The sequence below is a fragment of the Capricornis sumatraensis genome, chromosome 19, assembly GCF_032405125.1.
Source record: "Capricornis sumatraensis isolate serow.1 chromosome 19, serow.2, whole genome shotgun sequence".
Lineage (NCBI taxonomy): Eukaryota > Metazoa > Chordata > Mammalia > Artiodactyla > Bovidae > Capricornis > Capricornis sumatraensis.
The window spans coordinates 56,386,348-56,530,526 of NC_091087.1; the positions used below are offsets into that span (position 1 = coordinate 56,386,348).

The 144,179-nt window shown below is 38.2% G+C and overlaps 1 protein-coding gene, 1 long non-coding RNA gene and 1 other non-coding gene across 3 annotated transcripts; 1 reads left to right on the top strand and 2 right to left on the bottom strand.

Annotated features, from left to right (window-relative positions):
• Positions 1 to 204: 204 nt before the first annotated feature.
• On the bottom strand, positions 205 to 19,669 carry FBXO33 (F-box protein 33). Its single transcript, XM_068991299.1, has 4 exons — positions 19,068 to 19,669; positions 5,508 to 5,618; positions 4,105 to 4,790; positions 205 to 2,162 (listed from the first exon to the last, which is right to left on the bottom strand). Exons 1-4 carry the CDS (start codon positions 19,667 to 19,669, stop codon positions 1,891 to 1,893), a joined length of 1,671 nt encoding a protein of 556 aa, XP_068847400.1. The 3' UTR covers positions 205 to 1,890.
• A 13,155-nt stretch (positions 19,670 to 32,824) lies between these two features.
• On the top strand, positions 32,825 to 61,425 carry LOC138095496 (uncharacterized). Its single transcript, XR_011146311.1, has 3 exons — positions 32,825 to 32,907; positions 33,083 to 33,178; positions 60,537 to 61,425. It is a non-coding gene; the product is annotated as an uncharacterized lncRNA (long non-coding RNA).
• Positions 61,426 to 120,961: 59,536 nt separating this feature from the next.
• TRNAC-GCA (transfer RNA cysteine (anticodon GCA)) lies at positions 120,962 to 121,033 on the bottom strand. The gene has a single exon. It is a non-coding gene; the product is annotated as a tRNA-Cys (tRNA).
• Positions 121,034 to 144,179: the final 23,146 nt, after the last annotated feature.

Below are 144,179 nucleotides of genomic sequence, written 5' to 3' on the forward strand. Positions count from 1 at the left end.
AGACTACCAACAGGAGCTAACATGATTATACACATTGTTAGGATTACTGTAGTTTATTTACCACTAAAGGTTTTCATGCTTCATGAACAAGAAAATGTTACAATGATCACTTTTTAATGCTTTATTCATTGATTAAAAGAATATACATTTAACATAAACCATACAACATCAGTCATCAGATCAAACATTCAGCTGGTTTCCTTACAGTTTCTGTCAGGAGTTATTTTATCTGATCACATTTATAAGATAAAATCTCACCACATCTGGCATTTACACACCCTGTGCCAGTGGATTCACACTACTGATGTACATAAAAAATCCGCATGGTATGTGCTCACTGGAGACAAAACAGTGCACACCTGTCAAAAGGTCATTTTAATATAAGATGGTAAAACCATTTGTAAAATACATATAAACTTTTTCCATAAATAGAATCATATCTGGACATCTGTTGCATAAATTGTGTTTCCAAAGCTTACAATAGAGCAGCCAGGTCTCAGCACTGCTGGGCACCCACGTTGGCTACTTACTTTATTATTGCAGACTGTCCTTTAACATTAAATGCACAACATTCGTACCACTTAAAACTGGGGTCAGGTGGAAGTCTCACAGAGACCACGTCTGTACCGCGGTTGCCCTGAAACAGTTAAGTCGGCTTTTAAAGCCTCTCAGATATAACAAGGTTTTAAAACATACTTCATGGAATGTTCTTCATTTATCATAGCAGCTCATACCTGTGATAGAACAAGCTTTCAGTTTTTCCTTTTTTTCCTTTACATTCACTATTCACAGTGAAACAGGTGCATGGTTTTTTTTTTCTTTTTTTTGTTTTGTGTTTTTTTTTTCAGAGATCTGAGGTTGCTGACTGAGCCACAGCACAGCTGTGTACCACAGGTCGAAATTCGACCTTAAATATTACAATCTAGCAGTATCTGGCTGGCCAGAGTGGGCCAGCCCCTGCCAGCATGTGGGCACTTCTTCAGTTAAGTCTATTCTTTGGCAGCTGACACGCGCGCTGACAGAGAAAAATCCAGTGACTTGTTGCTAGGGATTTCACGACTAATGTTTGTTTGCAAGCATGTGTGTTTACAACTCTGTGATTTGATGATATTCTTTTAGGAGGTTTTACCCTGGAATATTATTTCTTTCTTCCTCCACTATTTGAAATCTGGGCTAAAAAGCTAACTTGAATGTATAATGTAATTGATGAATTAAATTATGTCAGATAAGGTTAGGAAAAAGCCAGTAATTTGAGTATTCATGTTTACATAAATCCATTTTAAAAAGGATTAAGCAATGGTCTAACCTGCTACTATATAAAATTCAGAGTGGTAGTTGATGATAATTGACTATTATATATGTAATGAAAGTTAAAGTCTTGGCTTTTCTGTTAAAGATGACTCATTTGGGATCATAGTATCCTCCCTTCTTCCATTTCAAATACAAATCAATGAAATGCTATCTGAATGAATGAATGCAGTGCATTGCATACAAATCCACCAGGCTACGGATATATATCTATATATGTATAAAAATATTTTGGCTCCTGAGCTCTGACACACAAAGAATAAAAACATCAAAAGGCAGAGTAACTCAGTGAAAAATAGTTAGCCAGCAACCTCAGACAACCTTCGGTTGTATATTCTTAAGGTCTGGTAACAAGTCCATTAACCGTGAAAGCCCTATACATTGTCACTTTGAACTTCTAAACCAATACCCGACTATGTTCTTTGATCAAGAAGTAGAATATACACATATAATTCTATAAAGCTAATACTGATTAAACACAGCACAAAGGGGTTAATTCACACTACTGGAAAAAAAACCAAACAAACATAATAGGGCCCTACTTGCAAATGTAACCACAGGAATTGTACGTTAAAAAAAAAGCTAAATGTCTTCGCTGAAGCTCTGCATCTCTCTGTAAAAATGGCGATTTGGTTCAGTGAAGACACTGAGTGATTCGATGTCCATGACTGCATGCCAAGGCTGACCGAGGCCCAGGGATACCTGCTCAATAAGATTATGCACTGGGTCCACATCCTGGTCGGCCAGTTCACCTTGGTCAAAATCGATGCTTTCTTCGGTGACTTCAAGTACTTTTAGGTCAGAGCCACGAAGACGAGCAATGGCTATGAGGTTGTGTGCCCACACTGTGTAACCTTAAAAGTAAGCAAAAGACAAGCACTGTCATTTCCTTGTATTTTATCTTGTCTATTTTATACATCTGTCTTTCCCACAAATTTGTATCTCACCACTTTGGGGTCCTTTTCCTTTAAAAATATGCTGAGATTTGTGGATTCTTTACCACTGCCAGGGAAGCCCCAGTAATTGTTTAGCTCAGAGAAAAAAAAGACTGGAAGTCTGATATTGTCTCTAAGAACATCACTGCAGCTGGTGAACAGATAGGTGCTATAACTGTATTCTGATATCAGCACATTTAGTAAAACTGAAGACATTTAAAGTATAATTTTATAGCTTCTGATTAACAATACATAGTAAGCTGGTATTTTTCATTAGGAAAAGTCATCTCCTATGGTGCTTCTCAGGTAGTGCAGTGGTAAAGAATTTGCTGTGTTAATGCAGGAGTCGCAGGTTCGATCCCTGGGTCAGGAAGAGCCCCTGGAGTAGGAAATGGCAACACACTTCAGTATTCCTGCCTGGAAAATTCCATGGACAGAGAAGCCTGAAAATTCCATGGACAGAGAAGCCTGGCAGCATACAGTCCACGGGGTCCCAAAGAGTTGAGATGTGACTGAGCACCCTGTGCGTGTGCGCATGCATATATGTGTACACACACACACACACAGTACTTCACACACACACACAGTACTTCACACACACACACACACACACACACACACACACACACACACAGAGTACTTCACAGTCCAAAGTTATAAAGTGACACTTTAAAGATAAACTGTTAATTACCACTAGCAAATATAACGTTTTACTTCTTAATAAGAGAAAAAAGCTTTAGCAAATTCTCTGTTGACCCAATGGTTAGAATTTGGCTCTTTCACTGCTGGGGCCTGGGTTCGATATCTGGTGGGTAACTAAGATCCCAGAAGCCTCTGAGCAGAGTCAAAAAAATAAAAGGAGCTTTAAAAAGATTAACTTAATTTTAAATATCTTGCTATTTCTTCATCCTATTAAAAAAATCCTAATTTATTAACTTCAATAGTGATCTATTCTTTGCTATTACTTCCAATGACTGGCCAAATTATAAAGCAAAACTTGAAAAGCAAGATACACTCCCACACTCAAATGCAGCTAAAAGATTAATTTTCGAAATAATGAAACATAATAAATTTAAGTTGTTCATGCAGACTTTATATTTTCTAAATATCTTACAAGTTTCAGAAAAGAAGTAATATGTTCTTCTAACTTATAAAAGGGACTCTGTCCAAGTGAAAAATTAGTTCACATTCAGATGAAAGGCCTGCCAGTAAGAAAAGAGCACTTCTCAACCAACAGAACCATCATTTAAAAAATGTTTACAAATTCACATGTTGATACCAAGAATCTAGAAGATGAGGCAGTGAGCATGGAAGAAATCATACTTTCTTCTTCCTTCTGTGTTATGTTTCTAAGAAGAAGAACTATATCTACTGCAAGTGAATATGTGTGTTTTCTTGGATAATTTCAAATGCCATTTTTGTGAAATACTATTAATCACACGGTGAAAGAAAAACAGTAATACGGGAGCTGGAACAAAATAGGGTAGAAATGTGTCTTTCCACTTGTAAGTGGTATATGTTATACGTGGTATATATTATACATGTTATACACATGTTGCTGGTGCTGCTAAGTCGCTTTAGCTGTGTCCGAATCTGTGTGACCGCATAGATGGTAGCCCACCAGGCTCCTCCGTCCCTGGGATTCTCCAGGCAAGAATACTGGAGTGGGTTGCCATTTCCTTCTCCAATGCGTGCATACAATGCTAAGTCGCTTCAGTCATGTTAGAAAGTATAAAAAATCTGCATATCAACTTGTTATAAGAGTTTTTGACAGTCTAAATGTCAGTGCTATCTTTTTATTGGTATAAAATGTTTTAGCTATAATAACAAATTCAAACTATAACAAACAAAAGTTACCTACCATGAATTGCCAGAAGAGAGAGCTTTGTGCACCTCCATGCTAATAAAACCAACGGATCTTCATTTCGGTTGTCACTAAGATCTGGAAAACCAGACGTGTCAATCACATCATTCATTAATATAAAATGAGTGAGGAACTTGTCGTACTGCCTAGATATAAGATCAACAATAGCTCCTGAAACACAAGTGATGTAGCTGTCAAAATGAATCCTCTCTAGTGGTATACTGGGTTTCAGAATCTTTAACATATCTTCACTCTTGATATCAAAAGCCATAATATAGACCCGAAGGCTGGTGCTCTTTCTTGACAAGGCTTTCCAATGCTCATCATTTGGCATGTTGTCCAGAGACTTGTGCATCACGGAAACATTGTGAACCAGGAGAGAAAGTCGCTGCAAAGGCACATGGTTATTATCGGTTAAGACTCTAGCCATCTCAGCTGTAAAGTCACAGAAATCCAGGGCAAGTGAGCGCAGATTCACAAATCGCTCCAGTTCTGCTGCGGAGATAAGGGTGCTGTTACCAGGAATATTGTTGTCCAGTAAACTCAGGTGCTCCATGGTGTTGGCAATAGCGTTTGAGAGAGATGACAGTGATGTTGGGGTTACTATTTCCAGCATAAACCCACAAGACAGCCATTTCAGTTGCCTACTATTACTCAGTATTTCTTCAAACAGTTGCTGAATTCTGTAAGGAAAGCACATGCCACACAATCCTGTTAAGACTTAGCTCTAGGTGGCTCAGATGGTAAAGAATCCACAGAATCCACCTGCAATGCAGGAGACATGGGTTCAATTCTGGGTCGGGAAGATCCCCTGGAGAAAGGAATGGTAACACACTCCAGTATTCTTGCCTGGGAAATCCCATGGACAAGAGGAACCCGGCAAGCTACATTCCATGCAGTTGCAAAGAGTTGGACGTGACTGAGCAACTGAGTACACTCATTTGACCCACAAGTAGTATTATCATTAAAAGTCACATAAAAATATAATACATATTCAGTTCAGTTCAGTTGCTCAGTCGTGTCCGACTCTGTGACCCCATGAATCGCAGCACACCAGGCCTCCCTGTCCATCACCAACTATATTACCCATATAGAAATATGTTTTTCAAGTAAAGGAGCATTTTATATCAGTAGAGAAGAAAAGACTGATGATTTACAATTCATGTTATAGAAAAGTAAAGTAGAGAAGTTAAATTTTAAATAGCAATAATTACACAGCAAATTCTTTGTCTTAAAGATTGGAATGGTACGTATTGATCACTATTTCATTGTTAAGGCATTTCCAGGGTACACGTTCTTTTCAGAAAAAAATATCATTACTCTTTGGACAGTATCTTAAAATTTCTCAGAAAAATATTTTTATTATTATAGAGTCCCTTTCCATTAACTATATAACTTACTGTTTGATTTTTTTGCCATCAGGGTCCACCTTGCTGAGGTATGTATTTGACAAACTTCCTTGCTGTTGTAGAACGCTTATGTCTCCAAAAAGGCTAAACTTCTGGAGGTTCCTATAAAAAAGTAATTTAAAATGATTGTCTATAATTAACATAAAAATATAAATATTAAAAGTAAACATATGCAGAAGGGATATTCTACAGAAGTTTCTACCTTAATAACTCATTTAGAATCCAACTAAGTACTTTCAGGTTGCTTTTAACATACAATGAAAAACAATGCGATATAGGAGAAAACAGCATAAGCTTTAAAGATCAAGCATAACAAGTAGTTCAGAACTCAAGGAAAAGTCTTCTTAAAGTTGCTGGAATTCAACTCTTTATCAGTAATAATAATACCTACATTAAAGGTTTAGGGATGAATAAATAACAAAATGACATATGAAAGAACATTCAAGCTCTAAGTTTCATATATATATTTTTTCATATACATTTTAACTATAATATAAAATTTTCCCAACCAGTTAAAATTTTCCAAACCAGTTAACTTAGTGCATTAAATGTTCTACGGTGGGGCACTGCCCTGGAGATATCTTCTCAGTAAGAAATATTCTTTAACTAAAATAGAGAGAACCTCCTCCGGTTTTGTGATCAAACACAGAGCTTACCATTAAGAGGTTAATTAAAAATATATATGTAAAAATCTGTAAATAACTTTAGCTACAAAACACTTTTCTAAATAGTAAAATTCTAAAGATTAAAAATACTTAAATGCTAATAATAATGGTTAAACAACAAAAATTCAACTGAGTAAATTTAAAGATCAAATTAGCTTTATTAAAAGAGTTGTTAATTGGGCAGCATCCTATGTAGAAACAGAAAGGAGCTCTGCAGAGATACAGAAAAGGAAAGGCTTTCAAAGTAGAAAGGAAGCAGAAGAAGTAAATTATTAGTAAATAATGCACTGTTCCAGGCAATAGTCACCCTCCTAAAGGGAACTGAAGGGACTATATGGCAGATTGCCTCACTAATGCTGACCTGGTAATTCCAGGCTAACTGATTAAAGGTTACAAGCCTGAGGCAGATTAAAACCACAGCTGTGCTAGGTATTAAGTCTTAGTTTGGTGACATGGGGTTTAGCATAACTGACTCCATTTTGGGTCTGCTGTTTCCTTTTTAACATAACCACTAGAGAATTACATCTGTAACTAGAAGTTTGGGATAACTATAATAAGAAATGTATAACCCACAAAAGTGATAAAAAGATTTAAGTAAATGAAAAATAATATCTTAATATTATGACATATTTTCCCAAATTAGTAACCTTAGTTTCACTAAAAAGTCTGATGATTCTAAAACTTAGCTTGAAGAATGATCATGAATTGCCAAGAAACCCTGAGAAAGAAGAACAGAGCTGGAAGAATCAGGTTCCCTAACTTCAGACTATACTACAAAGTTATAATAATCGAAACAGCATGGTACTGGCACAAAAATGTAAATATAGATCAATGAAACAGGACAGATAGTCCAGAGATAAACACAGGCACCTATGGTGACCTAACTGATGACAAAGGAGGCAAGAATATATAATGAATAAATGGACAGTCTCTTCAATAAGTGATGCTGGGAAAAAATGAAAATGGACAGCTACATGTAAAAGAATGAAATTAGAACATTCTCTAATCCCATATAAAAAAATAAAACAGATTAAAGACCTAAACATAAGACCAAATAATGTAAAACTCAAGAGGAAAACATAGGCAGAACATTCTTGGACATAAATTGCAGCAGTATTTTTTGGATTCAGTTCCTAGAGTAATGGAAATAAAAACAAAAATAAGTGGGACTTAATTAAACTTAAAAGTTTTTGTACAGCAAAGGAAATCATAAGATGAAAAGATAATCCAGAGAATGGGAGAAAATGTTTGCAAATGATGCAATCCACAAGCATGCAAATAGCTCATACAGCTCAACATTTTCCTAAGAAGACATATAGATGGCCAAGAGCACATGAAAAGATGCTCAACATTGCTAATTATTAGAAACATGCAAATCAAAACTACAATGATGTATCACCTCACACCAGTCAGAATAGCCATCATCAAAAAATCTACAAATAATAAATGCTGGAGAGGCTGTGCAGAAAAGGGAACCCTCCTATACCTGTTGATGGGGATGTAAATTGGTGCAACCACTATGGAGAACAGTATGGAGGTTAATTAAAAAACTAGAAAATAGAGCTACCATATGATCCAGCAATTCCACTCCTGGGCATAATCTGGAGAAAACCATACTTCCAAGATATACACAAATCCCAGTGTTCATTGCAGTACCATTTATAATAGCCAAACATGGAAGGAACCTGGATGTCTTATCAACCAATGAATGGATAAAGAAGACAAAGTATACATATACAATGGAATACTACTCAGCCATAAAAAGAATGAAATAATACCATTTGCAGCAACATGGATGGATGTAGATTATCATACTAAATGAAGACAGAAAGACAAATATCATATGCTATTACTATATGTATTAAAATCTAATATGTATTAGAATCTAATTAAAAATGATACAAATGAACTTATTTATAAAACAGAAACAGACTAAGATTTCAAAAACAAACTTATGGTTACCAAATGGGAAATGTCGAGAGTAAGGATAAATTATCAACTTGAGATTAATAAACACACAATATTATATATAAAATAATCAATAAGGACCTATTGTATAGCACAGGGAACTCAACATTCTGCAATAATATTGTATTATTAATAATATTCTTCAACTAACTGCATTTTTTATCCTATTTTACAAAGTCATCATCCAGATCCAGAGTGAAGTCAGACTGTTATTTATAATTTAGAAACGGAGGCTACAGACTGCTCGCCTACTCTCTACTCATTCAACTATCAGATATGTACTGTGTCAGTTACAGGAAAAGTTATTGTGGTTAAGTTACAAAGGTACATGAGTTTAGATTCTTGGCGTGGAAATAAAGGTTTTATTTTAAAAAGGCTAATTAAAAAATCAGGAGAGACTGAAGAATTACTGACAGTTTTGTTAAGTGTATTAATGTTATTTTGGTTACATGTACTGCGTGCTCAGTCGCTTCAGCCATGTCCGACTCTGTGCAACACTATGGACTGCAGCCTGCCAGGCTCCTCTGTACATGGGGATTTTCCAGGCAAGAATACTGGAGTGGGTTGTTGTGCCCTCCTCCAGGGGATCTTCCCAACTCAGGGACTGAACCTGCATCTCACACCTACCTGCATTGGCAGGTGGGTTCTTTACCATTAGTGCCGGCTGGGAAGTCCTAAAGGTATATATAGGTCCGTAATTTTCAGAATTTTATACTGAAGTGCGTAGTATAAAATGAATGACATCTATATACTGGATTTCCTTTCAAATACTTCAGTAAAGATAAACGGTTGCTGAATACTGCTGTTTTTCTAGGAAAACTAGTTTAGGATTTCAAACTATCAAGAACACAAATACTCCTCAGCTCTCTGCAGTACTGGCAAAATGACTGGGGCTCACCCAGCCCCATGACCACAGTGGTAACTCTACTAGGACTTTGGTATGGAGAAGGTGTGTGGCTTGGGAAGGTGGATCTAAGCTACAGATCAAAGTTTTTTTTGCCTCAGGTGAGTGCCTTTCTCCTTTGCCTTGAACCAAAGTTGATTTTTTGAGGTTTCTAAGAATGAGATTCTTTTTGGAAGTTATCAGCAACATCTGAATAACTAACCAGGTTAAAAGATGGCTCAAGTGTGGCCCCAGTTTCCTTCCTTTTCCTTGCCCATTTCAGAGATGTAACAGAAGAGTACACAAGACAAGTTCCTGGACAGAAGAACTGATTTACCTGACTTAGTGTTAACAGTGATAAGACCAGTGATTTGGAGCAAACGAAAGGAAGAAGCCTTATGCAGAGTACTATGAGATTGGTGCAAAAGTAATAGCAGTTTTGCATTGCTGAATTTTGCCATTTGATATTCCAATGCATTCTTAAATAAATGTGGTTATGTCATACATTAGTTTATTTGCTTTATGTATTTTGCTTATGACTAATTATTTGCTGTGTATTTTATATTTATTTTAGACTACAGAAATGTAGACAAAAAGTAAATTCGAGAAATTTTCTTATTTGGGTTTAAAATGGGTCATGAAGCAGTGGAGACAACTCACGATATCAACAATGCACTTGGCCCAGGAATTGATAATCAACATACAGTACAGTGGCGGTTCAAGAAGTTTTGCAAAGGAGACCAGAGCCCTGAAGATGAGGAGCATAGTGGCTGGCCATTGGAATGATGATGACCAATTGAGAGCAATCATCAAAGCTGATCCTCTTACAACTATATGAGGAGTTGCTGAAGAACTCACTGTCAACCATTCTACAGTTGTTTGGCATTTGAAGCAAACTGGAAAGGTGAAAAAGCTACATAAGCTGACTGAGCTGACTGAAAATTTAAAAAAAAAAATGTTTTTGAAATGTCATCTTCTCTCTTTTTTTTACACAAGAAGGAACCACTTCTTGATCTGATTGTGACGTGACGAAAAGTGGATTTTATAGGACAACTGGCCAATGACCAGCTCAGTGGCTGGACAGAGAAGTTGCAAAGCACTTCCCAAAGCCAAATTTGCACCAAAAAAGGTCATGCTCACTGTTTGGTACTGTTTGGTGGTCGGCTGCCAGTCTGATCCCAATTGTTTTCCATGACAATGCCTGACCACATGTTGTACAACAAATGCTTTAAAAGTTGAATGAACTGGGTTATGAAGTTTTGCCTCATCTGCCAATTCATCTGACCTCTAGCCAAGTAACTACCACTTCTTCAAGTAGCTCAACAACTTTTTGTAGGGAAAATGCTTCCACAACCAGCAGAAGGCAGAAAATGCTTTCCAAGAGTTCCCTAAATCCCAGAAGCATGGATTTTTATGCTATAGGAATAAACAAATTTATTTCTCATTGTCAAAGACGTGTTGATTGTAATGGTTCCTATTTTGATTAATAAAGATGTGTCTGAGTCTAGTTATAATGATTTAAAATTCATGGTCCAAAACCACAATTATGTTTGCACCAACATAATACTTGCTGCTTCTTTTCACTTAGTCTTACCAATTTAAACCTACAGTTTATATGTGGGTCAGACTTAAGCAAATTTCAAGGAGTAATGGGTTTACATGAAACAGGAAAGTGAAGGAGGACAAAAAAAATCCAAGTGATTGCAATGAGGAAGGCCAGGAAGTTTTTGGGGAAATTCGACAAATTGATTTTAATTTATGTAAGGCCTATATGAGCAGAGCACTGGTTAAAGACAAGCCATGCTTTCAATTTCTTAAATAAATGTGGTTATGCTATACATTAGTTCCACTTGACAAAATTAAACACACAACAAGAACAACAACTATCAAAATACTCATGACACTTTTCACAGAACTGGAACAAATTATCCTAAAATTTTTATGGACATTAATCTAAGACAATGGAGAGAAAAATATAGTGATATAATGGAGAAAAGACAGTCTCTTCAATAAGTGGTCTTGAGCAAAATGGACAGCTACATGTAAACTGAAGTCAGAACACTCCCTCACACCGTACATAAAAATAAATCCCAAATGATTTAAAGACTGAAGTATAAGACATAACACCATAAAACTTTTAGACGGGAACATAAGCAAAACATTCTCAGACATAAACTGTAGCAATACTTTCTTAGCTATGTCTCCTAAGGCAAAAGAAATATGGCCATCATCAAAAAATCTACAAACAATAAACGCTGGAGAGGATTTGGAGAAATGGGAACGTTCTAGCACTGTTGGTGGGAATGTAAATTGATACAGCTACTATGGAAAACAACATGGAGACTCCTTTAAAAACTAGGAATAAAACTACCATATGACCCCACAATCCCACTATTGGGTGTATACCCTAAGAAAGCCGTAACTGAAAAAAACACATGTACCCCAATGTCCATAGAAGCACTATTTACAATAGCTAGGATATGGAAGCAACCTAGACGTCCAATGACAGATGAATGGATAAAGAAGACGCAGGACATATACACAATGGAGTATTACTCAGGCATAAAAAAGAACAAATCTGAATCAGTTTTAGTGAAGTGGATGAACCTAGAGCCTGTTATACAGAGTGAGGGCTTCCCTGGTGGCTCAGCGGTAAAAGAGTCTGCCTGCAATGCAGGAGACGTGGGTCCATGGGTTCAATCACTGGCTTGGGAAGATCCCCTGGAGAAGGAAATGGCAACCCGCTTCAGCACTCTTCCCTGGGAAATCCCATGGATAGAGGAGCCTGGCAGGCTACAGTCTACAGGATGGCGAGAGTTGGACACAACTTAGCAAGTAAACTACCACCATCATACAGAGTAAGTCAGAAAGAGAAAAACAAGTATCGTATATTAATGCATATATACGGAATCTAGAAAAATGAAACTGATGAACTTATTTGCAGGGAAGGAATGGAGACCCAGAAAATGGAATTGTGGACACAGTAGGGGAAGGACAGAGGGACGAATTAAGAAAGCAGCATCAACATATATATGCTACCATGTATAAAACAGAGAGCTGGTGAGAAGTTGCTATGTAACACAGGGAGCCCAGCCTGGCCTCTGTGATGACCAAGAGGGGTGGGACAGGGGAAGGGGAGGGACGTGATATATGAATAATAGTGGCTCATGTGCATTGTTGGATGGCAGAAACCAACACAACTTTGTAAAGCAATTTTCCACCTGTTAAAAAGAAATAAAAATTAAAAAGATAATCTATGGAATGGGAGAAAATATTCATAAATGATGTGACTGACAAAGAGGTTACTCTCCAAAATATACAAACAGTTCACATAACATCAGAAAAACCAATCAATTCAAAAAATGGTCACTCATTTGTGAAATCTAAAAAATAATACAAATATATCTACATAGAAAACAGAAACAAACTCACATAGAAAACAAATTTATGGCTACAAAAGCAGAAAAGGAGGATGGAGAGGGATAAATTAGGGGCATGAAATTAATCTGAAAAAAAAATATGTAAGTGAATCACTTTGCTGCATACCTGAAAACTAATAATATTCTAAATCAACTATACATCAATAAAAAATTTTTAGAAAGAAATTAAACAACCACACACAATTTTTCACTGAAAAGAGCGATCTTAGTTTCTTCTTAGGGTAAAAATTTCCCTATGAATCAAACAATCAACATAATTTTCGATAGCCTTATTATAAAAACCTATACATACAGATTCAGTGCATTAGTTGGGCAATTCTTTGAAAACCATATTAACCATCTGTGAGCTTAAGAAATACTCCCCAAGGTCTAACTGCAGAGTACTGAAAACTCTTCATTTTTCTCTGAGACTTCTTTGGATTATTTAGTATAACCTTAAATTAGAGTTAATACAGCTAAGTCTAATTATGAAAAAGGAGACTACATACAAACTTGATTCTTTAAAAAGATGCAATTATTAACAAGGTTAAGTCTTTCTCAATGATGTACAGGAGGTCACAAAATGCAATTTTTTCCTTTTCTAACCTAATAAGCTAATCTATATCATTGCATGAATTTTTTCAGAACAATTCTCATCTTCTTAGTTCATGTTTGATATCAAATGTGTCTGCATTTACATAATACTTTTTAGTAACATATTTACTCCTCTCAAAAATGTTAATAAATGACCACAGCAAAATCAAACAAAGAAGACAAATATTTTAGAGAAATGCTGACTAACAGAACTTCCTGCCATGATGGAAATGCTCTGTTCTATGGTGTCCAAAATGGTAGTCACCAGCCACATAAGGAGCACTTGAAATGTGTCTAGTACAGCAAACTAAATCTTTAATTTTATCCAAATAATTTAAAATTTGATTAGCTAAATGTGGCTATTGGTACAGCTTTAGAGATTCTACAACTAAGTCATAGGCCTATGGTAGTATTCCTTATCAACTTTCATAGGATCCATTAACTAAAAGCAATTTTCCAGAATTTGCTTTATGAATTCACTTACTGAACTGTTGTAGTTGCTTAGTCGCTAAGTTGTGTCCAACTCTTTGTGACCCCGTGGACTGTAGCCTGCCAGGCCCTCTATGTCCATGGGATTTTCCAAGCAAGAGTACTCGAGTGGGTTGCCATTTTCTTCTCCAGGAGATATTCCCGACCCAGGGACCAAACATGCATCTCCTGCATTGGCAGGAGGATTCTTTACCACTGAGCCACCAGGGAAACCCCCACTTATTGAATTACCATCATCCTCAAATCCCAGGGGTTACAAAATTAAAAAAGGTTTATTTAAATAAAACTGACATTTAAAAGTGTTATTTAACATATTATTATAAGGCAATTTTAACAGTACTAAGGAAGAAAGAAAGAAAGAAAACTGTGAGTGAGTTTTAAAGACAGATGGTAAAAAAAAAATGATTCTTCCTTTCCTCTACATCCTAGTAGCATGTCTTCTTGGCTCGACTTCCAAACATATATATTCCATATCCATCCACTTAAAAAAAAATCTTTTCTTTCATCATACTCTAGGCTATCATCACCTCTTATGAGGATTATTCATTCATTACACAGTAACCAGAATGATTGCCTTAAAATGCAAATTAGATCACCTTATGCTTGTCCTTAACATTTTTTCAATAACTTCTATTCTTAGAATATAGTCCAAACTTTATTCCACAAGTTCTCATAAAAAAACACCATTCCATCCTCCTTCTATACTTAAGAGCTCACTGTGACACTGCTCTCACCCTTCACATGGTCCTGCCTTTCTTTCTTTCCTACTGTTGCAAGAAGCCAAAAATTTGGCTGGCCTAAAGCCTTGGTGCTTACTCTTTTTTCTGCTTGGAATGCTGTTTGCTCAAATCTTTAGATGGGTGACTTGTTATTCATGTAGCAGCTTAAATGTCCTTTATAGAGAAGGTTTTTCCCTCACCAATCTATCTCAAGTTGCCACCTAGTCACTATTACATAGCCCTCTTTTACTTTCTCAATCGAAATAATCTTTCTTTTATTTGTTTACTTTCTTCTGCCTATCTCTTCCCTCTGGAATGTCGAATCCACCGGAACAGGGAGTTTGTCTTCACTGCTTGGCACATAGTATACTCTCAATATTTGGAGGGGGAAAAAAACCCCATATTTTAACAATTATCATCTTAAATCAGCTATAAATTTAACAGCTTGGGTGAGTTCTTCCAAGGCTGCCTCAGAACTAAAATATTAAAATGGAGATCACTTAATCCCTTCACTCAAAAGCCGCTCAGTCACTTCTTGTAACACAGGGAAAGTATTTTACTTTGATGACCTTTTTGTTGAGTTTTATCTCCCATCCTCTATCTTCAGTTCTCAGTAACTGGAAGAATATACCTATTGACTAGCTGCTGCTGCTAAGTCACTTCAGTCGTGTCTGACTCTGTGCGACCGCATAGCTGGCAGCCCACCAGGCTCCCCCGGGTCCCTGGGATTCTCCAGGCAAGAACACTGGAGTGGGTTGCCATTTCCTTCTCCAATGCATGAAAGTGAAAAGTGAAAGCGAAGTCGCTCAGTTGTGTCTGACCCTCAACGACCCCATGGACTGCAGCCTACCAGGCTCCTCCGCCCATGGGATTTTCCAGGCAAGAGTACTGGAGTGGGATGCCATTGCCTTCTCTGCCTATGGACTAGAGAGAGCCCTAATTCCTCTCAGCAGCCCTCCAAGGAGATTAGTTTCTTCATCAGGTTAGTCTCCTTTCTGCTCCATGACCTTGAAGCTATCCCCACGGAGTCACTTTAATCTGTCAGTTTTAAGGTGAGGAGTCTGTTAGGTAAGGTATCTCTTCTCTAAAAGCAACTATCTCTTGGGCAGCAAGGACTGGTCAGAGTCCCAGTATATTTTAATACACATATTCTCCAAATGGGCGTTTTAAAACAAGTAAGAAAAGTTAGCTCTCAAAAGTGAAATATTATTATTGCATGTATTTATTGCTCTGTGATGGGAAAAATATTTCAAGAAAAATAAGCCTCAGGGTTGCTGGAGATAATACCTTCAAGAATTTCCTACCTTCTTGGATAGTAATAGGAAATGTCCAAAGAATTTTTAATCTATTTTAAGATGTATTTTTAGATTGCCTTATCAATTGCTGGGTCTTGGCATACTGATGTTGAAAAAAATATTAAGATAAGATTCTCTGTGACTGCACGTGCCAAGTCAGCAGACCCCATCTAAGAATTATTGATAAATGTTCTACTACTAGGAGGGTATATAAGCAGGCACAGTCAAAAAACTGGTCAATCTAGATAGTTAGATTTTTTTTAAATTGGAGGATAATTGCTTTACAATATTGTGTTAGTTTCTGCCATAAATCAATGTGAATCAGCCATAAATATACATATGTCCCTTCCCTCTTGAACCTCCCCCCCAGCCCATGCAGTTAGATTTTAACAAGAAAATCACTCTTGTACAAAGTCTCTCTGGCTTGCATCTTTTAGAAAAGTACTGCCCTCAATTAATCTTTCATCCAAAAAGGCTCATATTTATATAGCCTTAAAAGGCAAAATATTTATATAGTCCAGGAAAGTATAAATCACATGTTGACAATGTACCTATGCTTACTGATTAAGAATAAGTATTTTTATTGACTGAGTCTATTAGCTATTATCATAAATCTTATTGTCCCTGAAGTCTCATTTTTCCTAAGGAGTATGAAAAACAGCATTTTAATAGGTAGTACTCAACTTGACAGCCAGGTTAAAATCTAAAAATGCATATTTTTATTTGTTGTTTTGAACTTCTAAGTACAATTTCCTATAGAAGAAATTCAGCCGATTTAACTTACAATACAGTTGAATGTGTACTTATTTTTTTCTTTTTTAGTATTTTGAATACTAATTTTTTATTTACGTTCTGACTGTTGATAAAGAAGGCAGGTATCCTAGCCTCCTCTGGAGAAGTGAACTATGAGAGGCATTTCTGTACCTCTTTGATACTCATCAGTTGTCCCAAACACCTAAGAAATTGGTAAGGTGGCTACAATCACTGAGAGTACATGTGCATACCCAGGAATTAAGCAAAACAAAATGCCAATTATTATCTCAGAACAGTACCCTTGAAAAGTTCCCACAATTCAAGGTTATGGTTTTAGTTCTTTAACTCAGAGACAAGAAAATAACTGAAACACAGCAAAATAAAGTTTGAATTGTATGAAATTCAACATAAAGGAGGAAGCATAAAGTTTGTGACTTGGTAGGTTCATATCCTCTTCTTCTACCTAAAAAGTAGTAGAAATCATAAGGCAAGAGCATTGTAACATTTACCTTGGAAATGTAAAGAACAATGTCAAATATTGATTTTTCTCATTAATTACTGAATTTTATGGTTTTAGAAAATCAAAGAACACTAAACACTAAAGCATTTGAGTCATTCCTCATTGAGCCTGGTTTGATGTTTAAGTGATTATGAAGGAAATAAGAATAGGCTTTATCAGAGTTATCAAATAAACATCTTGGTTTAAAACATCTTCAAATTTCTCTAAAGAAAATTAGTTTCACTTAAATTTTTAACATCCTTATTAGTACTTCCCATATTAGTAGAGTATCTCAAAATATTTTCAAAAATAAAGCTGAGACTTTCTTTCCAAATATATAAAGATTATTTAGAGAGCAGTCTTATAGACAAGTAGATTGAGATGCTAAAGAAGAGGTAGGTTCACTTTTATTTGTCAACTTTACCTCAACACACACAGCTAAAAAAATAAAAATTGATAGGGGTGAGGAAGGGAGCCGAAGAAAAATTAAACAACAAAGGGAAGATGTGATATATTACTATTTTGCCTTTACCTGTCCAACCAACCAATCAGTTAAAAGGAACTAGATAAAAGCTTTGTAAAGTGGGTTCTTACTTGGACAAAAGACATGCATTTTTAAATGACTGCTCAGAACTGCTATCTAATCTCAAGAAAAATCTAACTGATACTGGCAAATTACTTGACCCTGTTACGTTTCAGTTTCCTTTCTATAAAGAAGCCACCCCACTTCTACCCTCCATTGAATCATCAGTAGTAAGTGCTCACTACTGACTCTAATCTCTGGGTCAGCTGGGCCTCCAGCCACACATTCAACTCTGACAGAAAGTCTCCAACATGATCAAGACCAACTTATGGCCTTAAACGGCCTCTTTTGCCACATAAAAGCAAAGTGAGGAAATAAAATGGCTTGGTGTGAAAAGCTAGGAAAATACACAGCATACTGGGATGATGCAGCCATGCTCCAGATACAACTTGCAGCTAATGCTTATTTTCCACCCTTGTGATTCAGAGAATTAGGAATACAGATATATCCATCTCACTTAGCATAACCAGGACCTTCACTCCATCCTGTTCAACATAATGTATTTACAGCAAAAGGAAGTACACTGCTGTCAGAGAAAAACAATGCTGTATGAAATAATGTGCAAATTATTTGACCCTGTTATGTTTCAGTTTCCTTTCTATAAAGCAGGGATAATAGCAGCTGTCCTAACTCACAGGTTCGGCTGAAAGGATCAAATAAGATCCTGAATGTGAAACTACTTGCAAACTGCTAAACTATTACTGCTACCTAAGCTGTTCCTTTTTTGAACTTATGAACTTTCCTCTACCTCACAGTTTAATTTTAAGCTTAGTTAGAATGTCCAGATAGAGAAAATCTACCTTAATAGGATCCTGGAGAGGGCGATAGATAAATAATGGAAAAGACTGATTAGGACGACGGGCCAGAACACAGGAAGTTAGCCCCAGATTTACAGTAAAGTCTTGATGCAAAATCAGGACAGTTTGGGCTTACTCTTTGCAGACACTGGCCAGTTCCCCCAACACACGCAAACACCAAGCTGTACGGTGCTACTTTTAGGTGAATCAATGGGGACAAGTTGAGTCTGGAGGTGCAAAAGGGAGGGACCTTCTAATCCTGATGATCAGGCAGTACCCCGATCCCTTAAAAAAAAAAAATTCCTCCTACTCTTTGTGCCTGGCCTAGTTAAAACCATTCCCGGTAAGAAAATGGCTGTCAAAGATTTCTTTTTTTGCCGGGAGAGTCTCGAACCTATGCGAAACCTGTGGCATACCTACTCCCTCCGCCACCACGAACTATTTTGATCGGATAGGTTCAGCATAAAACAACAAAAACACAAATTAGTTTTGTTTCTCCCCAGACTCATTCTCAGGCCTCACCCTCCAAGCTTCAGCTCTCATCTGTAAAATGAATGACCGCGCCTGTCAACTCCATCCCACTGCTGCCGTAAGGATGAATGAGACAGTGCCTGGAAGGCGCCAGGAGTGCTGTCTGATAAACACCAAGTCCATCACTGTTTATAAAGTATTAGGATGAGTCCTGTTATGTCCTCCCGCCTCAAGGAAATGGCCGGATTAGAACTGACACCCCCAGTCACTGAAAAAAGCAACGCTGAAGCGGGCGGGGCGTTTCCACAGTGAATCTATTTCGAGGTGAGAGGAAGGAGACGACCCTGAGCCCCGGGAAGTGGAGGTGGGGGTGGGGGTGGGGAGGAGGAGGAATGGAGGGGCTGCGAAGAGCCTACCTGTTGTTCCGGATGCTGACTAGCACGCACAGGACCAGCTCTAAGTAGGTGCGCAGCACTTCCAGCCAACGGGTTGAGAGCTGCAGGGCTTCGACTTCTTCCCCGCCAGTCCCGGCGTCCGCGCTGCCTCCATCGCCCGGGCCGCCGCCGCCGCTCAGGTAGTTCTCCGCGGCGAATTCAACACGCAGCTCTCGCACGAACCAGCCGCACTTGCGCATGAGGAATTCGAGCCGTGGCTGCTCCGCGGGCGAGACGCGGAGGCAGATGCGGAGCTGGGGCCAGAGAGCCGGATAGAAGAGGCACTCGCGCCAGTGCGAGCAGGAGGCCGAGGCCCGGAGCCGGTCAGACGCGGACAGGAAGGAGAAGATGTGCACGATCAGCTCGCTAGGCAGCGACGCGGCGCCTGCCGCCTGCCCGCACAGAGCCATTCGGCCCCGCCGCCGGCTGCCGGTCCCCGGCCGCCCCCGCAGTCCCCGGAGCAGCCCCCGCAGCCGTCGCAGCTGCTGCAGCCGCAGCCGCCGCCACCGCGCCACCCGGGCGGCCCCGGCTCGGGTTCGGGCTCCCGGTGGTCGGGGCTGCGGCACTGACAAGAACAACAACATCAATGACAAGGAAGAAGGGGGCGGAACCGTCGTGGGTCTCGGCGGAACCAAGTGCGGCACAAGTTGCGGAGAGGGGGAAAGGCCTATGCGGGGGTGGCCTCCAGATAGCCAGCCTCTGGCCTGTCAAACTTTACTCACGCGCGTCCGAGGCCTGCGCTCTCCGCAACTTAAAAACCCTCCCTTGTACTGGTTATGAGCCCGGAAGCGGCAGGATTTACTTTAAGGAACCGGGAGCCCTCCCCGCGCCTGGAGGCGGAGGCACAGCAGTGGTAGGAGCTGAGTTTGACGTCACCGGTGGTGGGAGGAGACTGGGCGTGACTGGGCGCGACTTCCGGAAGAAGGGAGCGCCCGCTTGCCGGTAGGGAAGGGAGACGAGGCACGTGATTCCTGACGCACGTAGGCCGGTGGGGCGGGGCGGGAAGCGCTGGTGATCCCGGCAGAGGGGCGCCCTCTCCCGTCTCTCAGAGACCACTCAGTCCAGTCAAGTCTGCAAGTCGGTTAACTTGGGGGCTCTGGCGGTCGAAGTGGCGTTAACTCGCGTTGGTGCGAGAGGTCGCGACGCTTTTCATTATACGCTTCTCTGTTTCTGGGCTGAGGGCTCAGAGCCAGAGTGCTGGCTTGTGTCCTTCCTAGTCGTCCCGCCTGCCCCGAGTGTTGTGGAGAGTTTCTGAGTGTCTTTCCTAGCCGTCCCGCCTGCCCCGAGTGTTGTGGAGTTTCTGAGAGAGAGCCCCCTGAGAAGGGGAGCGGGCGCTTTCGCCGCCTCACACGGAGGGGCTGGGTAGGGAGAGGAGCCGCGCGGGCCGGGGCGGCGGAGAGGCCGGACCGAAGTCGTCAGTGGACACCGCCACCCCTCGGTCGGACCTCGAAGTGGACCTGCGCGCTCACCTGGTGTGTGGGGAAGGAATGAGGACAGCGCCTCCCTTTGGATTTAGAGAGAGAGGAGAAAACAAGGCAAATGAGTTAGATCTGCTAGTTGATAATCGGCGTCTTCTCTGGGCTTCGAGGGAGGCTCCGCGTTCGCTGTTTTGAAGCCCTAGGTGTAAAGAAGCTGGTTGTTATGGTGAAGGTTTTCTTTAGCTTGGCTGCCCTCGCTTGAGAGAGGGATTTTCGAAAGAGTGTCCGTTAACTTCACCACATCTTGGAAAGTAGTAAACTGGTTGTACAGGGTAGTGAAGTCAGAAGGGAATAGGTAATTTTATGTAACAATTGAAGATTGCATTAGTGAGGCTGCCGCTTCAGAGCCTTAACTATGATCTTGAAACAGCTTAGTTTTCTTGTAATTAACTTCACGAAACTGTTCTACAAGATGTTTTTAGCTCTTTGAGGGTAAAATTCTCCATTCGTGATGCTTTGAGGCCTTTTGGTGTCTTGTTGCCTGTGATACTGAGTTGTTACCTCTGAGTTACGTGTCTTACTTTCGGTAGCAGTAAAAACAACAAAAAACCACCACCAACAAAAATGCTTTCCTTCGGGGTAGAGCACGTCTCTGAACCTCTTGTCTGCAAGAGATTTTTCTATGTAATTCTTATAATGATTTTATGAATGAATTAATGAGCAGTAATGGAAACAGCAATGAATCAGGAAGTTGAGACTTGGACTTGAATTTTTTATTTTTTAAATTCATTGAAATATTTTGAAGTGGACCATGGGTATCTGAATCTCCCACTTGTAAGTACTTCAATATGTATTTCTGAAAACAATACTATATAACAAAAATAGTGTTATCACACTTAAGATAACTTCTGTTATCTTCAAGTTTATCTAGTTATCTCCCAAATATTCTTTATAGCCATCTTGTCCAAACCAGGATCCAATTAAGGACCACACTTGTTTTTGTTGATATTTCAAAATCTCAATCTAGAGTAGTCACCCCTACTTTATTTTTTAAATTTCTCTGATTAGCTAAGAGGAGGCATATTGTCCTGGAGAATATCTTCCTTTCTGTGATTGTTTGACTACTTTCTCTTGGTATTTAGCTTATTACTCTAGTACCTGAAGTTCTAATAAACCTGGGCATTTAATGCTAACGGCTTGATTAGGTTGGTGACGTCTCTGTAAAACAAAGTAATCTGTGAGGTGTGATGTTTTTTGTAAATGTCCAACTTTCCCTTCAACCGTTCACTTAATGGCCTTAATAATAATTGATAATTCTTGCCTGAATCATAATTTTATTATGGGCTTCAAAATGATAATTTGTAATTTTTTCATTCCATCTGCATTTATTAATTTGCATTCTTCCTCTCTATTGGAGAAGCTTTCTGTCATAAACTGGCAGCATTTCATTACCCTGAAATACAGCTTTTATTGGACAGTCAGAAAAAATGTTTAGTTCTTTTTCTTTTATTACCAATTTTGAAAGTTATATAGCCTCAAAGAATGACAAATGAGTTTTTCTAGCTTTTTAAAATTTTTTCTGAACATCACATTCTTAGGATTTTTATGTTTTAAACATTCTTTTAGGTTCTCAAATTTTGATACTTCTAGAACTCCTCACAAAGAAATCTATGCAACTATTATTGTAATTTTAAACAGTTCCATGGCATTTTATTTTTTGTAGGAGGCTAAGGCTGGATTTTGATCTTTTTTACTTTTGTCAGGATCTAGCTGGGTAACATTTAAACAAGTGTTTAACCCTTTGGGGCCTCACTTTCTTCATTTGTATAAGTTCTGGCAAGGTTCCCTGCAGCTCTAATGTTCTCTGACTTTAAAAAGGAAAACATCCTATTTTATTGAGATATATTTTCATCTATAATTCATGAATTTCATATATAATTCAATTCATACACCTTAATAATTTATTTTATCAAGTGGTACAACCAAGACTATAAATCGGTTTTAGAACATTTTCATCTCTTTAATAAGATTCCACATGCCCATTTACAGCTAATCCCCACTTCTACCTCCAGGCAACCATGAATGTACTTTCCGTTTCTGTAATTTGACTTTTCTGAACATTTGATATGAATGGACTCATACAGTATATCTCTTATGTCTGTCTTCTTTGACTTAGCATAATGTTTTTGATCTTGTGTCATTAATTCCTTTTATTATTGCTGAATAGAATTTCATTTATTTATGGTTTATTCATTTACCAGTTGATTAACATTATTTGCTTATTTATGGCCACTCTTAGTTCCGTGATAAGGGATTGAATCCCAGCACTGGTAGTGAAAGCACCAAATCCTAACCACTGAACCGCCAAGGAATTCTCTGGTGAACATTTAGGTTTCTAGTTTTTGGCTATTTTGAATACCATTTCTTTAAATATTCATTTGCACGTCTTTTGTGGACATATGGTCTTGATACCTACAAGTGAAAACGATAGGTTGTATGATAGTTCTATGTATAACTTTTGGAGAAACTTACAAGCTGTTGTTATAGTGACTGTATCATTTTCCAGTCCTAACAGCAATGTATGAGGATTCCCAGTCTCTGACCCTTTGATGATCTGGAGATATTCTCTGATTGATTTGAGAAGGATATTTTTCCTTATTCTTAGTGTTTTACTAGCAACAAACTACCCTCTCCTTGTTGTTGTTGTTTAGTCGCTAAGTTTTGTCCGACTGTTTTGCTTCCCCATAGCCTATAGCCCAGAAGACTCCTCTGTGTATGAGATTCCTCAGGCAAGAATACTCGAATGGGTTTTCCTCCAAGGTATCTGCTTGACCCAGGGATTAAAACTGCATCTTCTGCATTGGCAGGTGGATACAGGCCTTAGATAGCACTAATAATTAATCTTTAATTACTAGGGATAGTTCCTAAAGGAAATAAAAATACAGATAGTCTCCGAAGTAGGTGATTCTGCTTATGATTTTTTAATTTCACAATGATGTGAAACCGTGATGTGCATTCAGTAGAAACCTAAGTTTGATTTTCTCCAGGCTTGTAATATATGGGTATGATACTCTCTCATGATGCTAGACAGTGGCAGTGAGCCACATATCCCAATTGCACCAGGATATCGAGGTAAACAACCAAATACTCTAAAAAAATTATGTTTTTCACTTTTAGAACAATGTACAATAAATCACATGAGATATTAAACACTTTATTATAAAATAGTCTTGTGTCAGATAATTAGCCAACTAAATGTAAGTGTTCTGAGCATGTTTAAGGTAGCCTAGGCTAAGCTGTGATATTTGGTAGGTTAGGTATATTAAATTGTTTTTGATTTACGCTATTTTCGATTTATGATGGATTTGTTGGAACAGAACCCCATTATAAGTCAAGAAGGACCTCTGCATCAATCTGCTATAAAATAAAATGCTGCTTCTTAGTGTTGCTTTTGAATTTTTAGTTTCATTTAATATGAAAATCTTTTAATTTTCATATTAAGTGAACGATGGTTGGAATACTATTATTAATGACATTGAGCTGAGACATGAATTAATAAGATATGATCATGCTCAGTTACGATTAAAAAACGGTATATTTCAGGGACTTCCCTGGTAGTCCAGTGCGAGGGGTGCTGGTTAGGGAGCTAATATTTCACATGCCTTGTGGCCAAAAACCCAAAACATTAAATAAAAAGAAACAGTATTGTAACATGTTCAATAAAGACTGGTCCACATCTTTGAAAATGGTCCACATAAAAAATTCTTTAAAAAAGTATATTTCAATAATGTACAATTTGCTTATTTTATTAAGCCAGAATCTTTAATATTAATCCATTAAGCATGTTTTGAGTATGTATGTTCTTAACATGTTATATGACTTAGGTTGTTTCTCTTGACATTTACTATACTACATAAACTATAAATTATTTTGGGGAACTATTTTTGAGAAAGTAACAAAATTGACTTCTTTAAAGGACAGAATAAAATCACATTTTGTGAAGTTTTAATGTCGGAATGTGTAATGTTGGATGTATAATTCAAAGTGTGGGAGGAAGTACTGACGTTATGAAGACCATAAGTACTCAGTAGTACTAAGCTTCTGGTTCCAAAAGTGGCATATTGTCACTATAGCAACTACCCATGCTTATTTGGATTTGAAACCCAGGCAACGAATAATGGATAAGAGTATAACATCAAGATGGATATATACCCTGGTGGGGTGATATGTGTGCCTGCTGATGGTCAAGTGTTTGTCCTGTTTCTCTTGTTATGTTTATTACAATTGATTTTTTTGTAGAGATACCTTAATTCTTGTTAATGTATTTTTCTGGAGAAAAACATTCAATATTTTTATGTTCTTCCTTTTCTAACATGCTAAAGTTAATGCTTTTTCCAGTTTGGTTATTAGGTTATTAAATATATTTTTCATCTAGCTTTCTCTGCATTGCCAAACAGTAGTTATGAAAATATAACTTATACTGAATCATTTGGAATTTCAATACAGAAAAAACCTGTGACACAAATTTTATTTTAATTACATTATGAAAAGATGTTCAAGGCTACCAGTAAACATGCAAGTTGCCTAAATTCAAACATTTTTTGAAAGAATTTTTTTTTTTCTGAGCAGGGTATGAGTTTCAGACGCTGCTGGCTGGTAGAGATGATGTAACTTCCTTCCCGTTATCTATTAGCTGCATCCATAAGTTTACTTAGAGGCACAGGAGCCTCCTGGGAGATTAGAACAGAATTTGATTCTTTCTCTCCACCCTTCTGAGGAAGATTGGGATGGTTGTATTACAGGAAAAAGAAATGAAGAACTGAGGGACACTTTAGGGTAGGAAAAGTCTGCACTGCTAAGCTGGATGCAGGACAAAGGACCGAGCCTTTTTTTTTTTTTTCCTGTCAATAGTTGTACCATGTTGTTGATGTCAGAACTGATCTTAACCAAGCCACTCACAAGTTGATTGTGTAAGTTTGTGAACTGGAAGATCTGTATCAGTGGAGAGATTGATAGCTCATATCCTAAAGGCTCATATCCGCCTGCAGTGCAGGAAACCCCAGTTTTATTCATGGGTTGGGAAGATTCCCCTGGGGAAGGGGTAGGCTATCCATTTCAGTGTTCTTGGGCTTCCCTAGTGGCTCAGATGGTAAAGAATACACCTGCAATGTGGGAGAACTGGGTTTGATCCCTGGGTGGAGAAGATTCCCTGGAAGGGCATGACGACCGACTCCAGTATTCTTGCCTGGGGAATCCCCATGGACAGAGGAGGTTGGTGGGCTGCTGCTGCTGCTGCTAAGTCACTTCAGTCGTGTCCGACTCTGTGTGACTCCATAGATGGCAGCCCACCAGGCTCCCCTGTCCCTGGGATTCTGAGTGAAAAGTGAAAGTGAAGTCGCTCAGTCGTGTCTGACTCCCATGGACTGCAGCCCACCAGGCTCCTTCATCCTTGGAATTCTCCAGGCAAGAGTACTGGAGTGGGGTGCCACCACCTGCGTGGGCTACTCTGTAGCAAAGAGTCTGACATGACTGAGTGACTAAGTACAGCACATCCTAATGGAGTCAGGAGCAACAGGGGAAGAATTGGGTTCTGAGCAACATAATAGGTAGTGCGGAGGACTGTGGCTTACCAAAGGATGCTTTTCCCATTGGGAAACTGGGCTCTGTGTTTCTAGGTTTACTAATTTTTCAGGAGAAACTAAAATTCTAACTTTTTAAAAGATGAAATGTCTTGATTTTTAGCTTTCACATTAAAAATATTCTGTAGGGCGAACATAACCAGATTCAAGCAAAACCAGAAATCTGGCAGGATGCCAGTCTATAACTTCTTAACCAAAGAACTTTTATATGTGTGGGCTGGAGCCACTTTCTGTTCTAAGAGCAGGGCCTGCTAGCTAATTCCTGTGTTTCAGTTCCACTCCTTGAACCATTTTATATATATGTATTTTCATTCATTCCTTTCAGAGTTTAAGGAAAGAAAAAGAGGTTTAACTTGAATGTCTTACTTTTATAGCATTGCTGTTTTCTTGCTTTTAATTCAAGAGATTGAATGTTTCTATAGATACCTTTTGTAGTTAAAAACTGAATATTGGCTATCTTTAATGCAAGTTGATAGAACCAATAGGTTCCTTGACTTCTAGTCAAGATCAGTAATTGACTGATTTTAATTATCTTGGTTCGAGTTGTACAGCTTATATTGTGTATGGGCAGTATCCCACAGTTACTGCAAGGGTGCTGTCTCTAAGTAGTCATTTTAATTGGGTTCCTTGTTTCTTAACTAGTTTATGTAATGAGGGGATTTTTTTTTTTTCTTTCATTTTCTTTTTTAGAGATACTTTAGGGAGTTTTGAGGCCATTCATATGCATACATTAGAACACACCTGAGCCTCACCGGAACTAGATGGAGACCTAAAAATAGTAATTACTTGTTCCATGGAAGTGAAAGTCGCTCAGTCCTGTCCGACTCTTTGCGACCCCATGGACTATACAGTCCATGCAATTCTCCCGGCCAGAATACTGGAGTGGATAGCCTTTCCCTTCTCTAGGGGATCTTCCCAACCCAGGGAATCGAATTCAGGTCTCCCACATTGTGGGCAGATTCTTTACCAGTTGAGCCACAAGGGAAGCCCAGTTGTTCCACAGTCTCTCCTTTTCAGCAGGCGTCCTTTGCTCTTTGCTTTTGCATAGGGCCCAGCTGCTGGCCCTGACTAGTTTACATGGTCTTCTAGTTCAAGTATGTACTTTCACTTGCAAGTTTGTTCTTTGTCACCAGTTGAAATTCGTGTGAAGATCTCACTGGATTATTTTGGAAGATACGCCACAAAAATGTTGACCATAATCCTCTTGATTGGCTTGCTTTAAGGTGAAGTGTCCTGCCCTAGTCCAATTAGCTGAATTTAGGATGATATAGTAATGTGCGGAGTGCTTTAGACAGATGGATGTGGGGATTTGGGTAAAGAGAGGAAGGAACTTTGTTCAGAACAAGATGTGGGCCAGCATCTATCTGCTCATCTGCTCTATACCATGGCTCAGTAATAACCTTTGATCCAGAAATGCCTGGAATTCTGTATTGAACAAAATTGTTCTAAGCTGTCAACAGATCTTTTAAATAGTTGTTGAAACGTGTTTGGACAGTCTTTTTGCCTTTCCTTACTGCTTGAATATCCATCAGACTTCCAGGTTATATTAGTTGAGTAGCTACGAGACTCCGCCATAAAGAAATACATTCTTAATGTTCAATTACGGCAAGATTTTCAATGTAATATCTAACCTTTGGAAAAATCTGTTAAGCCTTTTAAATGCTGAAAAGGCGAAATGAAGTAAATATTTTCATGTAGTAAACTTTAATTGAAGTGTTGCTTTGTTCTAGGATAAAGAAGTTTCACTTGATTTGCCAACTCTGATCAATTTTGGAGGGTGAGGAGTACTGTATTGAGATGAATTTTGGAATTGGAGATTGTTCCTATGTGTTACTGGGCAGAGTGCCATGTTTGATTTGTGATGTCTGCCATGGTTGGAAAGAATTGTTGACCTGAATGACCTGTGTTTTATTTGTAGTTTGAGTTAATTATTGTTTAAATAATCTATTAGTGTTTGTTTTCTATCTTCCTTTTGTTGTACCTATATACTTTTTGGTGGGTAGTATTTATATCAGTTCTCTATGTTGTGAGTAACAGCAGATCACTTAAGTCTTAAGTTTTATAAGTAAATTTTTCCATATTAAGAATTTTTTATGGCAAAAGTGATGTTAAGTAAATTTCTAAATATTAAATTTATTAGCTCCTACCTGCATTCTCTAGCAATGTGAACTACTTCTGCACTTATACTGAATATAAAGGGGAGACTCATACTTGTGTACCACAGTGAAAGAATAAGTTTCCTTTCACTTACACAGTTTTTTCCATGGTATTCAGTTTATATATAGGAATATTCTCTCATCTCTAAAATCTAGCCTTTAAGGGAGAAGTTTCTAGTAGAAATTCATTATTTTTTTCTTAGAGTAATACGTGAACATGTCAACAAAAAAATGTAGTACAACAGTACTTTTGATGTAAAGCAACAGTTTCTATTCCTTGCCACTAGTTATTAGGCCTACTCCCATAAACAAACATTTGAACTAATTTATTGTTTGTTCTTCAGGAAACTTTGAATTGTTATGCTTTTACCTACACTCCTTGGTTGATTAAACACCATCTATTTCCTCCACTTTATATAAAAGATGAAGATTTAGTTCAGTTACTTCCTTTTCCCTCCCCCAGTTCCTACCAGTATTTGGTAGTTAATTGTAATTTTAACTTTTTTTCGTGTGTGTGTATTCGCACATACAGTTACATATATATTTATTGAGGTAACATTGGCTTATAAAATTATAATATGTTGTAATATTGGTTTGTAATATGTGTACAACGTAATAATTGACAACTTTATGCACAGCAAAGTGCTCACTACCAAAAAGTCTAGTTTCCATCCATCACCATACCCCCTCTTTATCCATTTTGTTTTCTCCCCACTCCCCTTTCCCTCTGGTAACCACCAATCTGTTCTCTGTATCCATGTGTGTGTGTGTGTTCAGTTTATTTTTAAAAATATTCCACATGTGAGTGAAATCATATAGTATTTGTCTGTTTCTTTTTGGCTTGTTCGTTTGGCATAATACCTTCAGGTTCCCTCCATGTTGTACCAGATTGCAAAATTTAATCTTTGTTTAATGTCTTGGTTCTTATATTAATCACCTTTTACTGCGCAGTAGTCACAATCTTTGTGTGCAAGAGAGTGAATTGTGACAGATTAGGTAATTGTTCAGCAGATATTTACTTCTTGGCCAGAAGAACTTGGGAGGAAGACTGCACCAGTTCTGAGCCTAGGCCTTATGAGCTATTTAATGTTTCCACTTGCCACTCTGGGAGTTTCCAATCTTTGCATAATAAAACAGGTCCCAGGCATCTGCTGGCCACTGTAGAGCCCTAGATAGAAACACATGGGAAAGATGTCAACTTGATCTACAGCCTGAAACAGAACTGCCCCAATTGACTTAAATAATTTATTTCTCTAAGTGAGAAATGTATGCTTATTTTTGTATGTTACTGATATTTTGTGTTTGCTTATTTTGCTTGAAAAGGATGATTAATTTAAAAATGGATACCTCGGATGGGGTGCAGGTATAACAGAAACTTCAATTACATACCATTGGCTTTGAAACTGGTTGGTGGTTAGTTAGCAAGGAAACCACTACAGGAGGCTGGGAAAATGGTGAATTGTGTTATGTAGTAGCAAAACTTTTGATAAAACTGTTGTCTGTGATATCATGGAAGGCAGTTTAACTAATGAAGTTGCAGTTTTGGACAAGGAAATTTGTTGGCTGAAAGTTGAAAGCGTGTTCTAGTTGCTATTGGCCACACAGGGTAAGGTACTACAAGAAAAATTTAATCTACCACATCTGACCTCTTGGTGATAATCATTCATGTCCCTCCCATTCCAGTGACCTAGTTCTTTGTCTTAATATGCATGTGTGATGGAACATGCCAGCTGTCAGGCTTTCCTTTAGTGTGGGTGGATAGAAAGCCGACTGTTAGGCTGCTGATATTCCACATGCCACAAAGAGGAAGGCCTGCCTCTGGGTCACTAAAACCGAAGCTTAATTTTTCTGTTGATGTTTTCCCGTTCCCTCCTTTTCTTATTTCCTTTTTTAAAAAGGGGCTATCGTTAGTAAGGATGCTATTTGCTGAAACCAGTAAACCTGAAAATTCAATGGCTTAACAAAAAAGCATTTTAGTTTTTTGTTTCTTTAGTTATCCAGTGAGGGTCTTCTCAGCAGGCAACTTTCCTTCCTGTGATTTGGTGTACTGAATTTTTTTTGTGATTCTGCTATCCTTAAAATTCCTTGTGGTTTTCTGTCTCCCTCTAAAGGAAGGGAAGGAGAGAATAGAGAAGACACTTCATTGCCTGGCAGGGAAATGACCCATTACTTCTGTTTTATTCCATTGGTTAAAACTAATCATATGGTAGTACCTAGACACAAGAGGGGTCTGAGAAGGGGTGGGTGGTTTGGCTAAGCAGTTCCTTCTTAGAGACAAGTCTCTCTTATAGAAGGAGGTGTGTTAATATAGGTTGATAGTTGAACATCTTTGCCACAAAGGAGAGTTATCCTCTTGTAATTTTTGGTTAGGGATAATTATTAGGCTTCCATGTATGCTTTGTGGGTAGAGGTGGAAGAGGAAGGTAGATGTGGAGTATTTGACTAGGTACAGTTTTTCTGTATTCAGGTCTTCTGGTTGTCTCTCCTTAGCTACTCCCTTCTTTAATGACCCTTTGAGACAGCTCCTTGGGTATCCCTGAGCCTAGAATCCCTCTGGGGTTCCAGGGGGCAGGTCGGCTTTCATCTCAGTTGCAGCTTCCTCCTATTGTAGTCTATTCTGTTTAATTTGTTAATACACTCCTGTCTGTTTTTGTCTTTCAGAAATTCATTTAAATCTCTTGCTGGCCAATTATCAACTCTTTCCAAGCTGAGTTTTCTTTGCTGTTATACAGGTGAAGTATCTGCACAGTGTTTTTTGTTTTAACTTTTAGAAGTCAGATGTAGTAAATATAGAATATTTTCAATTAGTACCTCTAACAGAATTTCAAGTATTTTTTAACACCTGCTACTTAATGAAGATGCTTTACATCCATCATCTACTGAGCACTTTTCCAGGCTCTGGAGGACATGAAAAAAGGTATAATATATAACACTGTAAGTGTAAAGTTCCTCCTCAGCCTGTCCACTCCCAGCTTACTTTTTCAAAGACACTGATTCTATCATGGTACTTCTTTAGAAATAGTTGGGGCTTTTTCCTCACTTATCTTTCCCTCTGTAAGCCTTACCTGGCTCTTAGTTCCCTCTCTCACAGTACATGCCCCTCAAGTAAGAGCTATTCAGTTCATTGTGTCAGTAACATGCCATGTCATTTCTCACATCCGTGCCTTTGTACATACATGTAGTGTCTACTTTCCAGAGTTACTTTCCCTTTCATATCTGAGTCCTGCTTAAACAAATGCTGAATTCAAGTTTCAGTTTTTTTCAAATAAATGAATATTCATTAATTTAAACCCTGAGTTGTTTAGACACATGCTGTTCAAAGTACATTCTGTAAATTCTTTTCCCATTTAGGTTATTGCAAAATATTGAGCAGAAAAACCGAATCACCTTGCTAAACACCTGCAACTAACACAACATTGTTAATCAGCTATGCTCCAATACAAAATAAAAATTTAAAAACAAAATGAAAAAACCCAAAGTGCAGTCTGCAGACTGATAGCAGTGTGTGAACTATTACTGCTGTGCTGAAATATAAGTACAGAAATTAAGAATAAGCTTTAGAAACTTTTATAGGAATTTGACAGGGAAATTATATGCCTGTCAAATTTATAATAAAATTTGGTTTCTATTTTACATGTTTAAAAAAATTCTGGTAATTCATTTAAATTTCATTTTATAAAAGGCTTGGTCCACAAAGGATTAGAAAATTTTAAAAAAGGCATTTTACCACAGGTAGTTCAAGAAGCATTTATTGGGGCTTCATTAGTGGCTCAGTGGTAAAGAATCCGCCTGCCAGTGTAGGAGACTGTTTCAGTCCCTGGTCCTGGGAGATCACACATGTGGCAGAGCAACTAACCCCATGAGTCACAACTGTTGAGCCATATGCCGCCACTGCTGCTGCCTGTGCCTGGAGCCTATGCTAGTGCACTGCAACTGGAGAGTAGCCCCCATTTGCCACAAGTAGAGAAAAAAAAAAAAGCAGCACTTATTTATTTTAGGCGTCTTATGGGATCTTAGTTTCCCCACCAGGGACTGAACCCAGGTCATGGCTGTGAAAGTGCTGTGGACCACCAGGGAATTTCCAAGAAGCACTAATTTAGACTGCAAAGATTATGAGTATTTAGCAATGAAGAGATTAGAAGAGGATTTCACAAAGGAGATGAGATCTCTCTTTGAAAGGTGACTGGGATCAGATGGTTGTAAAGCACTGTGGCATTTCCAGCAGGAATAACGGGGTTTTAGATTATAAATGAAGGAGGGTTGTGCTATTAATAATATGATCTGTGGTGACAAAGGAGAAAAGAGTCCTAGCAGAGTATATGAGACTAGTTTATAGTTTTAATCACACAGAATCCTAAGGTGGTAAGTTTGGAACTCACAGCTTCAGTAAGGGAATTTGTATTTATTCTTTTGGTGGAAATTGCTGCATCTGAAGAGAAGCCTTAGCGTCTTACTTGACTCTGCTCTGATTATATTTCAGGACTATCATGAAGATGCATTGAAAGTTACACAGCACTGGAGGAGTATGATATCCCTTTCAGTTGGTAATCTTCCTGTCGTGAAAGTTGGTTGCCAGCTTTACTTTTGAATGAACACAGTAAACACTAAGGTGAAAATATTAATGAAAAAATCTACTCTCCATACTATGTATATTTCCCTATATGTTCTGAACCTGCTTATAGCCACCTACCACAGTAGTCTGTAGTTTCTGTTTGCCAAACTATTAAAAGTCTTAGTTAAAATCCTATATTTTTTCTTCTGTTCTGCCTTGACTTTCCCTTCAGCTCTTGCTTCTCAGGATTGAGATATGGAAAGATCCTTCTGTCCTTTACCACACAGTTCCTTTGTCAAGAATTCCAGGATGTCCTCCAGGTTTGCAAGTATGTATTTGACTTAATTCCTTAATTTTAACACTGACTGTTTCATTTTATGTTTTCCTACTTTTGTGATTAGGGTTGACTCTTAAAGCTTTTTTTTATTTTTTACTTGAAATATAGTTGACATACAATATTATCTTAGTTTTAAGTGAAAACAGTGATTTGACATTTATATACATTATGGGCTTCCCCAGTGGCTCACATTGTAAAGAATCTGCCTGCAATGCAAGAGACACAGGTTTGATCCCTGGGTAGGGAAGATCCCCTGGAGAAGGAAATGTCAACCAACTCCAGCATTCTTGCCTGGAAAATTCCAAGGACAGAGTAGCCTGGCAGGCTACAGTCCTTGGGGTCGCAAAGAGTTAGACATGACTGAGTGACTAACACACACATACATTATGAATTGATTACAACTGTAAGTTTTTCAACCAAATGTCACCATACATATTTATGACAGTATTATCAACTGTATTGCTTGTGATGAACATTACGTCTTGGTTACTCATTTGTCTGATAAGGCTGGTGTCATCTGCATATCTGAGGTTATTGATATTTCTCCCAGCAGTCTTGATTCCAGCTTGTGTTTCTTCCAGTCCAGCGTTTCTCATGATGTGCTCTTCATAGAAGTTAAATAAGCAGGGTGACAATATACAGCTTGACGTACTCCTTTTCCTATTTGGACCCAGTCTGTTGTTCCATGTCCAGTTCTAACTGTTGCTTCCTGACCTGCATACAGGTTTATCAGGAGGCAGGTTAGGTGGTCTGGTATTCCCATCTCTTTCAGAATTTTCCACAGTTTATTGTGATCTACACAGTCAAAGGCTTTGGCATAGTCAATAAAGCAGAAATAGGTGTTTTTCTGGAACTCTCTTGCTTTTTCGATGATCCAGCAGATGTTGGCAATTTGATCTCTGGTTCCTCTGCCTTTTCTAAAACCAGCTTGAACATCTGGAAGTTCATGGTTCATGTATTGCTGAAGGCTGGCTTGGAGAATTTTGAGCATTATTTTACTAGCATGTGAGATGAGTGCAATTGTGCGGTAGTTTGAGCATTCTTTGGCATTGCCTTTCTTTGGAAGTATATATATATATATATATTTTAGTTTTCCTTGTTTTCTTTCTCCTTTTTTTTTCTCTATTATGTTCAGTTGCACCTCTTCCTTCTCCTGCCCTGTAGGTTATCTATTTCTCATGGTTTTTACCTTTAGTTGTTTGCTTACAAATCTCACTTTTTTCAGTTCACGGATATCTTTGTGAGAAAATAACTCCTAAGTCTATATAGTTGCCACTTGAACAATATGTGTTTGAGCTGCATGGATCCACTTATATGTTGAGTGTTTAATAATACTACAGAATTTGTGACTGGTTGAATCTGCAGGTACAAAACTACAGATACTGAGGGCTGACTATAAAGTTGTACACGGGTTTTTGACTGGATGGAGCATTGGTACGTGTAACTCCTTGTTGTTTAAGGGTCAACTACATTGTTAACCCTAAGTCATAGTTCTGAATCTAGAACTGTCCTGAAATTTTCTCCTATGTGATCTGGTATCACCTTAAACATATCTAATATTGGACTTAACATTTTTCCTGCCACTTTAATCCTCCTCTTTGCTCTCTTTTTTTAAAAAAAAAATAGCACTGCTATTTTTATCATTACCTAAGTTTGACATTTAGCAGTGATTTGCTGTTTCTTTCTGAATTCAACTAGTCACCAAATCCTATCAACTGTTTCTATTATTATGATCATTGTAACATGACCCTTTCCATTTTTATTGTACTCTAGCCAATATAGGGCCTAATCAGCTGATACCTAGGTTACTGCAGTTGTCCCCTACTGATACAGTTTTTCTCTTGAGTCCCTTATACCACTGTTTTTTTTTTTCTGTAATTCTCACATAAAAGTTGTGAATGTCTATTTTGGATTATAGTTAATTATGTCCCACTGCTGTCTTTTTCATCTTTGTACTCCCCAGAAGCCTTGAAACAACTGAGCGACTGAACTGAACTGAAATGTTTTTAAGAATATGGTGTTCTAACTATAATTATGTATTTTGAACAGCATTTCCATGTTCTTTCATTCATTTAACAGGTATTTATTGAGTGCTTATTATGTGCCAAGGATGTGTAGCTGCTAAGGGCATAATAATCATATAGCAATTAATAATCAAACAAAAACTTATGACCCTGGTGGCTTAAGTTCCAGTGAGGTCATGCAATGACAAAGGAGTAAAATGCATAATGTCTTAGATGGTGAAAACTGAAAAGGAGAAAAAAATAAATGAAGTGGGGAAATAGGGAGTATTGAGGGTGAAAGGTTGACATTTTGGATAAGGTCCTAGGAAGGCCCTTCTGTAAAGGTGGCATATCAGTAAAGACTTGAAGAAAATGAGTGGGCAAGACAGCAAATATCTGAGAAAAGAGGTTTCCAAGCAAAGGGAGCAGCAAGTGCACAGGACCTCGGATGCAAGCATGTCTGGCATGATTGAATATTAGGGAGTAGAGTGAGCTGGAAGATGGGTAATATTAATAGAAATCAAAGATATTAGGAAGCTAGGTATAGAGTGGAAAAATACAGATTGAGTGGGGCTGAATTTTCTGGATGAGAAGCATGAGGGGAAATGGACAGTCAAGGCTAATTTGAAGTTCTTTTGGCCTGAGCAGCTGAAGAATGGAGTTACTATTAACTGAGATAGAGGTGCATCTGAGAGGAGCAGGTTTGGTAGTGGGTTTGTTAGGAGTTAAGCTTTGTACATGCTAAGTTTGTGATCCCAGCTTGACATCCAAGCAGAGCAAAACTGTCTAGGTGGGTATGAAAGTCAAAGTCAAAGTCACTCAGTCACGTCCAGATCTTTGCGACTCCATGGACTATACAGTCCGTGGAATTCTCCAGTCCAGAATACTGGAGTGGGTAGCCTTTCTCTTTTCCAGGGGATCTTCCCAACCCAGGAATCGAACCCAGGTCTCCCGCATTGCAGGCAGATTCTTTACCAGACCCAGGTCTCCCACAGTGCAGGTGGATTCTTTACCAGCTGAGCCACAAGGGAAGCCCAGGAATACTTGAGTGGGTAACCTATCCCTTCTCCAGCGGATCTTCCGGACCCAGGAATTGAACCTGGGTCTCCTGAATTGCAGGCAGATTCTTTACCAACTGAGCTCTCAGGGAAGCCCTATTAGACTGAAATTTAGGAAGCAGGTCTGGGAGTCATCAGAATTGAGATAGTGTTTAAAACTATGAGACTGAGTCATCTGGAAATGAATGTAGTAACAAAAGATTAAACTTTTTGAAATACTCTGTATCGAGGTTCTCGTGGCCTTTCACAGTTAGTCTTGTATAAATCGCTTCTGTCAGTCTCACTGGATACTTGCTTAAGATCTCCTTTATCCTGTCACCCCAGAATGATCTATTTCCTTTCCAAACACCAATTATTCTTTCATTTTGTGAAAGTCTGCATCTTTATTCCGCTCCCCCTTTATCTTGTCTGTGTTGTGAATTTCATTATATTTTTATATGTGTCCTTTCTTCCCCAATAAGCTAATGAAATCTGCAGCAGGAGCCATAATTTTTAATATTTTCTACAAGGATCAGAAGCCCAGATCTCCTCCTCAGGGGATATCTTTGGAGAAAGCCTTTACAAACATTAGAAACCTGGGGAAGCAAGGCTGTTTAGAAGCATCTGGACATTAATTTTGGTTCCTCCCATTACATAAAAATTTGTGATTGTGATCGTGAGATATACGCTGTTGATACTATGTATAAAATAAATAACTAATGAGAACCTACTGAGAGAGTCAGTTTCTAGGCAGGTTGGTAAGAAGTCTGGGGTGCCTGAGGAGGGAAGAGAGGCCAGGGGTTCTCAAGGAGGAGATAGGGGTCAGGAATTCTCAAAAAGGAAGAAAGAACAACTCTTTTTTTTTTCCTCTACATTCCTTAGTCTTAGTCACATAAAATGTTTTTTAAGCCCGGAGTTGATGATTCATAGAACAAACAACTCAGTTTAAAGTGGGTACTAAGGATAATATAACAACAATGTATTCTGCTTGAGGACAGTTTCTCCTTCCTGAAAACCTTCTGACTAATCTTGTTATTGTAAAATGTTTATTATGGGAGTGGGTCAGATAGGATCTTTCTTTTGTTAAATTCTAATCCTGTTATCCTAAAATATAAATTGTGGGAGTGGGTCTGCTAAAATTCTTACAACCTTGAGACATTCTTTTGATTTATCGTAATAACTAATTTAAAAAGTATATGATTCTCTTGCTAAAGACTAGCGAGTGGGGCAGTCTCCACCCCCTGCCAATTGTCTAATGTCAGAAGGTTTCTCTCTCCCTTTTCACTGTAATAAAACTTCTGCCACACAAGAGCCCTGTGTGGTCAAGCCTGGTCTCTGGTGCTGAAGCTGAATCTTCTTCGGAGATCACGAATCCGACATCGTTCACTGTAAGCTAACACTACTACATAGCACAGGGAACTCCACTCAGTGTTCTGTGTTGACTTAAATGGGCAGGAAATCCAAAAAAGAGGAGATACATGTGTGTATAAAGCTGACTCACTTTGCTGTATAGCAGAAACTAACACAACATTGTAAAGCAATTATACTCCAATAAAAATTTTTTTAAACAGTGGCCTCGTTAGCACTGAGTTTGGCTCAGGAACCAGCAGGAACCCAGATGTTTGTAATATCTTCCCATTAAAGGGCATAACTTGTTAGAGATTGTATTGCACAAAGTGGTGATGTAAGCCCTAAGCGTAAAAGAGAGTAGAACCAAGAGAACTGAGCTGGCCAAATATCGCAAGACCCTACCTTGTTCTCTCTCTGGGAGTGCCTGCCTCTAGAGGCCAACAGAAGCTCTGCTGAGATTTGCTGCATTTGTCCCTGCTTTTAGTGGCACCCTCACTGCTGAGATTTGAATCTTTGGCTAAGTAAGTCAGGAGGCAAATATAAACTGATTTTGTGTGTGTGCCCTCTAATTCATAGCTGATAGGTAATGTTTACTTAGGGTTTACTGCTCTGAACCACTCATAGTACCAATGCTCTATTTGTATTAACTCTCTTAATCTTCATAACATCATATGAATTAGCAGCATGGCACCCCACTCCAGTACTCTTGCCTGGAAAATCCCATGGACAGAGGAGCCTGGCGGGCTGCAGTCCATGGGGTTGCTGAGAGTCGGGCACGACTGAGCGACTTCACTTTCCCTTTTCACTTTCATTCACTGGAGAAGGAAATGGCAACCCACTTCAATATTCTTGCTTGGAGAATCCCAGGGACGGAGGAGCCTGGTGGGCTGCCATCTATGGGGTTGCACAGAGTAGGACACGACTGAAGTGACTTAGCAGCAGCAGCAGCCATTTTTAGGTAAGAATATTGAAGAAAAGAAGACCAAGTAACTAAATAGCACTATTAATACTAAATGGAGGAATGGAGTTTGATCCCAGGAAGTTTTGATCCAGAACTTTAATTTTTAACTGCTGAAATACTAAGCCAATTTTAATTATTTCTTTTTGTCTTCTATTAGATGCCTCTATAATTTATAATATGCCACTATTTTTCTTGATCCATCAGCTAAGGCAGTAAGTGTTGATGACCTGTCATTAAAGATTAGGCTTTAGGGAATTCCCTGGTGATCCAGTGATTAGGATTCCCCTACTGCAGGGGAACTCTGTTTGATCCCTGGTCAGGGAACCAGATCCCATGAGCTGTGATGTGGCTTAAAAAAAAAAAAAAGGTGAGGCTTTAGTTTATTTACACTATTCGCTACCCTACTTTCCTTCAAATTTTATATGCTTAATTGATGTTATTTCCTCTGTTTTTGCAGCTCCAGTATACGTAAGCCTCTATTTTGTGTTCCATTAATTGTTAGCAGTATCTCATATTTCCTTTTTATAAAGTGAGGCTATTCTCAGTCATATCCTTTACTGTCTTTTTTTTGTCTTTTAACTTCTGTTAGATATCTGTTTACTTTAAAATGATCAAAGTTGATAATAATTATATTGTATTTAAAGAAGGCTAGACCCCAGTTCAGTTCCTGGGCCAGGAAGATTTGTTGGAGAAGGGATAGGCTACCCACTCCAGTATTCTTGGGCTTCACTTGTGGCTCAGCTGGTAAAGAATCGCCTGCGATGCGGGAGACCTTGGTCTGGTAACGAATCCACCTGTGATGCAGGAGACCCTGGTTCGATCCCTGGGTTGGGAAAATCTGGGAAGGGAAAAGCTACCCACTCCAGTATTCTGGCCTGAAGAATTCCATGGACTATATAGTCCATGGGGTCACAAAGAGCTGGACACGACTGAGGGACTATCACTACAGAAGGCAGTATAACATCATGGTTAAGAATGTAGATGTTGGAGCCAGGCCTCCTGGGTTCAAATCCAGCCTCTACCACATCCTGACTTTGTGATGTTGGCAAGTTATTTCATCTCTTTATGCCTCACGTTCCTCAACTGTGAAATGGGGATAATAATGATATTTCACAGGATTAGTGTCACGACTAACTGACTTATTATATGTAAAGTATTTAAAACAAGACCTGGTACCTACTAAGTACTATATGACTGATTGCTATCAGTGTTATCATTATTCTGAAATCATAGTGAACTCTTACATGCTTTCAGTTTATTCTAAAAGTTACAAATAGTACATCATGATTTTATTTTTTTGTTTCTTGGTCCAAAATCATAACCTTAGCAATAAGGTTTTTAAGATCAAAGTCAAATGGGTTATATTTTCTTGTACACTATATATTTTTAAAATTATATATATTTTAATTTTATTTACAATTGGATAATGACTTTCTTTTAGAGCCCTTCCCAACCCCACAGAGTTTTGAATTTTTTTTTCCTTCTTATTGACAAAAGGAATATTTCATCATATTCTCAAAATTACCTGACTTTTCTGTTATACTTGATTATAAAAACTCACTTCTTTCTTGGAGATGGTCCTTTCACAGTCTGTGAAAGATAAAATTGATAAATTGGACTTTATCAAAATTAACAATGTTTGCTCTCTAGGAGATACTGTTAAGACAATGAAAAGTCTGATTATACCTAGGAGAAAATGTTTGCAAATCACATATCTAAAGAAAAATGTATGTCTTGAATATATAACAAATTTTTAAAGCTCACCAGTGAAACAGTCAATCATTTTAAAAATGGACAGAAGATCTGAGTAGACACTTTAAAGAAGATTTATGGATGCCAAAAACCATATGAAGATAATTAACATTATTTTTCACTAGGGAAGTGAAGAGTGAAACAGTGAGGAGCTAGTACACATTGATTAGAATGGTTAAAATCCAAAAAATTGGGAGTACCAAATGCTGGTGCTCTCATGTGTGCTGGTAGAGTGCACAAGGGTGTAGCCACTTTGGAAGACAGTTCAGCAATTTCTTATAAAATTAAACACAGACTTGTCGTATGACCTAGCATTGCACTCCTAGGTATTTAGCAAGTTGATTTGAAAATGTATTTACATACAAAAACCTATGTATGCTTTATTCACAACTGCTGTCTTTTTTTCATAATCATCAAAAAAGTGGAAGTAACCAAGAAGTTCTCCAATAAAAGGTGAACAGATAATTAAAGGATGGTACAGCTATACAATGGGTATGAAAGGCAGGAATAACTACAGGTTAATGAGGCAACTTTTGTATATTCAACGAGTATGTAATATGAATATGAGTACTCATTCAGTGAGTACGTAAAAGTCTAATACTTTGGCTACCTGATGTGAAGAACTGACTCATTGGAAAAGACCCTGATGCTGGGAAAGATTGAAGGCAGGAGGAGAAGGGGATGACAGAGGAGGAGATGGTTGGATGGCATTACCGACTCAATGGACATGAGTTTGAGCAAGCTGTAAGAGTTGGTGATGGACAGTGAAGCCTGGTCTGCTGCAGTCCATGAGGTCGTAAGAAGTTGGACATGACTGAGCGACTGAACTGAACTGAATGCTACAATATGAATGCATCTTAAATGCATTTTGCTGAGTTAAAGAAGCCAGAGACTGAAAAGGCTACATACGAAATGATACCAATCATATGGCCTTCTAGAGAGGGCAAAACTATAGGGATGGAAAGCAGAACAGTGGTTGTCAGAGGTTTGAGGAAGGGGGACTGTTTGACTTGGGGAACCACACGGGAGTTTTTAGGGTGGTGAACTAAACTGTTGGGGTGGACGTACGATGCTATACATTCTTTAAAATCCATAGAATTCTATAGCATAAAAAGTTAATGTATACAGAATAAAAAAATAAACCAGGGGTTTGAGGGATCCCAAGATGGAATGCAGATAAATGAAAGAATGTAACAAATGTTTTAGAAATGGATATGACATAGTCTCACTGAAGGAATGGGTAAAAAAATGCTTGACGTGAATAACTTTGGAAAAGAATGCTTTGACTCAGAAACTGTAACATTAAAGACAAAAGTATACATAAACACTGTACTGTGATTGATAAAGTTGTTTCTCACAAGGGTGCAGATGAACAATTCTGAAACTACTATACAAGTGTACTGGGAATGAACGAGTGTGTAAAAGTATGGTGGCTGATAGCCAGGTTTCTCACTATTGGAAAGGGAGATTGGAGATAAGCATGGGGAAATGCTACAGTGAACATAGTAGCTGACCAGTACTCCTTAGAACTGTCAAGATCATCAAAAGTAAGATCTTTAGAAACTGTCACCAGAAAAAGGTGGGAAAACATGATCACTAAATATGATATCCTGAATGCGATCTGGAACAGAAAGGACATTAGGGAGAAATTAGTGAAATCCATCCGTTAAATGTGTATTGTGAAGAAGTGAAAGTGTTAGTTGTTCGTTGCTCAGTCATGTCTAACTGTTTGCAACCCAATGGACTGTAGCCTGCCAGGCTTCTCTGTCCATGGCATTCTCCAGGCAAGAATACTGGAGTGGGTTGCCATGCTGTCTTCCAGGGGATCTTCCCAACCCAGCGATTGAACCAGAGTGTCCTAAAATGTGTAGTGTAGTTAATACTAAAGTATCAGTGTTCATTCCCTAGTTGTGACAACCATGCTATATATAAAGAAAGATGTTAACAATACGAGAAACTGGTATATGGGAACTCTCTGTACTATCTTGACAACTTTCCTATAAATCAAGCTTTAAATTAAAAGGTTGTTTAAAAGTTTGTTTAAATTAAAAAACCTCAGTAAACAACATTTAACTTACTATGATTATATAATGCAGAACTAAAGAGTTTATACTGTGATTTCATTTTTTTTTGTCTCGTGTGTCCAAAATCATGACCTGAAAGAGAATATTTCTAGGATTCACGGTCAAATAGATTACTTTTTTCTACTACTACATACATTTCTCAAAATTATATAATAGTTCAGTTTTCTTTATAGCTGAATCTTGACTTTCATAAATAGCTTTTTTTCCTCTCTAGAATTTAGAATTACTGTTTTTTTATTCTAAATGACATAATAAAATACCTTCATTATATTCTCAAAATGATCTGGTTTCTCTGTCATACTCAGTTTTAAGAATCCACTTTCTTCTTGGAGACAGTCTTTTTAGAGACTTTTGTCTTAGTGTGAGATTTGTTATTCTCCAGGTCTGCCACGTGGTTGTCATTCTGGATCTTTCCTTTCTGTGTCATTGGACTAGATATTCTATTTCTTAGATCCTGTGTTTTGTCTGGCTCAGATGGTAAAGCGTCTGTCTACGATGTGGGAGACCCGGGTTCAATCCTTGGGTTGGGAAGATTGCCTGGTGAAGGAAATGGCAATCCAGTCCAGTACTATTGGCTGGAAAATCTCATGGACAGAGGAGCCTGGTAGGCTACAGTCCATGGGGTCACAAAGAGTTGGACACGACTGAGTGACTTCGCTTTTGCTTTTCTTTTGCTTTCATTTTGCTGAACTGCATCCTTGATGTGTTCAGAACACTGCTTAATAACAAATTTTAGGGTTGATGTGTGTGTGAGAGTGTTTTTGCCTGAGCTTTATAGTTGATGGAGCTATGGGTATAGAATTTTAAGTTCAAAGTTACAAAAATTTTTTCTTCAGAACTTTGAAGGCAAAGCACATTGCCTTCAAGCATTTTGTGTGGTTACCAAGAAGCCTGATAGCTGATTATTTCTTACCTTCTGGAAGCTTTTTTGTTGTTGTTGTTGTTGTTAGCTCTTATAATAACTTTATTTTATTTTATTTTATTTTTAAATTTTTATTTTTACTTTGTTTTACTTTACAATACTGTATTGGTTTTGCCATACATTGACATGAATCCACCACGGGTGTACATGCGTTCCCAAACTTGAACCCCCCTCCCACCTCCCTCCCCATAACATCTCTCTGGGTCATCACTGTGCACCAGCCCCAACCATGCTGTATCCTGCGTCGGACATAGACTGGCGATTCGATTCTTACATGATAGTATACCTGTTACAATGCCATTCTCCCAAATCATCCCACCCTCTCCCTCTCCCTCTGAGTCCAAAAGTCCATTATACACATCTGTGTCTCCTTTGCTGTCCTGCATACAGGGTCGTCATTGCCATCTTTCTAAATTCCATATATATGTGTTAGTATACTGTATTGGTGTTTTTCTTTCTGGCTTACTTCACTCTGTATAATCGGCTCCAGTTTTATCCATCTTATCAGAACTGATTCAAATGAATTCTTTTTAACGGCTGAGTAATACTCCATTGTGTATATGTACCACAGCTTTCTTATCCATTCATCTGCTGATGGACATCTAGGTTGTTTCCATGTCCTGGCTATTATTAATAGTGCTGCGATGAACATTGGGGTACATGTGTCTCTTTCAATTCCGGTTTCCTCGGTGTGTATGCCCAGCAGTGGGATTGCTGGGTCATAAGGTAGTTCTATTTGCAATTTTTTAAGGAATCTCCACACTGTTCTCCATAGTGGCTGTACTAGTTTGCATTCCCACCAACAGTGTAGGAGGGTTCCCTTTTCTCCACACCCTCTCCAGCATTTATTGCTTGCAGATTTTTGGATCGCAGCCATTCTGACTGGTGTGAAGTGGTACCTCATTGTGGTTTTGATTTGCATTTCTCTAATAATGAGTGACGTTGAGCATCTTTTCATGTGTTTGTTAGCCATCTGTACGTCTTCTTTGGAGAAATGTCTGTTTAGTTCTTTGGCCCATTTTTTTTTATTGGGTCGTTTATTTTTCTGGAATTGAGCTGTATAAGTTGCTTGTATATTTTTGAGATTAGTTGTTTGTCAGTTGCTTCATTTGCTATTATTTTCTCCCATTCAGAAGGCTGTTTAAAATATTTTTCATATATGCCTGCCTCTTGAGAAATCTGTATGCAGGCCAGGAAGCAACAGTTAGAACTGGACATGGAACAACAGACTGGTTTCAAATAGGAAAAGGAGTACCTCAAGGCTGTATATTGTCACCCTGCTTATTTAACTTCTATGCAGAGTACATCATGAGAAATGCTGGACTGGAAGAAACACAAGCTGGAATCAAGATTGCCGGGAGAAATACCAATAACCTCAGATATGCAGATGACACCAGCCTTATGGCAGAAAGTGAAGAGGAACTAAAAAGCCTCTTGATGAAAGTAAAAGAGGAGAGTGAAAAAGTTGGCTTAAAGCTCAACATTCAGAAAACGAAGATCATGGCATCTGGTCCCATCACTCCATGGGAAATAGATGGAGAAACAGTAGGAACAGTGTCAGACTTTATTTTTTTGGGCTCCAAAATCACTTCAGATAGTGATTGCAGCCATGAAATTAAAAGACGCTTACTCCTTGGAAGAAAAGTTATGAGCAACTTAGATAGCATATTCAAAAGCAGAGGCGTTACTTTGCCGACTAAGGTGCATGTAGTCAAGGCTATGGTTTTTCCTGTGGTCATGTATGGATGTGAGAGTTGGACTGTGAAGAAGGCTGAGCACCAAAGAATTGATGCTTTTGAACTGTGGTGTTGGAGAAGACTCTTGAGAGTCCCTTGGACTGCAAGGAGATCAACCCTGGGATTTCTTTGGAAGGAATGATGCTGAAGCTGAAGCTCCAGTACTTATGCCACCTCATGCGAAGAGTTGACTCATTGGAAAAGACTCTGATGCTGGGAGGTATTGGGGGCAGGAGGAGAAGGGAACGACAGAGGATGAGATGGCTGGATGGCATCACGGACTCGATGGATGCGAGTCTGAGTGAACTCTGGGAGATGGTGATGGACAGGGAGGCCTGGCGTGCTGTGATTCATTGGGTCGCAAAGAGTCGGACACGACTGAGCGACTGAACTGAACTGAACTGAACTGATATGCCTTATACTAAAGAATAAGTTTCAAGAATGTATCTAAATAAGGATCTTATTGAGCTTTTAAAATATTTTTCATATATGCCTTATACTGAAAAATAAGTTTCAATAATATATCTAAATAAGGATCTTATTTTTATTCATTTGATTGGTGTTGGTATATTGCTTTTCAATATAAAGACTTGCATTTTACTTAAGTTTTCTGAAATTTTCTTCTGTTATTTATTTACTTATTTCCTCCTCTATATTTTCTTGATTTTCTCTGTCTGGAACTTCTGTTTATCTGACACTGAATCTTTTAAAGTTATATTCCATCTTTTATATCATTTGTTCCATATTTTCTTCTTTCTTTTTGCTGTATGTTCTGGGAAATATATTTGCCTTTATTTTCTAGTCCTCCTTTCAGAATGTTTTCACCATTCTTTATAAGGATGATAAACTCTTGACTGAGGTCATAGGGGCAGTGAGCCTTGTGTGTCATCAGGCTAACCTAGACTTGTTCATATGACAGATGCAAGGATCTAAGTGAGGTAAGCAGAACTGGAAACACTTTTGAAGTATAGACTTTGAACTGGCTGAGAAATGAACATTGTCACTCTGTTGGACCCTTTTGACCAAAATAAGTCATGAAACCAGCCCAGATTCAAGAAATATTTGTTAAATATTTTGTTTATATTTTTTCTTTCACTGTGAAGGAGCTTTTTAGCTTGATGTAATCCCATTTATTCTTGCTTTTGTTGCTTATGCTTTTGGTATCATATCCATAAAATCATGGTCACATCCAGTACAAGGAGCTTTTACCCTATGTTTTCTTCTAGGACTTGTATAGTTTCAGGTCTTAAGTTTAGCATCTTTTTTGTCATTAGATCACTTGCCTCTGAAATGAATGTTGCAGTTCTGTAAGGTGTCTTATGGAAGTTTTGCAGAAAATTTGGAGAATCTTTAATCTGTATAATGGAGAGTGGCCTTTATAGCCGGTCACCAGTGTCATATTTTGCAGTGTTCTCTTCTTTCCCCCTAACTCCTATCTAGATCACTACCCAGACACAATTGCCTTTATTTATTTATTCATTTTTTGCATGTGTCTCCTTTTGGCAATAGCCAAATAAATACATTTGCTCACTCTTGAGAATATTATACAAGATTCTAATCTACTTGTCCAAATGGAACCTGTTGTAGATACAAGACCTTCCAGTGTTTTCTGAACAAAGGAAAATTACCTTGACTTACTTTCTTTTCAATAGAATGTGGAAAATTCTTTTTTTTTGGTGAAGTCTTTTGGGTGCATTAAGCTTTCTCTGGGAGCAGTTTTGGGATAAAGAAGCTACTGCATAATCAAAAGAACATAAATATTTCTGCTGCCAACTGTCAATAAGATTTTGCCTAAAGATTTTTCTTTGAAAAGGGCTATTAAATAGAGCTACTAAACTAAATAATTAAAAGATAATGTAAATTTCAAAGTAGACTACAGTAGCAAATTGATATATAGGACTTTGGGCTGAGTTCTCAAAGCTGAGAACAGAGCATATTAGTGCCTGTAGGTTTTAGAGCAGAATACTACCTGATCTGTGTAGAGCTTGTTATGGTCACAGTTCTTGCTGGGGAAACAGTTCTAGGCAGTCCTTGCAGATCGTGGCTCAGTGCAGTGCCATGGGACTTGTCCAGCTCATCAGCAGCTGACTGGTGATGGCTGGACTCAGTACTCCATCCCTCCAGCTGTAGCCAGCCAGGGCCTATGAGATGCTGCCATGGAGGCACTGCTGGAGTAAGGGAAATGGTCATTTGCTGGTCAGTGAAACTTTTTCTTTGTTTTTTTTTTTTTTTTTTTAATTTAAGCAGAAGTTACAGTGATATAGGCAGTTGGTTATAGGAGCAAGAATCAGGAAACGCAAGTAAATAACTGAGTCATATTAGTGTTGAAATAATAAAAAATAGATCCACCAACTCCTGCTACAGCTGCCTGAATCTAAATCTTAAAAAATGTGTTTTTTCATCTGATCAGGTTCTATGTAGGTTTCATATAAGCTTGTTTTCAAGCATAAGTGAGATTTAGGCTACTAGAAGTAATGTTCATGTTTTGTCAGTTTATAGGAGACATTATTTCCTACCTCATTCTTCATACCTACCTACTTATCTGAGTGGTGCCAGTTGTTGCACTAGTGATTCTATTTGAAATTTCCACTATAATTCTTGTCCACTGAGCTATAAGAACTGACAGCATCTTCAGTTGTCATCATGACTCCTTTAGGCATAAGAAAGTGCAGTTAAGATTTTGTATGTTAGGAAAGGAAGGCTTGGTAAGATAGTGTTTATTTTACAGGGTAATAATCTTTTATCTGAATGTTCTCAATTCTCTTCCAGAAAGTGTCACTGGCAAATAAAAACTTCACTTCTTTTAAAAACAAAAAGACTTCTTCTAAAGAGAAAACATATAATAGGGAGTTAGGATTCCATAGAGAGTTCATGCTATTGGTTTCTAGTGGACCTGAAATAGATTTACCTGTGGTTATATAGAAATCTAGTAGGTGAAATTGGAGAGAGAGAGAAGAGAAGGGAGAGAAAGGGAAACAGACTGGGAGAGGGAGGGAGAGCAGAAGAGAGGAGAGAGGATCTGAGAGAATACAGTCTTCTTTTCCAGGTTTATGCTTTTCCTACCATGAACCTGAGAGAATAATCTGGCCTGTATTAACAACTGCAGGCCCTCACTGAGTTTCTGAAGATTTTCTGGAGAGAAATTGTGTTGAAATTCTCATGATCACTACCACCTCTGACTGTCAAGTAGATATTGGGGAAAACCTTTTCTCTCCCCAAGGTAAAGGTGAGATGTGTAAATTAGAAATACAGAATGTGTGGGAACCCCAGCCTGACCTTTTCTTGCTTTTCTTCCTGGTAGCTTTTCTCTCAGATACCACTGAAGTGACAGTATCTCTCTGTGATAGTACCTCTTGGACTTCCTTCTTCTTATTGGCTCTCATCACAGGGGCCTGCCTTTAGCAGTTGTAGTTCTTTAGAGTCCCCAATAATTTCCAGCTGCAGCTGTTTCCCGTGGTAGTGTTACACCTGATTTAACCCTAGGCCTCTTGCTTACTCCTTTAGAAACAGCGTCTGTTCTCAGCCTTGCTTTTAGCCTCAGTTCTCACTAATTCCTTCCTTCCTGCTCTCCTACCTTAATGGACTTATTCATACCAATATAGTGGCTTCCCAAATATAACCCACTGCTTGATACCTGCTCTTCATATCAGCGCCCAACTTTGGTTCAGGGGTTACTTATTTCTGTAATTTCTCAGGTGGAATTAACCTCTGCCTCCTTTGTTCTCCTCATCTGTTCTTTACAACATCTAACATAGCATCTGTGGTTCTTTGTTGTTTATGTCTCCCTTGAATAGAGCAGAAATGAATTATCCCTACCAAGCGCTGCACAAATTGCAGATTCTTGAGCAAATATTGTTGTTCTTTTAAGCCACTAAATTTAGGGATAATTTGTTTTGCAGTCATAGAAACTGAGTTAGATTTTGGTATTTGGAGATGTGGTGCCATGTGACAGAAACCTCAGAATGTAGTGGTGACTGAAGCTAAACTAGACAGGACTAGACAATGGGCAGAAGGTGGGAGGACATTGAAGAGATTGTTAGTGGAAGCCTAACGGTCAAGGAGGATTTCAGTGAAGGTTTAAAGGAAAGTGAGAAAGTATCATTGAGAGCAGGAGAAAAGATCCTTGTTATGCAACAGCAGAAAGTTTAGCAACATTGTCACTTATGGTAATGTGGAAAAGAGAAAATGGTTATAATGAATTGCACAAATTCAAAGGTATTGTCTGGCTGTTTCTGCTGCTTATAGTAAACTTGACAAGAGGAAGTGCTAGTGTGACGGCTTTTATCCCTCAAAATTCATATGCTGATGCCCAGTGTGAAGGTGTTAGGAAATGGGGAGGTGCTTGGAAGCACTTAAGTCTGAATGGCGGAGCCCTCAAGAATAGGATTAGTGCTTTTATAAAAGAGACCATGCAGAACTCCCTAGCCCTTTCCACCATGAGATAACACAGTGAGAAGGTGGCAATCTGCCCCCTGGAACGTTCTGGCCTTCACCAGAACCTACCATGCTGGCACACTGATCTTGGATTCCAGGATCCACAACTGTGAGAAATTAGTTTTTGTGGTTTGTAAGTCACCAAGCCTCTGGCCATTTCATTAATAGTAGTCCAATTAGACTAAGAGAGAGAAGCTAAGAAAAGAATTGTTAAATATAAAAGAACCAGAACTTACTGAGTTTGAAAATAAAACTGTTTTTTCCTACTTTCTCCAGGTGGCAGACAATTTTCAAATTAAGAAAAATCTTATGAGAAGAGATTAAATCTAGAGTATTGTGATTTACTCTAGATTCACATGGTTTATGAAACCAAGGGAGTGATTGTGACACTGTTTGATAAGGCCTCAGGAAATTTAATGTCATGCTTCACCAAGGCAAGTAGTCCATCTTGAGGATATACCATGCCTCACACATCTTTACTAGATGAAAACGTCCTCTAAGAATTTTAAGAGAATTGTCTCTCAGGATACCTAGAGGAAGCTCAAGGACATATACTGCAATTTATGAGTGTGATTTTTGTCTGATGAAGTGGATTATAAATTGATTCACAAGAAATCTACACAGTTAAAAGATTTTATTTTTTAGAGTGGTTTTAGGTTCACAGCAAAATTCAGCAGAGAGCACAGAGAATTCCCACATACCCCTTGTCCCTCTCGTATACACCTGAGTAGTACCTTTGGTAAAATTGATGAACCTGAACATTGATGCATCACTATCACCCCTGGTTTATAGTTTATAGAAGGTTTCACTCTTGGTGTATATTTTTTGTTGTTTTTCAGTTGCAAATTGTGTCTAACTCTCTGCAGTCCCATGAACTGACATGTATCCAGTATTCTAGCCCTTAAAAATCCTCTGTGCTTTGTCTTTTCACCTACCCTATCCCAATCCCTTGTTCAGTCACCAAGTCATGTCCAACTCTTTTTGACCCCATGAATTGCAGCACCCTAGGCTTCTCTATCCATCACTATTGCCCTCAGTTTGCTCAAACTCATGTCCATTGAGACAGTGATGCCATCCAACCATCTCATCCTCTGTCGCCCCCTTCTCTTCTTGCCCTCAATTTTCCCCAGCATCAGGGTCTTTTCCAATAAGTCAGCTCTTTGCATCAGGTGGCCAAATTATTGAAGCTTCAGTTTCAGCATCAGTCCTTCCAATGAGTATTTAGGGTTGATTTCCTTTAGGATTGACTAGTTTTATCTCCCTGCTGTCCAAGGGACTCTCAAAGGTCTTCTCCAACACCACAGTTCGAAAGTGTCAATTCTTTGGCACTCAGCCTTCTTTATGGTCCAACTCTCACATCCATCCATGTATGACTACTGAAAAATAGCTTTGACCGTAGCTTTGACTATACAGATCTTTGTCGGCAAAGCAATGTCTCTGCTTTTTAATACACTGCCCAAGTTTGTCATAGCTGTTCTTCCAAGGAGTAGGCATCTTTTAATTTCATGGCTGCAGTCATCATCTGCATTGATTTTGGAGCCCAAGAAATTAAAATCTGTCACTGTTTCCACATTTTCCCTATCTTATTTGCCTTGAAGTGCTATCATCTGCATATGTGAGGTTCTTGATATTTCTCTGAGCAATTTTGATTCCAGCTTGTGATTCATCCATCCTGACATTTCACATGATGTACTATAAGTTAAATAAGCAGGTTGACGATATACAGCCTTGATGTACTTCCTTTCCCAATTTTGAACCTGAAGCTGAATGATTCTGTGCAGACCCGTAAGACCTCTTAGAATTAACATCAAAAAAAGATTTCTTTTCATGACAGGGGACTGGAATGCAAAAGTAGGACGTCAGGAGATACCTTACATCAAGGTAAATTTGACTTTGGTTTGACCTTGGGAGTACAAAATGAAGCAGGGCATAGGCTAACAGAGATTTGCCAAGAGAACACAATGGTCATAGCAAATACTCTCTTCCAGCAACACAAGAGACTTTACACATGGACATCACCAGATGGTCAGTAGTGAAATCAAATTGATTAAATTCAGTTCAGTTGCTCAGTCATGTCCAGCTCTGACCCCATGGACTGTAGCACGCCAGGCCTCCCTGTCCATCACCAACTCCCAGAGTTTACTCAAACTCATGTACATTGAGTCAGTGATGCCATCCAACCATCTCACCCTCTGTCATCCCCTTCTCCTCCCGCCTTCAATCTTTCCCAGCAGCAGCGTCTTTTCACATGAGTCAGTTCTTCGCGTCAGGTGGCCAAAGTGTTGGAGTTTCAGCTTCAACATCAGTCCTTCCAATGAATATTCAGTACTGATTTCCTTTAGGATGGACTGGTTGGATCTCTTTGAAGTCCAAAGGACTCACAAGACTTCTCCAACACCACAGTTCAAAAGCATCAATTCTTCAGCACTCAGCTTTCTTTATAGTCCCACTGTCACACCCTTGCATGACTACTGGGAAAACTGTAGTTTTGACTAGACGGACATTTGTTGGCAAAGTAATGTCTCTGCCTTTTAATATGCTGTCTAAGTTGGTCATAACTTTTCTTCCAAGGAGCATGCATGTTTTAATTTCATGACTGCAGTCACCATCTGCAGTGATTTTGGAGCCCCCCAAAATAAAGTCAGCCACTGTTTCCACTGTTTCCCCATCTATTTCCCATGAAGTGATGGGACCAGATGCCATGATCTTCATTTTCTGAATGTTGAGCGTTAAGCCAACTTTTTCACTTTCTTCTTTCACTTTCATCAAGAGGCTTTTTGTTCCTCTTCACTTTCTGCCATAAGGGTGGTGTCATCTGCATATCTGAGGTTATTGATATTTCTCCCGGCAATCTTGATTCCAACTTGTGCTTCATCCAGCCTGGCATTTCTCATGATGTACTCTGCATAGAAGTTAAATAAGCAGGGTAACAATATATAGCCTTGATGTACCCTTTTTCCTATTTGGAACCAGTCCATTGTTCCATGTCCAATTCTAAACTGTTGCTTCCTGACCTGCATACAGATTTCTCAAGAGGCAGGTCAGGTGGTCTGGTATTCCCATCTCTTTCAGAATTTTCCAGTTTGTTGTAATCCATACAGTCAAATGCTTTGGCATAGTCAATAAAGCAGAAATAGATGTTTTTCTGGTACTCTCTTGCTTTTTCAGTGATCCAGCAGATGTTGGCAATTTGATCTCTGGGTCCTCTGCCTTTTCTAAAACCAGCTTGAACATCAGGAAGTTCATGATTCATGTATTGCTGAAGCCTGGCTTGGAGAATTTTGAACATTACTAACGTGTGAGATGAGTCAGTTATGTTGTTGTTTGAACATTCTTTGGCATTGCCTTTCTTCTTTGGGATTGGAATGAAAACTGACATTTTCCAGTCCTGTGGCTACTGCTGAGTTTTCCAAATTTGCTGGCACATTGAGTGCAGCGCTTTCACAGCATCATCTTTCAGGATTTGAAATAGCTCAACTGGAATTTCATCACCTCCACTAGCTTTGTTCGTAGTGATGCTTTCTAAGGCCCATTTGTCTTCACATTTCAGGATGTCTGGCTCTAGGTGAGTGATCACACCATGGTGATTATCTGGGTCATGAAAATCTTTTTTGTATAGTTCTTCTGTGTATTCTTGCCACCTCTTCTTAATACCTTCTGCTTCTATTAGGGCCATACCATTTCTGTCCTTTATTGAGCTCATCTTTGCATGAAATGTTCCCTTGGTATCTCTAATTTTCTTGAAGAGATCTCTAGTCTTTCCCATTCTACTGTTTTCCTCTATTTCTTTGCACTTAGGTCAATAATTACTAGGGTAATTTTTTAATACAGTCTTAGTAGCTGAAATAATTAGAATGGTTTATCCTTTAGGATTTATTTTTTAAATTAAGTTCTGGTAATAAATTTATGCTGGCTTCATGAAATGAATTGAGACACCTTTCATCTTTCTGAAAGATATGAAATAATTTAAATAATATTGTAATTATTTGTTCCTAAAAGATAGACTAAGATTTAAAGGTTTTTTTGGATGTATTATTATTATCTAAAATAATAGTCACCTTTCCAATCCCTTTTTTGGTAATTCATCAAGTTGGCTTTCTACTTGGTTTTCTCTGGTTTATTTGTATTTTCTAGGAAATCACACATTTATTTTATTTCTAGTCTTGCTAATATTTGTTTTGTCTTCACATTTTTAAGCAGGATCTTAAATGGTGTGTGTGTTTGTATGTGTGTGTATGTATCTTGTTTGTTAGTCTTTAAAACAGCATCTTTTGGAATTATTTAGTAACTCTTCTACTGTTTTTCTGTATCATAGATTATATCTGTTATCTTTATTCGCTCCTCAAATCTTCTTTTAGTTAACTTTGTGCTTTTTAAAAAATACTTAGGATAAACATGTTTCTGTACTTGTGCTCATTTGTTTTCATAATGAAAGGATTTAGGGACATCAGTTTTTATCTAATTATGGCTTTTTCTGTGTTCTGTATACTTTTTGTAGTTACTTTTTCATTAATTTCTTAAGTGTTTGTGGGCTTCCCAGGTGGCACTAGTGAATAAAGAACCTGCTTGCCAATTCAGAAGACCCAAGAGAAGCAAGTTCTGTCCCTAAGTCAGGAAGATCCCCTGGAGGAAGAAATGGTAATCTACTCCAGTATTTTTGCCTGGAGAATACCATGGACATAGGAGCCTAGTGGGCTACACTCCCTGGGATCTTAGAGAGTTGGACAGACTGAAGTGACTTAGCATGCATGCAATCACGAGTGTTTGTGATTTTCACCTTGATCAGGAGTCAATTTTCAAATCGTTAAGGTATTTCAAACTTTTAAAAATTATTTCTTGTATTATTAAATTATGATCAGTGACTGTGACTTGTAATATATTTACTTTTAAGTATTTCTTGTGGTTTGCTTTGTGGACTTTATTGCACCTTTAGTATTCTCTTCAAGGAACGCTTTCTTATTTTGCCATATAGGTAGGCTGAGAATTTTCCAAATCTTTCAGTTCTAGTTCCTTTTTGCCTAAGAATTCCATCTTCAAATCATTTCTCTCTTTTCACATTTTGCCATAAGTAGTCAGGAGGAGCTAGGCCACTCCTTCAGTATTTTGCATAGAGATATCCTCAGCTAAATGTTCAATTTAATTACTTGCAAGTTCTACCTTCCACAGAACACTAGAAAATGAAGTCAGTTCAGTCAAGTTCCTTGCTACTTTATAATAATGATCACTTTTTCTCCAGTTTTCAATGACGTGTTCCTCATTTCCATCTGAGAGCTCATCCTAATGGCCTTTGTGGTCCATACTTCTACCAACATTCTCCTTAGGGTTACTTAAATATTCTCTAAGAAGACTGAGGTTCTCTCTCCTCTCTTTTCTTTCTGAACCCTTAGCATAAATACCTTTGATGCTCATATTTCTAGTGTGTACCTCTAAACTCTTCCAGCTGCTACTAGTAAATCAGTTGCAAAATCACTTCCACTTTTTAGGTTATTTGTTATGGCAGCATCCCACTCTCAGTACCAAAATCTGTAGTCGTCAAGGTTCTCCCGAGAAGCAGAACTTCTAGGACCTGAGGAATCCCATGATCTGCTCTCTGTAAACTGGAGACCTGAGAATGGCAGTGGTGTAATTCAGTCTGAGCCTAAAGGCCTGAGAGCCAGAGGAGCCAGTGAGGTAAATTCCACTTCAAGGGCAGAAGATGAGATGAGATGTCTCAGCTCGGTGAAGCTGGGGAAAAGAAGCAAATACGTCCTTCCTCCACCTTTTGCTCCATTTAGGCCCTCAACAAATTGGATGGTGCCCATCCACAACTGGGCAAGGCATTCCAGTGAGTCTACCAATTCAAATGCTAATCTTACCCAGAAACTCCCTCATAGACCCCAGAAATAATATTTAATGTGAGTACCTATTGGCCAGTCAAGTTTATGCATAAAATTAACCATCATACATATAAACATAGGAAAAAAAATCACTGAAATTAAACTTCAGAAGATGAATTTAGGAGAATCACTCTGGAGATCAATCCAAATTAGTGGATTGGAAAAATCAAGAGGAAGAATATCTAAGAACTAAGAACAAATTCATGCAGAGAAATAAATTATAACAAAATCATTCAGAGGTTGATTTTCCACATATCATTTCCATGGGCATTATTGGAGCCTGTGCATAATCAAAATACTGGTGTAAATCAAGGAAGAAAAAAACAAAATTGAGGGAACAGGATCCAACATAAAAGAGACAAAGGAATTTACTGAATGTGGTAAAGAGACACATCAAATGATAGCTCTGTAGCAGGCCTGAAAATGAATTGATCTAGATTGTAACAGGTCAGAAAGCTCAAGGAGAGACTTCTTCAAGAAGGTGAAATGAATAAAATACCCAGTAGGTTTGACTCTATTGGGAAGAGATTTACACAAGCTCTGGAGAATATGGGAGGAAAAATTAATGTTAAAACATAGAAAAATTAATGTTAAAACATAGAGAAATATTAAAACAAAATTCTTAATTAGAGAAAATAATCATAGTAAACATGATTCAGCTATCATAGTGTTTACATGGTCAACATAAACAATATTAATCTAAACAATAGATATGGGTCCTGCAGTATTATCTTATTATCTGCAGTATTATCTGTGGTATTGATACCACAGACCTTTAGAAGGGCTGGCTAGGGGAGCTGTGTGAGGGAGAGAGACTAGGAGAAAATGGATATTGATTTATCATAACTTTATAAGATTTTGGAAGAATGTGGGAACCCAAGTGTGTGTGTGTGTGTGGGAGGGGATGGGGTAAGAATGGTGGTTATATGTGAGAGAGCTAAATTCTCATCTTCTGTATTAATAATAGATATTATCAGTAGATAGTAAAGTCAGTAACTGGTAGTAAGAACATAAGACTGTAAACATGTTATGTAGAGACTGGGGATAAATACCAGAAACCAACAAGAAGAATTGAAAGCTGTTGCCTTCCAGGGTGAGAAATTTGAAATGTGTGGAATTGTGAAGTGAACTGAAAGTTGCTCAATTATGTCTGACTCTTTGCACCCCATGCACTGTAGCCTACCAGGCTCCTCTGTCCATGGAATTCTCATGGGTTGCCATTCCCTTCTCCAGGGGATCTTCTCAACCCAGGGATCGAACCCAGGTCTCCTGCATTGCAGGCAGATTCTTTACTGTCTGAGCCACCAGGAAAGCCCCTGAAATATGTGGGGCCTAATGTTTTTCATAGCAAATCTTATAAAATTTTAAATGCACATGTGTGACTTTGCCAAAAATACCTTCCCCACCAACCATAGATTAAAAACAAAATGGAATAACAAAAGAAGACATAAACTTAATAGATTCAGGAGATACAAGGAGGAGTTCTACAAGGTTAAAAAAAAGAAAATTGTAAGAACTCATATTAGAAAGAAGATCTGCATTTTGAAGAATACCCCATTCCTTTCCCTCAGTCCAAATTTCAGTTAGCATTGATGAGGAAAACTAATAGATGTATTCCTATACATTTTTTAAGTTTCAGGGATAACAAAATCTTGCTGGGTTCCAGAAAGAGAAAAAAAGTTACTTGTGAAGGAAAAAAAAAAGATGAGAGTGAGACTCAATTTCCTGCATTGAACTTTGGAGACTAGAAGATGGTAGGATAATGTCACTGAACTAGTGATAGAATTACATTGGTGAATCCTATACTGGGCTAAGTTATCAGTCACCTGTCAGGGAGAGAGATGTGCAGATGTTTGAGGAGTCTTGAGAAAATACACTAACCAACAAAAGGATTTGAACAGTGATTATGGGAAATGGAAAGATAAGAGGAAATGGTGCTAAGTAATGAAGTTGTCAATATACACATGGTCCAGTTTTAGTGGTTAGAGGCCAGCTTAGAAAATGTTTACTATAAGCTCTAAATAAGTATTCTTTTTTTCTCAACCTTTCAGCCTGAAAATTTTCAAAATAGAAATCTGAAAGACTTTTGCTTAGATTAACCAGTTTCTTTTGCAGTAGAGTGCTTCCGATTCTTTGGAAATAGCTGATTCTAGGGCAGGAAAAATAGGTGAGCCTCCATTTTTTTTTTAACATGACAAAGAAATGTGCCATGATAAAAGGGCAGAGAATGCATACAAAAGATTTATTGGTGAGTGCCTTTTGAAAAACCACCTGTCAGGGAGTGAACAAAGCGGGATTGGAAGAGGAGGAAGTTCAGCTGCACTGTGAGCTCTAGACCTGATATAGTCCAGCTGTGACTGTCGTATTTGTCCATTTGTTGTCAAAATTGGACAAAGGAGTATGAAGAGATAGATCCCTTTCATACATGCCCATCATATGACAAGCATACATTTGTCATCTGGCAATAAAAAATACCCTGCACTTTTGTGACAGAAGCCCTGCCTCTTTCTGATGATCAAGATCAATTACTCCTGCCAGATGTGTTTCTTGGCTCAAGGTACTTGGAGTGACCAGGCAACAGTTGTAACTTAAAGTTTAATGGGCTCTGTCCCTTGGTCGAGGACAAGGGACTTCCAGATTCATAGAACCTAGCTTTGCAGGGAAAGGAAATATAAATTTCTAAATGGTCACTGGGACTGAGGAGGCCATTCCTGCTGCTTCCCCTTGTTTCTTGCCTACGTGTATGTTACTTACAGATGCTATAGCATAATGCTTACTGATTTAGGGCATAACTACAACCCAGAGGAGGATGTCCTATCTTCACATGGTATCATCACCTCAACCATGCCTTCAGAATGCTTTTCAAGCATTCCAGATCACTGTCTCAGATTGGCAGCTTCTGAATGTTGTGGTATGTAATAGGACGAGTGGACTGAGCAATCTTTATTGATACCTCCCTTGCTTTAGTACATCTGGTTGGTAGCAAAGTTCTGTAGGATATAAAGTGGACTAGAAACATTGTTAAATCTCAGGTACTGGTGTTAAGTCTCTGTCTTCTTTCCTTATTCCATTTTATTTTTAATTTAGGTTTGGGAGTTTATTTTTGGCAAAGTCATAAATGTGCATCATTTAAAATTTTCTAAGTCACAAGCTCACATTTATACTTGTGGTCAGGGAAGGCAAATCCATATCTGTAATAAGTGTTGATTCTGGTCAAAGTGAATCACTGCCCCTTTCAGAGTGGGAAAGGGTCCAGTGTAATCAGTTTACACTGTCTGATGGTCTCCTGGGGGAAATGTTCTCTACTGGGGGTTCAGCTTTGGTCTCTTTCAGATTAGATAATCTGTTTTAGCACTTAGCTAGATCAGCCTTGGTGAGAGGGAGCCCAGACTGTTGGGCCCATGCTTAGTTGCTGTTTCTGCCACCCTGGCAGCTTAGCCCATTATGCCAGCACTAAGGTGGTCAGTGACATGATGGATGATGTCAGCTGGTTAGTATTCTGTATACTTGGCTGTTTAGTGCCTCTTCCATGGAGGAGTACTTTCTGATGGGTGTTAATATGTTAATAATACATTAATCCAAAGATTCTCACATTTTATGTCCATTCCCACAGGACTGTCTTCATGCCCTGTTCCCAGGAAAACCAGTCAAGAGACTTTGATCTTTTAGATGAAATTAAAGAGGCCCTGAGCTAGCAGAGTGGCAGAGACTATAAATAAACATATCTGAACAGTATTTCAGGTTAGGCTTGTGATACTTTAGAGACTCCAACATTTTCAGTTTGATTAATTATGAGGATCAGAAATTCATCTTAACTGAGGCAAAGGATTTAGGGAAAAGTTGGTCTGTAGGTGAGACGGATACATTTTATTTATTTATTTATTTTTATTGGAGGATACTTTCTTTGCAATGTTTTTAGTTTCTGCTGTACAACAGCATTAATCAGCTGTAAGTGTACATCTCTCCCCTCCCTCATGAGCCTCCCTCCCTCCCATTCTCCTGTCCTAGCCCTCTAGGTCACTATGGAGCACCAAGCTGTGTTATACAGCAGCTTCACACTAGCTGTTTTATACATGGCAGTGTGTTTATGTCACTGCCACTCTCTTCATTCATTCCACCTTCTCCTTCCCCTGCTGTGTCCGCAAGTCTGTTCTCTACATCTGTGTGTCTGTTCCTGGTCTGGAACTCAAGAAAGAGGTCAGAATTAGAGACAAACACATAGCCATGTTATAAGGCTACCCATTTCACAACTCAGAACTGCAGGGAAAAGTTTATTTGCTATCACTGCTCTCATTCACCCTCTACAAATCTCAATTTGCTGGTTATTGGGAGATTGGTAGTATGAGGGGACAAACAAATAACAGTAACAAAAAATACAAGGAAATTGCCAGGTTTTAAACTTGGGCTCGTGTAAGCATTTAAACATTTCCTTTCAGTTTTCAGTAGTGTTTAATGTCTTAGTATAACTGCTCTCTTAAGCGTTTCTCTCTGTTATCTGAGTATGTGATGGAGGGGTGGCTTCTGTGATCTTATGGCTTGAAGAAGGCAGGATTCTCAGATTTCTATATTGTCTCAAGGTTCCTCTGGTCACCATGGTGATGTCTTCTGTCAGTTGCTGCTCTTCTGTTTGGGCTCCTCTTCTTTAGTTTGGTCAGAGCCCAGTGATGCTTCTTGGCTCTCAAGACCTCTGGTGCTAGAGACCCCTCTGAAATCTGGCAGTGAGTTGGGGTCAGTTCAGCTTGGATGGCTCACTTTGAGCCATGACCCTCAGCCTCACACAGAAACCTCAACTGGCTATCTCTCTAGCTAGATATTCTGGGGTTAACCTATGCCAGCTTTGGGGATGCTAAGCTCAGAGTGCCTCTTTAACAAAACTCAATTGCCAAGTTTTTGTTACCATATTTTGCTACTTTCCTATTTATTTGCAGTTTGTTTAGTATTTGTCACTACCTACCCTTCCCTTGCAATATACATGTACATAAGAATATCAACTCATGATAATGGGGACCTTGTCAGTCTTGTTCATCACTGAATCACAAACTCCAAGGATAAGTACCTGTCATATGGTTGGCCCTTAATAGATTTTTGTTAATGAAGGACAGAAATAATAGATGAAATCCCTAAGTAAGAGTATATCAAGTGAGAACAAGATGAGGACTGAACTGTTTAGTTCATCTTCTACCTTCTCTTTTAGAGGTAGGAAGCAGAAGAGGTTCCAGGGAAGAAAACTGAGAACTGATCAAAAGAAGTATGAAGAGGATGGAGTGCAGAAGATGGGAAGAAGCATGTTCAGTCGAGTGTGATAATGCCCAAAACGTCAGGAGTTGAGTCGGAGTAACTGAAGCTGACAAGTCTGTTGATGACTGGTAATCTGGGGGAGGAAAGCAGTATCAAGATACAAGTCTGAGAAAACTCAGGTCTCAAGAAATTGTGCCATCAAAGGGAGAAGATAACTGTGGCAGCAAGTAAAGTCTTTTATGAAGATTGATGGTGAAGGTAGGAAGGAGTTGGGATTTGTCACTGGGCTCTTTGGAAATAGGACTCAATGGAGGGCTCTTTCCCCCCAAGACAGAAGAAGCTTGGTGTTTTGATACGTAGGGAGGAACTGGTGAGGAAAAGAGGAGGAAGACTGAATAAAGAGATAATTCATGAGTTAAGGTCTCAGAACTTAACTGGAAAAGCATGAGATCACCCTTGGAATGGAAGGCAAGAAGGAAAGAGGAATGAGTGGGAAATAGAAGGTGTGAGGCGAATGGGAAGAACACACAGGAATTTCCATCAGCTTTTGCTTAATGAAATAGAGGTATCCCGATTATCCGCTAAGAGTACATGTATATAGACCCCTGTGAGAACTGGTCTCCTACCTCCCACACTTCATTTGCGTGTTCTTTGACTATTTCCTGACTGAGGGTAAATAGCCAGGCTCCCTGGAAATGCCTTTCCAGAGTTCTGAAGAAGAGAACTCTTTAGTTCTTGTTCAAACTGAGGGGACTTGGGTGCCCTGGAGTTCCACAGAATTCATATGCAGATCTCAGTAGATCTCAAACTCACCTCTGTTTGTGATCCTGGGTTGTGTAACTAACATGGATAATTCAAATATCACAACTTTCCGTTTCTTTTGTACCTCAATAATGCTGATTCATTATCAAATAAATAAAATTTATTTACTCCAAATGTTTCATCTTTGTTGGTGCTCTTAACTGATGAGAGAGTCCATCAGTATGTTGTTTTGGATTAACTTATGAAAATGAAGAGTTTATAGATTATATGCTGATGGGAAAATTACCTGCTGAGGTAGCTTCATATTTGTTCTTTATTCTACTGATTTCATATATATGAATTTTGCAAAATGTGAGTTTTTGAATGAGCACACACACACACATATTTATATATATATAAGGAAGTACATAATGTCCATGTCTGAAGCCAAAATATTTAAAGTTATTTCAAATTAATAAAAGTTTATATGTAATAATACTTTGCTTGTGCTTTTTAACTGTCATTCATTTATTCATTTACCAAATACTTACTGGCTACAATGTGCAGGTTCTGTTCCAGGTGCTAGGAGTATAAATGCTCAAAAGATACAGTCCCTGAGTTTCAAGAAATTTATGGTCTGGTTATAGAAGACAGATGTTGTAATAAAACAAGTACTGTGGTATATTGTATGTGCCAAGAAAGAAATATGTACAGGGTGAACTAGGGCCTGAGGGAGGGAGTAGTCAATTTCTGTTTCAGAAGAGTGAGAACTTGCTGTCAAAAAGTTCTGAGGTAGAAGGCAGATTGCCCTGCACCCAGGGTAAGGCAATTGGAGATCCATTCCCTATGAACTGAAACTCCAAGAAGAGAAAAGCAGGATAATTAAGGGAAGAGGCTGGACCCTGCCCAAACTCCCCAACCATGCATGCACAGGAAAGTCTCCTTGGATGTTAAAGGAGGAGTTACGTCAAAGGATGTTCTATACCCATACGCCTTTTTGGTAAAATCCATCTTGGCTAAAAGATGCGTGTGCACATGTGGGAGTAGCCTAAGATATACCGAATATGGACTGAACCAGCCAGTCAAAACGACTGGCCAAAGGAAACCCGTAAGAAATACCCCATAAAATTAATTCAAACTGCCACGACAGTGCAACTCAGGAACTGTTCCTGAGTCTGCTCGTGTCTGTCCACACGTACTGTACTCTTTTTCTTCTTAATAAATACTTCACATGCTTCACTATTTTCTGTATCTTTGTGGAAATCCTTTTCTGCAAAGCCAAAAGGCTGGGGCCCATGTCATGGACCACTGGTCTAGTGGGTAGGATCTGATGCTTTCACTGCCATGCTGCTGCTGCTGCTGCTGCTGCTGCTAAGTCACTTCAGTCGTGTCCGACTCTGTGTGACCCCAGAGATGGCAGCCTACCAGGCTCTTCTGTCCCTGGGATTCTCCAGGCGAGAACACCGGAGTGGGTTGCCATTTCCTTCTCCAATGCATGAGAGTGAAAAGTGAAAGTGAAGTTGCTCAGTCGTGTCCGACTTCATGATCCCATGGACTGCAGCCCACCAGGCTCCTCCATCCATGGAATTTTCCAAGCAAGAATACTGGAGTGGGGTGCCATTGCCTTCTCCATGAGCCCGCCTCAATCTCTCCATGGGAACCCACCCCCTACCTCAGTCCCCACCCCCAAGCCACTGCAGGCCAAGGCCATCTTAGGTAAGTGTTACTGATGAAATGGTACCCGAATCTTGAAATGTAAGAAAGTGTTTTTGTTAAGTTTGCCATTAGATAATACGAAGTCTTTGAGGACAAAGAACTTCCTTTTATACAAGTTTGTATTCTAGCACAAAAGAAGATTTTGCCAATAAATGAAAGTCTCTTTAGGTTTCTAAACAATTTCAGACTATTGAATATTATAAAGGAATTTCTGTTTTCAAATACCAGCAGGTGGCAGTATTACCCCATGAAAAAAGACTGATTGCCAAAAGCTGAAAATGTCTTTCCTGAATTTCCATATCTGATAATGAGGGTGTTCTGGATTAAAAATGGATGAGAAAAACTAAGTTTGAATTTTTTAATTTTTCTCAACAGGCCAATTGAAAATGCCAGTGTCAGAACCCCACCCCCCTCCTTTCGATTCATCCTGAGCCCAAGAAATCTCCATAAAATTGACCTGGATACCTTTCATTCAAGGCTTGTGGGAGGCTGAAGCCCACCTCAAGATTTCTCCACTACACTGACCCAAGAAGAAAAACAGCTCCCTGTCTGATGCCCAGTAAAAGCCAATTCATAGAAAATATTCATGAATCTAAGAGATGTTAGTGATGATTTGGGGAAAGGATGAAGGATAGAGTTTACACAGCAGCAATGCAAACAAGCACAAGTGAATTGGCCTCCCAGGTCTCAAAATGTCCTTCAGCCATGCACCATCTTGAAGTTTCATGGAATTCTTTTGTTTCAGCCCTTTATCTGGTTGGCTCCTCTTTTACCCTTCTTGGCCTTGGAACTTCAATTTCTTTCCCTTTTCTCCTTCTCCCCCTCTCTCCATCTCCTTCCTATTTCCCTTTTTCCTCTCCCTGCCTCTGTCTCTCCTCCCTTTTTCTTTATCCTGGTTTTGCACTCCCAAAACCCACTAAGATTACCTACAGTAAAGGGCCCTTCCCTCTGTGTGATCCCCACTTCCTTAAAGGCATTAGTAGCAGTTTATTATCTTGAAACAGAAAGCAGACCAAATTTTCAGTTTTCAGTGTAATAAAAATACTTGAAAAAACGTGCCCTGCAGATATTAAAAAAAAAAAAAAATCCCCAAACTTGTGCTTTTGGATTTCAGCTGGTGTTTGCAGGTTTTTCTTTAGTAGGGTAATGTTAAGTGAGCTTGTTAGGGTCCTCTGCACCTCTCTGCATCTTCCATGTGCCTACAAAATAAACTGCGCTTGTAGCTCAGCTGTTAAAGAATCCACCTGCAATGTGGGAGACCTGGGTTCTTTCCCTGGGTTGGGAAGATCCCCTGGAGAAGGGAAGGGGTACCCACTTCAGTATTCTGGCCTGGAGAACTGTATAGTCCATGGGGGTCACAAAGAGTTGGACATGACTAAGCAACTTCTGTCCATGATCTATCATAATGATCTATCATTATTTGCCTTTTTTTTTTTTTTTAATAGAGTTCCTCACCTCTGGTCTCAGATTAGGATCAATTAGGAGACTCTGATTGGTCTGCTATAGTGGACCATTTTTCCTCTAAACTTTTTATTATGGAAATGTGCAATACAGAGAATATTTGAATCTGTCACCTAGAATCTATGATTGTTAACATTTTGTTATATTTGCCTTCTGTGCATCTAAGTTTCTGATGCATTTCAGACTAAGTTGCAGACATAGGTACTTTTCACTCCTAGACATTTTAGCATTCATGTAATTAATTTTTTTTCAGGGTTTTTTTTTTTCTAGGTAAAATTTATATAACTGTGATATTCAGATTTTAAGTGTACTATTAGATAAGTTTTGAGCAATGCAAAAGCCTGGGTTATCTAAACCCCTATTGAAATATAGAAAATTTCCATAAAGGATTTATTTGTTAGTTTTTCCATATGCAAGGAGTGTAAAATGGTTAAGTTCTGGACGTTTCCAGGTATGAGTACACTATTGGTAAGAAATTGCTTATTATAGTCTAATGGATTTTAAGTGAGTTTTATAGAAATCCAGTTCATATTAAGCTCTGCATCTGTGCTTTCTGCTGTTGTTTCAGTTTGAGCTCTGACTTTACAAAGCAAGCAGAAATGCTCAGAAGCAAAATGGGCACTGCCTGTCAGTTAAGAGCAGGAACTAGGTCTGTTTTTTGATACATATCTCAACTACCCAGAATGCTTTATACCTTTGATACTCAAATATTTCCTGTTGTCACACTATCTGTTACAAAAATTTATTGTCTCTTCTATAGCTACTGTTTGTGCACCTAGGAAATAATCATGGGACTAGAAGTCAAAACCATGGAGAGTGTCACATATCCTTCTTAGGTGGTCATCAGTCAGTACTTGAAATAGGGTTAAAAGAATAGGATATGTAGAGCTTCTCTATAGCCCAGAGGTAAAGAAAGATGGATAACTAAATTCAGACAGAACAGCCATGAGGCTCCAGGAGTAATAGACCTGGATTCTGAGTCTCATGCTTCCTATTGGAGTTCAAATCAATGCTTGACCTTCCCAGGGCCTGTAGGTTCATGCAGATGAGTAGTTACTGCTTCTGAAGGTGTTTATATGGAAAAGTCCTGATGCATGTTTATAGAAAGAAATATATGGGACAACAGTGCATGTTACTTTCTTAAGTTTTAGTAAAGAAATTCGGATATCTTTTTAAATGCTACATCCAAATTTCAACAAATCAAATGCCCACTGAGGACCATAAAAAACCATTGCTTGCCATTCTTTTTTTAAAATTGAAGAATAGTTGATTTGCAATGTTGTGTTAGGTTCTGTTTACAGCCAAGTGATTCCGTTTAATATATATGTAAATATGTATATTATTTTTCAGATTATTTTCCATTATGGGTATTGAATATTGATAATGATATTGAATATCACTTATATGAAGAATCTAAAAAAAATGATACAAATGAACTTATTTACAAAACAGAAACAGACTGACAGACATAGAAAACAAATTTATGGTTACCAAAGGGAAAAGCAGGGTGAGGGATAAATTAGGAATTTGGGATTAACAGATACACATTATTATATATAAAGTAGATAACATGGACCTACTATAGCACAGGGTAATTGTCATTCTTTGTTTTTTAGGTGGTTCATGCTTTACTGACTTCGGAAAAGGCAATGGCACCCCACTCCAGTACTCTTGCCTGGAAAATCCCATGGATGGAGGATCCTGGCAGGCTGCAGTCCATGGGGTCGCTGAGGGTCGGACACAACTGAGCAACTTCACTTTCAGTTTTCACTTTCATGCATTGGAGAAGGAAATGGCAACCCACTCCAGTGTTCTTGCCTGGAGAATCCCAGGGACGGGGGAGCCTGGTGGGCTGCCGTCTATGGGGTCGCACAGAGTCAGACACGACTGAAGCGACTTAGCAGCAGCAGCAGCTTTACTGACTTAAAGTCAAATATGCAGAGTGAAATCTGTGTCTGAATTGCTGTCTTGGTCAAAAATCTCTTTCTTCACAGATGGAAATTTTCTCCAGAATGAATAAGTAGTGTTTTGGTCAGTGTTCTGTTTTGGAGATTAAAACTCACTGTAGTCAGTTTGAGCACAAAGAGATTCTTCAGAGTATTAAATGGCTCACAGATTCTAGGTTGAGCTTCCAGGAATGGTTCCCAACTTACACTGACTGTCAGGAGATTATTTTAACCCAAGCAGGATGCTATAGTATCAGAAATGACTACAAGTTATTAGCTCCTGAACCTCTGCTATGAGCAGAAAATAGTCTGCCAGTTTAGGAAGCTGCTGTTATAGCTGCTGTGCCAGCCAGTGCCACTGCTGTCCCAAACCACACCAACAAAGTGAGTGCCAAAGTCCAGTTTAACATCTGATGGTAGGAACTTAATTACTAGAACCCTAGGTACAAGGAATTGTGAAATAGTTTTTAGCTGGTTAGCCTCAGCATGTTAGAAGTTAAGACACGTAGTGAGTGAGCCATTTTAGTGTCTTCCAGTGTCTTCTAGGAATAGAGAAAGTTTGGAGAGTTTATCAAGATGACATAGGAGGCTCCTGAATATTCTTCCTCTCATGGAACCATCATGTATATAGGCACATTCTAAGAAATTCTCTCTGAAAAAAAATTGAGAACTTAGCTAAGCAATTTCTATATATCAGACATATGAAAAAACACAAAATGGGTAGGAAAGGCTGAGACACATGCTCACTATAAACTCTGCACCCAGTGGTGAAATACTATTGAGAGAGGATGCCTATTCCCAGCTTCCCCCTGAGAAGCAGAGTTTGGACGGCACATCTAGCACCTCAGCTTTTGACTCCTACATGAGGGATGGGTTTCCAAGGTACCAAGCCCACAGCTACTTCAGTTCAGTTCAGTCGCGCAGTTGTGTCTGCCTCTGCGATCCCATAAACTGCAGCACCCCAGGCCTCCCTGTCCATTACCAACTCCTGGAGTTCACCAAAACCCATGTCCATTGAGTTGGTGATGCCAGCCCACAGCTAACATCATACTTAATGGTAAAAAGCTGAAAACTAACATTAGGAACAAGCAAAGATGCCACTTTTGTCACTTTTATTGAACATAGTACTGTAAGTTGTAGCCAGAACAATTAGACAAAAAAATAAAATAATCCAAATAAACAAGGAACAGAAGTCTTTTTTTTGCAGATGATATGATATTAGGTATAGAAAACCATAGGATTTCTCTATAAAACTGTTAAGACTAATAAAAATTCAGTAAGTTTGCAGGATACAAAATCAATATACAAAATTAGTTGCTTTTCTATACTTTAACAATGAACTATCAGAAAGAAATAATCATTTATAATTGCATCAAAATAATAAAATATTAATACTTACTCAAGCAAATATAACCAAGAAGGTGAGAGATCTGTACACTGAAAAGTGTAAGACATTGATGATCAAAATGAAGACAAAATGGAAAGATATTCCATATTCATAGATTAAAAATTAATATTGCTGAAATGTCCATTCAGTATAATCTCTCTAAAAGTTCCAATGAAATTTTTCATAGAAATAGAACAAACAATTCTAAAATTTGTTTGACCCATAAAAGACCCCCAAATTTGAAACCAATCTTGAGTAAAAACAGCAAAGCTGGAGGTATCACACTGCCTAACTTCAAACCAAAGTACAAATCTGTAGTAATCAAAACACTATGATGCTGGTATAAAAACACTCAGGGGTCAATGTAACAGAACAGAGAGTTGAAACAAACCATATAAGGTCAGTTATTTTTTACAAAAGAGGCAAGAATATGCAATGGAGAAATGAAAGTCTCTTCAATAAATGTTGGGAGTACTGGATGTCTGCAAGCAAAAAAAATGAACTGTATTATACCATACATTAAAATTAATTCAAAATAGATTAGGGAATAGGCCTTAATTGAAGGTGTTGGTGAAGTTGTGTTCCTTTATGAAGGCTCCAGGGAAGAATTCATTTCCTTGCCTTTTCCATTTTCTAGAGGCTTTTTATATTCCTTGCCTTGTGATCTCTTTCCTCTATACTCAAAACCAGCAAGGGAGACCTGAGTGAATAATCCGTATTTAAAATAGTTTCTTCAATTACAAGCATATTTTGAACAAATATTTTTCATTTGTTTTTCTCATATCACATTTGTTTAATTCATTTAGTAATAGTTTTTCACAGGCTCTGTATTCAAGTTTTTCTGTTATTCATCTATAGAGGCCTGCTGTTTGCCTAGAGAATTATGGGTACACTCTCCTTGTCTTGACTTCCTACTCTACTTTAATCTGGTACTTTCTCATCCGTACGCTTAGAATTTATGCTGGATTTGAGTTGGAGGCCTGGAAACATTTGGCTTATAATCTTTGTTAAGGCCTTTAGCTACCCAAAAGTGAAGGGAAAGTAAGCTGAGTTTGCTGTCAACTGGCATCTACAGTTTGGGTGTGATGAATCACATCCCCTGAGCACACATCGTTTCTGGGGATGCTTTCTCTGAATCTTGGTGTTCCAGAGAAGCAGGCAGTGTTAGGAAGAGGAGGGACAAGTGTGTGACTCTGTGGCTCACAGGCATTTTATCTGATGGCATCACCGTGATTCTTTCTGTTCAGCAGTTATTTGCCATATACTTCATTCTTAAGATATTGCTTCCTACCCCTCAAGGATATCCTTGTTAAGTAATTTAATGATGAAGAGGAGACAGAAGTTGCAACTGACAACTTTTTTTGGAGATGCATAGGTGGGTATAAAAGGTGAATTTGATTATTTAAAGAAGATCTAAGGCACATGAACCAGTAGAGAGGCTAAAATGTAAGGGCAAGGATCTTTGTTTTGTCCACTTATGTATCCAGTTTCTCTCGAACAGGTTCTGACACCTAGTAGATGGTCATGAATATTTGTTGAATGAAGGATTGAAGATAGAAGAGAGGCAGATGAAATGAGATCATGAGGTAAGAAAGAAGCAGTTGAGTCAAGGCAATCTCTTTCCTTTGAGACTGGCAACAAGAACTAAGCACACTTCGATAAAACTGGAGCTCAAGGAGAGGGAAATTATGCTTTATAATGTCTATATTCTTCATAAAGTTGAAGTTCAGGCCACAGGTTGAGAGTGAAGGTGAGAATAGAATACAGTTGAGTAGAGTAGCAGAAGAGAATATAAAATGCAGCTTGAACAGAGGGTTAAAGCTTTGGAACTTTCATAAAAGTGGCAAAGGAATTTAACTTGGGGTGCATATGGGGGTACTGAATAATGCTGGAGTCTTAGGAACCTGAACCAATCAATTTAATTATGCTGTTTTCTATAATTATGTGATTTCTTTTTTAGAAGTCTGAAAAAAGAAAAGAGGATAAAATATGCCCACAATTGGGTAGGCAAGTGTTGTGCACTGTCAAAGGAAATTGAAGGCATGGCTAGAAAATGGTAGAAATAAATGTTTACAAGATTGTAGCAGCTTCTTCTTTGTAAGGTTGCTGTGAGAATGAAATGAGATGATACTCATGAAGCACTTAGAGTAGGGCCTGGCAGAGTAAGCTCTCAATAAACGTTAATTATAACTCCTGATTAAGTTAGAAAGACAAAATTAAAGGGGCTGATAGTTTGGGAAAGTGGTTAGAGAGAGAAGCTTTAAGGTAAGCCTTAGATAAGCCTTAAGATGAGTGAAAGGACTAGAGAATTTAGGTGGATTTAGTTTCAAAGTTCAATAGTCCAGAAATTAGTGATTATAATTAAGGTTGATGTTTTGGTTATTTCCTGAGACAGGATTGCTGAAGTGCCGTAGAAGCCAAGTGTGTTGTAGGGGTCTGGATCAGACAACTGTGCAATTACTATTTAATGTTTCTTTCACGTGTATGATTAAATCAGGCCGAACGTGGCAGGATTCAGGGTGTGAAGGAGTATCTTGAGCCAGATGCTTCAGATCTTAATGACCATGGTGGAGTGGTTTGGAGGCTGGTAACTAAAGTGATAAGCTTGGGAAGAGAAGAGTGGTTCTGTATAGTGGTGGGAGCTTCAAAGGCGAGAGTATAGTTGAAGAGCATCAAAAGAGAAAAGTTCTGAAGTTGGTAGCACAGTCTGGAGAGCAACTTGACTTTGATAGTGCCCCCAGTGTTCCCCTCTCCAATACAAGGCTACAAAGGTGAGAAATGGCATCTTTGCGTTCTCCCAGGGTCTCACAACAACGTGAATCAGCAGTAAGTATACACATATTCCCCTCCCTCTTGAGCCTCCCTCACCCCATCCCAACCCTCTAGGTCGTCACAGAGCACCAGGCTGAGCCCCCTGTGTTATATAGCAACTTCCCGCTAGCTATCAGTTTTACACTTGGTAGTGCATATGTTTCAGTGTTATTCTCTCAATTCCTCCCATCTTCTCCTTTCCCTGCTGAGTCCACCACACACCCATTTTCGACATCTGCATCTCTATTCCTTCCTTACAAATAGGTTCATCACTACTGTTTTTTCTAGATCCTATATATATATATATATATATATATATATGCATTAATATATGATATTTGTTTTTCTCTTTCTGACTTACTTCACTCTGCATAACAGGCTCTTGGTTCATCCATCTCAGTTTCACTGACTTGACTCATAAAGTTTCTATTGATAAAATTATGTCACTAAGTGGTATTTTATATATAAGTGAAAATTTAGTAAGTGAAAGCCAGCAGGATTGTACCAGTTAACTTCTTAAGCCCTTTTGTACCGCTTTGTGATGCCTAGACTCTAAACTCCATTGTTAACTCTGTTAAGCTGGCTCCCTGTTAGGCTCTTCCACTAGGGAGTGTTAGAGGAGACTGGGAGGTGGAAGGAGAAAGAAGGGACTTGCTCCAGCCTGTCAGCTTTCAGTTTTCTTTCTGCCTTCTTCCTGTTCCTGTGAGCATTAGCTCAGCAACCCTTCTTAGGCAGCCGCAGTTCCCTCCGTCCTACAGCATGAAGTGGGACTGGTTTGCCAGTTTTCCAATATTTGCAGAAAGAGGTTACTCCTGCACAACTCCCTCCACCCCAACCCTCAACATAAGCATCAGGCATGCAGTGTCACCTCAGGTGTTTGAGTCCACGTGGGCTCCTTCCTCTACCTTTCTAGTTTCTAAGTTTTCACAACCTCTTTCCTTGTTCCTCCAACCCTACAGGTGGAGATAGCTACTTTCTGCAGTTGCTATTTCTGATATCTTAAGAACGTTTTTTATTTCTCCAGTTTCCAATTTTTAAAATTCTCTTCATTCAAATAACTGTGATTGCTGCCTCCTCACTGTAACCCTACTGATATAATTGTCTTCTTTAATTTTTAATTCATGGACAATTTAGGATTATATCTTAATCATATGCAATATGCACTTATTATATGGTGTTATTATTTAATGTATGACATATTTTTCCAAGAATTAATTATAAAATATTATAGATAGAAATAAAAAATGTTTAGTTTTATGAAAAACTTTCTACATTGCTCTTATTTTTCTCAGTTTCACTATAAATAATGAAACCTTAATCAGAGCCTCATTTGCCTGTGGACAGCCATTTGGGTACTCCCTATTTAGTACAAATGACTGGATTTTAAATTAAAATATTTCATTTTGGTCAAGACTCACGTTTAGGTAATATAATTAACATTTCTGAGCTCTGAATCAAACCAGATTGAGTTCTAAATTTACTTTGGAAAGATAGGATGTAAATGCCAATCATAAAAATTTGGTTTGAGGTGGTTAATTGGAAAGTCTTTGAGAGCAGATAAAAATCTTCAGTTTGGTCTCAGTAAAGTAGTTTCTTCCTTTATCATTTACAAGCCCATAAAGTTAAAAATGAATGAGTTATTACATGCAAAAACCTTGTGGAGTGGATATTCTGAATTGTTACTCTTTCCTGGGACTGAACCTGTGCTGAGGATTCTGCTTTTAGCTGTAAAATCAAAGTGGATCAGTTTATCATTGTCAAGGAAGTCATTTGTTAGTTTATCTACCTACCTACCTACCTATCCATCTATCATCCATTTGCCTATCCATCCATCCATCCTATCCCCTATCTATCAGAAAAGTATAGGGCTGAATAAAATAATGAATAAACAAGCACTTCTACACCAGTCTTTTTATCCTACTTGCTTGACTAATTTAGAGCATAACCTAGTTTCCCTTGTGGCTCAGACAGTAAAGAATCTGCCTGCAGTACAGGAGACACAGGTTTGATCCCTGGGTTGGGAAGATTCCCTGGAGAAGGAGATGGCTACCCACTCCAGTATTCTTCCCAGGAAAATTCCAAGGATAGAGAAACCTGGCGGGCTGTAATCCATGGGGTGGCAAACAGTCAGACACAACTGAGAGAGTTTCATTCATTCATTCATGCACACATGTTCTTTTCCTCTTTTACCTCACCACACATCTTAGTGACCCAGAGCTTCTTATATTATATAATATTCTATATCAATAATTTTTCAGGCTTCCCTCATAGCTCAGTTGGTGAAGAATCTGCCTGCAATGCAAGAGACCCAGGTTTGATTCCTGAGTCAGGAAGATCCCCTGGAGAAGGAAATGGCAACTCACTCCATTCTTGCCTGGAGAATCCCATGGACAGAGGAGCCTAGCAGGCTACAGTCCATGGGGTTGCAAGAATCGGACATGACTTAGGGACGAATCCACCACACTATCAAAATTTTGTGTTTGCCTTTGAACTTCCAAAATAACTAAACTTCACTCTTAAAGCATATATTATGTGGTCTTGAGAGTCCATCTAGTCTACGTGTGGTCTCACAATAACCTAATTTACTGGACAGGGGTTATTGGTTTTAATACCAATATTTAAATTTATATGGATGTGGTAATGATGAGAGAACCACTAATGACTTTATTTTGTTCTTTCTATTGGATATCTGTTTTTTGACTAGATATGAATACATCAAAAATGAATTCAATGATCATAAAATTGTTTTGGTGAACACAGATTTAGGTCTAGGGGGATGATATGATCCTAAAGCATGTTTAGGCTAAACTGTTCAAATGGTCTGATTCATCCTTCTAATTTTGGGGATATGTTATTTTATTAAATATTATATTGATTTTATTTAGAGATGAGTAATGTTTAAAGTTTTAAAATTACCATTTCTTTGCTGGAACTTGTCATTTTGAATTATGTTTTGGGAGCTGGGTAAGATCAATGGCAATGCTCTTAAATAGAGTCTGTGAACTTCTGTGTTTGAGATATCCAGTTGCTCTTGCCCTTTCTGCAGTGTGTATATATATGCTTGGGCTTCCCAAGGGATGTAGTTGGTAAAGAATCCGCATGCCAGTGCAGGAGATGCAGGAGATTCGGGTTTGATCCCTGGGTTGGGAAGATCCCCTGGAGTAGGAAATGCAACCCACTCCAGTATTCTTGCCATATGTTTTCAAATTCTTGAATTCTGTGAGTTACCCTAGTATCCTATTAATAAGTTTATATTTTGTCATAGGCTAACCAGAATTGATTTCAGCATCTCCCAAAAGTAAACCAGAAGAAAAAGGGGTGAACGTTGAATGAAGAAAGGATGTTTTAATATTACCAAAAATTGGAAAGTAAAAATATACTGATTAAAACAAGGTTGATAATAAAATGTTAGGTTGTTTAGACTTTAGGGAGTTTATTCTTTGTATATTGCCTTTAACAAACTCTTGTAAATAGTAAATGCTATTCTGCTTTGATTTAAACATTTCATTCCTGCAATGACAGCATATAATTCACCTAGAAAATGTCTTGTAAGGCAGTTCATGATTATTAGAACTGTTGAAAAACAGGGGAAACATTTCATTTGGCAAATATATTACAGATAAACAATTTTACATTCTCCCAATGAAGAGAGGAATAACTTTAGTAACTTTCTCTGTTTCACAGTAATATCAATCCAGATTTAGGGAAATTGCTTTTATTTATAATAAACAGTTTTCTATGTTTGACCCACATAACACCTAACTTTCCAAACTGTCAAACCTGAGCACTATTGCTTCAATTAGAGAATGTGGAAAAATAACTCGCATTGGTAAATTTTGGTTGTATATGTCACAAAGATAGTTCCTTACCTTTATTCATACATTCATTTATTCTACAACTATCTAATGCATGCCTTTTATATATTAGGCTTTTACTAATGCCTAGGAATCACCAGTTAAGAAATGGGAAGAGACCTAATGTTCTTGAGATGCTTACTTTCTAGTTTTCAAATGGGTTTGCTTTTTGTATTTGTTAATTCAGGAATCTTTCTATTAGCTTCCTTTTTTGGCAATACAATATGTGTTTTATTTTTTAAAATTTATTTTATTGGAATATAGTTGATTTACAATGTTGATTTCTGATGTATAGCCAAGTGAGTCATATATATATATCTCTCTCTCTAAGTGATTCATTTATATATATATATTCTTTTTCATTGGAGAAGGCAATGGCACCCCACTCCAGTACTCTTGCCTAGAGAATCTCATGGATGGAAGAGCCTGGTAGGCTGCAGTCCATGGGGTTGCTAAGAATCGGACACAACTGAGTGACTGCACTTTCACTTTTCACTTTCATGCATTGAAGAAGGAAATGGCAACCCACTCCAGTGTTCTTGCCTAGAGGATCCCAGGGATCGGGGAGCCTGGTGCCCTGCTGTCTATGGGGTCACACAGAGTCAGACACGACTGAAGTGACTTAGTATTCTTTTTCATATTCTTTTCCATTATAGTTTATCATAGGATAGTGAATATAGTTCCCTGGGTTATACAGTAGAACCATGTTATTTATTCAGTCTACATATAATGGTTTGCATCTACTAATCCCCAAATCCAATCCATCTCTCCCCCAATCCCCTCCCCATTGGCAACTACAGGTCTATTCTTTATGTCTGTGATTCTGCTTTATAGATAAGTTCATTTATGTCCTATTTTAGATTCCATAGACAAGTGCTATCCTATTGCATTTGTCTTTCTCTTTCTCATTTACTTCATTTAGTATGATAATCTCTAGGTCCGTCCAGGCTGCTGCAAATGGCATTATTTCATTCTTCTTTATGGCTGAGCAGTATTCCATTGTATATATGTGCCACAGCTTTGTCAACTCATCTGTCGATGGACATTTAGGTTGTTTCCATGTCTTGGCAAAGAGTCAGGCAGGACTGAGGGACTAAGCACATGTGTCTTGGCTGTTGTGAATAGTGCTGCTATGAATATAGGGGTGCATATATTGTTTTGAATTATAGTTTTATCTGGATATATTCCCAGGAGTGGGACTGCTGGATCATATAGAAACTATTTTTAGATTTTTGAGGAATTTCCATACCATTTTCCATAGTGATTGTTTCAGTTTATATTTCCACCAACAGTGTAGGAGGGTTCCCTTTTCTCTACACTCTCTCCAGCATTTGTTATTTGTATATTTTCTAACGATGGCCGTTCTGACCAGTGTGAGGTGGTACCTCATTGTCACTGTGATTTACATTTCTCTGATAATTAGCAATGTTGAGCATCTTTTCATCTGCCTGTTGGCCATCGGTATGTTTTCTTGGGAGAAGTGTCTGTTTTGTTTTTCTTGCCCATTTTTTGATTGGGTTCTTTGTTGTTTTGGGTGGAGTTGTATGAGCTGTTTGTGTATTTTGGAAATTAGGCCCTTGTTGGTTGCATCATTTACAGATATTTTCTTCTAGTCCACAGGTTGCCTTTTCATTTTGTTTATGGTTTCCTTGGGCTTCCACCTTTGCTGTAAAAAGCTTGTAAGTTTAATTGGGTCCCATGTGTTCATTTCTGCTTTTATTTCTATTGCCTTGGGAGACTGACCTAAGAAAACTGGTATAATTTGTGTCAGAGAATATTTTGCCTTCATTCTCTTCTAGGAATTTTATGGAGTCCTGTTTTAATTTATGTTTAAGCCATTTTATGTTTATCTTTGTGTATGATGTGAGGATGTGTTCTAACCTCATTGATTTGTATGTGGCTGTGCAACTTTCCAACTTGCTGAAGAGATCATATATTATTTTTTTTTCCATTGTGTATTCTGTTGGCTTTTAATCAATTTGAAGCCCACTCAGGTTGTAATAATTAGGATCATTTAGGATACAGTTAATGTGTCTGGGGAGAAAATAATTGTGGACAAACAAAATGTCTACTATATAGACACCAAAAAATTTTTGAAAATCTTTGTAATCTTGTCTTGAAATTCATTGAGTGGTAGAAAAATATTCATATTTGGTTTTGCTTTAAAAAGGAAATTAATGTGGCAAATTCCCTGATAGCTTAGTTGATAAAGAATCCACCTGCAATGCAGGGTTCGATTCCTGGATCGGGAAGATCCCCTGGAGAAGGGCTAGGCTACCCACTCCAGTATTCCTGGACTTCCCTTGTGGCTCAGCTGGTAAAGAATCTGCCTGCAATGTGGGAGACCTGGGTTTGATCCCTGAGTTGGGAAGATCCCCTGGAGAAGGGAAAGGCTACCCTCTCCAGTATTCTGGCCTGGAGAATTCCACGGACTGTATAGTCCATGGGGTCGCAAAGAGTCAGACATGACTGAGAAACTTTCACTTCACTTTCACTTTTCGCATGCATGTTTATGTATGCCAAATAAATATAAACATTTGCTGCTCACACATGCACTGTATTATACAGATGTTCTTCATTAGCTCTTTTGTCAGCTCCAGCTCAAAGATTTATTTATCTATCCTTAGGAGTTTTAGCACACAGAAGATGTTTTAGACAACACAAGAGAAACAGAAGCACATTTTATCATTTTTATAAGTTAACTGCAGTATTGATATGTAATTAACTCTAATGAATTAAACAGTCGTAAAGAAATCATTAAGTTAGTTTTTAGACTAAGAGCATTGTCACAGTTAACTCACTGCCGATGACCATGTGCGTTTTAAAGCATTACTGCTGTCTATGAGTATATCCAGCCTCTGCTGTTATTGGCTAAGGCTGAGAACTTGAACTTTGTGTAAAGTTAGAAGTTAATGTTCTTATCTTAGTCACTGGACTTGGGCTGTTTCTTAAAACTCTGAGAACTGGCTTGGTTACTATTAGTTCTCCCTTCTGAAAACAGCATTTTCATGTGACCTAGTAGACAAATTCAACTTTTCCTACTGATAAACTAAAGATTTAGAGCAGCAGTTCTCAAAGCAGTTCTCTTCTTCGGGAGTCTGCAAGTTTAAAACTGTTTCCTTAATAATAAATTTTAAGTATAAAATAAATAAATAATAAAATTTTAATTTTATTTTTATCTAAAAAACTCAGACTTTTCTTTCTCCCTTTCCTGTCCAGAGGTTACAGAACAAGATAGCATAGTTGCTCTGATATTAACATGGGGTGTTTATTATGATTTTTCAAGGATACTGGAGTGGGTTGCCATTTCCTTCTCCAGGAGATCTTCCCGACCCAAGGATTGAACCTGGATCTCCTGCATTGTAGGCAGATGCTTTACAATCTGATCCACCAGGGAAGTAATAAATAAGTAAATACGTATTTAAATATTTTCTCTGTTTTAATTTCTTATAAGGTAATAAACGATTGATTGAACTCACATAAAAACTTTTTGGGGCTCTTTATAATCTTTAAAGGTAAAGGGATCCTGAGACCAAAAAGTTGAGTACTATTATTGGTTTAGCATAAAGTAAGCAGCTGTTTGAGGATATTAGTGTTCATATTCTAAATGTTCTCCTTGGGTATTTAGACATTATATTCTGGATTCTATATAGTTGCCAGAAGGCTCTACTGCATTAGCATGGTAATAAAATGCTGTTCAAGATTTCTTTCAGTGTTTCTACTAAAACATGATCCTTGTGACACATATTTACAGCTGACATAACTTGCCATTCATTATGGGATAATTGATTTGCCACCTTGAGGCTTTAGATAATTGTGGATTCTCCATTGCAGATTCAAATGCATCTTATAACAAATAACTATGGGTCATTATAGACAATTGATAATAAATACACTTTCAACTCTTAAAATTACTACAGATCTTTTCTGAAGACATTTATCTTGGTTTATTTGGATTATGGTACTTTGTATCTATATATTATCTATCTTTTGAAGTTAATAGTTACATTTCCCTTACTTAGGGAATCTGCAACTAAGATTCTTCAAAACATGCTGGTGAGAGTAATTTTAGTTAGGTTTAGGTAACAAAAATAGAAACATATAAAACTTCTTTAATGTGTACAGCCTCAAGGTTTAAAAATTTTTAAAATTTGCAATGTTTCCAATATTTATGCCAATATGAAGTTTTTCAATAATGCTATTGTTTATCTTAAAAAGCAATTTAGAATAATTGTGCAAATGTGGAAATTCATGTATGAGTTTATTTTTATTATAAAATATTAACAACATAATAATATTTATTGAACTAGGTTGTATACTTGAAAAATATGAAGTATTATATGAATCCTCTTAATTTTATTTATTCATTTTTATTTATTTATTATTTTTTCTACTTTTAATTTATTTTTATTATGAATCCTTCTTTATCTGACTGCATCAGGATTTCTTTATTTCTTTATTTAGCTGCTGGTCATGGGATCTTCATTGCCTCATGCTGGATCTTTTGCTGTGACACGCGGACTGTCTAGTTGCGGCACATGGGCTCCGAAGTTGCTGCACTTGGGCTCTGTAATTGTAGCACATGGGCTCCAGAGAGTGCGGATGCAGGGACTTAATGTTCTGTTGCATGTGGGATCTTAGTTCCCTGATCAGGGATCAAACCTGTGTCCCCCGCATTGCCAGACAAATTCTTAATCACTGGACTACCAGAGAAGTCCCATGAATCCTCTTTTGAGATAAGCAGTATAGATGAGAGGAAAGGGATACTTTGGGGAAGATTATTGCAAGTTTTCAAGAGTTCAGTTATTCATTTGCATTATCATGGGAAAAAATATAGTGAAGCTTATATTTAAGAATTACTTCCAAGTATAATACCATTTTGGTATGTTGGAGGATGTGACAAAAGCCATTTTAGTACTCTAAAAATTAATCTGATTATATGAGGTAAAACGTTAGTTAACTACCATGATAAGGTATTCTTTTGGCTGACAGATGATAGAAAATGATTGCCATTGAAAAGATAGTTTTTTATAGTTTTCAGGAGGAAGTATGCCATGCCATGCAGGGCCAGATGGGGAAGCAGAGGGGTGGGTCAGGATGCGGAAAGCATGGACCAGAGCCTTTACTGTGGTTTTGGTGGGAAGGATTGAGAAAGGCAGAGTAAGTAGTAGAACAAGTTTAGGATTGGAAAGTTCGAGTAACTTCTGCAGCCTCTGAAATATAAAGGTGGTTCCTAGTTGTCTGCTATCCTGCCCTGGGGTGATTTAGGCCCTGGGAGATAGTGTATCAGACTTCAGGAGACTCATAAAAGGAGATGTCAAAATATCATAAAATACAGATAGTAAAAAACATGGTTAATATACTGACATGCCTTGTGTTTATCTTTAAATGCCTGTGTCCCTTCACAGAATACAAGTTCCATGAGGCAGCTCTTTGTCTACTTTGTTCTCTGTGGCAGTCCCAGCACTTAAAATGATGCCTGCAAATGACAATTATTTGTTGAGTGAAGGAGAAGCCCAGTGAACCATAAACCTACTTTTCTTTTTATGCTGCCATTCCTTTTGTCATCTAAGGTGAAGGTCTCTCAGTCCTTGTTCCCTGCAGCTCCGTCCCCACTATATCAGTTGCTGAGTCCGTTAGTTCTACTGCTGTAATACCTCTGGTATCTCTTCTTTGATTCAGATTACCGATGGATACTTCAGGCCCTCATTAACTCTTGCCCAGATTATGAATGTCAGTGCCTACTTTGTATTTTATACCTTTTACTTACCCTGTTTTAAAGTTTATACAATATTAACCCTCACAGCAATCTTAGGAGGTCATTTCAGTTAATTCCATTTATGGAAATAAAGTCTGAGATCCAGGAAAACAAGTAATTTGCTTGAGATTAGCATAAGTGGCTGAGCCAGAACCTGATTCACTTTCACCAGTCTTCTTTCTCTAGCCCCTTTTCCTATTATACCTTGCTCAATTAATTTATCAGTCTTATCACTTCTTTGCTTTACACTTCTTGTGAGTTTTCATGGCCTATAGACAAGTCCAGCCTTCTTAGCCTGACTTTTACTATTTTGTTTCCAATCAATTATAAACCCCAGCCAAAGTCATCTTTGTACAATAAATTGGACCCATGATACTTTATCAATTGAACTGTTCATCTTGGCACATTAGATCATTCAAGGCCTGCCTTCTCCATGAGCTATTTTCATCACTTTCACCCTCTTCCCACCCTAGCTGTATGGAAATTTCTCCTTTTTCTGAACTCTAACCTTTTACCTATAACTGTCTTGTTATATATATAACTTAGAGAAGCAATCTTATAATATAGCTATCTGTGTTCATTTTATCTTTCTGTAGGTCTGTATCTTATTGCTTGTAGGTTCTATACAGCAGAAATCGGCACTGAAAAGATTTTGTTTTCTATGGCTTACTCCTCCACCTTCCAACATCAGCAACTAGCACATTGCTTTGTATATTTGTCCCTGACAAGTATGCACTGAAGAAACTATTAATCTTTTGGGTGAATTGGGACATATTCATTGAAATACAATATGCTAAAATTAGTTCAAACATTCACTGAGGATAAGTGGATTAATGAATTACCATAAAGCACTTAGGTTTTATTTGAGAGCCCTCTGAAATCTCAATATATCCCTATATATTTGCATTTTAAACAATCTTCAATGAATTAAATTCTTTTTATACCCTTATTTGAGTTTTTGAGTTAGTAGGCTTACATTCTATGTTTAACACCACTTGAAGTGGTGAATAACTAGTGGATATTAAAGCCAAGCCCTTAATAGACAAAAGATAACTTGAGAGTAAAAAAATCACAACAGACTTGTATGTTTTAAGGTCTCCATGATGAGCCATATAAATTATGTTCTAGTATTTGTTTTATCTTTTTACTTTCTGTGAATAATACTGTGTTCTATAAAATGCCACAATCCATATCAATTTGGAAAATAGCTTACTATACAAGTTTAAAAAGGGATATTATTTTGAGAGATATTATACAATTTTCAGTTTTAGACAAGTTCTGTAATTAAATAGAGACAGGGTTGACATTTATTAACTGTCTCCTATCAGTTCAGTTCAGTTGCTCAGTTGTGTTCCAGTCTTTGCAACCCCATGGACTGCAGCATGCCAGGCTTCCCTGTCCATCACCAACTCCCAGAGTTTACTCAAACTCATGTCCATCGAGTCGGTGATGCCCTCCAACTATCTCATCCTCTATCGTCCCCTTATCCTCCAACCTTCAGTCTTTCTCATCATTAGGGTCTTTTCTGATGGGTCACTTCTTCACATTAGGTGGCCAAAGTATTAGAGTTTCAGCTTCAGCATCAGTCCTTCCAATGATTATTCAGGACTGATTTCCTTAGGTCTTTTCCAACACCACAGTTCAAAAGCATCAATTCTTCAGCACTCAGCTTTCTTTTTTTTTCTTTTTATTTATTTTTTATTTTTTAATATAAGTTTATTTATTTTAATTGGAGGTTAATTACTTTACAATATTGTATTGGTTTTGCCATAGATCTCCAACTCTCACATCCATACATGACTACTGGAAAAACCATAGCCTTGACTAGACGGACCTTTGTTGGCAAAGTAATGTCTCTTGTAGCTGCTGTAACAAATAATCACAAACTTCATGGCTTCAAACATCAGAAATGTTATTCTGTTACAGTTCTGGAGGCTAGAAGTACAGGCTCTTTATCACTGCACTGAAATCAAGGTGTTGGCAGGGTGACACGCCCTCTGGACACTTTAGGGGAAAATGCATTTCTTGTCTCTCTAGCTTCAGGTGGTTATCAACATTCCTTGGCTTTTGGCCACTTCATTCCATTCTTTAAGGTCAGCATCTTTATATCTCTGCTCTGTCTTTCTATTGCTTTTTCTTCTGTGTATTGTTGTCTTTTTATCAGGATACCTATAATACATTTAAAGCCCACCTAGATAATCGATGATGATCTTTCCATCTCAAGGTCCTTAACTTTATCACATCTGTGAAGAACTTTTTTTCTTGTAAGGTAGCATTTACAAGTTCCTGGGATTACAACCTGATATATTTGGGGGACCATTATCAGCCTATCATAGTAACTGAACACAACTTTCTAAAGGAAGATACAGAGAAGACTGATTTTTTTTTTTTACAGTGAAAATCAGCACTTTCATTTGGAAACTTCCTAGTAAAGCTCAAACTTTTGTCCTTTGAAAAATTAACAAGTTAAAGGGATATTCAAGTGTAATAGGCTTCTATAATGTTTTCAAGTCATTTAACATGCTGGGATAATGATCTCAGTTCAGAAACTGGTTCTAGGAAACAGTAACATGGTAACATGCTATTCCTTTTCTTATTGGTTGTAGAAATTACAGTCCAACCAGCAGATCATTAATGCAGAACATAGGAGCAGTGCAAGTTAATTTTTAAGTAAACTTTTATTGAAGTATAACATACATAGAGGAAACTGAAAAGCATAAATGTACATACAACTTGATGAATTTTCACAAAATGAGCAAGCCCATGTCAACAGCACCCAGATAGGGATACAGTATCACCAGCACCCCAAGAGGAGTGCCTTGTGCCCCATCCTGGCCATTGCACCCAGCTCTGACTTCTGTTGCTCTAGAGAACTTTCACCTGTTTCTTGAAGCTTATGTAAGTAGAATCCATGTAGTTTGTACTCTTTTGTGTCCAGCTTCTTTTGTTCATCATTTTGTGAATATACCAATGTTTTTGCAAGTAGCAGTCGTTCTTTCATTTTTGTTAGTGTGTAATTTATATTTTATAAATATACCACAATTTATCTATTCAATAGTGGATGACATTTGTGTTGTTTCCATTTTGGGGCTATTACAAATAGTGCTTTTGTGAACATTCTTATTAATTTTGTTTTATAAAATATTTATTGAGCATATAGTTTGTGCTAGGTATTGTGTTTGGTACTAATGATATAGATACAAATAATAGATATTCTCTCCTGAAAATGTCCTTGAGTGGGGAAAATAACAAGTGAGATGAAAATGAAAAATGCAGTTATCATATGTTGTAAGGTAAAGAAATGAACTCTTTGTGAGGGGGATGAGGAAGTGTCTGCTAAAGGAGGAAATGTTTGAACTGGATCTTCAAAAATGAGTAGGAATTTGATGAATGTATTCTATATAGAAAGAAAAATATGTGAAAAGACAGAATGTTGAAGAGCAGATGTATTCATAAAATGACTAGAGGTTTGCTATAGGAATGAGCAGTGTGCAAGACGGTGAGAGGGAGAAGGATCAGGGAGGAGACAAGAGTGGATGGATGTGAAGCTAGAACATTTTAGGAAGAGAGGACTGCATGTGTAAAGTTCAGTAATTATAAAGAGACGGCATATTTATCAAACTGTGAGACATTCAGCATGGCTATAAAATGGACTGTGTTTGCATGGGAGAAGTAAGAACAGAGGCGTGACGAGGAGCAAATGGAGATAAGGATGAGATTTGGGTTGGGCTTATCCCTAAGGAAACTGGGGAGAGGGAGAGTTTACATAGGGAGTGGCATAATCACATTTGATTTTTAGGAAAATGATCCTTAGGAACCTGGAGGATAGACTAGTAGGTGGAAGGTTGGTATTTGGAAATCAGTTAAAAGAAATGAGGCTTGGCTATGGTGTGGCAGTGGTGATGGTAGATAGTCAGATGTGGAACTAGTCTGATTATACACAAGGAGACTTGCTGACCAGGAATGATAGGCAGATATGACTGACAACTCCAAAATTTATAGTTTGAGAGACTGAGTGAGTAGTTATGCTATCGATATAGGGAATAAAGAAGGAGAAGGTATGGTGGCAACAAATAATAAAATTTGGACTTATTAGGTGTGAGATGCTGGTTAGTTAAGTAGTTGGAGGTATGTAGGGAGAATTAAAACTGTGTATAGAATTCAAAAGAGAGGTCAGGGATATAAATATATATTTGATACTCATCAGTCTTTAGAATATCGTTGAAGCCACAGGAACGGGTGAAATCATCCAGGGAGAGTATAAACAAAGAAGAGAGTAGGTCCACAGAATCAATACAAAGTAACTTGATCACTTAAGAGAAGAATGGGAAAGTGAGTCTGTGAATGTGAGATTTTTCCATCCCCTGTCTGTGATTTCTAAGTTTTTTTTTTTTTACTGTAACATTATTCTTGTGTAATATAAAACAATAACACTGAAATGGTACATAAAAGCATATGATGAAAAGTCTCTCTCCCTGCTCAGTCCATTCCTCAAAACCAATATATGTTTCATTGTATATTTTAGTTGTTAAAAGTCTATATCTAAGTTTGAATAGTATGCTTGTTCCTCTGATGTTTGATCTACCTACTTTAGATCATAATGTGTGCTAATCAGAAGTCTAAGATGACCACCAAGACTCCTCACTGGGGCTTCCTGGCAGTCAAGTGGCTGGATTCTGCGTTTTGACTTCAGAGGGTGTGGGTTTGATCTCTGGGTCAGGGAACTAAGACCCTACATGCTGCGTGGCCAAAGAAACAAAACAAAAAGGAAAGAAAATTTAAAAACTATTTCTTGAACTGAATAAAAATGAAAATGCAAAATATCAACTTAGAAAATTAAAAAAATTTCCTCCTCATGGTATGCATGCTCTGTATAATCTCCCTTTGAGGGCTGTTGGAGACCTGTGAATATTATCAGCTATAACTAAAAATTGGACTTCCCTGGTGGCTCAGACAGTAAAAATCCATCTGCAGTGCAGGAGACCTGGGTTCGATACCTGGTTTGGGAAGATCCCGTGGAGAAGGGAATGGCTACTCACTCCAATATTCTTGCCTGGAGAATCCCCAGGGACAGAGGAGCCTGGCAGGCTACAGTCCATGGGGTCGCAAAGAGTCAGACATGACTGAATGACTAAGCACAGCACATAACTCTAACAATTAGCTTATTAATCAGTTAACTTTTAGTTAATACATTGAATGTTATGTTGGATGGACCTGACCTGTTCAGATGAGCCCTTAATAGAGGGACTGGGTCTTTTCAAAACTGGGTCTTTCCTCCAGGCTTGAGGAAGGAAGCTGCTGTATTTTGAGAAAAGAGAATCATATGGCTAGGACCTGAGGGTGACCTCTAGGAGTGGAAAGCGAGTCCTTGCTGACAACAGCAGGAAATCAAGGCTGTCGGTCATACAATTGCAAGGTGATGACTTCTGCCAGCAATTAAAGAGTTCTGAAGAGAAAGACAAACCTCATATGTGACTACAACTGTGACTTACACCTATATTCCTATATTTCAACCTGGTGAGATCTTGAACAGAGCATCCAGCTAACCCAGACTCTGACCCACAGAAAACTGAGATGTAATAAATGTGTTTTGTTTTAAGCTGATAAACTTACAACTTATCATGCAGAATTAGGAAACTAATCCAACTTTTAACCATAAATAGAAAGATAGAGATATAATTTATTTACTTTATCTCTTCCTCTCATTATTTAAATGTTAGACTAATTTTTAATTTTTCAACTGCTTAATTTTGTTTAATTCCTTTTGCTCCCATTTCTGTTCTGTTTAAACTTTAGCTAGAGTCTTGATTTCTATTAATGTGAAAGAAAGGAACCTGGATTTAGTCTGGGGCAGTTCAAAATGATGAAAATATTATGTAATAAAAACACACTGCACCTGTTCAGGGTGAATTATTATTAGATAAAAGTCCCTAAGCAATGTGAGATACTTGAAATAGGGTGGATGCACTTGCAAGTTGACAAAACTCAGCTGGACCTTTCAGGAAGGCTCTGCCCTGCTTATGAAACCATCCCCTGAGATGCCCAGGAAAGACAAGTAAAAGCTGCAAGGAAAAGGCTAAGGGAAATTAAGTATAGGAGCTCTATCTTGGCAGCTAAGGGATAATTTAAGTTTATCTGATAGAGACTTAGTGAAGTGTAATTTAATACTGGGAAGATAAGCAACAATGGGATCTAATTGGGAACCCCCAGCATCACTGGATTTTTTGATACTCTTCAATCTGCTTGAATTCTTTGCTGTTAAAGAAGTCACATTTTATAGAGTTCTTTGTAAGTGTGGTAATAATGTCCTACAACACTACCTGCTATGTATTTCAAGTCATGACCATGAAAAGTCTCTTCTATAACCAAAATTGTGTCCTCAGGGCTTGGTTTAGATTGATTCTCAAAGTTAAAAAACCCATAAATAGTGTTTATGATGACATCAAAGTGCCACCGTTTTTGAATTATGTGTAGAAGAAACCTTCTTTAGTTCACTTAAAAGATTTTTTTTTTCCCCTGTGGAAGGATCTCAAGAAGTCTCTGGAATTGATGGAAAGTATAGAGAGGGAGGTTCAGAAACATGGTGCTATCACTACCATAAATGTATGGTAGATTTAAATCCTAGGAGAGGGAATCTGATAGTTTCCACTTCTAGAATCTGAACTTTCAGAGGGAGTCTTCAGGGACCTCTTTGACTTTCATCAAGAATTGAGGGCAGGGAACCTGGATTGCAGTTGCACCAATACTATACCCTGTGATAGAGTCAAAGGGAGTAATTGTTCAGAAGCATACCTTGGATGCCAGGCAGGGAGAAAAAAGGTACTGAGGGTTATAGGTTGTCTAGCACTTACAGCCTGAGGGAAATCTATGTCCTTTTCAGGGGCTACAACAGGCTAAACTGAAAAGGTTATGGGTGGGGGGGAAGCAGGGATGTCATTAAACACTAAACTAGGCTGAAAAAAAACCAATGTTCCCATTCACTAAGCTAGAATAAAAAGTACCTCTAAATCTGGAAATTGATACCTTTCTGCTTTAAATTATCACCAAATAGTGAAGGGAAATGAGAGAAGATTCCCAAGTGTTTTTGCTTGCCTGCAAAGCTTTCCTCCAACTTGTTTGATTAATTTCAGATTCCGTGTCTACAATATTATTAAAATATGATTTCTTTCAACTGTGCCTACTGTAAAAAATGTTTCTATGTTATTTTCTATCCCCAATTAAATAGACTATGAGAAACATTCTGTTTTATTCCTGATTGCTCTCTGACCAGAAACCAGGTAGAGGGCAGATCGCCCTAATTATTTGCTATTATATTGTTTTCCCTAACTTTCTTGGGCTTCTCTGCTTTAGGGTTTGCAGAAAGTGCTGCTTAAATTGCAGAGTCCTTTTCTTTAAGTTACAGCATGTTCAGAAAACTTATTTTCTGAATTTCTTAGAGCATGCTTTTTTCAGACCAGTTCTTCCCTGGGACAATTAAAGCTGAGAAATGGTAATTATCGTGATACTTCAGTAGGAAAATCCTCTTGTCTCAAAGTGGATTACTTGGCTGTAATTTGAATAGCTGTATTTGTTCTTCTCTTCACTTTAGCCTTTCAGGTCTTTTATAGCGAGTTCTTTTTTTAAAAGATTTTTTTTTTTTGATGTGGACCATTTTTAAAAAGTTTTTATTGAATTTGTTACAATATTGCTTCTATTATTTATGCTCTTTTTTTTTTTTTCTTCTTGGCCACAAGCATATGGAATCTTAACTCTCTGACCAGGGACCAAACCCATACCCCTGCATTACAAGAGGAGTCTTAACCATTGGGTTGCCAGGGAATTCCCTACATAAGGTTCTTTTGAAGGAAGGTAGATGCTGAAGAAGGCAGTTTCTTTTCAGAGATTGTGAACATCTAGTCATGATAGAGTTGTGCTATACGATCTGAAAAATGATTAAGGATAATGTGATCGACTTTTCTACCATCACTTTAAAATGTAATTATGTAGCCGACCGCCATTGGAGAAAAGAAAATATTGTCAAATTAGATTTTTCTTCCCCTTACAAAATGAAAACATCTTCCAATTGCTCAAGAAAAATAAAGCCTGTATGATTCCTTTAGGCACATGTAAGCCTAAAGTTGGAAGCCTAAGGAGTTTCATCTTACTGTGCTCATTTAAAAATAAGTAAAAGCTTAGTAAAGTTATATCTGACTACATATTAACATTCTAGGTCTTTCTGCTTGATAAATCAATTTGAGGTGCCTGCATTGAAATTGTTTCAGTGAGTTAAAAGAGAAAGTTCTCTTAGGAGTAACACAAGAGAATCCATTCCTTCTTTAGTGTATCTCTTTCGGTCAAGCAAGACAGCCCGGCGAGATAAAAACGAATCCCTTGGGCAGTCTTTATACAAGCCAGAAAATTGGATGCTAAGTCCACTTTGTAGTTCCATGCTGAGGGAAGAGCCCTGGCATGGAATTTGCTCTTGGATATTCGACTATGCAAGACAGGATGAGGGACAAGAACAGGTGTGCCAGACACTATGCTTTTTCTACCCCTTTCACTGGGATCTCTTCTTGGCTTTACAATGGCCTGGGTGCTGTAGCTCCTCAGCTGGTCTCTAGAGTTTTCACAAAGGTATTCTGATTCATATATTGCTATTTATTCAGTGTCTCTGCGAAGGAAAGAACGTCTGTAGCTACATAGTCCACCATCTTTCTAGAAATATTTTAAAGGAAAAGCATTTTCGGGTATAGTATCTGTTGTCAGTAAATGATGATCTCTTATTCTAGTCTAGGCTTCCGTTGTGGCTCAGCTGGTAAAGAATCCGCCTGCAATGTGGGAGACCTGCGTTCGATCCCTGGATTGGGAAGACCACTTGGAGAAGAGAAAGGCTACCCACATTAATATTCTGGCCTGGAGAATTCCATGGACTTTACAGTCCATGGGGTTGCAAAGAGTTGGACATGACTGAGCAACTTTCATTTTCATTCTAGTTTATTATGAAATGAAACATTCTGAAATTATTTTCACGTTCACTTTATCCTGAACTACTCTTTTGCTATATCAGTTTATCTAGGGGAAGACAGGCTCATTTGTGAGTTTTTTAAGTTCAAGTTAACTATTGGTTTGCATAATCCCAACATCATATTTTTGTATGCTTAAATTAGGAAAAATTAAATAGATTATTTTTGTTAAGGATAATAGGCTACTGATTAGGTTTGCTGTGTGTGTGTGTGTGTGTGTGTGTGTGTGTGTGTGTGTGTGTGTGTATCAAGGAAACCAAGGGAAGAGCTTGAGTATTTCCTCCAGACTTATAAGAATTAGGATGCCTGCCTTTCAAAATAGTGGGAAATAGAATGTCTGTGTTAGCTGGAATTCATTATGGATGCATTAAATTCAGGAAAGAGGTCAGTTTATATGGAATGACCCTTTGGCATTAGTAAACTACGAAGAGTTATTGATTGCTACTGATTCCCACTGTCAAAGGTAGTTGTGTGATTATGCTAATAAATTTGTATCTACTGCTTACCTTAAGGTAACTTACCATTTGAATTGTGTCACTTTCAAAAAGATACATCGGAGTCCTAACCTCTAGTACCTCTGACTGTGACCTTATTTGGAAATAGGGTGTTTACAGAGGTAATCAAATTAAAACAAAGTCATTAGGGTGGCTCCTAACCCAATGTGACTGGTATCTTCATATAAAGTAGAAATTTGGACACAGAGATAGACATATACACAAGGAGAATGCCATAGGAAAATTAAAGCAGAGATTGGGATGATATCTCTTCAAGCAAAGAAACAACAAAGATTGTCAGCCAACCACCAGAAACAAGGAGAGAGGCATGAAACAGATTCTTTAAAGTTTTCAGAAGGAACCAACTATGCCAACACCTAATCTTAGACTTCTGGCTTCCAGAATCATGAGACAATAAATTGCCATTGTTTGAAACAATTTTTGTGGTATTTTGCTAAAGCAACCCCAAGAAACAATACAACAACCTCTTATATTATGTTGCAGAGTTTTTTTCTAAACTCTTTACAAATGATTATCAAAAATATTCAATATCTATTACTGTAAACACATCCTGGGGTATATAGGTTTGTGTTATTGCCTGTCAACGTGTGGTTGAACCACACACTCCATTTTGAAGGCTCCATGTAAGGCCTGTCCCCTGCTCTTCCTGTGTGACTCAGCTTTGGCCTCCTCACAAGAAATGTACCCAAGCCAGATAAATTCCCTAACAGCTTTTACCCTTGTCTTCATCTGATACAAAAACTGGAAGAATGCCTTTGCTGACACAGATGGTTGATGGTTTTCAGACCCCTGGGTTTCACTGGTTCTCACCTCTCATAGGTGTGGAGGTGCTTCTCACTATGTAGTCAGATTCTGGTTTTAGCCTTGGTGCCTTAAAGTCTTCTTGTACCCCTTTGGGCATCACAGAGTACAGCTTCAAATGCCTCTCCATCATCATCTGCCCAGTCCTGCCTGTAGGTAAGTTACCTGCAATAAACTTCCTAATTGCACTTTATAGAGTTTCCTGCTTTGTTTTTTCATTTCAAAGCTCCTCAGTTTGGAGGATATTAATCAGATATCAGAAAAGCAAGAGAGTTCCAGAAAAACATCTATTTATGCTTTATTGACTGTGCCAAAGCCTTTGACTGTGTGGATCACAATAAACTGTGGAAAATTTTGAAAGAGATGGGAATACCAGACCACCTGACCTGCCTCGTGAGAAACCTGTATACAGGTCAGGAAGCAACAGTTCGAACTGGACATGGAGCAACAGACTGGGTCCAAATAGGAAAAGGAGCACGTCAAGGCTGTATATTGTCATCCTGCTTATTTAACTTCTATGCAGAGTACATCATGAGAAACGCTGGGCTGGAAGAAGCACATGCTGGAATCAAGATTGCCGGAAGAAATATCAATAACCTCAGATATGCAGATGACACCACCCTTATGGCAGAAAGTGAAGAACTGAAACACCTCTTGATGAAAGTGAGAGAGGAGAGTGAAAAAGTTGGCTTTAAGCTCAACATTCAGAAAACTAAGATCATGGCATCTGGTCCCATCACTTCATGGCAAATAGATGGGAAAACAGTAGAAACAGTGTTAGACTTTATTTTTCTGGGCTCCAAAATCACTGAGGATGGTGATTACAGCCGTGAAATTAAAAGACACTTGCTTCTTGGAAGGAAAGTTATGGCCAACCTAGACAGCATATTAAAAAGCAGAGACATTTGCCAACAAAGGTCCATCTAGTCAAAGCTATGGTTTTTCCAGTAGTCATGTATGGATGTGAGAGTTGGACTATAAAGAAAGCTGAGTGCCTAAGAATTGATGCTTTTGAAGTGTGGTGTTGGAGAAGACTCTTGAGAGTCCCTTGGACTGTGAGGAGATCCAACCAGTCCATCCTAAAGGAGATCAGTCCTGGTTGTTCATTGGAGGGACTATTGTTGAAGCTGAAACTCCAATACTTTGGCCACTTGATGCGGAGAGCTGACTCATTTGAAAAGACCCTGATGCTGGGAAAGATTGAGGGCAGGAGGAGAAGGGGATGACAAAGGATGAGATGGTTGGATGGCATCACTGACACAATGGACATGGGTTTGGGTGGACTCTGGGAGTTGGTGACGGACAGGGAGGCCTGGTGTGCTTCGGTTCATGGTGTCGCAAAGAGTCGGACACGACTGAGCGACTGAACTGAACTGAATCAGATATCTCCACCTCCCAACACAATGCTGGAGAATCATCTTTTCAACCTAAAATTTCTCTATTCTTACCTCATTCAGATGTTCATTGTGTTGACATTCACTATACAAGGTTATTTCATGATTTGGGTGACAGTATTTGGCAGAATGAATTGATGATTGTGTGAAATCTTTTAGAGTCACCATCATCTTTGCTTTTCCCTAAAGACATGTTTGGGTAGGATTCACCTCATAATTATGTCAAGGACAATTTTGGAAGGTAATTGATTATGGTCAAATAAGAAATACTAGCAATTTCAACGTGTCTAGTTCTGTTGAAAGTTGTTTTTTCTCTCTTAAAAGGGATTTACTGGTCAAATCAGACTTTTTCCTTCAGGTATTATTTTGTCATGTGAATCATTATCACTTTAACTCACTCAACTTCATGTTAAATCAAATTTGCTGAGCAAGATAATACAGTTATTTGTGTGCACAACAGTAAGGGAAAGAAGAATGAATGACTTGCAACAGATGCTGTGCCTACAAATGTCAAAGTTTTCAATGAGCCCCTGACTTTAAAAGGTCATACCATCTTACAGTTACACTTTAAAAACTTAGTAATAAATACATGATATGTGCTATACTTCCTACTCTAAATGCATTGGTTTCCCAGTTTTCTATGTCAAAAAATGGTTTTACCATCTGCTGCTGTTTGATAGCATTCCTTTGAACCCAGGCTTTTCTTTTTTTCTGATGTGTTTGTTAACTTTCAGGCACTGTTACCACTGAGTCCTCACACTGGGGAGTTGTTTTATGGTATCAGGCCAATATTGATATGAGTGATTGGTTTACAAATTTCAATGTCAGAAATAAATTTGGAGAAGAATTATGTGAACTCTAAGATCATTGGTGAAGTTCAAGTCAGCATGATTTAATAAGCAAATTATGCTATATTCCTTCTCTACATGTCAACTAGATCAAACCTTGGTTGTTAGGTTTTAAAATTTCTATACCCCTATTTATATTTGTGTACTTGATTTTTCCTGAACTGAGAAAATATTAAAATTTCCTACTGTGATTGTAGATTTATTTTCAAATTTCTATCAGATTTTATATATTTTAAGCCTATGGTTAAAAATTCATATTACATATTTACCATATAGTTTACCATATGAAACACCTAACTACATGTGCATGTGTGCTAAGTCATTTCACTCATGTCCGACTCTTTGTGACCCTATGGACTGTAGCCCTCCAGGCTCCTCTGTCCATGGGATTCTGCAGACAAGAATACTGGAGTGGGTTGCCATTTCCTCCTCCAGGGGATCTTCTCAAGGTCCAGGGATCAAATCTGCATCTCTTATTTCTCCTGCATTGGCAGGCGGGTTCTTTACCTCTGGAGCCCTTTACCTCTATAGCCCTTTACCTATATTTTGACCTTTAATTATACTTTAACTTACCATACTTAACTTTAAAATTTTAATTTACATTAAATTTATGCAGAGTACATCATGAGAAATGCTGGACTGGAAGAAACACAAGCTGGAATCAAGATTGCCGGGAGAAATATCAATAACCTCAGATATGCAGATGACACCACCCTTATGGCAGAAAGTGAAGAGGAGCTAAAAAGCCTCTTGATGAAAGTGAAAGAGGAGAGCGAAAAAGTTGGCTTAAAGCTCAACATTCAGAAAACGAAGATCATGGCATCCGGTCCCATCACTTCATGGGAAATAGATGGGGAAACAGTAGAAACAGTGTCAGACTTTTTTTTTTTTGGCTCCAAATCACTGCAGATGGTGACTGCAGCCATAAAATTAAAAGACACTTACTCCTTGGAAGAAAAGTTATGACCAACCTAGATAGTATATTCAAAAGCAGAGACATTACTTTGCCGACTAAGGTCCGTCTAGTCAAGGCTATGGTTTTTCCAGTGGTCATGTATGGATGTGAGAGTTGGACTGTGAAGAAGGCTGAGCGCCGAAGAATTGATGCTTTTGAACTGTGGAGTTGGAGAAGACTCTTTGAGAGGCCCTTGGACTGCAAGGAGATCCAACCAGTCCATTCTGAAGGAGATCAGCCCTGGGATTTCTTTGGAAGGAATGATGCTGAAGCTGAAGCTCCAGTACTTTGGCCACCTCATGCAAAGAGTTGACTCATTGGAAAGGACTCTGATGCTGGGAGGGATTGGGGGAAGGAGGAGAAGGGGGCGACCGAGGATTAGATGGCTGGATGGCATCACAGACTCGATGGACGTGAGTCTGAGTGAACTTCGGGAGTTGGTGATGGACAGGGAGGCCTGGCGTGCTGCGATTCATGGGGTCGCAAAGAGTTGGACATGACTGATCGACTGAACTGAACTGAACTGAATATTAAATATTATTTAATTTACTTTTTCATTTGCTCTATCATTCTCTTTCTCTTTGTATGTATATAGTTTTGTTTAGAACTTAGACAGTAAGTCACAGAGTTAGTTTCCTGTTTCCCTTAGACAATTTAGTGTGTAAGTTGTAAGAGCACAAGGGTATTCTCTTTTATAACCATATTACAATGAATTAAAGTCAGGAAAATTTAGCAATGATATATTAATACTAGTACTAGCTAGTTAAAATGTTTTACTGTATCTTTTTGCTCTATTTGTGGTACAGTCTGAGTATCTTTAATTTTTATCTGTGTTCACTCTTTTTTTTTTCCAGCCCACATTTTGAGTTTTTATTTTGATGACTGCATTTTTCATAGGCAAGATCTCTGTTTCTTTTTTATAGCCTGACAGGCAGTAGTGGTAAAGAACCCACCTGCCAATACAGAAGACATAAGATATGCAGGTTTGATACTTGGTTTGGGACGATCCCCTGGAGGACAGCACGGCAACCCACTCCAGTACTCTTGCCTAGAGAATCCCATGGACAGAGGAGCCTGGTGGGCTACAGTCCGTAGAGCTGCAAAGAGTCAGACATGACTGAAGCCACTAGCACACGCTTGTTTCATCATAGTTTGTCCTTTCTTATAATCATTAAGGTTATTTAAATTTCTTTTAAATTTACTGTTTCCTCTAATATTTATTCTTATTTAGTTCATGTGTTCTCATTTCTTCTGTTGTTTAATTCTTCTGTTTTATTGTGTTATTTTCCTTAAATGTTTTAGTCATTTTTAGTTGTGTGTTCACCCTTGTATTTGAGAATCCCTGTGGTAAGACAATGAATGTTATAATGTTATTTCTGTTTACCACAGCTTGGTTCAGTTATTGTGGGGAAGGGTGAGCCCATTGCCAGTATTCTGATTCTGAATATTTCCTATTTCTCCTAGATGTTGCTAGGTACCAGATATCAGCAAGGTATGTATTCAGACTAACTGCTGTTGCCAGAGATGGCTGACTTTCATGCATTGATTGGTTCAGTAGTAGAAGGGGGAAGTTGTGTCAATTATCTATGGCTGTAACAATGTCAACAACAAAAAAACCAAAACTAAGTGACTTAATAAAACAGCACAATTATTAAATTGACAGTTTTGTGGGTCTGATGGTGATTCATCTGGTCTAGGCTTCCCTCCTTTTTCTTCTGATCTTGTTCACGCTTCTGTGACCAGCAGGTGGTTCTGTGACTTTTCTGTTATGCTGCCAATTGGTAGGTTGGTTTTGAAACTGGTCTCAGATATTTGGTTTCATTCTGGCAGTAGGCTGAACACCTTGGTTCTGCTCCATGAGGCCTCTTATCCTTTAGATCAGCTGGGGCTTGTTCAAATGATTGTCTCAGGGTTCTAAGCACAAGAAAACAATATTTTCAGTCATATTTGCTTGTATGATATTTGCTAATGTCTGCTGACTGAAGCAATCAAATGGTCAACTCAAAGTGTGGGGAAGTAGATTCTACTTCTAGAAGGGAGGAGCTGCAACATCACGTTGCAAGAGTGTGAATGAAGGGAAGGGAAAATATATGACCATCTTAACAGTGTCTCCCAGACTGGCAGACCCACCTGGATGCATGAAATCTGGTTCTCTTGACAATAACCTGAGCAGTTTTCCAGGTTCTCTTCTCCTACCAGTTTTTGCCACTATAGTGCTTAGAGTACTCCTGGCATTAGAGACTACATTTCATTAGAGACTCTATCTTTTCTGTTTGGGCCATGCTTTCCTTCATACTTCTGAATCCACCTGCCCTCTGTTTTTAAGGGTTCTTTGTTATTTCTAACATACTGAGGTTGTTTGTTCTTATTCTCTAGAGTTCATATGGAGTTTTTCTTTTTTTAAAATAAAATATTAAAAAGTAATTCTAGATATATTTTAGGCAGGAATAGGAATCAGGGGCATATTCTTGGTTTGCCTTTTTATGTATTACTTTCAAAAACAGAATCATAAATTTAAAGTATTAGACTAAAGTGCTTTCACTTTAATATCACTTATTTCTATATACTACTTCCTCTGGGATAATCACCTATCGAGCTTACCTAAGATGACTGTGTTACACTATGAAAATTTTATCTCAGTTAAGAAACTTTACTGGGATAAGTTGAGTTTCTTTTGTAAGAATAAAAGGGCAAAAGTTAACCACTTAAAAATGACCCTGTTTTATGGAATAGATGAGAGACTTGAAAATAATGAACATAGAAAGACTTTCAACTTTAACTGTTACCTAAAGTAGGTATTTTACAAGAGGAAACAATTATTATTTCTTTTTATTCATAAAATTAGTCATTGTAGTCTTCTCAGTCCCAAGGTGTAATATTAAAAGTCTCTTCCTTAGCTAATGCCTAGCCTTCTAAAACTCTTTCAAAAAATTGCAGAGGAAGGAACACTTCCAAACTCATTCTATGAGGCCACCATCACCCTGATATCAAAATCAGACAAAGACAACACACAAAAAAGAAAACTACAGTTTCCTACAATATTGCTGATGAACATAGATGCAAAAATCCTTCACAAAATGTTAGTAAACAGAATTCAGCAACACATCAAAAAGCTCATACACCATGATCAAGTTGGGTTTATTCTAGGAATGCAAGGATTCTTCAATATATGCAAGTCAATCAATGTGATACGCCATATTAACAAATTGAAAGGTAAAAACCAGATGATAATCTCAATAAATGAAGAAAAAACCTTAGATAAAACTCAGCACCCATTTATGATTAAAACTCTTAAAAAAAAAAAGGGGCATAGAAGGAACCTACCTCAACATAATAAAGGCCATATATAATATGTTGCCTACAGAAAACATTATTCTCAATGGTGAAAAAGTAAAAGCATTCCCCCTAAGATCAGGAAGAAGACAAGGGTGTCTACTTTCACCACTATTGTTCGACATAGTTCTGGAAGTCCTAGCTACAGCAATCAGAGAAGAAAAATAAATAAAGGAATCCAGATCAGAAAAGAAGAAGTAAAACTTTCACTGTTTGCAGATGACATGATACAGTACAGAAAAAACCCTAAAGACAGTATCAGAAAATTACTAGAGCTAATCAGTGAATTTAGCAAAGTTGCAGGATACAAAATCAATACACAGAAATCACTTGAATTTCTACATATCAACAATGAAAAAATCAGAAAAATTGAGGAATCAATCCCATTCACCATTGCAACAAAAAGAATTAAATATCTAGGAATAAACTTACCTAAGGAGACAAAAGAACAGTACACAGACAATTATAAGACACTGATGAAAGAAATCAAAGATGACATAAACAGATGGAGAGATATTCCATGTTCCTGGGTAGGAAGAATCAATATTGTGAATATGACTATACTACCAAATGCAATCTACATATTCGGTGTGATCCCTATCAAATTACCTGTAGCATTTTTTGCAGAACTAGAACAAAAAATTTCACAATTCATATGGAAACACAAAAGACCCTGAATAGCCAAAGCAGTCTTGAGAAAGAAGAATGGAGCTGGAGGAATCAACCTTCCTGACTTCAGATTATACTACAAAGCTACAGTCATCAAGACAGTATGGTACTGGCAAAAAAAATGAAATATAGATCAATGGAAGATAGCCCAGAAAGAAACCCATGCACCTATGGATACCTTATTTTTGACAAAGGAGGCAAGAATATACAATGGGGCAAAGACAGCCTCTTTGATAAATGGTGCTGGGAAAACTAGTCAGCTGCATGCAAAAGAATGGAACTAGAACACTTCCTAACACCATACACAAAGATAAACTCAAGATGGATTAAAGACCTAAATGTAAGACCAGAAACTATAAAACTCTTAGAGGAAAACATAGGCAGAACACTCGATGACAGAAATCAAAGCAAGATCCTCTCTGACCCACTTCCTAGAGTAACAGAAATAAAAACAAAAGTAAACAAGTGGGACCTGATTAAACTTAAAAGCTTTTGCACAGCAAAGAAAACTATAAGCAAGGTGAAAAGACAATCCTGAGAATGGGAGAAAGTAATAGCAAATGAAATAACTGACAAAGGATTAATTTCCAAAATATACAAGCAGCTCATGTAACTCAATGCCAGAAAAACAAATAATCCAATCAAAAAGTAGAAAAAAGACCTAAGTAGACATTTCTCCAAAGGAGACATACAGATGGCTAACAAACAAGGAAAAGATGCTCAACATCGCTCATTATTAGAGAAATGCAAATCAAAACTACAATGAGATATCATCTCACACTGATCAGAATGGCCATCCTCAGAAAGCCTATAAACAATGAATGCTGGAGAGGGTGTGGAGAAAAGGGAACCCTCTTGCACTGTTGGTGGGAATGTAAATTGATACAGCCACGGCACAAGACGGTATGGGGATTCCTTAAAAAACTAGGAATAGAACCACCATATGACCCAACAATCTTACTCCTAGGCATATATCCTGAGGAAACCAAAAGTGAAAAAGACACACGTATCCCATTGTTCATTGCAGCACTATTTACAATAGCTAGAACATGGAAGCAAGCTAGATGTCTATTGACAGACGAATGGATAAAGAATTTGTGGTATATATACACAATGGAATGTTATTCAGCCATAAAAAGGAACACATTTGAATCAGTTCTGATGAGGTGGATGAACCTAGAATCTATTATACAGAGTGAAGTGAGTCAGAAAAAAAAATAAATATCATATTCTAATGTACATATACAGAACCTAGAAAAATGGTACTAAAGAATTTATTTACAGGGCAGCAATGGAGAAACAGACATAGGGAATAGTCTTATGGACATGGGGAGAGAGGAGGAGAGGTTGAGAAGTATGGAAAGAGTAACATAGAAACTTACATTACCGTGTGTAAAATAGATAGCCAATGGGACTTTCTTGTATGTCTCAGGAAACTCAAACAGGGGCTCTGTATCAGCCTAGAGGGGTGGGATGGGAAGGGAGGTGGGAGGGAGGTTCAAAAGGGAGGGGGTATATATATATATATATATATATATATATATATGTATGTATGTATGCATATATACACCTATGACTGATTCATGTTGAGGTTTGACAGAAGACAACAAAATTCTATAAAGCAATTATCCCTCAATAAGAAAAAGAAAAAGAAAAAAAAAGTCTCTTCCTTGAACATAGAGTTTTGAACATAGAGTTTTTAACATAAAATTGTTCTTTCAGAGTCAGAAAAGATTGAATTTGTCTGGAAAACTGCTATCCTGTTGAAAGCTAATGACAACAAGTTCAGCTTGTTTATTCACTTCACTGCATTCATAAATGGCACTGTCACACAAATATGTTGGTTATTGAAACTATTTCTCACAGCATGTGCTTTTTCTGAAGAGTGCATGCTAGTCATTTTATTAGTCTCTCTTCGTTTCCTAAACCCAGGAGAATGAGTGAGTGAATGGATGAGATTAGAATAACAGCAGTGAATCTTGACTTCTTTCCCTCCCATTAGCATTTAAATATCCTCATCTGCTCGTCATTAAAAAGCCTCCCTATATCTACCTCACCCTTGCAGCAATCCCGCATCCACAGTTAAACTTCTCTGAAGAACTATACTCTCTGTTGATTTTTCTCCCTTCCCATTCTCTCCAATTATACTTCTCCATCAGAACTCTATTGAAATAGTAAAGATCACTCATCATCTCTTTGCCACTAAACCAAATAGGAAAGTTTCAATTTTTATTCATTCACAAAAACTTAGTAGATCTCCTGTTACATCCTGGAGCTTCCCTGGTGACTCTGATGGTAAAGAATCTGCCTGCAATGCAGGAGACACTGGTTTGATTCCTGGGTCAGGAAGGTCTCCTGGAGAAGGTTAGGGATACCCACTCCAGTATTCTTGCCTGGAGAATTCCATGGACAGAGGACCCAGCAGTCCGATTCACAAAGAATCGGACACAACTGAGTGACTAACACTTTCAAGTTCACAGTTGTATCCTAAGCACTGTTCTTGATATTGGGATACAGAGTTGAGCAAGACAGATGATAAAATTCCTGGTGTCATGGAGATCACATGAACAAGAATAATCAATTACTGGCAAGTGTTATGATGAAAATAAAAGAGAGGAGAGAGAGAAAGAGAGGAAATGAATGAATGTTTTGACACTTGGATGGCAAGGAGCCAGCCTAGCTTCACCTGAATCTAGAAGTAGTGAGAGAGCCACTGGGGCCAGGGTTGTGGTGTCGCTGAGGAGAGCTATGCTAAAGCTTGCCTGGGTGACCCAGGTAGTGGTGTTAGGGGATGAGGAGACAGGGGCTGGTGGGGTGATTGGGTTCTCCTTGAATAAGAATCCTACGCCCAGGAGATGGTGGACTGGAGCAAATCTGGAAAGGTGTGATAGCCCAGTTGAATGACCATGAGACTAGTGACCTACTAAGGGTCTCAGACAGCAAAATGACTTCCTTTTCAGCTAACAGCCTCCACCCCCTCCAATGTATATGGTAATAGTCCAAGTACTATTTTAAGTACCTGAATGGCCTTATCAACAGTGTATAGGCTGCGCTTGATCTATGGTTTTCACTGTCACACCAACAATGCCCTTTACTGGAGGTTTTAAAAGCCTTTGCCATAAATTTTCTAAGGGATTGTGGCTGTTTATCAGGCATTTAGTTTGTCACGGTGTTAGATTGACCAGGCAATTGCTCATGTTGGAATTTGTAGGTTATGATTTGATAAATTAGGTGATTGCTGCTACATAGGGAGTAGTTTGTGTTTGCCTTTTCTATGATAATCCACTGGAAAACTGTGAATGATAATATTGCATATAAAAGAGACAAGGATGGATAAAGGTGTAAGGGAATAAATTTTCTCTTTAAGTAGCAAACAGCTATGAATCTCTCATTAAATTTTCCAGGCAGGGAGCCTGTCACTCTAAGCATGAGTTCTTATTGTAAGGAAAATTTAAACTGGTTACGGACTTACTGTTCCAAAGCAATCAGAGTTGAAATGTTTTACATCTTGACCACATTTTTTTTTTTTTTTTTTTGGTGGGAAGGGCAGGGTCAAGGGTGAAATAAAGCATAATTGAAAAATTTAACCATAACACCTCTTAGTCATAAGCAGTGGAAACCAGTTTCGGCTGATTTAGGAAGAATATTTATTCAGAGAACACTAAGCTGGAGAACCAGTCTTAGGACTATGCAGATGAGAACAGCAGTCCAAATCCTGCTGTAGAACTAGCTCAGTGGGGACCTTGCTGTCACTGCTACTAAGAACCGCAGCTCACACTGATGGCACACCTAGCAACGGACTCCGGAACCTTGCCACTGACTCTGCTATCTGTGCTACCCAAAGAACCTGATTTTTGTGACAGCCCCTCCACTTTCGTAGGTAATTTATTCCTCCTGTGACTCTCTTGACAAGAAGAGTGAGATTGTCTTCACCAGCAAGGGCTTGCCCTGGGATTTGGTGAGTTTGGGGAATTTATGACATCCAAATCCAACCATTCCCCTCTCCACCTTTCCTCCATATCTCAGTTTTGTTCTATTCTGATCAATGCTTTTACTTTCACATAAGTGATCTCAGTGGGGTGTGAATTCAGCTGACATTATAATTTAGAAACCTGCAGGATCAAAGTTTGAGTTTGATTTTCAGTTATCTCAGCCCTGTGGCTGAAAGCGATAAGAGATTCTTTTAGCAGTCAGAGAAACTTGGGATTTTACTTCATGCCTCTAGACAAGAATTTGTGATTTCAGCTTGTCATTCTTTTCCTTTAAGCACTGTAGCAGTGTTAGAAGCAAACTCTGTGCCATAGTTCTTGAATTCCTCACACCTGTCATGTACTTTTGTGGCAGTGGGTTATGTGGTCCTTGTTCAGTGAGGACTTCTTTAAGGTGATAATTTGATAATTTGTGCCATGGGCTTCCAGATTCCCATCTCTTAGTATGGGCTGGCTTTTCATTGTTTTTATTTTCAACCAGGCCAGATATCCAATTCCTTTTTTGAGGGACTATTGGCTACAACTGTAACTGGTATCAATTGATGTTACTGTTCTTAGTTAAAGCAATTGTGTATAATGTAAGCAGAAAATGAACTAGTTCTTAGGACATTTAACTGCACAGAGTCTCCAGGGCTACAGAGCTAGGAACATTGCTCTAAATCATGTCCTCTAAGGATACCATTGCTGCTGCTGCTGAGACTGGGTGCTGTGTTTTGCAACATAGACAATAGTAATAGCAGGCTTTGGATTGGGGCCACTAGCACTGCTACAATTGCCATATTATCATGCTCTAGCTCTTGTCATTGCAAAAGTAAATTGCTCATGTTCTCTTCTTTGTGTCATTGTTCACAGTTAAAGCTAGAGTGGATGCATCTAAGACTGATAGAACTGGGGTCAAGGGCCAGTGTGCCAGCTGTGAAGGCCTCTAAGAAAGTGAGTATCTGGCATTGTTTTCCCGTAGTGAATAGCAGGCTCTGCCACCTACAATACTCATCAGGTGGGAAATCCTTATAACTCATAAGGTGGTAGCAAATATTATAGGTCGACTCACCCAACAACCATTCCACCCCTCCTCTAGACAGTCTTTGGAAAATGGTGGATTATATTCCCAGGCTCCATTGCCACATAGACAGAATTGAGATATAAAGCCAAGTCATGTGAGATGTTGGTTATATGCAGGGAGACTGGACCTTCTACAAGCATGGTTGTGAAGGTGATAGATTTTTTCAGAGTAGCTATGATGCTTACTCCTTGGAAGGAAAGTTATGACCAACCTAGATAGCATATTAAAAAGCAGAGATATTACTTTGTCAACAAAGGTCCATCTAGTCAAGGCTATAGTTTTTACAGTGGTCATGTATGGATGTGAGAGTTGGACTGTGAAGAAAGCTGAGTCCCGAAGAATTGATGCTTTTGAACTGTGGTGTTGGAGAAGACTCTTGAGAGTCCCTTGGACTGCAAGGAGATCCAAACAATCCATCCTAAAGGAGACCAGTCCTGGATGTTCATTGGAAGGACTGATACTGAGGCTGAAACTCTGATACTTTGGCCACCTGATGTGAAGAGTTGACTCACTGGAAAAGACCCTGATGCTGGGAGGGATTGGGGGCAGGAGGAGAAGGGGACAACAGAGGATGAGATGGCTGGATGACATCACTGCCTCGATGCACATGAGTTTGGGTGAACTCCGGGAGCTGGTGATGGACAGGGAGGCCTGGCATGCTGCGATTCATGGGGTCACAAAGAGTTGGACACAACTGAGTGACTGAACTGAACTGAACTGAATTGATGAAGACTTTGGGCATTCAGAACCAAGCGAACTAACTTGTGAGTAAGGATGTCAGTGGAGTTTCTTAGGACATACCCACAGTGTAGCTATGCTTTTCTTCTCACTGTGTTCTTGGCTCCTTGACTGTGAGCCTCTAAGCCTTGCTCGTTAGCCCTTTCAGGGATTCTATGAGTTAGCTAATATTCTACAAATCCTTTTATGCTAAAACTAGCTCATTCAATTCTGTTGTTTGCAAGTAAAAGCCCTGATTAATAGAGTTTCAGACAGCAGGTTAATAAAATTGTACTATATATTTGAAAGCTGCAATGATAAATAAAAAATTTTAAATACTCCATATGCATGGAATATACCTGTAAAGATTACAGGTGTTATTCTTCACTTAGTATTTGGAAGGAAAATTTGATTAATATGTCTAGAGGATGGGCATTGCTGGTGGTTGTGAGAGTAACATATTCTACTAGGCTAAATCAACTTGTGAATTTCAAGTCTCAAATGCTATCAATAGAGATGTGAGTGCAAATTAGAGCATTGTAGATGCTGTGACATTGTGTTAGTCAATAACTAGCACTTGTTGAGTTCTCACCAGGTAATACTACATGGATTATTCTATGTAAACTTCAGAGTAAACTTTGAAAGTACTATTGGCATCTCTGTTTTACAGATGAGGAGACTGCGGTTTTGATTGGTTACACTGCTTTCCCAAAGTCACTTGGCTAGGTAGGCAGGAGAAGGATTTGGGCCTATAGCTGTCTAACTATAGATTCTTCATTTTCATGCTATAGTCCAAAGGGTTGCAAAGAGCTGGACATGACTGAGCAACTAAGCACACAGCACACTACCTCTTATCGCTGAATGTAGATTTAATTGATCTGCTCAAAATTGCATAGAATTTGATGAGGAAGTTAAGATGCAGGATGTATATTTACTAAAGAAAGCCAGAGAAACAATATCAGCACCCCACAGAGGAACCACAGACTAAGAGCTAGTGAGTCTTCTGGGTGGATCCCTTCTGTACAGAAATTAGGATAATATTTCTTAGACAGGTGAGTTATGCTCACTACGCTTGAAAGCCTTGATACTCCAAGTATGTTCCTTGGACCAGCATCATTGGCATCACCTGAGAGCTTGTTAGAAATGGCTTTGTTTATGAAAGACTGAAATAGGAAAAGCAAATGAAGGAAACTGAGGAACCTTCTGCATGAAGTCTTGCATGTGAATGTATAGGAGAGGGTTTTGCGTCCTAATGGAAGTATTTGTTTTCCTATGTGGGAGTAAAATGTAGAAGAGATATTCAGTAAAGTTTTTCAAATATATTTTCCTTCTGTTATCTCCTTTTATTATAATTACATTATAAAGAATCAGAATCATATATGTATACTTATATAAGTGAAAGACACTAATGTATACTAAGGACCTAGCTGAGTCCATCTCCTCACACTATTTCCTTAGTATTTACTGTGCTCTTTAGTGTTCCAAGTTTTGATATTCCAAGTAGTATTATAGAGTTTGTAAGACATGTTGTCCCCAAAAGGTAATTCAATCATAGCAGTTGCTGACTTGGATCAACGCCTTACTTTCTTTGCTCTTGTCACGACTCCAGGTATGGGCTTTCATTGCAGAGATCGTTTAAATTCTCATTTCAGAAAGCACCTACCTGTCACAGACACAGCTGTGGGGGGAAAAAAACCCCCATAAGGTTTCTGTGCTGGAACCAAAAAGCTTTCTGCAGTTCAGGCGGCTCTCGTATCTCTAGCCAGATGTCTGTCTAGACTCGTTAAGTCCTAGTACATGTGCTTTAGGGAAAGGTCTAATACTGTCTCATGCTCAGTGCTCAGTTGCTAAGTCGTGTCTGATTCTTTGCAACCCTGTGGACTGTAGCCAACCAGGCTTCTCTGTCCATGGGTTTTTCCAGGCAAGAATACTGGAGTGGGTTGCCATGCCCTCCTCCAAGGGATTTTCCTGACCCAAGGATTGAACCCATGTGTCCTGCATCTTCACCATTGCAGGTAGCTTCCTTACCCACTGAGCCACCTGGGAAGACTATCTCACCCATAAACAAACGCTGAATGAATGGAAAGTTTCTAGTTGTGTGCCCAGAAAGAATGTTTAATAAAGACAACTGGTATCACTGGGTAGTTTTTTATTCCACCTGTTCTTAAGGCTATAATTGGCTGATAAACACTTCTGAGGCACTAAGTATGCAAAAAAGGCATTTAAGATGATAAAACTTTACCATTTATTAGGTCATTGTCCTCATTTTCATGTTCTCATTTATTTTTATGTTAAATTTTTGGGAACAATTTATAAAAATTTATTTTTTTAAATTTAAAAGACTTTAAAATTTAGTTTATTTTTTAAAATTAAGGGACAATTGACATATAACATATTAGTTTCAGATTTACAAATATATTTTGAATGTTTGTATGCATTATGAAATGATCACCACAATGTCTAGTTATCATGTCACCATATAAAGTTACAAGAGATTTTTCTTGTGATGAGAACTTACAGGTTATACTTTATCTATTTTCAAATATGCAATGCAGTTTTATTAAGTGCAGTCATCATTCTGTGCATTATATCCCTATAACTTCTTTGTTTTATAACAAGAAGTTTGTACTTCTTGACCCCCTTCACTAATTCTCTCTGCCCCTAATGCCTCCCCTCTGGCAACCACCAATCTGTTCTCTGTATTTATGTTTTGCTTTGTTTATTTTTTTAAAAAATCGCACACATGAATTGAATCATGCAGTATTTTTCTTTTGCTGTTTGACTCATTTTCATTAGTGTGATACCCTCAAGGTCCATCACATTGTCTCAAATGGAAAATTTCATTTCTTTTTAATGCTGAGTATATTCAATGGGCTTCCCTAATGGCTCAGTTGGTGAATAATCTGCCTGCAATGCAAGAGACTCATGTTCAGTCCTTGGGTCTGGATGATCCCTTGGAGAAGGAAATGGCAACCCACTCTAGTATTCTTGCCTGGAGAATTCTATGGACAGAGGAGCCTGGTGGGCTACAGTCCACGGGGTGGCAAATTGGACATGACTGAGCAACTAACACTCCATGTATATGTATACATACACACACACATATACACATACCACATCTTTATCTTTTCATCCATTGATGAACCCTTGATTGAGTGAGTGAAGTCGCTCAGTTGTGTCTAACTCTTTGCGACTCCATGGACGGTGGCTACCAGGCTCCTCTGTCCATGAGATTTTCCAGGCAAGAGTACCTAAGTGGATTTCCATTTCCTTCTCCAGGGCATCTTCCCGACCCAGGGATCGAACCCAGGTCTCCCGCATTGCAGGCAGACGCTTTACCCTCTGAGCCACCAGGGAACAGCTCAAACAGTTAGGTTGTTTCTATATATTGTCTATTGCACATAATGTTGTAATGAACATAAGGGTGCATATATCTTTTCCCATTTCTGTTTTCATTTTCTTTGGATATATACGCAGAAGTGGAATTATTTTGTCATACATTAGTTCCATTTTTAATTTTTTGAGGAATCTCCATACTATTTTTTGTAATGATTGCACCAATTAACATCCCTACCAATGGTACATGAGGGTTCCCTATTCTTCACACTCTTGCCAGCACTTGTTTGTTGCCTTTTTGGTAAGAGCCCTGTGTGAAGTAATGTCTCATTGTGCTTTGATTTGCATTTGCCTGACGATTAGTGATATAGAGCATCTTTTCACGTGTCTGTTGGCCACCTGAATGTCTTCTTTGGAAAAATGCCTATTCAGAACCTCTGTTCATTTATGAAATCAGATTTTTTTTTTCTTTTAGGTTATTGAATTGTGTGAGCTGTTTTTGTAATTTTTTTGAACCTCCTTATTAGGTAGGATGCTTCACAAATATTTTCTCCCACTCAGTAGGTTGCCTTTTGATTTTGTTGATGATTTCCTTTGCTGTGCAGAAGCTTTTATGTTTGATGTAGTCCCACCTTCTTATTTTTGCTTTTATTACTTCTGCTTTTAAATTCAGATGCAAAAAACCATTGCCAAGACTGATGTCAAGGAGTTTACTGCCTACGTTTTTTTTCTAGGAGACTTACAGTTTTGGTCTTATGTGGAAACCTTTAATTCACTTTGCGTGCAGCATATGTTAATAGTCTATTTTTTTTTTTTGCATGTGGCTGTACAGTGTTCTCAACACATTTATCAAAGAGACTATCCTTTTACTGTTATATATTCTTGAGTCTTTTGTCATAAATTAATTTACCATAGTGCATGGGTTTACTTCTGGACTCTCTGTTCTGTTCTGTTGATCTATGTGTCTGTTTTTGTGCCAGTACCATACTGTTTTGATTGGTATAATTTTGTAATTTAGCTTGAAATCAGGAAGTGTGAGGCCTCCAGCCTTGTTGTTCTTTCTCAAGATTGTTTTGGCTGTTTGATATCTTTTCAATAAACCGGCTTTTAATTTCATTGTACTTTTCTATTGTCTGTTTAGTCTTATTTTATTTATTAAGATTCGCTCGAATCTTAATTTGTTTTCTTTTACTTACTGTTAGCTTCATTTGTTCTTCTTTTTCTAGTTAATTTAGGTGTAAAGTTAGATTACTTTGAACTCTTTATCAGCAAATTACAAAATGCCCATAAAACAAGTTTTATGTGGACAATGAGTATGGTGACAAAAAAATGAGCCAACGAAAAGGAAAGAGTCAAGAAGATTTCTTAAACCACTGATGCAGGACCAGAAAATCACAGACAAGAATAACTTTTTTCTTTTGCATATGTTTATGCATTATTTGTCTATTGAAAACTCTGTGGAGCAGAGTACATGACTCATGTATCTTTGTATTAATATATCCAGTGTATTCTCCAGTGATAATTTTGTTCATCTGCTTGATGATACTGTTTTTAGACATTAAATTACCAAATAATTCTTTCATTAAAAACCATTTCTTTTTTGGCTTGGGATATTCATCATGACTTTAGGTTCCTTAGGACTTCCTGGTGGCTCAGATGATAAGCTTCTTCCTACAAGTCAGGAGACCGAGGTTCAATCCCTGGGTTGGAAAGATCTCCTGGAGAAGGAAATGGCAACCCACTCAAGTATTTTTGCCTGGAAAATCCCATGGATGGAGGAACCTGATAGGCTACAGCCCATGGGGTCACAAAGGGTCAGATACAACTGAGCGACTTCACTTTCACTTAGATTCCTGAGCTATACTGCCTTTATTGAATATCTGAGATTTATTTTATATAAAGGTTCTTTATAAATTTTCTTCAAATGTCAGGATTAAGAGAATAGAAATATTTGCTTCTGAATGTTTATCTTATCTAATGTTTATCCTAATTGATGAGCATTTTAGAATGTGTCTGTTCAAACAAGAATAAACAGAACAAATGATCTCTCTCCTCCATATAAGCCTTTGACTTTCTCTTTTCCCTAGAAAGAAAACTGCTTCTTTTCCAATAGAGGATTTTTGTATTGTCATCTAAAAAGAGTTTTCTTTTATCAAACCAGTAACCTTTACATATACATTGTTTTCTCTTATATGGAACTGTGAGATCAGCTTCCACAGATTCTGTTTTGTGGTACATGCTGTCAGTGGAAGGATGTCATTTGTCATACCTTAGATGAATAGCATCCCTTCCTTCTTATACCGAATAAGATAAAACAAGTGCCTCTCTGCTCAGGTAAGATAAATGTACTTGGTACACATATTCTTTCCTGTGTTTTTTTGGTCTTGTGTCACTGGTTTAAGAATTGAGGAATATTCTTGGTGCTTTATTTTTCGTGGTTTCTCAGATCTTTGTTACTGCTTACTCAATATTCATGTAAAGATTGTTTTATGGGTATTTTGGGAATTGAACAAAATGGCAATGCAGTTCAGATCTGTCTGTGGTGTTATTCTCCCTTTCTTTTCTGTCAAGTTTTCCTTCCTTCTTGGTCGACCAAGTACTTAGTGTCCTTACACTTTAATTAGTCAATTTTCCTCATAACTTGCCTACTCTCTTGGGCCAGTGTACCAACAACAAAACCATTCTCTTTTCTCCTTCAACTAAAACACTCATTAGTTGGTTGTCAAACAGAAAATCAATTTCATTAATTCCCCCCGGGGAGCTAGGTAAACATTTAAGGCCCAGTGTCTTATCCTTCTAGGGTGAAAATGAATATTATGGAATACTGTGCCATGAATAACTTCATAACAAATTCTTTAACCAAGGAAGTGACTTTCTGATTGTAGTGTTCAGCAGTCATGAGGTGGCATGCTGGGATGTTGCACATCTGGGAGAGATGTGTAAGCTTCTGCATACCCCTCCTGTTGGTAAGACTGGTCCTGGTGGTGGAGCAAGCAACCTGGATTTTCAGTCCTAAAGTCATGCATCTCTATTCTGTGGAGGAATCTAATGTCATAGTAACTGCATTGTGCTTCATAGAATATCATAGAAATCAGAGGCAAAGTCATTTTATTTTTTATAAAACATTACTGATGAGATGTAAAGAATAGCAGTAGTAAGACCATTAGCTTCTCAGTAGGTTGTGTATAACATTATAACATGCTCAGTCGCTCAGTCGTGTCTGACTCTTTGTGCCTCTATGAACAGTAGCCCTCCAGGCTCCTTTGTCCTTGGGACTTCCCAGGCAAGAATACTGGAGCGGATTGCCATTTCCTCCTCCTGGGGATCTTCCCAATCCAGGCACTGCACCCATGTCTCTTGTGTCTCCTGAACTGGCAGGCAGATTCTTTACCACTGTGTCACCTGGGAAGCCCAACATTATTATATGTTCTAAATTTACTGATTTATATATACATATCTCTGATTTCAGTAAAGGTGTGTTTATTTAAAGGTCCTTGAGACATACCATATATTTAAAAATAGTTTGCTTCAGATTATTTTATGGGAACAAGTCAGTGGAGTAGTCAGGATGTGCCTAGTCAGCATAGCATTTCTTACATTATAGATATAACACTGATAAATATAGAAGAAAATCAAAGGAAAAGATTTGAAATGTAAGATAATTCTAAGGAAACCATAAAAACAGACAGCAGATGTCACTGTTGCTTTTCCATTTCCCTTAATCTTATTTTTGGGGGTTTTGTTCCTAGTTAATGACATTTTCTGTCTCATCTGAGAACTCTAATAGGTTAAACAAGTTCGCCTATGCTAAACTTTTGTATTGAATTTTGTATTTATTAAGATGATTACTATAAATCTTGCACATATAATTTATGAGAAGATATTTATTATAGTTTATATGTCTAGGTTTACTAACTCAACACTATAAATGGATAGAATAATACTTTTTACAATTATCATCTGATTCAGAATGGATTACTATTAAAATGAGATGTTATTCACCTCAGATATAAACTTGTCCTAATCTTATTTTAAATGATCAATCATATTGTTTATTCTCTTTATGTAAGTACTCAAACACATGAGTGCTTTTATAAAGTACTCAGTTCATTTCAGTCACCCAGTTATGTCCAGCTTTTTGTGAGCTCACGGGCAGCAGCATGCCAGGCTTCCCTATCCATCACTAGCTCCTAGAGCTTGCTCAAACTCATGTCCATCAAGTTGGTGATGCCATATGAAGCACTACTTGATGATAATTTAAGAAAATTTTTGCCATGTCAATACATCCAGCCAGTTGCATTCAGAAAATATCCAGGGAAAATGTTCCACATCAGCTTTCAAAGTACCCATATTTTCCCCATCCCATATTCTCTCCATCAATTCAACTCTAATTCCCTATTACAGTGTTTCCTCTTCAAGCTGCTGTCTAGGATGTATAAACCTTGATTTCTCATCTCCCCCACTTTATCAATTATCAGATCTTATTGATTCTATCTTCTGTATATTTCTAAAATCAATTCCCTTCTTTATATTACAAACTTTAAACTTCATAGTACATAGCTGTAGTGTGTGTCACATACATATTCTTGTGGGGCTGGTGCATGGGGATGACCCACAGAGATGTTATGGGGAGGGAGGTGGGAGGGGGTTTCATGTTTGGGAACACAGGTAAGAATTAAAGATTTTAAAATTAAATAAAAAAAAATTAATTAAAAAAAAAAGAACTTGGATAATTTTTCAGTTTTAATGGAGTCTCATTATTTCATGAGAAAGAAATTGTGCAACCCTGGTTTTCATGTGAGAAGAATGAAGCAAGAAGTAGTAGTAGTACAATGAAAACTTAGGAAGATTTCTTTCTTATAAAATCTAATCTTAGTTTTTTTTTTTATGCAGAAGGTTGAAGTTTTATCATTATATTCTTAGACTTGTTGAGCCTGTTGATTTTTTTAAAATCTGTAAAAATAAACTTGGATAAACTATTTCTAATGAGCTTTCTAATAATAAAATCCATTGATTCAGTAGGAAACACTAAAAAATGATACTTAAGAGACCATTACTTGGCTTCCCAGGTGGTGCTAGTGGTAAAGGACCCACCTGCCAATGCAGAAGACATAAGACACGTGGGTTTGATCCCTGGGTCAGAAAGATCCCCTGGAGAAGGGCATGGCAGCCCACTACAATATTCTTGTCTGGAGAATCCCATGGACAGAGGAGCCTGTCAGGCTATAGTCCATAGGATTGCACAGAGTTGGACATGACTGAAGTGACTTAGTACCCACAGACCATCAATTTTTTTTTCTCTTGAAAAAAATCTTATCAGTTGGTAATTTTGGTAGCATTTATGGTTTGCATATAATATGTTTAATCACGGATAACCATTTTCTAGAACTAAAATGAAAGTATATACTGGATCACTTATTGGAAAATTAAGATTTTTATAGTCAGTACAGTAATGAACCCAGGCTTCCCAGGTGGAACTAGTGGTAAAGAATCCAACTGCTGAAGTAGGTGACTCAAGAGACCTGGGTTTGATACTTGGATCGGATCCCATGGAGGAGGAAATGACAACCTACTCCAGTATTCTTGTCCGCAGAACCCCATGGGCAGAGAAGCTTGGTGGGCTACTGTCCATAGGGTTGCAAAGAATCCATCATGACTGAGCATCTGAGCACAGTAATGAAATGTGGTTCATCCTTCACTTAGAATCTGCTATAACTGATTAACAATTCAAAGAATTTAGTGATCTTAATTGAGGATCAGCCTGTGAATGTGTATATGATGCGACTGTTATAATAAATGATAAAAAGCAACTAATATTTTGGGATTTGTTATCTTAATTCTTTACTGAGAATATGATTAATGGTAATACTGACTTCGGTTGGAAAAGGAGGGAGTTCTGAGTTCTAATGAGTTGGCACCGCAAACTGATGCCATGTTCAAATTAATTATAAGGAATATATTCAAAGTTGCTAGGATAAATATTCTTTATCACCAGTGAACTGGAATATGGTTCTCTGTGTCTGGTTTATGTACTATTTAACTGAGCAAGTGTTCTGTAAAGGAACTTAGAAAACAGAGCATTTTATTCACCGGTAGAAATTTTGGTGCTTAGAGAAAACATTACTGTTGCATGTTCCAGGATATTATGGTTTGAACACATTGCATTTTCAATAAATACCTTGGTTTGAAACTTGGCCTTGCTACTTTTAATGTTTCACTTTGGTCAAGAAATTTACCCTCTCATAAATGCAGTTTCCTTAGATAGAATAATGCTACCTATGTTTTTCAGGGTTGTTGTGAAGATCAGAGTTGATGCGTTTAAACTACTCAGATATCAATACATGTGTAAGGTGTATTCATAAATTATTCACACATATACAGTCATAATCACTAATGACAAGTGTTTCTCAGTGGTCTATTGAATACAAGACTTTCTGTTAGTTCTGGCAATATAAAAGGGTAAGATTTATGATTCCCAAACTCAGAAGCAATAACAAAGTAATGTACTAATTGAAACAGTAGTTCTTTACTGGATATCTTAATTAAAAATTTTTTAAAATTATATTTGAATTTCAAAGCCTTAATAAATTTCTCTTAATAGCAACTCCCTAACTATCCCTATTCTTTTACCAACCAGTCTAGAAAAGTTGAACCACTAGATTTACTACCCTACTTACTTCTCGTCTTTAGAGCTTGATACACAAATGATAGGGATTTGATGGAATTTCAGAGTTTCACTTCCTCTCTTTTGCATATCTGGTTGGGGTATGAAGTAGCCCAGGTGAGTGGATGGTAGGTGCACCTCATGAAACACCAAGGTAGAAAGTAGACTGTACCCTTGGTGCATCTTGGAATGACTGGCTTACAACTTTTATTCATGTAAAAAGGTAGAATTATGACATGGAGATCGTTAGTCATAAATTTAGAATATGGATCCCAGCTGTTAGACTGTTCCATGGGACTGGATAGGCTCATGGGTCCTGTGGCATCGTCCCGCCTTGTCTGTTCCCTGGGCCCCCAGTGCTTTTTATGACTACAGATGATTTACCTTTAGTTCCATCTCTGCCTCCCAACTCCTTCACAGTTTTAGCTAATACACTCTGTGCTATCATCTTTCAATTCAGAAATGAAGTTATCATGTATGTCCATGTATATACACACTGTTGTCGATAACATATTTTCATTGGTATGAATAACTGCTTGAATAATAGTCCATACTCTTCAATATTTTCTTAGCAGTCCTGAACTGGAGATAAAGTCATTATCAACTATCGTGTATTGTGTGTTTCACCCAATGGCTGAAATATTCCCCCAAATCACTCCCAACCACAATATTGATGTTTCCAGCAAATTTGCTGAGTATTTACAATGTGCTAAATACTAATTTAAGTGATTTACATATAACAACATACATATATTTTATGATAATCTAGGTGAGTACTACTATTATTTTCAGGATGAGAAAACTAAGGCACAGAGAGTCCTAAAGTTAGTCCTACCTGTGGCCCAAGTTCTCACTGCTAGGCAGAGTTGAACTACTCCCAAGTTTTCTAGGTGTAGAGTCTACACACTTGGCACTTACACTGCCAGTCTTCTGGGAAGGCTTGTTTTTCTTATTTAGAATGGCTGAAAGAGAGGGGGATGGAAAAGATAACTTTTGCAGGAACATGGCAGGCTTTCAGAGCCAGAAAAATTTTTCCCAGGGCATAGTTGTGAAAAGGGCTTCTGGATCAAGAAGTGATGATTTCATTAACGTATTAATGATTTCATCATCAAGTAATGATGATTCAGTAGTCCCAGGATGAACTCTATATTTTGGTTTCATGCTTTTCTTGTGATCTAACCTGGAAAATGAGTTGACACTATCAAGCATTATAAAGCTCTCCATTGAAGATTAGGAAAATCCAAGTCAAACCTGAAATTCTTTCTCTTGTTCAAGTTTCTAATGCAAATAAGAATTCAGTTTATGTATGTAAGAAATATTAGGAGTAATCCATACTATTATTTACTTTTAACTAAAGTCCCAAAGCAACAACTCTTGTGTTTCTGCAATGCTTTGGGAAGATTCTGATCTCCTCACTGAATGTCATGAAATTATAACATTAAAAAGTTCCTGCTATTTATATAAAATGCCTATGGTGTATATGATGGCACTTTTCAGTGGGTGGTTGTGATATAATTCCACAAAAAATGTCAATAACTATGTAAGAATGTAGAGAATACTTTTGCTTACTTTGCTATGCACCTATCTTCCATAATGGCAAGTGTGAATATATAACATTAGAGAGATGGTTTCGGGAGGGAGGTGGGAGGGAGGTTCAGGATTGGGAACACGTGTACACCCATGGCAGATTCATGTTGATGTATGGCAAAACCAATACAGTATTGTAAAGTAAAATAAAGTAAAAAAAAAAATAAAGAAAATTGAAGAGAAAGACAAGGCTGAAAAGTTAGATGGGCTGGGTGAGGACACTGGTGCAGATAGCAAGAGGGAAAGACTGATTTTTCCAACAACAGTTTTCTGGGCTGATGGGTGTATTCTTGGGGGGCAGCAGGGAGAGAGGTTGCAGTATGAGGAGAGGCAAAGGAGGACAGAGTTTCCTCTTTAGAATCAGCACCATCTGCAATGAAAGAACCATCCCAGTGTCTCAAAGCAGCAGCACGATGTCTTCTGGTACAGCAACTCGGGACAATTGGAGAAGGACTTTTGCTATGCAATTAAAAGAAAAGAAACAGAAAGATGCCTGCCTTATAGAAGGACTAACTCATCTTCATGGAGGCAGCCATGTAGCTGTGGGGCAGAAGGGCGTTTGGAGTTGTCCTGGAAGCAGTGAGCAGCAAGCTGCAGCATCCAGGCTGGCCTCCCAGACTAACTGGGTATGATTGGCATTGCTAGAGGGCCCATTTCAGGTGCATGAGAAAGTGACAGCAGTTTGAGAGGCTCTTGGATTAGTGTTTTAATCCAAGTGACCATTAAGCCAAGGATCACACCATTTCTACCTCTTAGAACAGGAGGAAGGCAATTAATTGCACGGGTGTGTAAGGGTTTCAGTGAATTAGACCGTGGACTGAGCTTTGTACCATGATCACTCTTCCCATCCCATAATTTCACTGATATAGTTTAGAGACATACCTGTTACCCTGTGGCAATGGGTAATGTTGTGACATCTTACCAGCCAGTCCATCGGTAGTCACAGTAGTTTGAATAGTTTAGTAATTCAAGTTAAGGTGGTTCAGACAGTATAAATAAAAGCTATAATACTTTGAGGCTTTAAAATGTGAGTATTTTTGGCATATATGATGGAAAGAACAAATATTTAGTGTGTGACAAGGAACCAGAGTCTCCCTTGATACTAATAACAAGGTATTTTTTTTTAATCCACAAAATTGTGGAGTGCTATTAGGTAATCCTTCAGGTTTCTTCCATACCTAGAGTTTGGAGTACACCACACACTATGGGTTTTTTTCCCTATGTACTCTATGATTACCACTTCTTTTTACCCCTAGACATAAACTTTTATTGTTGCATTTTGTAGTCTTTTTTTGATATTGATAGTTTAAATTTATGTTTTGGCTTCTGGCATTTGGCTCACATACTAGTTTTTTGTTTTTTTTTTTAATTATTGTGTCTTGAGAGCCTTCTTCAAATAAAATTCAGTTTCCCTTTTGTTTTCAGGATGATTGCATCTAATTATGTAATTAGGATAAATACATGCAATCAGAAGCAAGTAAAAAATATTAAATTTTAACTTTGTAAATTTTATTTTTGATAGTAAATGCCCCATGGGCAGAGCTTTCTTATTTATACAGCTAATACTTTGCACAGTGTTATGCATGTACTAGGAACTCAATAGTTATTTGTTGAATGAATGAAGTATTTTTTAAGATGGTGTACGAGTCTCATCAAAAATATGCAAATTCTGCTGGAGACTAGAAACATGTTCGAGGTTGTTTAAACCATTTTGTGTCTGGACCAGTTATCAGCTTGGAATAAACTGATCACGTTGCTTGCTTTGGCACAGTGGTGACTATGAGTGCATTGACTGTCTTTGGAAAAAAATGATTTCTATAGGTGGTAAGTAAGGTCAGTCAGTCATCATAGATTACTGTGTTTCTGAGGCTGCTTCTTTAGATTTGATCTGGCTTCTCTCTTGTACATTTGAAGCTTATTTAGGAATGTGTCAGAACAAACTGTCTCTTCAGCCTGAATTGTTAGCCTTGAGGGCAGGAACCACGTTGTTATATTATGTTTAGAGCAGAGCACAGGAGAGAGCTGCCCAGATCACAAGGGACAGTGATGAGCTCAAGTGGGTGACCTGGTTCCTAGGCCTGGACACCATGGGGTGGAGAACCCACGAGCCATCTCTCCCAGGGTTTTTTCCTTTACAATCCTTGAAGTCTTATTTTATTTTACTTTTAAAAAAGTTCATGCCTGTAACAACTTGCCTAAGCATTTCAGTTTTATAAGCACTTAGAAGTCATACTTGGTCTTATTTGTGTTTTTATTTTAATGCTTACCAGAATTCCTGGCACACACAGGCATTTGATAAATGTGTGCTCAATCAAATTGAGTTGGTACCTTTGAGAGTGGATAATCAGGCACTATATACGCTGAGAGCTGTTTAAGATCTAGATCCCGATTTCCTGTCTCCTTTCAGAGAACAGTGAATTCTGATGGTTCTTTGATCCTCACCCAGAATCCAGCCTGCTTTAGGGTTGCCATTAATCTCAAGGCCGTGAAATTGAGAGAAACAACAGACTTGAAACAGGTAGTTAGGTTTATAATTGAGTTTGATGTTGCCTTAGGTTTGTAATGTAAGTAGTCTGGGGCAATGCCTGGTTCTCCACCTGAAGAAGTTTGTGCTGCTAAAAGAGGTCCAGATAAGTTGGGGATCTGGGAGGAGGAAGATTTAAACTGCTTATTAAAACTGGACTTTCCTCAATGGCATATTGAAATCTTATAAAAACACCTATTTTGGTGATTTTACTGGGTTTGTTTAAACGCGTATTGCTCAATGCCAATATAACAGAAAGAGGAAACTGTTCTGACAGTAAAACATTCATTTAAGAATGATGGTAAATTTATTGGGAACGTTTCAGGGCTGGAGCATATTTATAACTGTGAGATATGGCCTCAATTATTAATCAACATGAGAAACCGAACAGAACTGACTCTGATATCCTAGATTAATAGCATTTGATTTTGCTACCCCAAACTGAAATTGTCATCCTCAGAGAAGCTCTCAGTCTTTCCAGTGAGTCAGCCCTGGCTCTGTGATAGTCCCAGAACTGTGGCTTTTAATTACTCTGGCTTCATTTTACTTTCTCCTAGGGATGTCGTCGTGAAGTGTGGTGAGAGGATTCAAATCATCCCAAATTTGACACTTTGAACTAAAATTAATCCAGAGCTGTGTTGTATTTCTTTGATTTTTTTTTTTTTTAGCTCTGTAGGAAATGAAGGAGGGAAGGTCTTTTTGATCATTTACTATATTTTAGGAATATTAGCCAAATGTAGGTATTATTCCCATTTTACAGTTGAGAAATCTGAGACCTAGAATAGTTAAATGTTTTGCCCATTATTACACTATTTAAAAGAAGTCAGCCAGGATCCAAACAGCCTTAATGACTGCTAAGTCCATATGCTTCTCACTCCTCTAGAGATTTCCCCTTGAGTTTTACACTTGTTTAAATGCTTCCAACAATTTGTTCCTCATATGGTGCTTACACTGGTGTTGCAGTTATGACAAATTTAGTTTTATCTCATTAGTCTATGTTCTTCTTAATGAATAGGGTTATAGCTTTGTATTTTCTAAGCACTGGCACAGAGCTTCTTGCATGTAAATATTTTTTGAATAAAATCTGAGACATCGTTTACTACTTGGTATAAATCTAGGCTTCAAAATTATTCTTTCCCAAAATTATGATAGTGGTTTGGTAATTAAAAAGAGACATCTCAGTTGAAAATTTTCACTTTTATCAATTTTTTAAACAGAATAATAACAACTTACAAATAGTAATTTATTTTTCCTAAAGGGTAGGAGAAGATATTTAGAGGGGATCCAAAAAGTACACTGAGGTCTCTATCTTCTGGGAATTTATAGCCAAGTGGCAGTAATGAGAGATATTTATGGTGTTTTAGAGTAGGATGCTCTAGTGCCTTAAGAAAAGATTCAAACAGAGTTGTAAAAGTTTAGAGGATAGATGACTTTTCATTTGCAGGGATCAGAGAAGGGTTAATGAAAGAGGGGACATTTGACCTGGAACTTAGAAGGATGAGTACATTTTGACAGATAGATTTCAGAGGAAGGGACTCCAGGCAGAGGAAACAGTTTGAGAATAGCCGTTGAGGCATAAATGTCAAATAAGTGGTAATAAGTTTAATCTGACTAATGTATAGGACATGTTAAAGGTAATGAAAAAGATAAGACAGGAAAGGATACTTTGGGATAGAATTTGGGGCCCTTGTACAAGATGATATTTAAGTTCCTTTTTTAACAATTTCATGATCCTGTAATTCTCCGAATGCTGTGACAAGGCACTTGAGTTTTATTCAGTAAGCAATTTTGAGTTTCAAAAATATTTTGAATTGTGCCATCTTATCTTCATTTGATATTCTTACAAGTGTCACGAAGTGACACAATCAGAACTCTGCTTTGTAGGACAGATTTAAGAAGATTATTTTGGCAGCAATGTGTAGCATTGGATAAAGTGGAAAAGGATTGAAGATTAGAAGTTAGAAGGCTGTTGCAATAATATAGGCTAGAAAATGATATAGATTATATTATTAGACAATAATATAGATTAGGAAAAAGCATTGTGTAGATTAGAAAAAAATTGTACTGGTTAGAAATAAGGACATGAACTATGATGGCATCAATGAGAATAAAGAATGAGAGATAAATTTAAGATGAGCTTTAGAGTTATATTTGATAGGTAATTGACTGAACATGTATGTATGTTATTAAGAGTGTTGGAGAGGGAGAGGTTAAAGATAATTTGAGCTTGGAGCATAGGGAATTATAAGAAGGGTAAGAACCTAATGGCTTCCCTGGTGGCTCAGGCAGTAAAGAGTCTGCCTGCAGTGTGGAAGACCCGGGTTCGATCCCTGGGTGGGGAAGAGCCCCTGGAGAAGGAAATGGCAACCCATTCCAGTATTCTTGCCTGGATAATTCCATGGACAGAGGAGCCTGGTGGGCTACAGTCCTTGGGATTGCAAAGAGTTGGACACGACTGAGAGACTTCACCTAAGAACATAATAGAATTAGAGGATTCAGTTGGTAAAGTCTTTTTAAGGGAGATAAGAAAGACGAGTTTATTTTTAGTTGCGTTGAGTTAATGGCATAAAAGTCAAGGCAACCTATTAGGTTGGAAATTGGAAATAAAATCAAAAGTCTGATATTATTTCTGTATGTGCAAACCCTTAGTAAGGAAGGTTTAGGACAAAGTACAAGAGGGAACATTACTAAATTTTCAACACATATGTTAATCATAGATCCTGAATGACTCTAATAAATAGATATATTCTAATAATAAAAAGACACACAGACACAGAGACATATACACTCACACAAATATTCTTGTGTGAATAGCCCCTAATAATTACCACAATGAATGTAAAGTGGCTGTCTCTGGAATTAGTAAAGAATGAGACAGCTTTAACTTCAGAATTGATTTGGGTAAAATGACCCCAAGAAGTTCCACTATAGTGCTTCTTCTTTTTCTTTTAATTCTAAGACCCTTCCTTAGGTCCCTTTGGTTGATTCATTTTCTTATTGTTAACAATCTCCTATAAGGAGATGTGACTGGAACAGACTTTGTGCTATCTTGGGGCTATTTTTATCAATTGGTGCTTGAAGGAGGCAGATGATTCTTCTAGAAGTTAGATTTCATTTTATTAATTGATGTCTACAAGATTCAGAATTTATTTAATTTAGGTGGGGCATTAAAAGTGAAAGTGAAAGTGCAGTCGCCCAGTCGTGTCCGACTCTGTGACCCTGTGGACTATAGCCTACCAGGCTCCTCCCTCCATGGGATTCTTCAGTCAAGAATACTGGAGTGGGTTGCCATTTCCTTCTCCAGGGGATCTTCCCAACCCAGGGATTGAACCTGGGTCTCCTGCATTGCAGGCAGATGCTTTACCCTCTGAGCCACCAGGGAAGTAGGCCATTAACTCACCAGCTACATTTGTCTTCCAATAATCAACCTGAAATTTAATTTCTAAGATAGGTTTTTCAAATCTACCTTCCTCTCTTCCCTTTCTTTCCTTTTCCCCTTTATTTTAAAAAATATGTTTATTAAATGCCTGTTGAGTGCTAGGAATGGATTGATGGATAATTTTCTGTTTTTAGGGATCTCATAGTCTAGTGGGGTGGAATCATAAAGGCACTGGTAGAAGAACACAAAATGAAAGTGAAATTAGACCTGGAAGTAAAGGGGTGAATTAGAAGTGGATTTTTGGAAGTGGTGACATCTGAACAGAGTTTTGAAGATAAATAGGAAACAGCTAGACAAAACATGGAGTTTTGGAATGGGAGAGCTCATTTTAAGGAGATTTGAAGACATTCACAGATTTTCAGCAGTCTGTATAGCTGGAAAAAAAAGGGGTGTATTTGGGGAATTCTAGGAGATGGAGTTAAAGAAGTTTGTAATAGGTAAATAATTATGAGTCTTGTTTTCTTTTTATTGAAGTATAGTTGACCTACAGCAGTATATTGGTTCCTAGTGCCATAACACAATGATTTAGTATTTCTATATATTATAAAATGATCACTACAATAAATCTAGTTACCATCTGTCACCATACAGAGATATTGCATTATTATTAACTATATTCCCCGTGCTAGACATACCATCCCCGAGACTCATTTATTTTGTAACTGGAAGTTTACATCTCTTAATTTCTCTTACCTATTTCACTCATCCCCTTACCACCCTTATTACAGGGAAAAAACAGGTTTTATCTCTGTATCTAGAACACTTTCTATTTTGTTACACTTATTCATTTGTTTTGTTTTTTTTTTTTTAGATTTCCACAAGTGAAATAATATGTTTTGAGCAAGAAGTAAAGACCATAAAGGTATCCAATGGACTGATGCTATAGGCATGGATGTCATACCTTTATGGTGATGGGATGAAGACTTAGGATTCTGAGGAAGACACTTAACTAGTAATCAGAGGAAAACAGAGAAGAGAGAGATCAACAGGAGGAGTAAGAGGTAGGAGAAAAACTAGAAAGGAGCAATGTAATGGAAGCAGAAAGAGCTAAAAGAAACAGGAAGTGTCAACTGTCAAACCGGCAAAGAGGTATACTAAGAACTACAGAAAAAATTTAATTGTATTTTCATTATGATGAAATTTTCATTTCATTTGACCTGAGCAGTTTCAGTAGAGCTATATGGGCATGGCTGAGTTTGGGGCAGAATCACGTCCAGTTATAAGGGGGATAGCTGAGTTAGGAACAAAAAATGAAATAGTAAGATGAGAACAGATCAAAAGTCCTAGGAGCAAAGCTGGGTTGAGGGCCAAAATGAATAGCAAGTGATCCCAGACAGGAGCATGGAGGGAACAAAGATGAAGCTCAGAAAGATTCAATTGCAACATGATAGGAGTTTAGCTGGCATGGCTTTAGTTAGGATGCCTTACAGCCACTATACAACTTCTCACACCACATTTCTGAGACATGTTTTCTACTAACCAACCACTTCACATCCAGGCTGCAGATCAGAAATCCTAACTGATTACATGCAACTGCTCATCTGGCATTAAACAGAACTATTCCAACACAATAAGGCAACGCATCCATGGGAAGAAGAGTCTTTTATCATTTACTGCACAGACGTAGGAATCAGTAAGTACGTGACAGTCTGGAAAGCATAATTTTGGTCATGGATCCAGTGTCGCTGGAAGTAGTTGCATGCCTCAGCAATGTTTGTCTTTCTTAAAAGAAAAACCTGGTTGTAAACTGCTTGCTCAGAGAAGGCCTGCCACTCTTTCTTTGTTTTCAGAGTGTGTCAGCCAAGGACATAAACCACCTTTTGAGGGATACTAATCCAGCAGCATTGCTAAGGTAGTTAATTTAGCAGGCAAGGCTACTGTCCAGCTGGGTAGGATGTTCTCTGACTAGGGTCTTGCTTAACCAAGGAAAACGAGCTCTGGAGCAAAGGCAAGCAGACTGACTCTGTACTTGGTTCACATTTGAGTCTGATTCTTACCTACTTGCTTCCCTTAGGTACCCACTTTCTCTGGTTACTGATCTTCAGCTTTGGTCTTGGCTGCATTCTTAGATCTTCTGCCATCTGGGCTTGTTGTGTTTTCCTGTGAAATACTGAGAGCTGATTCTGGTTCACCTTCTTGGATTATACCATTTATGTCTTATAAAATAAGCTTACCTGGGCAGAAACACACCTTGTTACTATAGACTCAAATAAAGGCTTTTGCCTACTCTGACCATGAGAATGTTGGCTAAGAATCTTGAAAGTAAAAGTGTGAAAGTGTTAGTTGCTCAGCTGTGTCTGACTCTTTGCAACCCCATGGACTGTAGCCCATCAGATTCCTCTGTCCATGGAATTTTCCAGGCAAGAATACTCGAGTGGGTGGCCATTCCCCTCTCCAGGGGATCTTCCTGACCTAGGGATTGAACTTGGGTCTCCTGCATTGCAGTTAGATTCTTTACCATTTGAGCCACCTCAATCCAGTTGTTCATCTAGAACAATATAAGGTGCTCTCTAATTTAGAACTTTATTAAGGAACAAAGGAATTTCTGGACAATCTGATTCCCCATTCTGGAAGGAGAACTTCAGTTCATACAGTTTAATACCACAAAGTATGAAACTGGATAATGGTTTTTGATATACATTTCCAGTTTCTTAGTGAAAACTCTTTACCAGAGAAATAGTTTTTGTTTTTATTTGGTTTGAATGTTCTTATAGTGGCCAAGTTTAGCTGACCTTCCTCTGATCCTCATCTGTATGCTGCATATTATTTTTGCCCACTGTCTTCTACCCAAGGGTATAACTTCTTTACTTAAAGGTAATTATTAGAATTTTTTTCCACTGATACTATGAAACATGTGTAATTTATGTTGTTCTCCAAAATGTTGCTGCCTGCTTTCTTCTTACCTCAAAGTGTTGCAAAGAGCTGGACATGACTGAAGCTACTCAGCGTGCACACATCCTCACTGTGGTGATGGTTAATAGTTAAGACTCAGAAAGAGACAGGCTGGAGTTTGATTTTAGAACTGTCTGTTACGTGCTGTGAGGTCTTGGACAAATCATTTGGCATTGATCTGCTTTAATTTTCTCATCTCTGACATGGAGTCACAATGATACCTACCTCATAAGTTGTTGTTATGAGGATTAAATGAGACAGTACATGCAGAGTGCTCAGCAGAGCACTGGCCCATAGTAGGGCTTCAGAATTGAAATTGCTTGTGTTTACTGGTGTTGTTTACTGATGTTGACGCTGAAACTCTAATACTTTGGCCACCTGATGTGAAGAGCTGACTCACTGAAAAGACCCAGATGCTGGGAAAGATTGAGGGCAGGAGGAGAAGGAGACGACAGAGGATGAGATGGTTGGATGGCATCACCGACTTGATGGACATGGGTTTGGGTGGACTCTGGGAGTTGGTGAAGGACAGGGAGGCCTGGCGTGCTGCTGTTCATGGGATTGCAAAGAGTCGGACATGACTGAGTGACTGAACTGAACTGAATGACTGCTTGTGTGCTAAACTGAATATGTATGTACTCTCTACTATTAAGTAAAAACAAAATTCCATGACACTTCCTGTGTTATATCACTGAACCTCTGCTTTTCTGTGGCAGCACCTCAGAGGGAATTCCCCTAACCCAGAGTATGACTTTTCATAATTATACGAATTTGGCTTAAACCAGTACTTATTTGTTATCTCATAGTCTCAATGAGTCAAAAGTTTAGACAAAGCTTAACTGGGCCTTCTGATCAGGGTTTTACACAAGACTGCATCCAAGGTGTTGGCTGGGCTGCATTCTCATCTGGAGATTCCACTGGGAAGAATTTGCTTCCAGGCTCATTCAAGCTGGTAGGATTCATTTCCTTGAGGAGGTACTGTGAAGGGCCCAGACTCCTTTTTGGCTCTTGGCTAGATCCCTCCCATGGTTTCTTGTCACTAGCCTCCTCAGTACGGCTACTTGCTTTAGTAGGACAACGAGGAGAATCTCAGTCCAGACTGCTAAGATGGAATATTGTGTTATGTAATATAAACATGGGCATGACATCCCATCACCTGTTACACGTTCTAGAATCAGGTCATATGTCTCTCCTGCACTGAAGAGGAGATAATTATTCAAAGTTGTGAAACACAGGAAGTAGACATGCTCTGGGGAGAAGGATCGTGTTAGGGTCTGTTTGCCATGCCCAGATGCTTGACGCAATGTTATAGGACATACTGAACTCTTCCATAACCTTAATCTTGTTAATTCTATGAACAAGATATCAAAATATGGTACCACACGTGGAATTCTTGGAGAAATATCACAGCAATAGAAAGCATGAATTTAAGGCATTTACCTTGAAAAGTACCCTTGAAGCTAAGAAGCTTAGGAGAGCTCAACAAATTTTGCAAAGATCTTTCAGGAAATGAGATAAGGGTGTTGTGTGTGTTTGTGCTCAACTCTTTGATTATCTTGGTCGGAACACTGGTATGTGTGCTCAGTCGTGTCCAACTCTTTTTGACTCCCATGGACTGTAGCCCACCAGGATCCTCTGTCCATGGAATTTTCCAGGCAGGAATATTGGAGTGAGTTGCCATTTCCTTCTTCAGGGAATCTTCCTGACCCAGAGATCAAACCCACATCTCTTGTGGCTCCTGCATTGGCAGGTGGATTCTTTACCACTGAGCCACCTGGGAAGCTTTATGGGTGATGAGGTCAGAGAAAAGTAGAAAGACTTTGAGCGAGTTCAAGTGGGTAACATGATAACAGTTGATTAAAGTGGAGGAATAAAACAAGTTGCTAAGAAACAGTGAGTGTCTAACTTAGACCTGTTGGAATGAATTTGTAATGGATCAGTGAACAGTTTCAAGGTGTTTTGCAGCAATTCTGGTCAATCTGGAGGTAGGACTAGAGTTTAATCAGAGATGGGAATTGGCAAAGAATAGTGGACATTTAGAAGGTAGGAAATCCTAAATCTTATTGCTATTGTAATTTGTCTTGTCTGGCTGAAGACAGACCATTGTCTGTCTAGCTGGAGACAGACCATTTCTTCCAATATTAGGTTATTCCAAACAGGCAGAAAAAACCCAGAAAATAATGTAATAGGCAACCATTTATTCCCAATCATATTTTGTTGTTGTTGTTGAGTTGCTAAGTTGTGTCTGACTCTTTGAGACCCCTTGAACTGTAGCCTACCAGGCTCCTCTGTCCATGGAATTTTTTCAGGCAAAAATACTGGAGTGGGTTGCCATTTCCTATTCCAGGGGATCTTCCCAACTCAGGGATCATACCCACATCTCTTGCATCTCCTGCATCAGCATGTGGATTCTTTACCACTGTGCTACCTTTGACGTCTGATCATATTTAATAGACATTAAAATTTCACATATTTCCTTCAAATATTCTCCTCTGTTTTTTAACATATATGTTGCCAAAGCAAGCACTTTGCTTTATTTTTAAAATATCTGAAACCACACTTCCTACTCAATCTTCTCTCCTTTGTTTTCTCCCTTAAAGAAATTTGAGGTTTGCAGTTATTATTGTATCTGTTTAACTGGTCAATATGTGTAAGCTCTGAATTTCATTTTAAAGGCAGAATTCTTTCCTTCACTCATGAGCAAGTGATGGATATAAAGCTAGGAGGAAAAAAACAGAAACAATCTTTGAGGACAAGGACTAATGCCCAGATGTTCTGTTGCACATTAATGTGCCTGATTTCAGAGCAAACATTAAAATGCTTTAATATCCATTTGGCTTAAAAGGTTAAGGGCAGGAAAACAAATGTACTCTTCTGTGGAGGAGTTAAACTAGGAGGCAAAGGGAGCTCTTGTCTAGCGAACTATAAAAGATAATTGTTCATTAGAGAGTGTGAAGTCTGTTCTAAGTACAGCCACATTCATTAGCCAGTTCCCTGCTTCCTGTCAGTAATGGGCATTAAGTTTCTCTCTGCTCAATTAGAATGAATTCTGGCATGTGCACTACAGATCCTCTTCTGGGTTTTTCATATCTTGGCTTTTGGTCTTTTTTCTTTTTGGATTATCACTGAGTAGGTATAACCTCAAGGCAGTGTATAAATTATTTCTTAAGTAACATGTTCCAAATGGAAAAGTTCTCAGAGAATATAAAGTATCCATAGAAACAAGGAAAAACACCCTAAACCTAAAATATTTATACAAAAGATACACCTAAAATATGTTTATACCAATTAACAAATGGTGTATTTTGCCAATAAACATAAGCAAAAGCCAGAAATTTAGGAAATCAACAAAATTACTAAATGTGCTTTGCTTTGGAGATATGCCTAGCAACTTAGTTCACTTAAAGGACACAGAATTTTGACAGATAAGATTTTATATAGCTAGGTGTCAGGGTCAACTCTGGATTTAATGCTAGGGCCAGCCCACTCTAAATTACCTGGTTTGGACTTGTTTTCTGGGGTAACAAATAGCCTAGCCTTCCTGTTTGATTATACCTGATAGGTAGTTAAATGTCCCTCACAGTAAGAAACCTAACCAAAGCAAAGGATGCATGTGGGAAAGAAAGTGGGTGTGTGAATTATACTGAGAAGCTGCTTGTGCCAATTACTGTGCTATCCTTAAGGAAAGGCAAATATGTGAAAATTCTTACTGTTATGGTATTAATGCAGGTTGATTAAACCCTTCACGATGATAAGGAGCTTCATTCTTTTGGTGGAGTGATGGGTTTGATGTACAGGTAATAGGCTGGATAATTTAGGATATGGTTATGCCTTGGAGAGACCTATAGAGTCCCTTGATTAAGGTAAAGAGGGTATAAAAAAGTTATTTGACATGTTGAAAGACTCATTAGTGATCTTCCTTGAGGTTAGCCCTGTGGGTTACATAACATTGAAAAGGGAATGCCACGCTCAAGAGAACTTCCATGAGGTTGGACTTCTAATAGAAGGAAATTCCAGGTGAAGATGTTATGACAACAACAGAATCTGATAGAACCTTGCGACAGCATCTGTTCAGCAGGCTAGGAAAGAAAAGGCTCTTATCGTTCGTTTTCCCCTGGCATGTGTAAGATTCAGCTTTGTGAAGTGTCTTCCAATGTAAGATTTCTGATTGGCTGAAGGAGGGTGACACTGGACAGACTAAAACTTCTCATTTCTCCAAAATGTGCCTGAAACGAGACAGTGATTGTGAGGAGAACCATTAAAATCAGGAGTACTAGGCTTTATCTCCTTAGAACTAATATGGGGATTCCAGATGGAAACTGCACATAAATTCATAGATAAACATATTCTCTGGAATGTAGAGAATTATATAGGACCCTTGTGTCATTCTATTCTCAAAGCATTTATTAAGCTCTTATTATATATAAAACATGGTTCTGAGCATTAGAGATATAAAGATGAACAAACCATCATTCCTGTCCTCCACTGTAAGAACAGTTACAACAAAGTGATTAATACTATCATAAAGGAATAAGCAAGTTGTGGAGAAGGAATGTGAAGAGAGGAAGCACTTCACATTTTTAGAAGAGGCTAGAAAAGACTTTTCAAAGAGGGTGGTATTTGAATGGATGCTTGAAGAATGAATTAGTTTTTCAGGGTAATAAGAAGGAGCATTATCAAATGAATAGAAAGTATATGAGTAAAGTGAAAAGAGGGAAGCAGTCAGGAGACCAAGGTGTGTGAGATATAATTTTTAAAAGGCAGATAGGAGCAGAAATTTAAAAAAAAATTTTTTTTATACTCTACTCTGGAATTCAGACTTCAACCTGTAGACTTTGGGGGGCTTTTGAAGGGTTTGATTTCACAAGGATGGAGAGTGGAGGATGGGGGGGTGGGTGATGACAGATTCTGGATGACCAGTTAGAAACACATCACAGTCATGTTGATGACAAATGATGGTGGTCTGGGCAGAGGAACATGATGGGATTCCTTTCAGCTTTCTGACTCTGTGGATTGTTGTTTCATTAATCAAAAGAGAAGAGCCATCTTTTGGGAGTGGAAAGGTGTATTCAGTTTTGGACATCTTAAGTTTGAGATTCTGTGGAACATTGAGTATAGATGACCATGAAGCAGTTGGTAAAATGAGCCTGAGAAAAATCATCAATGTATTGAGATTTTGGAGCCATGAAAGTGAATAAGATTGCTCAGGAAGAGTGTGTCAAATCAGAGGAGAGGAGCAAAGGCCAAGCCAGGCAATTCTAATAAATAATTAAGGTGTTAAAGAGAGGAGTCAGTAGACAGAGCTGAGCAGGAATTATGGGAGATGTAAAAAGAAAAATCAGGAGGAAGTGATGCCAGGGGAGTAGATAATTCCAAGAAGGAGATAATGGGTAATAGTATCAAATGCTATTGTTGACCAAGTTTGAAAATGACACTGACTTAGGTCATCACAGGCCAAGAGAAGAGCAACAACAATTTTACTGAAATAGTAAAAGCAGAATAAGATTGCTACAGTGGGTTGAGTATTGAATGGGAGATGAGGAAGTAAAGTCATCATCAAATGCTCATTATGATTTAACTTTCCTTTGAAGGCAAGAAAAGAGAGATATTGTAGCTCCAGTGGCCAAAGAGTCTTGGGATTGGACTTTTAAAAATAATTGAAGAAACTTGATACTTGAGGAGAGTTCGAGAATGTGGTCTGGTGGCTATTGAGCTAGGTTAAAATATATATGTATATATTTTTTGCTTCCTTTCTGGGTGTTGGTTTAAGGGTGTTTTAAGACTAGGTGTGACTTTGGAATGTCTAAATCTGCTTAGAAGTATCTTGAGAAACACTTGAGACAAAGGAAAATTTAGGAGATGAAGTCCACTGCTGCTGAGGCAGGGTGTGGCTAGATGTATGAGGTGACGAGGTTTAAATAATGGCAAAGATAGTTGAAAGACTCTCAGTATTTTTGCTGACTCCAAGAAGCAAAAACAACCTGCCCTCCAGCAAACACATTTTCCTCTCTGAAACTCTGTCAAATAAATTCAGAGGGACATGAAAAAAATGGAAATATATCTTGTAACATGTGCTGATATGACTGCACGGCCCCTGTTTCCTAGATTGTGCATGATGAATTTTAACACTATATCTGATTTCTCTGGCATGTACACTGTGTAACAGAGCTTGTTGAGGTACAACATGATAATCATTCCAGGGGAACTTGAGAAGGCATTGCGCCAAAATGAGGCTACAGATATTACATAAGCAAGAAGAAATCTTTCCTTCAAAAATGAAGGCAGACGCTTTACCACCTGAGCCACCAGGGAAGTCCTCACTTTATAATAACATTCAAGCAAAACTGAATCCTCCGAGGCACTCTGCACATTCTTTCTTACCGATGACAAGGGATGCAGCTTAGGTTTAGCATTTCATTCAGAGTAACACAACCCCACCTAGCTTTCAATGGGCTTATTTTTCAAGAACTAAAGTAGTAGCTCATCATATATTTCTCAGCTTCTGAAATGATTGGTATTCCTCTCCTATCTAGCAGTTGTTGGAGGGTTTTTATTTAACCAGTGAAGAGTTCCAAAATAGAAGTGTTGTCCTGGATATATTTTACAAACACACATTTCAGGCCTTTCCTCTTTAACTTGAAGTAGCAGACAAAAATTCCAAAGTGAAAATGACAAGATATCATAGTGACATTGACTCGCAAAGGCATGGGGTATGTATGGTTGCCCCTACATATTAGCTCCCAAGGCAAACACTGCAACTGTCATACCTAACATCCAAGAACTAAGTAGATTTATTCAAAACCTTGAGTCACTGCAAGACTAAAGGGTCCAGGTGTTCTGGATAACTAAATTCTCTTGTTATTAGATGGCTAAATAGAATACCCTTTTATTTGAATTCTTGTTACCACAGAGCTTTAGAGATGTGTTGTCATATTTTATTAATTTAATGATTTTCCTATTGGTCTAAAAGCTGAGTTTGATTGTGGACTCACTTCCTGTTGAAGGTTAAGAGGCAGTTGTTTTCTTGATATTTTCCTTGGGATCTGTGTGTAAAAGAGTGTGGCTGGTGGTTGCTTTTTCCTGTTCTAGATCTTGTGATTGGTCTGTTCAATATATTCTTAGGCATCCTCCCCCTACCTCTCTGTCAAGTTTTTATAGTATTTTATTTTCAATCTATTTTTAATCCTCAGGTAGTTAATATAGATTGGGGATTGAAATTCCTAAAATGTGTAAGTAATGTGCAATTCAATAAGAGGAGAGACGTATACTGCTGAAAAGCTAACTGTCTGGGGTTGAATCCTGGCTTTGCTACTGGCTAACTGTATGTCCCTGAGTAACAACTAAATGTATTTGTGTCTCACTTTCCTCCTCTGTTAAACAGGGATAACATTGATACTTATCTTGTAGCATTGCACTTTGTATCAGTAAAGTACTTAGGTCAGGGCCTAGCTTGTGCAACAGTGATTGTTATCACCCGACATCTTTATTCGAGGTTAGGCCTCAGAATGCATCTTCAACTCCTGTGCTGTGGGTGATGTCTTAGTTTGAGCTGCTATAACAGAGCACCACAAACCAGGTGGCTTCAACAGCAGACATTTATCTTTACAGTTCTGGAGGCTGAAGTGCAAGATCAGGGTGCCAGCATGGTTGCGGACTGGTGAGGGTTCTCTTCCTGGCTTGTTACCTTCTTGCTCTGTTTTTGTGTTGTGAAGAGAGATAGGGCTCCAGTCTATTCCTCTTCATATAAGGATTTTAATCTCATCATGGGCTTCACTCTCACGATCTCATGAGTGCATGCTTCTGTTGTGTCTGACTCTTTGCACCGTCTATGGATTGTAGCCCACTGGGCTTTTCTGTCCATGGGATTCTTCAGGCAAGGTTACTGGAGTGAGTTGCCATGCCCTCCTCCAGCAGATCTTCCCAACCCAGGGACTGAACCCATGTCTCATATGTCTTCTTAATTGGCAGGCAGATTCTTTACCACTAGCACCACCTGGGAATCCCATCTAAACCTATTTACTTACCAGAGGCCTCACTTCCTAGTACCATCACCTTGGGGTATAGGGTTTTAGCATATGAATATTGGATCTGTATCATAACAAGAAAGGATGGAGATTTTCCTTGGAGAGTATAATCCTCAGTCTCCAGAAATTTGGAAAAAAGCATCTTCCTTGAATTTGTTATTGTCTGGCCCTTTTACATATGAATATTCTAGATTGGGTTTATATGTTCTATTGTAAGAGATGGTGTGCTTAAAAAAATGAAAGAAGAGAAAGGGAAGAAGAGAAAGAAACACAAAAAAACCCTGATATAGGTTGTTATGTTGTCATTTGCCTCTCTATAGCTGAAAACAATTTCTGGTTGCTGTTATGGTAAATTGAGGGTTTCAATGGATTAATCAAGGTTTTCTATAATTTGCCACAATAGAAGACAATGAGTAATTACATGAATAACAAAACATAAAAGTAAACCAAAATATAATGAAAAAAGGCAATTTATTAGTGCTTTCCTCATGCCTCAGTGTGTAACTTGATCTGTGTTGAGAATAGCAATCAGATTGGCTTCTTCTCCAGGGTAGGCAGTAACTGGAGGATTCTTTTGATCATTTTATTCATTTTGTGTTAAAACTATAGCACTTCTAATTTATAGACATTGTGAATGTCAAGGAAATGTCACCCAAATCATTGAAATACAGGGAAATTCATCCATTATATTTAAGTAACAGGTTGCTCTGGGCTCCAAGGGAAGCAGGCTTAAATGGAACTGGGATTTTGACTGTTCAATTTCAGGACTTTAAAGACACAGAATAATCAAGGTGAATTTCTTGAAGGAAGAGACTCTGAGGATAGAAAAGTAACTGTGAAGTATTTCTGGATAAGCCATTAAGTGGCAGATTGGCATTGGGCTACATTTCAGACCCCGATTTGTTTGGTTTAATGTGAATCACTTTTCTTCCCCTTTAAATTGAAGCCCAAATCCTATAATGGAGATACTTAAATGAACCCTGTGGGTCACTCAGGCATCTATTTCAGCATCCCTCTGAGAAATTCAACAGTCTGTTATAAAAATTGAGTTTTATATGTTTCTGTCAAAGCCTAAGGAAGAATTTGATTATCCTCCAGATATTACCCAATCCTTTAGCTATATTGGATTATATACTGATTTACCCTTTACTTTCCATGCCACAGTAGTGTCTTAGTTGCAAACTTTATAGTAAAAACTGACAAGATTATAAAATGTTTATCTCCCTAGGGAAGCAGCATGGTTAGTTTTGACTTTGACTTAAATGGATCCACACTCCAATCCTGCATTTGCTGACTATTAACTGGGTGACCTTAAGTAAGTTAACATGATTTCTGTGGGTTTCAGTCCCTTTGTAAGCGCAGTCCCTTTGTAATACTGACCTTGCATGGGTTTTGGTAAGGATGAGTAGAGACAATGCATGTGGAAATACAGGGTCCTGAGACACCCTCAATAAGTGTAACTCACCTCCCATGTCCCACCAACAAACCATTTTTTATTTATTGAGGAAACATGCAACCAAGGATATATTTAGACTTATATGAGAGCCCAAAAGAGTGCAGCCTAAATCAATCTGTATCAATCAGGGTTCAACCAGAGAAGCAGACCAGTAGGAGATATATATTAAAGAGATTTATCACAAGGAATCAGTTTATGCAATGTATGGGCTGGCCTAGCCAAGTCTGAAAATCATAGCTGCACGCTGTCAAGAAGGGGAGGGGATGAAGCTCCTGTTTCAAGTAGAATTTATTCTTTAGGGATGCCTCAGCTCTATTTTTAAGGTCTTTCAACTGAATCAATCAGTCATATCCAGAAAAAGTACATATATTATGCACATGTACATACAGACAAGTGCACATATCATGAGTACACCTGATGAATCTTTACAAAGTGAGCACATCCATGTAACCAGCAGACTGATCCAGGCAGAAAATACAACTAGCTCTCAAGAGCACCTCCCCTCCGTTCCCTTTTCCAGTTACTACAGGCACTACTCCTCTCCTCCTCCATCTGCCCGCCACCTCCTCTCCTCCCCAGAGGAAGGCCCTTGGGATTTCCTGGCTATTTAGAGTGATGCTACTGTGGCACTGTGGATATCATATTGCTCACAGAGGTACAAAGTTAAAGCCTAGCTCTTGTATTTCTTCACTCTATGACTTTGGATCCCTTTAATTCTCTGGGCCTTCTGTAACATAGAGATAAGAAGGAATTTTTGGTTTAGCAAGAAATTTCAATGAATGAAGAAAAGTGGAATCTTCTAATAAAGATTCTGGAACAGAGTAGGTACTTAGTAAATGTTGGGTCCTAAAAGCTCTATTTTCAGAAAAACATCTACTTCTGCTTTATTGACTATGCCAAAGCCTTTGACTGTGTGTATCACAACAAACTGTGGGAAATTCTCAAAGAGATGGGAATACCAGACCACCTGACCTGCCTCCTGAGAAATCTGTATACAGGTCAAGAAGCAATAGTTAGAACTGGACATGGAACAATGGACTGGTTCCAAATAGGGAAGGGGGTATGTCAAGGTTGTATATTGTTACCCTGCTTATTTGACTTATATGCAGAGTATATCATGAGAAGCACTGGGCTGGATGAAGCACAAGCTGGAATCAAGATTGCCAGGAGAAATATCAATAACCTCAGATATGCAGATGACATCACCCTTATAGCAGAAAGCGAAGAAGAACTAAAAAGCCTCTTGATGAAAGTGAAAGAGGAGAGTGAAAAAGCTGGCTTAAAACTCAACATTCAGAAAACTAAGATCATGGCATCTGGTCCCATCACTTCATGGCAAATAGATGGGGAAACAATGGAAACAAGAGACAGAGTTTATTTTTGGGGGCTCCAAAATCACTGTAGATGGTTACTGCAGCCATGAAATTCAAAGATGCTTGCGTCTTGGAAGAAAAGCTATGACCAACCTAGACAGCATATTAAAAAGCAGAGACATTTGCCAACAAAGGTACATCTAGTCAAGGCTATGGTTTTTCCAGTAGTCATGTATGGATGTGAGAGTTGGACTATAAAGAAAGCTAAGTGCTGAAGAATTGATGCTTTAGAACTGTGGCATTGGAGAAGACTCTTGAGAGTTCCTTGGACTGCGAGGAGATCCAACCAGTCTAAAGGAAATCAGTCCTGAATATTCATTCATTGGAAAGACTGATGTTGAAACTGAAACTCCAGTACTTTGGTCACCTGATGCAAAGAACTGACTCACTGGAAAAGACCCTGATGCTGGGAAAGATTGAAGACAGAAGGAGAAGGGGATGACAGAGGATGGGATGGTTGGATGGCATCACTGACTCGATGGACATGAGTTTGAGCAAGCTCTGGGAGTTGGTGATGAACAGGGAGGCCTGGCTTGCTGCAGTCCATGGGATTGCAAAGAGTCAGATATGACTGAGTGACTGAGCTGAACTGAACTGAAAGCTCTGTGTCCCTTTATAAATTGGAGGTTGTAAACTCATAGAACATCATATATAGATTACATAATCTTTTGACATCAACCTTCCCATGTGCAACTTCTTGCCTCAGTTGGCACAATCCCTTTTCTCAGCCATTTTTCTATTCTAGGGACAAAATTTCCCAACACTTCATCCTGAATGAATGAAACTGGAATTCCAATATGTAGTCTAGTCTCACCTTACAAGTCCTGGTTTGCTGGCCTTATTGTTAGCTGGATATGAGCTTTGATGAAATTCTTATTATGGAGTTGGAGAATGCAGCAGTGTAGATCAATGGCTTGTTTCATGTTTATGCCTCAGACCTGAAGCCTGTTTCAAGTCACAACACCTGATATCATTAGAATGCAATGCTACTCTTTGTGTGACTCCAGTTCTAGCCTCTGCTTTTCAGTACTGAATGAAGTTCGATGTTTCTGTTTTTATTAAGTGTTCCTGGTAGATGATCAATGGAAATACATATAATGTCCACAACTTTTGAAACTGGATGCAGAAGGTGAAGTATACCTATTTTCTATCTCATTCTCTTATTTATAATCTTGATTTATTCATTTTATATATTCTTGTCATACAGTTTTTATCTTTTACCTTATTTACTGAGGTCATTAGAGTGGCTAGATGTGCACCAAATACATATTTTATATGTTTCTATTTCCCTGAAAGGAGGAAGAGACATTTTTTCTCTCCTGCCATTGTTTTGTTTTCTATGTAGTATAAGCATGTTTTAATTATGTCATGGATTTCTGTACCCATTAATTTGAGGAAACACCATATTTGTGACTTTCAATGAGACTATGAAAATTTCATCAGTTTTCACAGATTCATCTGTAAGCAAAAATTAGGACAGAGCGATAAAGTATAAAAAATGTGGATAGAGAGGCAGGGAAAGGTGAAACCTGTGCTTATTTTCTGTGTAGTGTGTATGTGTATTACTGTAACTTACCTGTCTCATTTAATGTCGCCATGCCAAAGTAAAGGCACTATGAAAATCAAACACCTTTATGATGGCAACAAGGTGACAGTACCACTCCATTAGGTATCTTTTGAATTTCCAGGCACCAAATTTAGGTCCCTCTGAAAGAGTAACAGAGCCACATATCATGAAAAACTCATAGGTTTAAGGTTCATTCTTTATTTTATCTTTATTAAAGTCTTATAAGATTTATATTTTATTACACTAAAAATGGAAAGTAAAGGAGAGAGGCTCAAATGATTTATTTGAATATATTGAGGACAGAATGTCCTTGGAGTCCTGAAGGAAGTCTGGGAAATGAACTAATAGTCTGGTTCTTAATCTTATATAAACTTGAACTGGAGCAATGCTTATTAATTTAGTAGCATATATTTATTGAGTTTCTACTTTGGGCCAACTCCTGCTCTGTGCTGGAGATACAGTGGTGAGCAAGAGATGGTCTGTCCATGAGATCATAGCCTAGTGAGGAAACCAGACATGAAAATACGATCACAATCCAAAGGTGTAAATGCTGAAGTAGGGATGCTGATGACTATTACAGTATATTGGACATGGGAATGCCCAGCATCAGGCCATTAGTGAACTTTGTGGGTTGAGGGGCTTCAGGAGTCTTCCCAGTAGAATGTAAACTCAAGTGGAAGATTAATACAAGATGGATGAGTTGAAAGGGAGTTACAAACCTTCAAGTACAGAGGTATAGTGTAGCTCAGGGAAATACAAGAAATCATTGTCTCAAAGTGTTTTGCACAGATCTCTTTGGTGGCATTCACCAGGCACTGTGGGGGAATTGTATTAATCCCTTCTCTGTTTTCACATTTGACAGGACCCTAAAATCCTTTCAATCCTACCTTTATGACATTGCGAGTATCTATTTCCTCTGCTCTTTCCCCTATTACTAATATTTATCTTATCATCTCCTCCAAAGGCCATTGCAGTTGTCCTCTAAATCATCTTGCTGCCTTTAGCCTTGACCATCTTGGATCTATTCTGTTGGGATGCTGTCAGAGTGATCATTCTGTACTCAAATATATTTTCTGTGTCTTCAGTTCAGTAGCTCAGTTATGTCCAATTCTTTGCAACCCCATGGACATGCCAGGCTTCTCTGTCCTTCACTAACTCCCAGAGCTTGCTGAAACTCATGTCCATCAAGTCAATGATACCATCCAACCATCTAATCCTCTGTCGTCTCCTTCTCCTCCTGCCTTCAATCTTTTCCAGCATCTAGGTCTTTTCCAATGAGTCAGCTCTTCACATCGGGTGACCAAAGTATTGGAGTTTCAGCTTCAGTATCAGTCATTCCAATGAATACTCAGGACTGATTTCCTTTAGGATGGACTTGTTGGATCTTGCATTGCAAGGAACTCTCAAGAATCTTCTCTAACACAGCAGCTCAAAAGCATCAATTCTTCAGCGCTTAGCTTTCTTTATAGTCCAATTCTCACATCCATACATGACTACTGGAGAAACCATAGCTTTGACTAGATATACCTTTGTTGGCAAATGTCTCTGCTTTTTAATATGCTGTCTAGGTTGATCATAGCTTTTCTCCCAAGAAGCAAGCATCTTTTAATTTCATGGCTGCAGTAACCATCTACAGTGATTTTGGAGCCCCCCAAAATAAAGTCTGTCACTGTTTCCATTGTTTCCCCATCCATTTGCCATGAAGTGATGGGACCAGATGCCATGATCTTAGTTTTCTGAATGTTGAGTTTTAAGCCAGTTTTTTCACTCTCCTCTTTCACTTTCATCAAGAGGCTTTTTAGTTCTTCTTCGCTTTCTGCTATAAGGGTGGTATGTATCATCTGCGTATCTGAAGTTATTGATTTTTCTCCCAGAAATCTTGATTCCAGCTTGTGCTTCATCCAACCTGGCATTTTGCATAATGTACTCTGCATATAAGTTAAATAAGCAGGGTGACAATATACAGCCTTGATGTACTCCTTTTCTGATTTGGAACCAGTCTGTTGTTTCATGTCCAGTTCTAACTGTTGCTTCTTGACCTGTATACAGATTTCTCAGGAAGCAGATCAGGTGGTCAGTATTCCCATTTCTTGGAGAATTTTCCATAGTTTGTTGTGATCTACAAAGCTATGGTTTTTCCATTGGCCATGTATGGATGTGAGAGTTGGACTGTGAAGAAAGCTGAGTGTCGAAGAATTGATGCTTTTGAACTGTGGTGTTGGAGAAGACTCTTGAGAGTCCCTTGGACTTCAGGGAGATCCAACCAGTCCATCCTAAAGGAGACCAGTCCTGGGTGTTCATTGGAAGGACTGATGCTGAGGCTGAAACTCCAATACTTTGGCCACCTGATGCGAAGAGTTGACTCACTGGAAAAGACCCTGATGCTGGGAGGAATTGGGGGCAGGATGAGAAGGGGACAACAGAGAATGAGATGGCTAGATGGCATCATCGCCTTGATGCACATAAATTTGGGTGAACTCCGGGAGGTGGTGATGGACAGGGAGGCCTGGCATGCTGTGATTCATGAGGTCACAAAGAGCTGGACACAACTGAGTGACTGAACTGAATTGAACACAGTCAAAGGCTTTAGTGTAGTCAATGAAGCAGAAGTAGATGTTCTGGAATTCCCTTGATCTTTCAATGATCCAACAGATGGTGGCAATTTGATCTCTGGTTCTCTGCCTTTTCTAAAACCAGCTTGAACATCTGGAAGTTCTCAGTTCATGTACTGTTGAAGTCTCGCTTGGAGAATTTTGAGCAATACTTTGCTAGCATGTGAGATGAGTGCAATTGTGCAGTAGTTTGAACATTCTTTGGCATTGCCTTTCTTTTTTGGGATTGGAATGAAAATTTACCATTTCCAGTTCTGTGGCCATTGGTGAGTTTTACAAATTTGCTGGCATATTACTGAGTGCAACACTTGAACAGCATCATCTTTTAGGATTTGAAACAGCTCAACTGGCATTCCATCAACTGTGCCTTTTAAAACCTTTCTAAATCTGCCTTCCCTCTGGCATAAAAATAAACTTTTTGTATGTTACAGGGCATTCTCATGATGTGACTCTGTCTGATATATATATCTATCTTGAAAGCAAACATGAGGTTTTGGGGGGCAGAGAGAAGAGTTATTATTTAGAGCAATGACTGCACTCATTTTCCCATATCCAGTAATTCCCAAGTGATATAAATCAAGTGTTCTCCTGCATGTCGGGGGATGGGAGAGTCTATGCTGCAGGAGAAGAACCCTGAATTATGAATCTGGGAGCTTATATAGACTACATGCTGCCCCCATCATGGAGAGAGAGAGAAAAAAAACCTTTACTGTCTAGTCTTTTACTGTCCTTTGTAAAGGATTGGCTTCCAGGCTCCGAGTTTCATCCCTTTTAGATAAGGAAACAGAGGAGGAAACAAGTCTCTCAACTTGGCGGTGGTCTCTAGCTGAATCAAACACTCTTTAACTTCCAAAGGTTATCTTTTAACCCAGGTTCCAATTTTCTTTAGTCAGAAACTTGAAGATACTTTCACTCTGGTTTCACACTGCCTACCTTTCTAGGCCCATGCTCGATTGCTTCCTTGCTCAAACACTGTGCTCCACAGCCGCTGTACTGGTTACAGTTTTCTATATACTGTGCTGTTTCAGCCCTCAGCCTTATGCATTTACTTATTTCAATGTTGCCTCATTCATTTTTTGTCCTGTTATTTCTATTGAGGAAAAATAGACATATGGTGAATTGTACTGATCTTAGGTTTACAATTCGGTAAGTTTTGATAAATGTAAGTGCCTGTGTAACTCCACCCCAATCAGGATTTAAAACATTTCTTTCAAACCAGGATGTTCCTTTTATGCCCTCTTCCAGTCAATCCCTGCCTCCTCTCATAGCAAGTACTTTTTTGATTTCTGTCATCATTGATTAGTTTTGCTTGTACTTGACCTTCATAAAAGTGGAATCATACAGTATGTATTCTTTTGTGGCTGGCTTCTCTAGCTTAACATTATATTTTTGAAATTCATGTATTTTTTTGATTGAATCAGTAGTTTATTCTTTTTTGTGTAGTACTTTTCATTGTATGAATGTTGCTCAATAATTTTGCCTTATTTTTATATGATTATATTGGGTTGTTTCCTGTTTTTATTCATTATAAATAGAGCTGCCATAAACACTCTTATTTAAGAAGTTTTTGGAGGTCTATCTTTTTATTTCTCTTGGATTAAATACCCAAGGCTTTTAAACAGACAGTAGGGCTTCCCTAGTAGCTCAATTGGTAAAGAATCCACCTGCAATTCAGGAGACCCTGGTTCCATTCCTGGGTCGGGAAGGTATGCTGGAGAAGGGATAGGCTACCCACTCCAGTATTCTTGGGCTTCCCTTGTGGCTCAGCTGGTAAAGAATCTGCCTACAATATGGGAGACCTGGGTTTGATCCCTGGGGTGGGAAGATCCCCTGGAGAAGTGAAAGGCTACCCACTCTAGTATTCTGGCCTGGAGAATTCCATGGACTGCATAGTCCATGGGGTTGCAAAGAGTCAGACACAACTGAGCGACTTTCACTTTCACTTTCACTTTCAAACAGACAGTATGGGCTTCCCAGGTGATAAAGAACCTGCCTGCCAATGCAGGAGATGTAAGAGATGTGAGTTCAATCCTTGGGTCAGGAAGATCCCTTGGAGGAGGGCATGGCAACCCACTACAGTATTCTTGCCTGGAGAATCCCATGGACAGAGGAGCCTGATGGGCTACGGTCCATAAGGGTCACAAAGAGTTGAGCATGACTGAAGTGCCTTGGCATGTATAGACCGACTGTATACTTAACTCTATAAGAAATGGCTAAATAGTTTGCTAAAATGGTTGTACCTTCAGGCTCCATGCCTTTTGAACATGCCTATTTTTATTTTTTTTCCTGACTGGAAAGTTATCTTGACCCCCTTGCTTTGTGAACTCTTTCTCATCTTTCAAGTCAGTCCTCGTCTCGAGTGGGGGCATGCACGTCCGCTTTCCTCCCGAGCTGTAGCAGCAGTGTCCAAGCATTACTTCCTCTATGAAAGCTTCAGGAGAGTTGATTATATGCTTTTGGCCACCTTTTTGTCTCATTCATCCCTCTCCACTTCTGCTCCTCTCTCTAGTCTGTAGAAAGCGGGAATAATCTCACATGCACTCTCAACTAAAAAAAAAATTGCACAACCTTAAAGTTGAGAATTATGTTTTGTTCAGCAACTTTTCTGAGGACTTCAAGCCTGGGGACAGCATCTCACAGCTCTAAGGGACTGCTCTGAAGAGGTGAGGGAGGAGCCAGGATATGTAGGAGATTTGTAACAAAAACCAGGCTTTCCTGGTGGCTCAGTCGGTAAAGAATCTGCCTGCAATGCAGGAGACCTGGGTTTGAACCCTGAGTTGGGAAGATCCCCTGAAAAAGGGAATGGCTACCCACTCCACTATTCTTGCCTGGAGAATTCCATGGACAGAGGAGCCTGGTGGCTTGTAGTCCATGGAGTTGCATGGAGTTGCATAGATTTGGAAACAGCTGAGTGATTAATACTTTCACTTTTGTACCAAAAACCAGGTAATCAGGACATCAAAAGATTATTGTTGATTAAAGAAACGCCAGGCATCTCAAGTTCATGAATTTAGCCCTTTACTATGTGTGGGAAGATGCAAGAGTCTGGGCTCATTGAAATCATTCCATTGATAAGCATTCCGTTGATATTCATTCCGTTACTATCTAGGATCAGTTAAGCTCACAGTAAAATCACATTTAAAGACTTCCTTTTTAAATTCTTGACTGCTTGATGGACACAACATTCTTTGTTTACTGACATGGCTAGGGTATAGCCTTAGTCCACTACGTGATGACTTACATACTCAGAGTGGAATGGTGCATTATGGAAAGCTACCAGTGTTGTACGTTAGATATCATTCCTTTATTCCATAAAATTCTACTAAGCAGTTACCATGCTAGACAGAGTATGTGATAAGTTTCTAAAGAAAACTTCTGACATATAGATGTCAATTCTGTTTTCATTGATTGGTGAAAGATATTATACTGAGGACAAGGAAGTTATGGCTGCCAAATTCGCTTTGTACTCTTCTTTTTATGTGGTAAAAACCCAGGGATAGCTAGGATTTATTTCATATCGGGCTGAAAAAAGGCTACTGTTGCCTCAACAAGGCAAGAAGAAATAAACATGAAGAATGCATATGGATTATTTAGTACCAAGGTTACAAAACATCATTATCCCCTAATTCAAATGTAAGAAGGTGACACAGCAAAGAAAACTATCTTGTCACTATTATCTTCCATGTCTTTTGTGCTAGGTTTTGAGTTGTAAAATATTTTATCTTTAATTTATCAAAGGATCTTAGCATGTTCTGTCTCCTGTGAAGCTGGTCTAACCACAGAGCTTCCCCTGACTAGAGAGAGGATGCTGTGGGTTGTGAAGCAAGATGAAAAACAACAGCTGAATGACGTGTGCTGAGCAACAGAAAACAGAAAACACATTTTTTCTGTGTTTTCCATGTGTCCTTTTTTTTTTTTTTAAAAAGAGATCAAAACAAGAAAATATTTTAATAGTTCATTGTTCAAAGTCTATTGAGGTTTCTCCTCCGCCTCCACAATTCCTAAGCAGGGGAGATGAGTTATCATTGCTTAATAGTCAGTAAGGTGGATATTTAATGAGAAAGCAGTTCTGCAAAGTAGATGGGTTATAAAGATCTCAGCATGAAGAAGTTGAAATATTAAAGGTAACAGCTGCCTATAAATGACTGCTGTTAGCTTCAATTTACATATTAAAGAGTAGAGAACTAAGATTTCTTCATTCTTAACATTTTAATGATCAGACTATAAGAATGCAACATTTTAAGATAATAACTTGTAAGTTTTATTTTTCAGGAATGCACTAAGGCAGATGAATAAACCCACATGCTACGAGAAACACTATAGGAAAATACTTAGGCAGCACCATTCTTAGCCAATGTGCCAGTTTTTCTCAGAATACACCATCAGATGTTATTTCTATAAATTTCATAGAAATTGCTTAGAGGGCTCATAGAACACATTATATGTACCTACTTTAAGTGAACTACAAGACAATGGAACTTTGGCCTTATACCAATACTGTATATGTGCTGTGTATTCAGTGAGTGCTTACAATGTTCAAAATGCTATTCCAAAAAACACTGAAGATATGCAACCTAGCCACTGGCTTCAAGAAATTTTAGATTTAGATTATGCTTTGGAACAATTGAGTGGCACATATACATATCAACATAAATAAATGCAAATTTCAACAAAGCAGACTGAGTCCTGAAATAACTTAAAAAGAAAGTTTTTAAGTGTAATTTTATTGTGAGCTTAACCTGCTTTAAAAATGGAACCTGGTGAAAACCAAAAACTTTTTCCAGCTCTCAGGATTTTATTTTGGACTACTTATAAAATGTAGATGTGCTTTCATTACATTAAAACGGTCTATTTTTAATGACATGCACTTTAGAAAATACATAAAAAGAGACGAATCACTTATAATTCCAAAAACCAGAGAGTCACTGTTCATTCTGTCCTTTGTATGTGTGTTTATGTGTTCGTCTATATATATGTGCAGTCACATATATTAACTTTTAGTGAAATAGAAGATAGAATGGTAGAAATAAATGAATCAGAGAGGAAACAAGAAAAATGAATTAAAAGAAACGACAATCTCAGAGACCTCCAGGACAATATGAAACGCTCCAACATTCGAATTATAGGAGTCCCAGAAGAAGAAGACAGAAAGAAAGATCATGAGA

What these genes read in the sequence shown, in the direction of transcription:
- FBXO33 (XM_068991299.1), bottom strand. Translation starts at nt 19,669, where the DNA reads ATGTTGTTGTTCTTGTCAGTGCCGCAGCCCCGACCACCGGGAGCCCGA. An exon ending in GTCAGCATCCGGAACAACAG is followed by an intron (nt 5,619 to 19,067) that starts GTAGGCTCTTCG and finishes ACTTTTTTATAG; the next exon opens with GAACCTCCAGAAGTTTAGCC. An exon ending in GATGGCAAAAAAATCAAACA is followed by an intron (nt 4,791 to 5,507) that starts GTAAGTTATATA and finishes CTTTCCTTACAG; the next exon opens with AATTCAGCAACTGTTTGAAG.